Source organism: Myxocyprinus asiaticus, chromosome 22 (genome assembly GCF_019703515.2).
Source record: "Myxocyprinus asiaticus isolate MX2 ecotype Aquarium Trade chromosome 22, UBuf_Myxa_2, whole genome shotgun sequence".
NCBI classification, from domain to species: domain Eukaryota; kingdom Metazoa; phylum Chordata; class Actinopteri; order Cypriniformes; family Catostomidae; genus Myxocyprinus; species Myxocyprinus asiaticus.
Window position 1 is genome coordinate 2,990,124 of NC_059365.1, and position 144,179 is coordinate 3,134,302.

At 38.0% G+C, this 144,179-nt stretch overlaps 2 protein-coding genes across 2 annotated transcripts; both read right to left on the minus strand.

Moving 5' to 3' along the window:
- Window positions 1-9,933: 9,933 nt before the first annotated feature.
- LOC127412665 (small integral membrane protein 32-like) lies at window positions 9,934-12,662 on the minus strand. Its single transcript, XM_051649213.1, has 2 exons — window positions 12,218-12,662; window positions 9,934-10,898 (listed from the first exon to the last, which is right to left on the minus strand). Exon 2 carries the CDS (start codon window positions 10,876-10,878, stop codon window positions 10,555-10,557), a length of 324 nt encoding a protein of 107 aa, XP_051505173.1. The 5' UTR covers window positions 10,879-10,898; window positions 12,218-12,662; the 3' UTR covers window positions 9,934-10,554.
- A 39,061-nt stretch (window positions 12,663-51,723) lies between these two features.
- On the minus strand, window positions 51,724-116,683 carry LOC127412663 (short transient receptor potential channel 7-like). Its single transcript, XM_051649210.1, has 11 exons — window positions 115,931-116,683; window positions 102,991-103,173; window positions 94,373-94,537; window positions 89,652-89,868; window positions 89,307-89,540; window positions 78,581-78,845; window positions 63,202-63,397; window positions 61,148-61,369; window positions 58,289-58,369; window positions 58,085-58,160; window positions 51,724-51,866 (listed from the first exon to the last, which is right to left on the minus strand). Exons 1-11 carry the CDS (start codon window positions 116,681-116,683, stop codon window positions 51,724-51,726), a joined length of 2,535 nt encoding a protein of 844 aa, XP_051505170.1.
- Between the last annotated feature and the right edge of the window lie 27,496 nt (window positions 116,684-144,179).

Sequence of the window (144,179 nt, forward strand, 5' to 3'; positions counted from 1 at the left end):
AATATTTTACTTTAAACATGAATTTATAAAGGTTTGGTAATTTTATAGTCATGTTTTGATAGATTATCTTTTTGACCTTCCAAGTAAAATTGAAATTTTATTATAGTAAAAATGGAAAACAAAAATACAAAAAAGCTTATATATATATATATATATATATATTTAGTAATAATAGTAATAATAACAAATAATGACACAAGTTGACTACCTCTTAATAAATCTTTTTATAAATATATAATGTGATATAATTTTATATTATATACAATATCATAATCTACCAAAATAGTAAACAAAAAATAAAAATAAAACTTTTTGAGTATTAATAACAAATTATAGCCTATAACATAATTAGACTATCTCTTAATAAATCTTATGTTATAAATATAAAGTAATATAATTTTACACCAATCAGCCACAACATTAAAACCACCTGCCTAATATTGTGTAGGTCCCCCTCGTGCCGCCAAAACTGCACCAACCTGCATCTCAGAATAACATTCTGATATGATGATATTCTTCTCAACACAATTGTACAGAGTGGTTATCTGAGTTACCGTAGACTTTGTCGGTTCAAACCAGTCTGGCCATTCTCTGTTGACCTCTCTCATCAACAAGGTGTTTCCATCCACAGATATATATATATATATATACACTGGTGGCCAAAAGTTTGGAATGATGTACAGATTTTGCTCTTATGGAAAGAAATTGGTACTTTTATTCACCAAAGTGGCATTCAACTGATCACAGTGTATAGTCAGGACATTAATAACGTGAAAAATTACTATTACAATTTGATAAACAAATGTCAGAACTTCTTAAACTACTTCAAAGAGTTCTCATCAAAAAATCCTCCATGTGCAGCAATGACAGCTTTGCAGATCCTTGTTATTCTAGCTGTCAGTTTGTCCAGATACTCAGGTGACATTTCACCCCACACTTCCTGTAGCACTTGCCATAGATGTGACTGTCTTGTCAGGCACTTCTCACGCACCTTACAGTCTAACTGATCCCACAAAAGCTCAATGAGGTTAAGATCCATAACACTCTTTTCCAATTATCTGTTGTCCAATGTCTGTGTTTCTTTGCCCACTCTAACCTTTTCTTTTTGTTTTTCTGTTTCAAAAGTGGCTTTTTCTTTGCAATTCTTCCCATAAGGCCTGCACCCCTGAGTCTTCTCTTTACTGTTGTACATGAAACTGGTGTTGAGCGGGTAGAATTCAATGAAGCTGTCAGCTGAGGACATGTGAGGCGTCTATTTCTCAAACTAGAGACTCTGATGTACTTATCCTCTTGTTTAGTTGTACATCTGGTCTTCCACATCTCTTTCTGTCCTTGTTAGAGTCAGTTGTCCTTTGTCTTTTAAGACTGTAGTGTACACCATCTTCAGTTCTTTGGTAATTTCAAGCATTGTATAGCCTTCATTCCTCAAAACAATGATTGACTGATGAGTTTCTAGAGAAAGCTGTTTCTTTTTTGACATTTTTGTCCTAATATTGACCTGAAGACATGCCAGTCTATTGCATACTGTGGCACAAAGACAATCTTAAGCTTCATTTAATGAACCAAATATCTTTCAGCTGTGTTTGATATAATGGCAAGTGATTTTCTAGTACCAAATGATCAATTTAGCATGATTACTCAAGGATAAGGTGTTGGAGTGATGGCTGCTGTCTAGATTTGATCAAAAATGACTTTTTTCAAATAGTGATGGTGCTGTTTTTTACATCAGTAATGTCCTGACTATACTTTGTGATCAGTTGAATGCCACTTTGGTGAATTAAAGTATCAATTTCCTTCCGAAACAGCAAAATCTGTACATTATTCCAAACTTTTGGCCGCCATTGTATATATTAAGCATTGTCAGAGTCTGTCATTCAGACTTTTCAAACTGGCTTCACATTAAAAATTGTACATAGATTCAGTTCTGATGATATTATTATAAACTGGTCTAGTTGTGACTTCAAAGTCTTTAAAGTTTAAAAAATTTGACTATTCATTATTTTATTATTCCTGATATTTCATTTATTGAAATATGAGAAAGTAATGATTGTTTCGTTAGGATATAAGACAGAACAATATGATATTTTTGTATAATTATTATTATTTCATGAATCTTACTGTACATTTTTGGCCAAAAGGTATGTACAAAGTGTAAGTATAAAGAGAACAAGCCCTCATTTAATATTTTTATTATGGATGTAACTTTACAAAGAAATGATTTAAATAATTTTACATTTCTTCAAACAGAAAAGCTATTAAAACTTTAATCTTTTTAATAGGTAAGCCTGTTTTTCTTACACCTGGCATATAGTAACACCTACGGTCACTCAGCGTTTTCTATTTATTAAAAACAGAATAAATAAAGCAGTAAAATAAAACATATAATTAATAAAACATTTGTTAGCTAAGTCTGCCACCTAGTGACAATAAGATGAGCAGCCATCACAGTGAGGACCAAAATGTTGAAAATGTCTTTATAAATAAAGTGAAACATGTCAAAACCCATCTTGTGAGGACATTTGAAGGGGCCCTTACTATTTAAAAGGTTCATGGTGTCTGTAAGGAATTGGTTTCTGTATATAGCAGGCCTCACTATGATCACCTCATTTTGTCTAGATGTAAGACCAACATGTAATTAAGACTTTCCTACTTGTTTCAGACTTGCCCCATGCATAAAAGGCTAAAAGCAGAATGGACCCTAATGACTTCACACTGTTTAAGACACATTAATAGTCTCATTTCACCACCCACATTTCCAGTTTCAATAACTTTAATGTAAGACTTAAGGAACACTGCATGCTGACACCTGATTAAATCAGTTATTCAGTGATGTGTGTAATTAACAAAACTCAGATGGTTAGTTGTGTCATAAACGGGGAAAAAATGAATAGAAAAGGTGCATCGCACGTCTTGATCTTTAAGCAAACACACACATTTCTTCAATTCCTGCAAAATCCACTCTGATATTGTCGTTGCGTGTTTCATTGTAAAAGTGCTGACTCAAGTCGACACAGTTTTCACATTGAGACATTATCATCTCCTTTGTACACACTCCAGTTCATCCTGAGACTTCTTTTAAACACCCACCAGTTTGCAAAATCCACAAAAATATCAGGGTGCTTTTTTCCCCAGACTGACAGAATTTATGATAATGATAATTTCTCCCCAGCTTTTTTCAGTGATTTTATGAAGTGACACATTTTTCTGCAGTACTCACAACCTTGTTTCCCATTCTGACATATTTCTTTTTTCTTTTTAATACAGTTTTATGTTTATTTAATGCAACAAACAATTAATAAAATCATGCAAATAAGGGCTCTTAAAGGAATATAGGGCCTATTTTTGGAGGGTCTAAAGGCAGAAACGTGAAGCTTATAATTTTATAAAAGCACTTACATTCTTACATTCTTCCGTTAAAGCTTTTGTTTTTATTTGAGCTGTTTAAATCGTTGTTTTATGTAAGCTTTAGGGTTTTGGGGTTTATGGTGTTATTTCATCATGGCAACGAAGTTGCAAAATTGGCTATAACTTTGCACAGAAAAGATTAATAGGCAATTTTATCACACTAAAATCCTGTTAACACACATATTGTTTACGGGTTGTGTCTATACTTTTGAAACAGTGAGTATTTTAACATTCACGGATTGGCCCCCATTCACTTCTATTGTAAGTGCCTTACTGTAACCCAGATTTTATGCTTTATTTTTATTTGTATTTTTGTATTTTGTAAGGAGGGACAAGTCATGAAACAAGACCAAATATTTGTCCCAGACATGTTTAAAATAAATACGATGAACCCCAAGTGCCTTTACGCAAAACTTAAGAAAACCAAAAAGTGTTAGTTTGTGCTCCGCTCTCCCCCGCTTCAGCTTTAACTTGTTTTGAACTTGGAATAATCCTTTAAGGTTGCAATAAGCGCAAACCTCAAATATGGAATAAAACTGCTCATATATAATATATCATTTGCAAGAGATTCAATCATTGATTTTATGAAGTGACACATTTTTCTGTGGTACTTATTACCCATCCAGGTGTATTTTTTAAATTCAGTTTTATGCAAATGGTCTGCACTTATATAGCGCCTTTTTAACCTTAGTGGTTCTACCAAGAGCTTTACACTGTGTCTCATTCAACCATTCACACACACACACACACACACACACACACACACACACACACACACCAATGACAGCGGAACTGCCATGCAAGGCGATAGCCTGCCATTGGGAGCAACTTGGGGTTCAATGTCTTGCCCAAGGACACTTCTGCATGTGGAGTCATGTGGGCCGGGAATCAGTGGATTAGTGGACAACCCGCTCTACCACCTGAGCCACAGCTGCCCCATGTTTATGTTTATTTAATGCTGTTTATTTAAAAAAAATTTAAAAATTTTTTTTTTAAAAAAATGTTAAACTGTATTACGACATATCCTAAATATTGCGGTAACAAGGTTGCGTAAATTGCAAACCTCATACACTCATTTTTTTTTTTAAGATTTATGCATTTCAATTTCATAACAAAATTCAATCAAGTTGAGTCATTTAAATCAAATAAAATAATAACAACAATACATATATAATTTTGATGGAATTGTATTATGAAATTGAAATGAGCAAATCTTAAAAATAGGCTATAATAATTAGTTGATTGAATAAAAGGAATAAAAACAAAACAGATCATTTAATATTAAAATTTTTAGAGGTTTAAACCCCATATTGTTCCCTAGATGCTCAGGAAAAAAAAAAAGCTACTGTTTAAGGTACAAGGCCGTCACTGGGGTGGTACCCATGTTTTGGGTACATATTAGTACAAAAAGGAAACAAAAAGGAACGAAACATATAAATGAACCTTTAAAGTTTCACAGTAGGTCCTCAGGGTGCAATTATGTACCCAAAACCAGTTATACATTTTAACTAGAGGTACAAAAAAGGCCCCCTTGTGGGTACCACCACCCCAGTGACGGCCTTTGTACCTTAAACAGTACCTTTTTTTCCTACCAGTGTATCTGTGAAAGGTTCCTTTAAGATTTATCTGTGTTCTGTGGGGATATCAGATACACACTGATCAGATCGAGAACTGTATCTTAAAATACCTCAAAACATTCAGATATTGCAGTCATGGCCATTGATTTATACTCTTATTTGTGAACTGTTTGGAAGGTCTCTTGAGAAAAGAGACACATCCATTTGTCTCGGTTTGATATTATAGAAGCCGCCTCTCTCTTATCGAGTCATACCTGATTGTCTGCGTCTGTCATCACTGCTTGGCCGCATCGGATGCGGATTAGGACAGATATCAGATTGATTTATATCTCTGCTGCTGCTGCACGTCTTTCATAACTTCAGGAAAATAAAAAAAAAACTCTGACACAAACATCGATAGACAAATTAAACTCAGTTGGGAACGCCGCATGGGAAACCAGACTAATTACTGATTTAATTAGCCATTTATCTTTTGCTTTCATCCAAAAGTGTCTTATAGTTGACTTATTACAGGTTCAGTGCTCTTCAAGTAATGCAAGGTTTAGATTTTTAAAGGTATAGTTAGGATTTTTTGATTTGTTTATTTGTCTTTTGGACCACTAATGAAGCATTTCAAAGCTTTACAGATGTACATTTCTGAAATCCAAATATTAGATATAGGTACTGCATTAACTGAGCCATATGTGTCGCTTATTCTCAATGATCTAGATTTTTACATTATTCTTTTTTTTATGTGAATACATGAGGGTACATTTCTAGTTTCAACATTATTCATACTTAAAACAATTCAGTTATGTACGTAACCTCTGAGATACATAATTGCACCCTGAGAGACATTGCGATATTGCTAACGCATATGGGGAGTGTTTTTCCACATGACCTAGTTGAAACCCTTCTACAATAACGCCGATATTCTAATATTGGCTATGGTGTTTAAACCCCGCCCTTTTAGGTGCTAAACTGTCCGCTATAAAAGCAGGCACGCAAACACCATTCCTCAGAATTATCTGACTGAGTGGCAAAGAGCGCATCGCTCGCACCTCAAAAGATCTCCGAGTCTTGTAGTGCGGCCAGCGTTCGCAATGTCTCGTTCCCTTCGTCTCAGGGAACTGAGGTTACACACGTAACCGAGATGTTCCCTGACGACTCAGTACACTTGACATTGCATTCTGCTAATGCATATGGGGAACAGAGTCCCATAACACAACATAACCAGAGTCCCGAAACACCATGCCGCAGTCCCGCAGGACGACGACCAACATGAGTACGTATGCCGCAAGTGAGTGAACCTCATGTTGGGCCAGGAGGGGAGCACTCAGAATGTATATTTGAACTATAGTCATAGAGTATGAATTAACCCCTTCACGAACCCAATTGGGAAGGAAGTTTTATTTATAATGAAAGTGCTTGTGACTTTATGGGAAATTACAATGGCCTGAATGCAGGCGGTTGTGTAAAATGATGGGGAGCCCGTACTGAAAAGGAGGAGCAAAAGTATATGCTTGGCCAATGAAATAGCAAGTGCTCTAAACAGAGAGGACTTGTGAAGAGAGAAACGTTACGTCTAGGTTGTAAAACCTTGCAAATGTGTTTTGAGAAGACCATCCTGCTACAAAACATATGTCTTGTAAAGACACCGTTCGTCCATGCCCATGAGGAGGCCATGCCTCTAGTTGAGTGTACTTTAACACCAATTGGGCAAATCTTACCCTGCGACTCATAAGCCAAGGCAATCACATCAACGATGCAGTGAGAAAGTCTTTGCTTGGAGACACACAAAGAGCTGATCAGACAGTCTGAACTGGCGTGTGCGGTCAACGTATGTGTGTAGCACCTGCACAGGGCATAACAAATGCAAGGATTGTTCCTCATCCAAATTAAATGGAGGAGGGAAGAAGGCTTGAAGGTGAACAACCTGCGCTCTGAAGGGCGTGGTTAGAACCTTAGGCACATAACCTTTTCTGGGTTTGACAGTGGCTTTTGAAAGTCTGGGACCAAACTCCAGACATGAATTGTCGATTGATAGTGCATGTAAATCACCAACCTATTTTACTGAGGCCAGAGCCAGCAGTAATGCGGTCTTAATAGAGAGCATGCGCAAATCAACAAAGTCCAAAGGCTTGAGTCCAAAGGCTCGAAGTGGGGCCCTGCGAGCACTTTCAGGACCAAAGTTAGGTCCCAAGTTGGGACTGTAGCTGGCCAAGTTGGATTTAACCGTTTTGCTCCTTTAAGGAACTTTATGATTAAATCATGTTTGCCTATAGTGGCGCTGGCTCCAGGTGCGTGATACGCAGATATAGTCACCACATAAACTTTGAGCGCTGATGGAGTGAGTCCTAATCGCTCTTGAAGAAATATGAGAATTTCAGGTATGGGACAGTTCACTGGGTCTTTGCCATGTGAAAGACACCAATAAGTTAACACATTCCATTTTAGCGCATAGAGGTGTCTCATGGATGGCGTTCTGCCTGCAAAATGGTGTTCATAACTGAATGCGTCAGTTCTGGTGCATTTAGTGTGCTCCGTTCAGGGGCCACACATGCAGGATCCACAGCTTGGGCTGGGGATGCCAGATTGTGCCTTGCTCCTGAGAGAGGAGATCCCTCCTCAGCGGTATTTCCCATGGTGCCGTCCAAAATCTCTATCTTTTCCGGAAACCGTGACTGATTGTGCCATTTCGCTGCAACCAATAGAATTGCTTCCTTGTCCTCTCGGACTTTGCATATGACAGAGTGAAGGAGGCACAATGGGGGAAACGCATATTTGTGTTTCGTAGGCCATTTGTGGACCATTGTGTCCACTCCCAGCGGGGCTTGGGACTTCGAGTACAAGAGGGGACAATGGGCGTTCTCCACTGAGGCAAATAGATTGATTTCTGCTTTGCCGATATTTCCCAAATCCTCAGGACAGTCTGAGGATGAAGTCTCCATTCACCCGGTATCACCCTTTGGCGTGACAATAGGAGTGTTGCTGAGTCGCGGCGTAACACTCAGCAAATTTATCCACAGAGCCGCCGAAGAGACTGGCTAGAGACACTAGAGCATCCAACAGAGCGGCTTTTTCCTTGTCACGCATTTCCGTGAGGGTCAGCCAGATGTGTCGATCCAGAACTACCAGGTTGCTCATTGACTTGCCAATGGCCTGTGCAGTGACTTTGTGGCACGCAGTGCGGAGCATGGTCGCTTGACTGTGTTCGGACTGCGAGAACCATTCATCAAGGTGAGACTGTACAGGTTCCTCTGGAGGAGACCACTCGAGATCAAGCTCTTTGACCGCCCTTGAAAGGACACGAAGCATCTCCTTGTTAGTGGTGCCTGCACGCTCCTCGCCCTCGCTGGGAGAAGGGGTGTTAGCGTCATCCACTGACCACTCGCCTGATGTAGCGAGAGACATGAAATTGTCATCATCCCCAGCATCAGAACCACCAAACAAGACGAGGCCGTGTGCTCCTGCAGAGGGCCAGAGCTTGTGACGCACATAATGTATCGGCAAAGACGCGTTACATGAAGATTGATGGGCTCGCAGGGTGTGTGCTGACACGAGGTCCACTTCAAATTCATCCTGCTCGAACTCGCGGCACCGCTGTGCCTCCTTGTGTGAAACCTTGGGTGTCACAGAAGAAGCGGGTGAGAGGGTGCAGGAGGCTGAATCGTCTCTCAGAACAAGGGCGATTCACGAGTGAAGCGTCTTGAGACTCATGCCCTCGCAGTGAGGGCAGTCTGTCTCCATGAGCTGACTCTGCATGGGCGCGGCCCAGACAGTGAATGCAGCTCTCATGCTGATCTGACGGCGGGATGTGCCTCTCGCACAAGGAACACTTACAGAACGACATCTTTAAAAAGATGCAAACACTTAACAGACTCTTTTAGATCTATACTGTATATATATATATATATATATATACACAATATGACAATATCACAATTGCTTATAAGGATACACAACTTCTGCCGAAGTGCTGCGGGGAATCAGGATGCTGAAGCGGCCCGTTCACCAGCGAAGCGTCAAGCAGCAAGGCGGAGTGATGTTCGCCGGAGCACTGCAGGGGAGCGTAGAGTCTTCTCGTTGCCGTGAAGATCCCCCCGCTGACTCGTGTAGTCGACGGCGAAGTAGTAGAGGCCTTCTAGATGAGAAATGAATTGCTGTCTTGAAGGAAGAAGATTCTAAAGAATGGTGTTTGCGTGCCTGCTTTTATAGCAGACAGCTTCGCGCCTAAAAGGGCGGGGCTCAAACATCATAACCAATATTAGAATATTGCCATAATTGTAGAAGGGTTTCAACTAGTTCGTTTAAAAGGACACTCCCCACATGCGTAAGCACAATGCAATTTCAAGTGAACTGAGTTGTAAGGGAACCTTTGTTTTGTCGGACCAGAAAAACTAGCTTCAAACCATGTGACACCTTTAAAAAAAAAATTATTTAAATTTAAAATGTAAAATTTAAAATGTAAAAATTATTTGAATAGCGCTTTTCACAATATATGTTGTTCCAAAGTCATAATGACTTAAATTTCAGTCTGTTTCTCAAAAACTATCTAATGTCTTCAAAAGACTTGGAATATAGAGCATGAGCCTGATGGACTACTTTTAAGGTGCTTTTTATCCTTTTAGTGAGCTTTTCAGCCCCTGCTAAATTTAATCTGAAAAGAGCAGCGTGAACATATTTCAAAGCTTCTCATTTGTGTTCCACGGAAGAAAGAGAGTCATACGGGTTTGGAGCGATATGAAGGTGAGTAAATGATAACATTAAAAAAAAAATGTTTTTAATGTACTATCCCTTTAGGATGCACAATGATTAAAAAAAAAGGGCCAGGAAGCAAGGGAGGGATTTATTCAAAGTGAGTTTCCTGAGCCTAGTGTTTGCTTCTTTAAAACACAAAGTCTGTCATTTCTGCTGTGATCAATATCAACAGGGTTTTATACACAATCTCAGACACAGACCGCCATGAAAGTAAGATTTAATCATGGTTTAACACAGTACAAGAAAATTATCTGTTTTACATAATGCACAAGACTTTATAAACAAAATTATATGGGAAATAAAGGCCATGATGTGACCGTGCAGAAGTACAAAACAGTCCTTATATACAGACACATAAACAACAATGCAGATAAGTTCGGGTTCAATGCGAGTCTTTGGGCTCTGTCCAGAGATCTGGTTCTGTTTTGATATCCAGAGTGCCATTATAACCTTAAAGGGATAGTTCACCCAAAAATAAAAATTCTGTTTCTGTTTTCATTCTTCAAAAGGAGATGTAAGGCAGAATGTTATCCTCAGTCATCATTCACTTTCATTGCATCTTTTTTTCCATACAATGAAAGCGAACAGTGACTGAGGTTGTCACTTTGCCTAGCATCTCCTTTTGTATTCCATGGAGGAAAGTCATACAGGTTTGTTTTTTTGGGTAAGCTATCCTTTTAAAGTTTGTTTGGGGGGGGGGGGGATATCTGCTTGTCCATCCAATGGAAGATGGGGGAGTGTTTGGGAAACCTGTCTGAAAACAGTCACCATTTTCCGATGCCATTTAGTGATGCAGAAATGACACACTTCATACCCATCGATCTGAGCCGTCTCATTTGTAGGAGCTCCGTGCTTCTCGCAGTGAGCGGTCGTAGGGCATGGAGGCGAAGAAAGAGTTTCTAAGCTGACAGTTGATGAAGAACACGATGAGTAGGACCAGGAGAAACAGCAACAGGCACATCACCACGTAAGTGGCCAGATCTGGTTTGTTCAGCTCACCCTCACGCAGTGCACCACCACGGCCCGTGGGCTTCAGGAGGGCCGACACGCTCACAGGTCCGTGAGACACATTGAGCGGTGCTGGTGTGTGTGTGTGGGTCATTCGGTCAAAATCTCGCGCTACCGCCGTGGAGTTCAATAGCATCTGTCGCAGCATGATGAATCCACACTGTTAGACTGAAATAACAAGACACAAATTCATGCTGTTGTTTTCATATGTAACTTTATATGAGTACATAAACTGCAGTGCATGCATCATGCTCAATGCATTTGAAATCTAATCTAAAATGCATAATGCATTTGTCTGTGCATTAAAAGCATTTCAAATGACTAAATGCATTTCATATGTGCAATATATTTGGGAAAAAGCTACTTTATATAAAGTGTGTTTGTATTATTGTATTATTTTATATATCGGGGAGTTTGGGGCTAGTTGTCACATTATATCTTAGGTTTTGTATGTTGGTTTCAATTTGTTTGACAAAACAATGGTTTGATATTTTTGTATGTTACCATTTCAATTTTTGTTTTGTGCTTCAAAATTGTTTAATTGCTGAAACCCCATTAAATAATCTACTACAAGTTGTGGAAGATGGCTTTTTATTATTATTTCATATTTAAATAAAAGGAAGGCTTATTCTTCTTGAATCATCGTCAATAAACACCATGCTCCCATTGTGACAACTTACCCCATATAGTGTGACAACATGCCCCGTTATAAGGGTTAACGTGTGTTAAATGAAACGTATACCCAGCAAACACAGAACGTCCATCTAACGTTAGAACATTCCAGTTTTTTTTTTTTTTTTTTTGGAACCAATTCCTAACGTTCTAGCAACGTTCTCTTTGGGGTTTAGCTTTTTATAACCAACAACTAATGTTCTAGGAACGCTATTTATGGGTGTTATTTTTTTTATATATATATAAACAAAAACTAACGCTCTAGGAACATTCTTTTTAGATTTAAATTTGTATTACCAAAAACAAACGTTCTTGGAACGTTCTCTTAAGTTTTATATTTTTATAACCAAAAACTAACGTTCTAGAAACGTTCTCTTTGTTTTAGTTTTTTAAAAGTTTTTTTATAACCAAAAACTAACATTCTAGGAATGTTATTTATGGGTGTTAGTTTTTATAACCAAAAACTAACGTTCTAGAAACGTTCTCTTTAAGTTTGTATTGTTTATATCCAAAAACTAACGTTCCCGAAACATGGGATCTTTCTTTCCTGTGCAATAACGTTTTTTTTTTTTTCAGCAAAAACTTTAAGGTTTGTACAGAAAATGACTTTCCAAAATAAACCTAGCCTGTGAAATATTCACTGGATTAAAAGCGTGACAAATAGCCCCGGTCTTCTCTATATGAAACTTTATACAATAGGCTACATCGCATGCATCATGGTCAATGTATCAGTAAATATACCAAAGATAGGCTCAATGGTATCTGCTGCGCGTTATTGATGAGGTTATAAAGGATTTACAATTATATTCACTTACTGTCAGTACGCTGCGGACAGCACGGCGAGAAGGACGCGGCGCGTCGTTGCGTTCGCATACCACAAACTCTCTCTTTATTTGCCCCGACACACTTCAGACAGGGGCACTGATCATCGGCAACACATTCACAGAAGACTCAAACAATCTATCCATGTCTCCAACACTTATGGGTCCGAATCTCTCCAAATGTACCACCAAAAATGCGCAATAACAATCTCAATATCCCCATACACAGAAAATCACTCTTTCCCGATCTGTTTCCATGGTTTGGAGAGGCTCCCGTCTAACCAACATCCCACCGTGTATTTATTTCCAGGAAAAGCGAACGGCTCTCCACGCGCGCATCCGTCATTCACGGTCTTCGTAAATATATTAAAGAAGCGCATAGACGAGCTACTCTCTGTGCGCAATGGAGAGGCGCTGAAGACTTGGTAATGTCCCTGTATCTGTCTCTCTCCTCCAGACAGACTCTTCAATTTGAGAGAAAGTGTGTGGAGGAGTTTCAGGACGGTGCGGAATGTCTCAGGGAGGTTTGAGAGAGAGAGAGAGAGAGAGAGAGAGAGAGAGAGAGAGAGAGAGAGAGAGATGCAGCGTATCATGTGAACCAGTCATTTAAAGGGACAGTATAAGGTGGTGATGTGATGATAGCATTTATCAGTGGTGTAAAAGCAAGCTTTACAATTATTATCATTATATGTAGGGTTTGTGATTTGAACGAAGCCATAATCCTAAGTATTAAACTTCAGTCACTCGACCTGAACTGTTTTGTGATGCAAAACAAAAAGCAGCCAGCAGCCAGTGAAGAGAGACAAGGAGTGGTGTAACATGCGCTGTCTTGGGTTCGTTGAAGACCAGGTGTGCTAATACATTCTGGATCATTAGCAGAGGCCTAATTGTGCATGCAGAAAGGCTGGCTAAGAGAGCATTACAGTAGTCCAGTCTAGATGTGACAAGTGACTGAACAAGGAGTTATGTGGCATGTTCAGAGAGGAAGGGTCTTACTTTCCTGATGTTGTAGAGTGTAAATCTACATGATTGGGCTGTCTTTGAGATGAGGTCTGTGAAATTGAGTTGGTTGTTGATGGCTACCCCTAGATTTCTGACCGTTTTGGAAGGCATTATTAGCTGAGCCCAGATAAATGGTGATGTTGTGCTCAACAGCAGGGTTGGCTGGAAAGATGAGGAGCTCAGTCTTCACTAGGTTTAGTTGCAGGTGGTGTTCCTTCATCCAGACCAAGATGTCTGCCAAACAGGCCAAGATTTGAGCAGTCACTGTGGGGTCGTTGGGCTGGAAAGATAAGTAGAGCTATGTCATCGAGGTAGCTGTGGTAAGAGAACCCATGTGCTTGAATGATGGGTCCCATTGATGTTATGTATATAGAGAAGAGAAGTGGTCCAAACACTGAGCCATGAGGTACCCCAATAAGTAGCTGACATGGGAGTGGGTTGTTTTGACTGGGCCAGTAAAAATACCACCTAGCAACCACCCAGAACACACTAACAAATGCATAACAACAGCCTAGCACATCAAAACTTGGGGTTGAGCACTCATGCTGCGTTCATTTTGTGTAGGAATATCTGTAATTACAAGATTCAGAGATTCTACTCATGGCTATTCATGTCCTCGGACTTCGGAAACGATTAGTTTCTATGGCAACACTCATAACGGCAAAATGGATCCATGCGTGGCTTTGTTGTACAGCAAAATATTTAATCACTTCATCAATCCATCTCTATATGTTCTTGTAAAACATTTAAGAACAAAGAAAGCGCCCAATAATACAATTTTATATTGAACAGAAATATATGTAAACTAACTTTAACTGTTGAGGCCACTGACATTTTGGTTCTTTTTACATGACGTCACAACAGTCAAGTCGGAGCTGTCATAGATGTACAAATGTATAACTTGTAATTAAAAGTTATACGAAGACGTGAAGGTTTTTACAAGTCTGAATGTCATAGTAACGGTAATTCTGACATGATGTGAATGCACCATTAGGCCAGTAAGCAGACACCTACTGTAGCAACCACCCAGAAAACCCTAGCAACTACGTAGCAACACCTTAGCAACCACTCAGAACATCCTAGCAACTGCATAGCAACACCTTAGCAACCACTCAGAACATCCTAGCAACTGCATAGCAACACCTTAGCAACCACTCAAAACATCCTAGCAACTGCATAGCAATGCTCTAACATCCACTTTAAATAGCTTAGCAACCACACAGACCTGTTACTGTGGCAAAGACTTTGGTGAGAAAATCATTGAGAATTGGGGGTGGGTGCTTTTCACGCCAGCTGGTAACCACATAGCAACCACCCATAACATCCAAGCATTGTGGCGGCAAGTTTTGTTTGGGAAAACTCCACTCATAATTTCTTCATAAAATGTAAGAATCGTTTTTTTAAATAATTGTAAACTAAAAAGAAAGACAGAAATTGAGGGAAAACTGTAGTCAGAAACTTGTTGCTTGATGCAGTCGTATGGTTTTGACACCAAAGAGTTTGGCTCGTTCTTGACTTTCTCCTCAAAACTAAACAAACCTGACACAGATGTCAGGGTTAACCTAATTAACCTATCAGATCCATTCATACAAGCTTCCCTAAGAAATCAGCACTGGTGAGTTTGATGTTCAAGTCTCTCAATAAAGATATAAAATCATTGAAGCATGAGTTATTGTTTAGTGTTGAAGATTGTCAAACTCATTAATATTCATGTGTTTGCAGAGTCTAAGGACATGCCCTCACTGTGGTAATCACCACTGAAGAATATCATATCACAGCTCAGAGGTTAAACATCTCATTAATATTCACCAGCATCTGTCTTTAATTAGCATCACACATTTGGGCTCAACAGACCAAGGACAGAGAGTCACATTGCTTGGGTCACCCCACTGAAACGAATATGAACAGCCGGGCCGTGTGAGCAATACCATAAAATGTCATTTGGACAAAATGTGTTTGTGCAGCAGTAAAAAGTTGAGCTTTACACAATACACTGTCAAAAATAAAAGTTTCTTTGCATGTGGCACCCAAAAATGAAAATTCCTTCATCATTTACTCACCCTCAAGTCTGAACAAACCAGTATGACTTTCTTTCTTCTGTGGAACACAAATGGAGAAGTTATGAAGAATGTTTAAATTAAAAGTTATAAAGAAACCAGAGGCTGTAATAAGAGTATTACTAAAATAGTCCATTCAACTTGTCAAATCATTTTTATTTGTATAGTGTTTTTTTTTTTATAACTTTTTAATATATGACATACTATGTATAACTAGGACTATAATAGAATATTAAGAACTATTTCAGATATATATATAAAAAGAATTCCATTTTGGTCCAAATTGGATCATTTACTGATAGAACACAAATATCACAGTATATGAGGTATATCTGTTTGTGAATCTCATCTTTCTAAGATGTTTACCAGATGTAAATTATAATGCATTGCTTTCCAGATGAAACGCTCCTAAACAGACATCTCAAACAGGGGCGTTGATTCCAGGGGGAATGAGGAGGATGTAACCCCCCCCCCCACCCCCTAAATAATCAAAACAAGCAAGTACAACCCCCCCATTATTAATATCATGATCAATGGAAACATGTAAATTCTTCACACTGTCACCCCCCCAGTGTTCAAGCCAAACCTACGTCCTTGATCTCAGATATGTGCTATCTGTGTTTGTAACAGTTTCTACCTAAAAACCCATGGTGAATAAGCTGTCACATGTTTGTCAGACTTTAGGAATGAAAACATGCCACCCTGCATTGCATGACCACATTAACATGCTTTAGGAAACTCAACACTCCTTGCATGTAAACACCTCACATAACATTCAAACGCTCATTCATCTGTGGGGAGAGAGTACGTAGCTGTAATTGTGCAGGGCTAAGAAGATTATAATTGCCTTGCAACTGACACTTTTCCTCTAAAAGGCCCATTTTGCCACCGGGAACCTTCGTGCCTCTCCCACCACAACACTGACCCATTTTCTGTTCTTGTGCTGTCCAATTCAATCTACCTCTAATCCACTTGCTGACAAACTAAGTCCCTCATCTTTATGAAATTCCACCTAGAGGGCCGTTGCGAGTCGAGAGATACAGTAGACATAGATGGAAGGCAGCATATCATTGTTTGCCCTTATTAGATGGTGACCTGACTGCAGAATTTTGCGTGCATGTGCTAAAGAAAAGCTCTCAGCTCTCTTTCCTCCCAGAACAAGCTGCATTTCTGCACATAATTAAGCACGAAATGATGGAAAAATACACGGCAGAAAGCGGCTTTGTAACGCAAGGCAAGAGGCAAGCTTCCTCCTACGTCCCCACTGATGACAGGAGCGTGTTCTCGGCAAGGGGGAATGCGGGGTAATGCGAGATAAGTCTTCCTGCCACAGGCATGCTGACGCGTTGGACGGGAGCCACAAGAGCCTCCTGCGTTCCCTATGAGAGTTCTGTTGTTTACACACACTTTTCGTCATGTCAGTTTGCCTCGGCAGCACTTGATTGCAGGTATTTTCGAGGTTATGTGAAGTTAACACCCTGTTGACGTTTGTGGCTGGGTCGACTCATGAGGTTAAGAACACAGTGTGAGTTTACAACGAAATTAACACGAGGCAACCTGAAAATGGGTGAGGTAAACAAAGATGTCCATTTGTAATGATATATCGGTTTAGCTCCTAAAATAATGAAGTTACATGTGGTTTTGCATCTGAAAGAGGTCATTGTAATAAAATGTGGAGGTATGTCATGGTAGATGGCATATAAACATAGATCTTGGATCATGCCATACATATTATAATTACATTGGCAACATTTAGCAGACATTCTTATTTAAAGTGCTTTGGCTTCAGATGCTGTAGTCAACACATGACTCGCATGTCATTCAGAAAGTAAGAACAGATTATTTTTTGAGTTACAACGTGATGTTTTGGATTTGGATCATACTTAGCATTAAGGATGTGAGCAATATAAGATCATTCGAAAATAATTACAAGCTGGATTTATAGAGTCACGTTACTTTACCTACAATTTTGCAAAATGAGTTTTACGTGGCTTGTTGTACGTATCGCGGCAGTTTCCTGGCGAAATGACCACTAGGGGCACTACAACATTGACTTTTATTCACTTTCACACATATCACGAGTAAAATGGCAGATTATCAGTTCATAAACACTTACTTTTTTGCTGCTTTTTTTATCGAAACCCTTTTATTAAAGCATGTGACCTGTAAGGGTGATACATTTTAACTTTTGCATCACTATAACCAACTATTTTTACAACGTAATCAAATTGTGCGGTACAAGCTGCTCGGTTGCCGGCTCTCCATGTGTGTTTACAAGCGACACAGAGTGACACGGTGTGTTGGATGCTGTGATCATGTGACCAGAGAGAAAGGAGCACAGAAATGTCTCGAAATAACCCACATTCAACATTATATCAACAGTAGACAATCCCAGACAGAGACTAAACACACACACACACACACACACACATACATACATATGGATTCAGAGTAGGATTTGGAGATTTGCAGATTTCATTTGCTGAAACGCCAGGCTGAGGCAGTTTCAAGGATTGTGAGTCTATTGACATGTGCTGGACACAAAATCCCTATGTATTCCTTTATCCCTGAGAGAGAGAGAGAGAGAGAGAGAGAGAGAGAGGTGACTCAACCATTCTGTGTGGTTGCTAGGGTGTTCTGAGTGTTTTTAATGCATTGCTATGCAGTTTCTAAGGTCTTGTATGTTGCTATGTGGATGCTATGGGGTTTTCTGTGTGATTTTTACCGTGTTACGTAGTTTCTAGGCTGTTCTCAGTGGTTGTCAGGTTGTTGCTATGCAGTTGCAAAGGTGTTCTAGGTGGTATTTAAGCATTGTACGGTTTTTGGGTATTTGTACTTTACACGGGTGCAATTTAAACAGAATTCTTGTACTTTTACTTAATTACATTTCCAAAGAAACAAAAATAGTACTTTTTACTCCTAACAATTTTATTTAAACTTGAAAAGTGCTCTCTACATTTTTGCAGATCAGTGTCTTTCGTCTTACTGGACTGAAGCCGCATTTTTCACTGCATCCGACAAATGACAGATGACAGACCAGAGGTCAGTCATTCCCAATGGAGTTCCGACCAACTGCAGAGGTGGAATTTTGGATCTGATTTGAGCTTTGGATATGCTGAAATATTTGTGCCACTAGACCGTATGTGACCGCCCAAATGAATGTAACAGAATACAGTTACATTAAAAAAAGTATTTTGATTACTAAAGAGATAATTTGCATTTTATTATAATTTTTTTCCATTTAAACATTTATACATTTAAATGATGTGATCCAAAGTGCATTTGAACAGCGGTGAAACACTTTCTTATGATGTGTTACATTCATACGAGCGGACAGAGAAGTAAGTTTGAAGTAAGTTTGGAGCAGAAGAAATAGAAATAATCCTTGTGTAAATTGTCAGCTTTACGCTAAGTTAAAATGCTATTTCTAGCCATTTTACATGCACACGTTACCAGACATGATCATATTTTTATATCAAGAAAATTCACATTGGATCATAATTTCTTTTTTTCTAGTAAGACCTTTGATATTAGGGCAAAAATCGTATTATTTTTAAAAAATCCTTAAAACAAGATCAGTTTGATTTATCTAGTTTTAGAAACAACACTGCATAAGATATTCAGGTTTTTCAGAGAATGTATTTGGCGTTGGAGGGGTCGAGGAGGCCGATTGCACCCCCTTTAGTGACGCTCAACAAGCCACGTGATGAGATGCGCGTATTGACGGTCTCAGACGCGGAGGCAACTGAGATTCGTCCTCCGCCACCTGGATTGAGGCGAGTCACTACGCCACCACGAGGACTTAGAGCGCATTGGGAATTGGGCATTCAAAATTGGGGAGAAAAAGGGATAGAAAAAAAGAAATAAAACAATTATGGATTTTATTGAATTCATGCATCTGCTCAACAGCACGGTTTGGTAGCAAACCTCAGAAAACAATTCACAAAACCAACAATATAACTAACTTTCTTCAAAGCTTCATTTAATTTTTATTTTTTTTAAATCTTTCTCATATGTCTCAAGGGGCTGGGTGCTTTGACATCGCAATTCGTGTGTGCCTTCTCCCATGCAATGCGCATTGCATGACTTTGGCAACGTTTTTGCAAAATAAAATTATGTGGTTCTGAACCACTGGTTCATTGCACGTATCACGGCAGTTTTGAGATGAAATGTCCACTGTGTGGCGCTAAAAGTGAGGTAAATGTTCTCCCAAACTGATGAGGTTTTTAAGGTTAATGCTCTATCGAGTTTTAAATCAACAAAACCAACATCCCTACACTAAACCTTAAACCTAAACCTAACCGATAGTGTCATAAAAAGCAAATGTGAGATGAATTATGCAACCACGTCATTTTGTGGAGCTTAAATGACACTTTCGGCTCACGTGTCGACTCAGGACCTTTACATCACAAATGCAACACTCTGTTAGTTGAGCTACTGTACAATTCGATCACACTTGAACAAGCTTGTAAATGTAGTTAAGTATGCAATGCAAACGTTCCAAGTTCTCAGTGTTGCTAAGGTGTTTTAGGTGACTTTTTGGACATTGCTATGCGGTTGCATGTGCAGGACAAGTTACATATTGAAAATGAATACTTATTCTTAGGGTTTTTCCTCAATTCACTCCCACTAACAGCAAATAATAATGCATGTGCCAGTTTTCTCTTTCTCTCTCTCTCTGTCTGCAATCGCAAAGTAAGTGTCATTTTCACTGTGTTCTTGTCATGAATCCAAACTGGGTCTATATAATTCAACTACATATGCAGACATATAATCACAAATAATGACAAGAGAATTTGTTGAACGAAATTAAATTTGGAAGTTTGATTAATCTCTCTCTCTCTCTCTCTTAAGATGAAGCTTGTTGTTTGTCCTTTAGGGTAAAATAAACTGAAGCATTAATACATAACTAATTACATGCAAACTATAGAAACATAAACAGGCACACACAGTCTCTATGGGTAATTTGGAGGGAGAACGAGCGTCTGTCATTATTAACAAGCTCTACACAGAAAAACAAAACGTTTGAGGGGGTCCCAGTTGCTGCTGGTCATTATCTTGTGCGTAAACACGCACAGAACACGGTTATTTTTATTTCTGAAAACAGCGTGATAATGACAATCCACATAAATGAGTCAGATTATGCAGAAATAACAACATTTCCTCTGCTATTTCAGTGGTCTTGTCTTAGCAAACATTCACTTTTACTGTTTCCTGAAACTGAATCCTCACATTAAATTATAAATCAATCAGGTATAATCGACTGATCATTTGCTCTTTGTACAAATGTGTCACATGCATCTTTTTGAAACTGTTGGTTTTGGTCCTGGATGCTGATTAATCGATAGCATAGTGCATAACAATGCTCTTTAGCCGTGATTATATATTCACATCCTAGCACAACCTTTTATGCTTTATTGTTACAAATGTGACAAAAAAAAAAAAAAAAAAAAAGGGAAAAAATGTATCAATAATAATAATAATAATAATAATAATAAGAGTAAATATATTTAAGAGTAAAATATATATATTATATTTTCATGTTAATATTTTTTATAGTTTATTATATTATATATTGTCCATCAAATTCTGGTGGTGTAACCCAGGTTTTTATATATATATATATATATACAAATATTATGAAAAAAAAAAATAATAATAATTTGTAAGAAAGAAGGGTTGTATTTCACTATTTCCTGTCTTAAGAACAATATAAATTAAATTAATTTAATAAAAAAAAAAAGAAATGTGAAAAGGTTTCTCTAACTACCATAATAAAAAGTAAATATTTTCCAGATATTTTTTAATAATTTATTTTGCCTTTAGTGCAATGAAAATATAAAAGCCACTTACTTAATTGTAAAAACATGTCTTTATAATATCACGTTTGCTATTATTCTCACAAAGGGGGTCACTCGCAAGGGGATCGTCATGTTTGGGAGTCCTCCGCATCAAAAAGTTAGAAAACCCCAACATGCAAGTAGCCATTGTGTTGTCATGTGACCAGAAAAAACCTGGAAAACAGCAAAGAGCCCTTTAGATCCTCAAAAATGGTGTAATGTTTTAAAAAATATCAGATATTTTGACTTTTTTTTTTACTTTATTTTTTTTTATAAAAAAAGGCACATTTAGGTCATATAGAGTAATATATACTGTATATATATATATATATATTTTTTTTTTACCTATGTTTTACTGAGTGTGTTTTGATTTTATATGGTGTGAAGCACTTTGTGCTAAATTGCTAAAAGGTGCTATATAAATAAATGTATTATTATTATAACCCCGAGAAAACTTCTTTATATTTGTGACTAAAAAATTCATGATATTAAAAACAACAACAACAACAAAAAAAAAAAAAAAACGAGAAAATTATGTTTGAAAAATATATTTTTAAAATGAATAATTAAATTGTGTACACTCACGTGTATTCAGGGTGCAAGGAAAGTATTTTAATACACGATTGTTACACCACTTGACATTATAAAAGTCATTATATAAGTTATATTGTTTAGAAAATTCCATATATATAAAAAAAGGTTTAAAACCAATAGGAACACAAGGATTATATTCTACGAATTTGACACACGTGTTTTAAACAAGTATTTGCTTTATGACCCAGATTTTACATTAGACACCAATTGGCGACCCAACAACACAGTCTTACATTTTTAAAGTAATTGTACAAAAGTAAACAAAAATGTCCTTGAAATCAAACACTAAAATGTATTACTATCACCATGATCTGCATAGGCCGAGCAATACGCAAAAATATTAACATAACATATGAAATGGAAAAATTTAAATTTTGTAAATTTTCCAAGACCCAATCAGAAAGATCTGCGGCCCATTTTTGGGTCGTGATTAGGGCTGAAACGATTAGTCGACAAAAATTTTAGCTGTCGAATAGTCGTTTGATCACATTTAACATAACATGAGATCATACGAAACGCTAATGATGATGCGTGAGAACAGCACTGCAGTTTGCGCCTGATTGAGGAGAGGAATAATTACACAGATCACAGATGCACTCTAAACTTTCACAGCTTCAGTTGATGTAGATCGCAAAGTATGAGGGAATATTAATGTAAAAATACAAAATAAGTAAATACAGAAGCACTCTTGTTGTAGAATAAGCGAAACTGGAGCTCTTTAAAGGAAACACCCCGGCATTACATATTTAATGTGTTATAGCTTTAATAAAGTTCAAATAATACAGAAGCAGATCATGTAAATAACTACAAACTCCAAAACTGGCCTCTTCTATGAGTTGCGCGGATATCCCGATCTAAGGGGGAGAGATTGAAACTGCACCCGGCTGATGCACACTCTGTCGTGGCGATGCTCATCCCTCGAGCGCGCACGCTTAATGCAGCTAGACTATAACGTGATGACTCGTGACTTAATGAATCATAATATATGTGTCACTGTGCGTTTCTTATTGTGAAGAAAATGAGCAATAGGCAGTTTTATTAATAAGAGAGAGTTTTTTTGTGAGTTAAAAATGGATTGAAGTGAACAGAAAGGTGAGAGAGGGTAGTCTTCGCCCCATTATACACTGCAACAAAATATGTTCTTGATTTGTCTTTGTTTTGGCTTGTTTTCCAATATAAACATCTAAAACTCCTTTAAAACAACATACATTTTCTTTAGCAGCTATTCTGCAGAAGAATGTTTTTTTTATCTGAGAATGTTGAATATAATATTAAAAATATAAATATTTTAAAATATCAAAAAATCCTTTAAAAAAGATGCATTCAGCTGAGAAGCAGCATATAAGATATTTAGACTTGCTTTTAGAGAACAGCTCTTGAATATAAGTATATTTTGTCTTCACTGCACTCGCAGAAGTATAAGTGAAAAAATACACTTATGTACAAAATACACTTATATTTAAGACACATTCTCTTAAAGCAAGTCTAAATATCTTATATGTTGCTTCTCAATTAAATGTATCTTGTTTTAAGGATTTTTAGACCATTAGATGGAAAACAAGACAAAAACACTTGATAACAATAGGATTTTTTGCAGTGAATTTCTTTACTGAATTAAACTTAATAAAAAGTATTTTTTCCCTTTTATTCAGTGAATGTCATGTAGAGGTATTTTTGAAAGATGATTTGTCCTCTATTGTTAGCAAGCATGTATAATACAACCTTTTAAGTCGGGCACAAGCTGAATAATCGGTTAAGAGCTAATGATTAATCGTTGCAATAATCGCCGAATAGTCGAATAATCGTTCTAATAATCGTTAGATTAATCGATTATCAAAATAATCATTAGTTGCAGCCTTAGTCACAATCAACCAAATGAGAACCACTGTTTGTACCTCCAGAGACCCCCGTGTGTCTGCTGTGTGCATTTTCCATTTCCCTTTTTGATTTGTAATTAGTGGCACCTAATAAACAAGCAAAAATAAATAAATAAATAAATATTTTCTGTAAAGCTGAATAAATAATTCTGATTCAAAGTAATGTCCAGCATCATCCAATCACTGTCAATCATGTTAAAATAAAATGATACATTATAAATTCTGAATCGATGTACTGATTATCATTGTCCCATGTCTGTCAAACATGTTGAGTGATCCAAACATCATCTGCAGCCTGAAACTGAACTTTTGATCAGATTTTAGGAGTGAATGCTCTTAACTGCATAGAGAGCTATAGGATGCTCCCTTGCTCCCTATTTAATGAATGACTTAACCACCATTGTGTGCTGTCTGTCTGCACTGGTCTCAGGACAGTTTGAAATGCACCTTATTTTCATCCAAACACCCGTTTCACATCACAAGCTTGAGCAAGATGTGAGGAAAGCGTCAGCTGAACTACATCATAACTACAGCTGCAGACTCGCGAGGGCATTCACACTGGAAACGTTTTTACAGCATCACAGCAGTGGCTCTATACAGAAAAATAAAGTGATTTCTATGTAACTATGGTGAGTATTTCTTTTAATAAAGACCATAATTTATCAAATGTTTATCAGGAGTGGGTCAGTCCTTATACATAGTTAAATTCAGCCACTGAATGGCGAGATGTTTTTGTTTAAACACCAGCAAAAACGTTAAGTGTTAATAACTTTCCTCAAACCAAAATAATCGCACTTACAAAGAAAAACGTAAAATGATAACTTACCATCTGCACAAACGGCAGAAGCAACTGCATCCCACGCTTTTTCCTTTGAGGATGAAATCTTATAAAAAGTATTATGAGGGTCATAAAGCACTTTGTGCTTCCACCTCCAAAATCAGTCTTGTGTCGTCCATTGCTGTACACGAATGAGGTAAGTTTTGAATTTACCGATGCCAGGGTCTGTCACGTGCAAGTGTTTACAACTGAAAGCAAGCTTGGCTGTGATTGGGTAATGCTGAAGCCTATAGACCCGGTCTATGTTTTATAGTACAGAACAGACTAATAGACAGCTTTTATCTCATATTCTCAGGCTCATCAGTTGTAGTTTACTTTAGTTTTAAATGCTTAAGCTCTATAATTCAAACATCTTAAATTGGTAAATCTCTTGGAAATATATATTTTTTCTTAAAAATGTTTTTTCTAACATGCACTAATTCAAATAAAAGCACACTAGACTGCTAATACATGCGTATTCTGTGCATTAAGCACTTTTGGTGTCAAATCACATTCGTTTTGTCCATCAACAGTGTGCTGTCACTTTAATTGAGCTTGAGCAGCGCTGAAAAAATACACTCGGAGCCGAAACCCCCGCTGCCATGCAGCTCACGAAATGCTCTGACGCGCCGCTGACGCTTCCAGTGTGAATGCTCTAATCTGTTATCGTGGACGGCGAAAAAATACACTCTGTTCACTCTTCGCTCATGCTTGCGATGTGAAATGGGAGTAACTTCATATAAAGCCTCTGAAAGCAACATTTTTCAGCTTTTGGATGCATCCTTTGATACTCAATGTGAAAATGCATAGTTCATATAGGAATTCATTTACTTATGTTGATGAATAGAACCGTATTGTACAGTGATAACAAAATAAAATATAGCAAAAGTTATATTAAAATTAAGCAAACTGACCCACAGGTGTGTTAGAGTTGAAAGTTATTCAGAATAACTAACATGTTCTTTCTACTTTTGAGGAAATGCGGTGCCAAATGTGGACATCATGTTTATCAGGGCGCTGAAGCGCCAAAAATTAACGAATCTAGAGATGCTATTCTTTACAACCAAACAGGTTTCAATTAAAAAGCTTAAAGAGATTTGTTACCAGAGGCACTTTTGTTGGCACTGCATCCGTAAGAGCGCTTCACGGAATTCGACGGCATGCTGTTGTGTCACGTGACTCAGTGCAGCAGAAGTTTAACCCTTAAATGACAGTCTAGAGTCTTGTGAACTGTATTCAGTCGTTTTTTTATTCATTTGAATTATGTGTTGTGTATAGCGAAGCTATACAACCTCCATGCATGTGGACAAGGGGTTGCACGAGGTTAAACTACATTGCAATACGGATTTTAGACAATGACCCAAATATAGGTATGACATTTTTAGTTCATGTATTGTCTAGCTAGTAAGATGTATAGTCAGTCTTTAGAAAACAACATTTCAAGACATTTCCAAAAAATGTGCTTCTGTTGTCTAGGTAATAGCACCTCCTACTCAGCTGTGACTCACTACAGCTCTGATGGTTTCAGTTAAAATTACAGCTAGTGTGGTTGCAGGCTAGCTGTTTCTCGCAGTGTGTGTGCATGCATTTATATGTGAAAATCTGAGTGCCAAACATCTCTCTGCGTGTCCCGTAATAACCTGTGAGATGGTTGACAAGTAAAAGCTGACAGAAAACGTCCACACGCTTTGGTGTTTGCTTTCGTCAGTGTGTAACAGAACAGATTCTGTGTGTTTTGGTTTTGCTCTTGATTCAGTAAGATTACAGTCACAGCCTCAGACACGCTCACGGACTGACTGATGCACACTGTACGCAAAAACTGGCAAGAGCTTCCTCAAAATCACAAGCTCATTCTACTGGGAAATAAGATGTTGTTTACAAGGGACCGGGTTTCTACTATGAGTGCTATAGAGGATAAACTTATTGCTGGATTTGTCAAAATTTGTGAGGTACATGGCATTAAATCTTTGAAAGGTTTTCAAAGGGGAATTTACTAAAAATTAATTACTGCTGCTGATACTGCTGATAGCGTCATTCATTTGCACATGTTGTCTGCCATACTTTGGCACGGATTCAATAAAATGAATTATGCAAATCAGATACTGCTGCAAACACCCCAACAAAATTGGTGCTGATTGCAATTTGCACAGGGCTATTCCCAGCTTGTAGGCTGATTCTGGGGGCTAATTTGTGGAGGATGCAGCAGACTATCGCAATCTGGGACTGTATAGCATCATCCCACCACTGTGATCCAGACATCTGAATTAGCTCTTTAACCCTTTAAAGCCTATTCTAAAGCCTCTACATCATCAACATTATGAATACTTTGCTAAAAAATAAAAATAAAAATAAAAAACCCAACGTGCAATATGCAATGTACGAGATGTTTACTGCATGCTAGTGGCAGTTTCTGTGCTCTTCTGGAAGTAGAAGACCTTGTAAAATAATGTCCAAAATATCTGCCTTCGTATTGCTATTCTCACGTCTTTTTGCTGCAAAATCATAGGTGATTTTGATAAAGTAAAAGTTACTATAACGTTACTGATATTTAAAAATGAGTATATCAGTATAAATATTCATATTTTATTTGATGTAATGAATTGTATTGTCATAAATGTCTAAAGACCAAGGAGAGGGAGTTGTCATGGCCAAACTCCCTAACATTTGGTATCTCTGAAAATTAAAACGATTTACTACTGTGGCATATGTGGGCTAAGCGAGACTTCAATAACCTTGTGCGACCCCCATGTCCATATGCGTGGATGTTGTATTTTGGATTTGCTATACACAATGCATATTTTAATTGCATTTAAACGGATTGAATACTGTTCACAAGACTCTAGACTGTCATTTAAGGGTTTAACTTCTGACGCATCAAGTCATGTGACACAACAACATGACATCGATTTCCTTGAAGCGCTTCTACGGATGCAGAGCCAACAAAAGTGCCTTCGATAAGAAACCTCTTTAAGTTGTTTCATTGAAACCTGTTTGGGTGTAAAGAGTAGCATCTCTAGTTTCAGTTGATATGCCACTTTAAATAAATGTATACATTTTTTGTGCATCAGCATGCTGATAAACATGATGTCCATGATGAAAAAAACATGTTAGTTATTTTGACCAACTCTCAACATTAACACATCTGTGGGTCATTTCGATTCATTTTAATATACATTTTGCTATATTTTATTTTGTTATCACTGTACAATATAGTTCTATTCATCAACATAAGTAAATGCATTCCTATATTCACTGTGCATTTTCACATGGGCTCATCCAAAAGCTGAAACATGTTGCTTTCAGAGGCTTTATATGGAGTTAGGATGAAAATAAGGTGCATTTCAAACTGTTCTGAGACCAGTGCAGACAGACAGCACACTGGAGGTGAAGTCATTCACTAAATAGGGAGCAAGGGAGCATCCTATAGCTCTCTATGCAGCTAAGTGCATTCACTCCTAAAATCTGATCAAAAGTTCAGTTTCAGGCTGCAGATGATGTTTGGATCACTCAACATGTTTGACAGACATGTGACAATGATAATCAGTACATAGATTCAGAATTTATAATGTATCATTTTATTTTAACATGGTTGGCAGTGATTGGATGATGCTGGACATTACTTTAAATTAGAATTAATTATGATAATTTCTGATGTAATGTCTGTAACGTCTCAAAAACATGAATAACCAACACTCATGAAAACATGATAAACAATCTGATGAAGAAAATCTCTTTCTATAGCTTGGTATTATTTAAAATTTCACAACTTAGTCCCAATGTCCATGCATGTGGACATACATTTTTTGAAAAACTATTTGCTCTAGTTTTGCTTGTTTATTAGGTGCTACTAGTTACAAATCAAAAAGGGAAATGGAAAATACACACAGCAGTCACGCTCGGGTATCAGGAAGATAACAAGAGTCCTATGCAAAAGAGAAATGCTGGGTTTCAGGAGGAAAATTACCTTTATAGCCCGATGTATTAAATATGATTTAGATTTTGTCTGTTGGTTAAATAATCAGTGTAGAGCGGAGGAGGGCGGGGCCGGGCTGGAATGACACACGCCTGGTCCCCAATCAGCCTGATGGGGCGCGCGAGGGATAAAGGCGGCCAGGGACGACAGTTCGAGAGAGAGAGAATTACAGGCAGCTGCCCTGTGTGTGGTTATGTTTGTGTGTTTTTGGTTAAGTTGATCATTAAACTATTATTTATTTTCTCAAGTTCCTTTCCATCTAACCCCTTACAATCAGTTTTATAAAAAAAAAAAAAAAATAGGAATGTAATAGGAGTGCTTCAGGAGTGTTCTCGTCTACACCGTGTATCTAAATATATGCTCCGAATTTATGTATGAATATACACTACTGGTCAAAAGTTTTGAAACACTTACTCATTCTTTATTATAATTTTTTTCCCACATTTTAGAATAATAGTAAAGTTAAAACTATAGAATAACATAAATGGAACTATGGGAATTATGTTGTGACTAAACAAAATCCAAAATAAATCAAAACTGTGTTATATTTTAGCATCTTCAAAGTAGTCACACTTTGTCTAGAATTTGCAGACATGTACTCTTGACATTTTCTCAACCAACTTCTTGAGATATCACCCTGGGATGCTTTTTAAACAGTATAAGACACAATTTTCTGAGCCGAAATAACACATATTAACGTGGTGCAACTGTTTAGTTAATTCGCACTAAAAGTTTTTTTTGAAGCGTGTGACATACAGGTCTCTTGTTCATGCCCTCCTCCTCGTCACATACCCCCAACGCCTGATTCAGGCCGGGGAACCAACTGGAGAGGAGAGGAGGAGTTGCTCCTTCGGCCGTTCTGCCTCCGGCTGGTCTTCCTGGGAACCTGAGTAGGACGAGGGGAGGGAGAGGGGAGAGAGAAAGAGAGTGGGAGAGCCCGAGAGAGAGAGAAAAAAAAAGAAAAGCCACCATTCGGTCCTCAGCCAGCTGTGCAGCGGTCCTCCGCGACACCGGGTGGTGGCACTAGACTTCACCTCCTGGCAGATGTCAGCGGGCTTCTCCGCCTCATGGGGGATGGCAGTGGGCTCCTCTGCCTCATGGGGGATGACAGTGGGCTCCTCCGCCTCCCGGTGACCCGCTCCAGTACCACCATATCGTGCATCCTCGGCGTCGCGATCCTCCGTCAGCGGCAAGGGCTCTCTGACGGCGCGTCTTCCTCCAATCCCGGGTTTCGGCACCACTGTGGCAGACAAGCCTCTTGTTCATCGGAAAGGAGGAAGCGGGAACCAATTATCAACCAAAAAGATTTAAATAAACAAACACAACATAAAACTGCATTTCAGCATAACCAAATGCACACACGAACGCTGCTGCGTGCATCTCTCTCTCCCTCACTGGCATCTCCGGCTCCTCCTTATCTCTCTCCCGCTGATTGGGGCAACAAAGCACCAGGGGCGCATCCTCACAGCCCGGCCACGCCCTCCTCCTCATCACAAAGCATTTATTAGAACGTGAACAAGATATCCTGAAACACAGCTATATATTCCTCTTTGTTTTCAAAGTTATGTGTATGGAATTATCTGTAATTTTAAATTGAAAAAATGTCTATATTTGGTAAAATGTAAAAACATTTTTTTAATCTAATTAATAAATATATATTATTGTGATCAGGGGCGTATACTCTGGGGGGATGCGCCCCTTGAGGCAACGCTGAGAATGCAGTGTTATGAGTTGTGATCTGGCACAATCGAGAATGCAATGACATGTGAAACTGAGCTTGCGTAGAAACATTTACGTGTTTAAGGCCTACAGTATGTGGGCAGTTCTTGGACAGAATAAGCTGCAAAGTAGACCAGACTTGAGGCTGATAGTCAAACATTTAAGCTTAAGTGTATATACTCAGGAGTCTGGGGTGAAACTGCAGTGTGTTAACAGATTCTGCCCACCTGTAGAACTCAAACCCTCATCAGTCCAGCATCTATTCCAGGATGCCGTGGGGCGACTGTCCCGACAGGAAGAATAACAAGATGATGGTGGAGGTGACCTTGATGGGACTTTTCTGCTGACAGTAATGAGTGATGTCTTCTCTCCAGGGAAAGTAACAGTGTGTGAGGGAGAAGAGAAGAACGAACGGGGAATAAGTGGTGTCATTCTTCTTGACGTACATTAGTGTGTTTGCGCCCTAGAGGACTGAAATATAATCAATATCCTTCTGTTCAAACACACACAGACACTTTCGGCATTTGTGGAGAAACTGTTCTGGAAGATGGTTTTCAGTACACTGATTTGGTAGAGGTGGAAATTAGACATGTAAAAAAAGAGAGTTTTGTGTGTCTGAGAAAGAAAAATCTCAAATTAGATCTCCTTAAATGGACCTTCTACTGTATAAGTCATCGTAGACATCATATTTTATTTGACGCAAGTGGAAATGAGGCTGTGGGGGAAAGAAGTACAGTCCATGTAATTGATATCACTGTCTAAAAATCGAGGTTCGAGGCACTTACAATGGAAGTGGATGGGGACAATCTGTAAATGTTCAAATGTTTTTTTTTTAATTATTTTTGTGGTAATCAACATTGTACGACAAACGCTGTCGATTGAGCTTAACTTCTACTGAACCTGGAATATTCCTTTAACTCTAAACTAAACTCTGGTGCATTTTAGGGCTGCCGCCCACAGTTTTTCACACTCAGATTTAAAAATATTGTATGTGTTTATAATCTTATGATAAACAGAACATTTAAAAAGTTGTGTTGTACTAAATTTGTCAACATTCAATTCTGGTTCTGTTCACTCTACCTCACTTTGAAAAGTCTAATTTTATTCCACTAGGTGGCAGCAAGCACTAGAAAAAATATTTTTTTCTCTATCACATTCCATCACAATATACAAATCTGAAATGTAGATGGCGCTCTAATGCATTTTAGCTCTCACGGATGTGCTCGTCCATAGACATTCAGTCTAATTTTCAGTTCAAGCACCACCCTCGTTGTTTCATTGAATATCTCGGCCTCTGAGTGGACTAGAAGCTCAATCTAGGTCTAGAAAGCTGAGATCCTCCCTTTGCGATGATATATCACAAATAGTCAAAAACATATTTTCTGATGATTTGTTTTGCATGCTTTTCCTGCTGGATGGCATATTTTGTTCTGGACAACTAAGATATAACATTGGATTATTCAGTCAAACAAGCTCACAGACAAGTAAACAATGGCTCATTTTTTTTGAGAACTTCCTAAAGTAAAAGCAGATGCAAAATAGCTTTTAGCTATTTGTGGCTTAAAGCATCAGTTATCGGAGCATAAAAGAGACGTTTGTATTTGATAACTAACAGAATCATATTTCACTTTGTGATTCTTTTGAAAATCTTTCAAACTGTGGTATTAGGGGAACAAAATTAAATGTACAGTCACATTCCTGAGAATGAGAGCTTTCATTTGATATATGACTTTGCTATTCAAATGATACCTCATATGCCTGACTTATGTATACGGCGACTTTAACGTTTTAAGCATTATTTTTTGTCGCGATATAGCGCCCCCCTTTAGACCCGCCGGCTGGTCCAACAGAGTTTAAGACATTTTCACAACTCAAAACACGTTTTCTGGAGTGTTTTGTCCACTAGAATGTTTTTGGAAAGCCCAACCCGATCTTATGACAAGTAGTGATTATAGTACACTTATTGAATAAGTAAAGAGTAATCAGATTTGTTCACTAACGTTTCCTTTTTTTAAAAATAAAAGTGTAGCTAAATTTTAATGCCTGTATTTTATCGATTTGAAATTCTGTTTTTTAATTGGTTAGTCTCCATGAATAAAAGTCATACCTTTATGTAGGAATCAAGTCGTACGATATCTTACGATTTTGCCATCTTTTACAAATTATTACGTGTATGTTGGAAATCCGAAATGTCAACTTTTCTTTGGCTGAAAAATTTTAACCAAAGTACACAACAGTACAAGGTTTCAAGTCTTCCTCCAGGGTGAGATTTCAGCTCTGTCACGTGTTTTAAATGTGGAAATAAAGAAATTACAGGGATGCCAAACCCATGCCAGTGTCAGTCATGCCAACACGTTCATGCAACATCCCCGGAGGGAGGCATCATCAAACAATGTCACACTCCACCAAACAGAAGTGACTCATGCCAGCTGAGATGTTGGACACCCTGAGCCATCAGGTCTCTCTCCTGGAGCTGTGCCCATGTTTATTTCCTTTTCTATATAATTAGCTTGACATATGCATCAGTTAAAAGGATTCAGACTGTTTAGCATTCCAAAAACAACCTCTGTTGGACATCACCTGGACACATCAAGAAAATATTTTATTATCTGACGGGCGGGCCCTGCACTCAACTCAAAACAACATCAGATTAAGTAATTGATCAGATTTGATTAATTTCAAATGATCCAAATTACTTTCAAATAATTTCAAAGGACTCTATTCCAATTCAATTCATTTTAAATGATTCCATTCCAATTTACTGTAAAATTATTATTCAAATTCAATCCAGTCTTTGACCAGAATATCTGAAAATATGTCTAAAATTCAAAACAACATGAGATTCATAAATTGACCTGATTCAGTTACGTTCAAATGATTCAATACCAATTCAATTAAAATGTATATTACATTTTCTTTGATCAGAATTCCAGGATTATGTATTAAACATAATCTTAAATGACCAGGTTCAATTCATTTCAAGGGATTCAATTACTATTCAATTAATTTCAAATGATTCCATTCTAGTTCAGCTCATTTCAAACGATTCAACTCCAATTCACTTCAAATTTAAATCTAATTCAAACGAGTCTTTGACCAGAAAATACAATGTCTAAAATGAGATTCATTAATTGATCTGACTCAATTTCGTTCAAATGATTCAATGCCAAGTAAATTAAGTTCAAATTCAATTGCATCTTAGATTAGAACTGAAGATTTATTTTTAAGCTTGAACATAATCTTAAGTGACCAGGTTCAGTTCATGTCAAATGATCCAATTCGCATTCAATTAATGTCAAAATTAATTTTAAAATATTCCATTCCAGTTCACTTTAAAATTGCAATTCAAATTCAATCCATACTTTGACCAGATTATCAGAAAATTACATTTTTGTTCAAATGATTCAATGCAAAATAAATTAAATGATATGTTTAAGATTAAACACAACCTTAAGTAACTGACAAGTTTCAATTCATTTCAAATGTAAATTATAATTATAATTCAACATGAAATAGATTGATCTGATTCAATTCCATACAAATTATTCTATACCAATTTAATTCATGTACAATTCTGTCTTTGATCAGGTCTAAAACTCAAAACAACATCAGATTAAGTAATTGGCCAGATTTAACTCGTTTCAAAAGATCCAATTCCTTTTCAATTCATTTCAAATGATTCAATTCAAATTTATAATAGAGTATATTTTTTGACCAGAAATATATTAATTTCTGTTTTTGACTAGCATACCAGAAAATTAAATTTCTAAAACTTAAAATAACATAATCAGATTCATAAATCGACCTGATTTGTTTCATTTCAGTAATTCAATTTCATTTCAATTACATTCAAATTTATATTCAAATTGAAATTACTCTCTGAATAGCTCCTCAACAGTTATTCAAACCTCATACTACACAAAAGAAACCTGTGGGCTTCAGGTCACACGTCAAGCTTATGAGCTTTTTAATGAAAGAATTTAAGACCTTGGTGAGGAGTAGTGTTGAAAAGGACGTCTCCTGAAGTGATCATTAGAAGGTGCTGCCAGTCTCTGTGGAGAGAGGTGAGAATTACAGATGTCCCAGCGTGTGAGCAGGTGACAGCCTGCAGCTCTGTTAAAATGCCTCTCACATGATTAAATGCTGGCTGGCTCTTAAACCTGTCTGAGGCGCGAGAAAAAGATATCTGCAGGCAAAATTACAAAATGTTGGTTACAAACTTGTGTCTCTTTTGCTGTGTAAGACGACAAGTGCATGTCCAAAGATTCTGGTAGTGCAAAACTCAAGACAAGAGCCCATCTAATAGGTTTACTCTTCTTTCATGACAGTGCTGGGGTGAGACACATCCTCCTACGGACTAAAGAAATCCAGATCGACCACTGGGAAATGAATCATCCTGCCACTCAGCGAACGCTGAATGAAAATTAAAGGCATATTTTATACTGAAATTTCCTGAGGGCTGAGAATTGTCTCTATATGGTGATAAAAAAGCAATTCATTTGCTAATATGACTTAAGATTATGTGAATGATTTGCGGCCATTATTAAGTAAAAAAATAGTTTTAAAAAGCATCTTCTTGATTTGTGACTCTATTGCTTAGCCTCCAGTCTGTCTGTCTGTCGTTGTGCGGATTGTTTTGATGCTTTATCTATGAAAGGGGATGTATTAAGGCCAACGGTTTTGAAATGAATTGTTCATTTAGCCACAAGAGGATCAGTGATTTCAGGCACTGATGTTGAGTGATTCCTTCTGGTTTGCAGTCGATGTTCCAGTTCATCCCAAAGTTTTCAGGTCTGGGATTAGATTTGTTTTCGATGGAATTACAATAATAGTCAAACCCTTTCATTACAAGGGGGTGTCTGTGTACTTTTGGCCATATACTGTTTTATATGTCCCGAAAAGTAATTCAACATGACTAATCTACAGACTTTTTAGATGTCAATTTAACATAAAACTCAAATACTTTATTCACTTTATTAATGAATGTTCCTGGTCTTTTCACCATCCAATCAATTCCTGATGAACAAAATCAACCCGGTTGAAAATAAAATAGGTTGTGACTTTGAAACAAATATACAGGGCCCAAAGGGGGGGCACTATATCGTGAAAAAAGTGCATGCTTAAAACGCGAAAGTCTCCGTATATATAAGTCAGGCATATGAGGTATCATTTGAAAGCTTAAAATCGGAACGTTTCAGAAATAACCATCACTTCTGCATTTATGTTACATAAAATAACAAAATAAGGCATCAAAAAATGGCGTTGCAAATTAGAGCCCCCTAGAGGAAATGGGTTAGAAATATTTATATGAAAATAAAAGTCCTTCACATACCACATAAGTGGACAACTCATATATCAAATGAAAGCTCTCATTCTCAGGAATGAGACTGTAGAGTTAATTTTGTTGCCCTAATACCACAGTTCAAAAGATTTTCAAAAGAATCACAAAGTGAAATATGATTTCTGTAAGTCATCAGGAATTCATTAGGAAGTTTTCTACAAAATGAGCCATTGTTTACTTGTCTGTGAGCTTGCTTGGCTGAATAATCTAATGTTATATCTTAGATGTCCAGAACGAAATATACCATCCAGCAGGAAAAGCATGCAAAACAAATCATCAGAAATATATGTTATCGACTATATCACTATACTACAGGATCTCAGCTTTCTAATGACACCTAGATTGAGCTTCTAGTCCACTCAGAGGCCGAGATATTCAATGAAACAATGAGGGTGTTGCTTTAACTGAAAATTAGACTGAATGTCTATGGACGAGCACATCTATGAGGGCTAAAATGCGTTAGACCGCCACCTACATTTCAGATCTGTATATTGTGATGGAATAATTGTGATAAAGTTTAAATTGTGAACAGAACCAAAATTACAGTATTAAAAAAAAATATATATTTTTTATATTATTTATAAATAATTGGAGTCTTTTTTTTTTCTAAAAAAAAGGGGGTTCTCTAAAAGAGACACATTTTTTTGCAGTTAGTCCACAGTATATGTGAATGGTGAGCTTTTAAATTTCAGTGTGAAAAATTGCGGACGGCAACCCTTAAACCAGAGTTTAAGGGGTTTAACATTTAGTACCATTTAAATTCTAATTTAAATTCAAACCATTCTTTGACCAGAATATCAGAAAATATGTCAAAATAAGATTCATTAACTGACATGATTTGATTTCATTCAAACAATTAGATTTAGATTTATATTCAGTTCTGATTCAATTTGATCAGAATTCTAGAAAATATGTTTAAAAATCAAAACAACATCAGATTATTTAATTTACCTATTCAATTACAATTCACTTCAAATTCATGTTAAAATTAAATTCTGTTTTAGACCATAATACCAGAATGTCCCAATATATATATATATATATATATATATATATATATATATATATATATATATATAAAATATTCATTAATTGACCTGATTCAATTGATTTCAAGTGATTTTGAGCATTATACCAGGATATTTTCTAGATTGCGATTTTTATGATTTCCATTCAATAGCAGTTGATGTCAACATTGTGGACGTCAAGATTTGTACTCTAAAAAACCTAAAATTTCAGGTTGTTTCTCACTTAAACCAACACATGCTGCTACTTTCACATAGACTACTTTTATGACATGTTTGAGTGCTTTTTTAAGCTTTATAATTAGTCACTATGAACTTCTATTGTATGGAAATCAGGATCACAACATTCTTTAAAATACCTCCTTTTGTGTGCCACAGAAGAAAGTTAGTCATACAGGTTTGGAACGACAGGAGGGTAAGCAAATGATTGCAGAAGTTTCGGTTTTGGGTGAACTATTTGTCTGAAGGAAAATTCTGTCATAATTTACTCATCCTCATGTCATTTAGTCAAGAAGTCAAGATTTTCACACTAAAATAAATTACATTTCAGGTCCCTCCAAAACCTTTGCATGCCTTCAGAAGACTCGATATAAAATGCACAAGTCACATGGACTACATTTATGACACTTTTTTCAGCTTTAACTACAGTGAGTCACTATCTACTTCATTTGCATGGAAATCAGGATCACAACATTATTTATCCCTCCTATGGTATTGAAAAATGGCACTTCCCTTTGGTATTAGAGGCCATTTTTGACCGGAGGCGTCAGATGTGTAACCCCCCTTTTTTATGATGATAATGATACCATTTCTTCTTCCTTGAAGTAAGAACAATCAAATTATGCATTTCTTTTGGGATTTTATGCTATTTTGATCTTATTTACATGTAAATTTCTAAAATTTACCATTAATTTGCATATACAAATAAGCAAATTTTTGAAAAAACAAAATCACAACCTATACTTCTATTCAGAACCTATGTTGAAACATATATATATATAAACATTATCAAACTATAATTTTTCAAAGTTGAGCATTTTAAAATTGATTTGAAGTGTCAGTTTTTGCAATCAAATCTTACCATGGTGTTACAAAGTGAAGACACAGAATAAGATTTTTTTTTTTTTTTTTTTTTTACCAATAATTTATTTAAAACATACAAATGTCATACCTCAAAGTAAATGCATAACAATAACTTTCTATAGTAAATGTGTATTTTGCAAACGTGTGTGTGTGTGTGTGTGTGTGTCAGAATTCTGTCATCAGCTGGAAAACAACAGATGACTTGTAATGACAACAATGACCAAAAGATGGCTGTAGAGCTCCACTTATTGATGCCTTGGTTCTGTGTGTTTTTGTGTGTGTTCTGCATTGTGAGTGTGCTATCTTCTCACCCCTTCATTTATGAGTGTGTATGTTTAGCATTGTGACTGTTTATTTTTTTTTTGACAAATGTAAAAAAGCTCTGTGTTATAGTCTCACCACTTCACCAGTGTGTGTGTAGGTAGGTTTGTGCATGAGTAGGTGTGTATGTTTTGCACTGAGGATGTTTTAGAGTCTCACCCTGTAATTTCTGTCTGTTTTTTCCTGCATTGTGGCTGATTTATTGATTGTATTTGACACATAAAAAAAAAAAAAGCTCTGTTTTTTGGTCTTTCCCATTCATTTTCAATGGTTGGTCAATTTTGACCGTGAATACCAAAGGTGTCGCTTCTTTTTTTTTACGACTGCTTAGACTTCTTGAATCAAGCCCAGTTGTTTCTTTTCTTTTCTTTTTTTTTTTTTTTTAATGTTCAAATGGCAAATGGAGAAAAAGTCACCAAGTCTTGTACTGTTCAGATAAAAGAGCTCATTTTTATTAAATGAGGAAAATTTATTTAGGTCAAAAATGACCGAATACCATAAGAGGGTTAAAATATCTCCTTTTGCAATCCACAGAAGAAAGTCAGTCATACAGGTTTGGAATGACATGAGGGTGAGTAAATGGTTGTAGAAGTTTCAGTTTTGATTGAACTATTCCTCTGTAGGAAAATTCTCTCATCCTCAAGTCATTTCAAACCCATATGACTGTCTGTCTTTTGCTGAATAAAGGAAATAGTTTTTAAGCAGATTGCGAAAGTCAGTCATACAGATTTGGAAAGACATGAGGGTGTGAAAACTATTGCAGAAGTTTCAGGTTTGGGTTTCTCTTTCCAAAGTTTTGAAAGACTCCTAGGATGTTCAGACACATTGTCCTTACACTGGAGAGAATACGAGTTCAACACTGATGAAGAACAGAGTTTGTGTGTTTTTACGAGAGGACAGCGATATGAAACAGTTTCTGTCAAAACATTCTCAATCACACACAAACATTTGAAGAGAAGCACTTCGCACTACCGTCAAGCTCAATAAATAATGGGCTTTTATGAGACTGTTGACCCCTTACAGCTTTTTAATGGAGTTTACAGCCGGACAGATGTGCCGTCTCTCTGAGAGTGAGCAACACAATCCAACTAAACTAAAGAAGATTTTTAGAAATATTTTTGCAAGTCTTTTAGCCATCAGTAGACAGTTGCCAGGCAATATCCTATTGTTTAATTGAATGAAATGAACCATTGTTTAATCACTATAAGATTATGAGATTTATGTTCAGAGTGTGTTTGTAAGTGTGTGTATCACCAGATGTTCAGGCTTTGCTCTATAGACTGTCATTGTGGGTTCACAGCACACATACTGTGTGAATGCACCAACAACAGTGAAGGACAATGATGTTACCAAATACACAATTTAAAGGGATAGCTCACCCAAACATGTTAACCCCTTAAACTCTGCTGCATTTTTAGGCTGCCACCCACAATTTTTCACACTCAAATTTAAAAGCTCACCATTCACACATGCTGTGGACTAATTGCAAAACATTTTCAGAAAACACCCAAAAAAAAAAAAAAAAAGACTAAAATTGTTCATAAACAATATTGTATGTGTTTATAATCGTATACTAAAAGTATTAAAAAAAAAAAAAAAAGAAAAACATGTAAACGTAATTCTGGTTCTGTTCACTCAACCTCACTTTGAAACATATAATTTTATTCCACTAGATAACACATTTTAGCCCTCACAGATGTGCTCGTCCATAGATGTTCAGTCTAATTTTCAGTTCAAGCACCACCCTTGTTGTTTCATTGAATGTTTCGGCCTCTGAATGGACTAGAAGCTAAATCTAGGTGTCAAAAATATATTTTTTCTGATTATTTGTTTTGCATGCCTTTCCTTCTGGATGGCATATTTTGTTCTGCACATCTAAGATTTAACATTGGATTATCCATACAAGCAAGCTCATAGACAAGTAAAAAATGGCTATTTGTTTTAGAAAACTTCTTAAGGTAAAAGCAGATATAACGTTCTTGCTACTTGGGACTTACAGCAGTAATTATCGGAGCATAAATGAGACATTTGTATTTGATGTATGTGATTATTTTGAAAATCTTTTGAACTGTGGTATTAGGGCAACAAAATAATCTGTACAGTCACATTCCTGATAATGAGAGCGTTCATTTGATATATGACTTGTCCATTTAGGTGCTATGTGAAGGTCTTTTATATTTCTACCCCATTACCTCTATGGGACGCAAATTTTCAACGCGAATGTTTTGAGGCTTTACTTTGTTATTTTAAGTAATATACATGCAGAAGTGATGGTTATCCCTGAAATGTTGAGCTTTTGAGATTTAAAATGATACCTCATATGCCTGACTTATATATAGGGATACTTTAACGTTTTAAGCGTCAACTTTTTTGCGATATAGCACCCCCCTTTGGACCCGCCAGCAAATTAACGGGTTAATTCTGTTATCATTTACTCATCCTCATGTCGTTCCAAACCCATATGACTTTCTTTCTTATGCGGAACACAAAAGAAGTTGTTTTAATGACAATCCCAATGTGTCTTTTCAATATAATGGAAAAAAATATCATAAAATAAGTCCATGTGACTCGTGCGTCATACTCCAAGTCTTCTGAAAACATATGATAGGTTTTGGTGAAAAACGTACCGCATCAACAAATTATGTTATTACATTTTTTTACTAAGTTAACCCCTTAAACCAAACCCAAACATAACCATGATTTTAATAGGAAAATAATTTTAGTGTACCATGAAAGAAAGAAAATGTTTGGAACGAGACGAGAAAGGCGTGTTACAGGTTATTGACATAGAAATAGTCATTCGTATTGCATAAATATGGAATGAGACACCAAATATGTTCACAGACATTTTCTTAACCCTCCTATTGCATTGAGAATCTGCATACACCTTTTGCATTCAATTTTGACCCAGTGGAATTCAAGCTTATAAATCATTCATAATCTGATGGTTTTCATCTAAATCTAAGAAAGTCATTAATAAGTTATTAACTGTTCACACATGTAAAAAGATTGATGTTTTTGGCACGTTAACTGACAAAGTAATTAATTAATATGCCATTTTTTGGAAATAATAAAATGTAGAAATTCTTTGACATAAAAAAAAAAAAAAAAAAAAAAAAAAACTTAACTACAGCAAAACCAGTGTGATACATGTGAAGACATTTCTGTGAAATTGTATCTAAATATAACATAATATACAATTTATATTAATATCTAATGTGAGAATTACTAGTAATTTGAATTCATTGATATACAAAAAAAATCTACAATATCATTTGTAAAGCCACAATTGATGCCCCGGTCAAAATTGACCCGTGAACGCATTAAAAAAAAAAAAAAAAAAAAAATGGTTATACCTCTTAAACAATGTTTTTTTGTTGTTAACATTTTTATTGATTCCATACACAAAAAACAATAAACACAACATAAAATATGGAATCAGTTACATAAATGAAAACCCCTCCCCCCGAACACCCAACCTCTCAAGTGACTATCCCCAAAATGAATGACCTCCCCATCACCCAGAATGCAGAGTCTGGGGCAAAATGAAAACCGTGTGTCCAACACATCACACATAAATCCCTGAATCTTCAACCAGAATTCCTGTATTTAACACATCCCCAAAAACATGGGTTATGTCCCCATCTTCTGATTGGCATCGCCAGCAGGTGGGTGTGTCTTTAAGACCAAGTCTGTACAATCTAGAGGGGGTCCAATATAATCGATTCAAAATCTTAAATTGCATCAGACACACCCTTGAATCTCTAGATGCAGACTTGACATTTTTTAGAATCTTAGCCCACTCTCCCTCCTCCAATACCAAATTTAAATCTCTCTCCCATAATCTCTTGAGAGAAGTTGAAGCTCCATCCCCCAGACTCTGAATTAACAGAGAGTAATACACTGATGCCTCATGACCTTTTCCAAAAGCAGTTATCACCACTTCTAGAGTATCTGCTCTTTTAGGGGGGTGTATGCTACTCCCAAAAATAGTACAGAGCAGGTGGCACAGCTGTAAATACCTGAAGAACTGAGATCTAGGAATCCTGAAATGTTGGAACAAATTTTCAAACGATCACAACCCACCACTCTCATATAGGTCACCGAGTGTATTAACACTCCTCACAATCCACTCCGACCAGCAGAAAGGGGACTCACCAATACGCAACTTTGGGCTTAGCCATATGCTCGAGGCAACATTTAAATAATTGTCTGAATTGAACACTCTGGACACTTTTGACCATAGCGCGTGCATATGCGAGATAATGGGTGCGACTTAACTTCTCCAATTAGTTTAATAGAAAGACTTTGTAATAGTAAAATAGGGGCAATACCTTTCTGTTCAATTCCAAACCAGGGAGGGGCTCTCTCATGTGGAAGTGACCAATGAGCTAAATGTCTGAGACCGAATGCATAATAATAAAACAAAATCTTGGGTAGGCCTAGCCCACCTTTGTCAATCGGTCTATGTATCTTGTTGAAATGTAACCTGGGACACTTTCCACTCCAAATGAAGGACTTCGCTATACTATCAAATTGCTTGAAATAAGAGAGGGGGACATCTACAGGGAGAGATTGTAGTAGGTAGTTGAATTTTTGAATACAATTCATTTTAATAACATTAACCTTCCCAATCATCGATAAATGTAATGAAGCCCACCTGCCCACATCACTCGAAAACCTTTTTATTAAAGGGTCAAAATTAACTCTGACTGAATCACATAATTTTGCTGGGAATAAAATACCCAAATACTTAATGCCCTGTTTGGGCCATTGAAAGGCGCCCGGTTGAAAAGCCGTTACTGGGCAGTACGCTGTCAGAGGCAAAGCTTCGGATTTAGACCAATTAACACTTTTCTAATTAAATTTAGAAATTTAGGCAAGGCATAGATCTAGTGGGGTCAGAGACGAATAATAAAATATCATCTGCATAAAGTAAAAGCTTATGCGTCACACCTCCCACCACCACCCCTGGAAAATTATCCTCCTTTCTTGTCGTGGCTGCTAATGATTCCAGGGCAAGACAGCACAATAATGGGGAAAGAGGGCAACCCTGCCGGGTGCCCCTATTCAGAGTAAAATAATCTTAAATTAATCCATTTGTTTGTACCGCCGCTACAGGGTGTCTATAAAGTAACTTAATCCATCCAATAAAAGTATTTCCAAACCCATATATTTCCAGCATCTTAAAATGATAATCCTATTCTACCATATCAAATGCCTTTTCGGCATCAAGTGAGATGGCAGAGACCAGAGTCTGATCATTCATTACTGACCACATGATATTAATGAGACGCCTAATGTTGTCAGAAGAACTGCAGCCCTGAATAAACCCCACCTGATTACAGTTACAGTGGAGACAAATTCAACCAATGTATTAAAATGGAAGTTGTTGGGTAATGTCACAATGGGATGATGTTTAATAACCACAACCCCCCTGAATGAACCTATATGTATAAGAGATGTCATAACTTTACTCAATTGGTTAGCCAGAATTTTTCCCAAAATTATTACATCTAGCTGGATCAGGGAAATTGACGGTAACTCTTACACTCGCTTGGATCTTTGTCCTTTTTAAGAATCAGACTGATCCGGGCTTGTGTCAAGGTTGGTGGAAGCTTTCCATTCTTTAAAGATTCCGTATAAACTTCTAACAAAAGTGGAGCCAGTTCTGTAGCGTAAGATCTAAAGAATTCCATGGCAAAGCCGTCAGGCCCCAGAACCTTGCCTGTAGGTAAGGCCTTAATTACCTCATCAAGCTCCTCCAAGGTTATCTCAGATTCAAGAGAATTTTTTTTGCTCAGTTGTCAATTTAGGAAGTTCTAATGGTTCGACATTCGATGCTTCAGCTCTGCCTCTGCACTTTTAATATTCTCTTCCAACTCCACGAGTTCTCGTGCTTTGTATTTTTTGATGAATGAGGCATACTGTATTATCCGACCCCTAAGAACAAATTCCAGCTGATATAAAGCCGTTCAGTTTCCTCGGACAGATAAACAATTGTTCAGTGAGTCAGCTGATATGAGTGCAGCAGATGATGTAATCATTCCAATGTCCCACGAAAATTCTCCACAAAAACAAACTCCAGCCAACAGCACAAAGAATGAACAGACTCATCCATAACTGTCCCGAAGCAGTGTTATTCCACAAAACGAACTCCAGCCACTAGGCGGAACTAGCAAAAAAAAAAAAGAAAAAAGTATCCATTCTCAATCTGGCTGGGAACTTCAGTGTAAAAGCGATCATCCGTCCATGCAAAAGTTTCTTGAAGGAGTCATGCCACAAAACAAACTCCAGCTGCTAGGCGGAGCCAACGCAAAAAGAAACAAAAATGGCACCCAGCTTCCTCGGACAGCCAGAGTAAGTACAGTGAGTTAATCCACTCTGGAGCTACATGAAAAACCCCAAATGGCTTACTCACCCATTGTTTTTATAAAAGACAGTGCTTGCTTTGGACACGTAAATACCCTGTGACCATCCTTCGTTTCTATTCTCAGTTTGGCCGGAAACATCAGTGCAAAAGCGATCTTCCACTGATGTAAGAGTTTCTTACATTCCTTGAACCGATCGCATTTCACTCGTCGCATTCGCAAAGTCCGGGGACAAGAAAATATCGTGATTCTTCCAAGAAAGTTTTCCTTTGATCCTCGCCTCGCGCAACACGAGATCTTTATCGGATGATCTCAGAAATTTGGCCAGAATTGATCGAGGCCTGTCTCCCTCAGCAGATCTCAGAGCCGGGACTCTGTGCGCTCACTCGATTTCCAGTTTATGGCCTGTTATGTCGAGCAGACTCGGGAAGAGCTCGTCCAGGAATTTCACCATATCTCTACCCTCTTCATGCTCAGGAATTCCAACAACTTGTATGTTATTCCTTCGGCTCCTATTTTCCAAATCTTCCAATTTTTCCAGGACTTTTTCACGACTATTTTGGTCACGGGCGGACTAATGGATAATTCCCTTTCGGATGATTCCAGATAATCGATTCGTTTCTCAACTTCTGTCACTCTTGTAACCAACTCAGAGAACTTTACTTCCATCGCCGTAATTGATCGACGTATTACAGCGAGATCCTTCAAGTCAGCAACAACCTTCGTCAGCATCACCGAGATGTTGGACAGTTGACGCTGAATTTCATCTCCTGACGTGCCGTCCAAATCGAGTCCCCAGCTCGCAGGGCCACCAGAGGTTTCATCTTGAGCATGTAAGTGACTTTTAATGTCTCCAGAGTCTGAGGATTTTGACTTCTTTGCCATGTTTACCTCAAAGAACAAATATGTAACTGGGTGTATCGAATCTCACCGGTTATAACATGAAAATAATAAAAAAAACATCAAAGTGCGCAGAGCTCCTGTTTCACACGTCTGCTTCTTGCATGGCGTCACAGCGCAAAATTCTTAATGTTGTTTATAAATCTGAAAAAAAAAAAATATTCAATTTTAATAACACATTTTATTATGTTTTGATATTCTTGACAAAGTCCCATCAGTTTCAGTTTGGTTCTTGTACTAAAAACTAAGTGTTATTTAAAATTGATCTACCTCTGTGTAACGTTGGGTACGAGGAGTGGAAGAGGAAGAGAGGAGACGCAGGAGTAGAATCTTTAAATCTTTTAATCATACACGCTAGAGTGGAAACAAACTAGTAAACATAACACTTCTTAAACACAAAGTAGCACTTCATTAACCCAACGAAACACTTCAATAACTGACAAAGGAGTGGGCAAAACTAGAGGATATTTATACACAAGGAACTAATGAGGGAATGGAATACAGGTGAGGATAATAAGGAACAAATGGAAGTGATGAGGGCAGTGCACTATGGGAAATGAAGTCCGGGGGAAAACTTAAAAATAAGAGTCCTTGAAGAAAACGAGGGAGACGGACCGTGACACCGGGTCAAAAATGACCCGAACGCAATAGGACGGTTAAAATAAAGTGTTGGATAGGAGGCTAGCTAAAATGTACAGAGCTCCTTAGAGGATAGGGCGGGAACTTTTATTCTGAAATGGTTTTGCGTTCCCTCGTAAGATGTTTACCATGGTTTTACAACAGTAACCATATTTTAACCATGATATTCGTAATAAAACCATAGTGATAATACAAGGAAAGGAAAACTATGGTTATAAAAATTATTATTTTGTGGTTATTATGGTTTTACTATAGTAAGATTGTAGACTGTAGCAACCATAGATTTAGCATAAATAATTTTCTATTGTAATTTTATAGTAACTAGTTTTTTTTTTTTTTTTGGTGGGAACCATGGTTGTACTAGAGTAATACTGTAGTAACTATGAATGTTGTAGGCTAACTATGTTTATGTTAAAACCATAGTAACCACAAGATTAACCATGGTTAATCTTGTGGTTACTATGATTTTTACTACATATAGTAAAACCATAATAACCACAAAATTATGATTTTTATTACCATAGTTTTTGTTTTCCTGTATTATTACTATGGTTTTCTACGAATATCAAATTTAAAATGTTGTAAATCTATGGTAAATTTATTCCCAGGGAACGTAAAACTTATTGCGATGGAATAAGATTTAAAATAAAAATATTGTATCAATTTGAAATTCTGTTAGTTGATTAGTTGGTCTCTTTAGAAATAAAACTCGTACCTTTTCATACGAGCCAAGTCGATCTCTTACAATTTTGTGATCTTGTAAAAATGATTACAAGTTGTCATGAGACTATGTTATACACATATTTAGGTTTTAACGTGAGCATAAGCATATGCGAATAATATTACAATTTACATATTTACAATTTAAATGCTTTACTTCCATTTTGTATGCTGAAAGTCAATGGATGATTTTCAAAATTTAATCTGGAATTTATTTAAAATTCTTAAAATAATGCACCTAAGGCCAGGGACATAGATTCCAGGGGAGATGGGGGGGGAGGTAACCCCCCCAATAATAAAATCAAGCAAGTACAACTTACAAAATTAAATGCTACTTTTAATATTCTTTTATGCTAAAATCCTAAACCGTAATCATGAACAAAGTAATAGTGATGCATGCCTTCGCAAACACCACTAAAACTGTGCACGGAATTTCTTTTGTAATATTTTGCTACATTAGAACAAAATTTCCTGTTTATCTGCCCTCAGAGAGGCATGACAAACCAGCAGACAGTCCCATCATTATTTCACTCACACGCTGAGACACAAATAAAACATACTGTATACATCCTGTGACACTGCGAGTGAACGCTGCCTTTTCATATAAAAGTGCCACATCATGTCAGATAAACAAAACGATGGCTTGATTGTCTCGTTCTGGTCACCATCAGTGAGAACTCCGGCTGTTGATGCCATGGCAACTGTCACACCTGAGACTCTACGCTTGTTAATTTGTCATTCGTATACTCGCCAGCCTTAGTGTAAATATCTTCTGGCATGGTCGCCCTGACAGGGTTATAAAATAACTGTCACAGGTGTCAAGCGATGTGTGCTTGAGGACAGTGTCTCCTCGCATGGGAAATATTGTATAATGGGCCATTATATGTTGAGCGGTGACACTAATGGAATGGGGATGTTACAGTGGAGACAACTTCAACCAACGTATTAAAATGGAAGTTGTTGGGTAATGTCACAATGGGACAATGTTTAATAACCACAAACCCCCTGAAACACATTTGTGTAATTTTCATGTTTCATGTGGCATTCTCAAGAGGAAAGCTACATTTATTTGTTTGTTTAGTGCTAGTTTGTGTTATAGATCAAATTTTATATCAACATGTACACAGGTTCTCATTTACTCTTTGTTTATGCACTGAAACATGTCAAGAATGATGGGAAATATATTGTCTCCATTTGTCAGCTGAAATTTTCCATTCCGCAGCATGCCAGTAATATTCATGGAGAGAATTCCATTTTAACGTTACAATCTTTTTGAACTTCCCGTACTGCAGTGTTCAAATAATAATATGCTAAAAATGCACCTCGAGACACATGCATTCTGTTCAATTCATTGCGCATTTGAATAAATGTTCACAGTCAAATTGAGTCAATTTAAAACTTTTTAATTTTAGTTAAAAATAGCACAATATGTTGCTCTGTCAGGATTTTCCTCATACAGGTGAAAAATAGGCTCTGAACCTCTGGGTAATTTACTGGTAGTGAAACAAAAGCAATACATTCAGATATGAAGTGGCAAGAAAAAGTATGTGAACCCTTTGGAATTTGCTGCATTTATGTATAAATTCGTCTTAAAATCTGGTTTGATCTTCATCTAAGTTACAATAATGAACAACAAAAATCTGTTTTAACTAATACCACAAACGTTTTTATTGTTCTTGTACATATTGAATACATCATTCAAACATTCACAGTGTAGGTTGGGAAAAAGTATGTGAACCCCTAGGCTAATGACGTCAACAAAAGCTTATTAGAGTCAGGAGTTGGCAAACCTGGCATACAAATAATGAAACAAGATTGGAGGTGTGGGTTAGAGCTACTTTGACTTATAAAAGGCATTCAAACATTTTGAGTTTGCTATTCACAAAAAGCATCTGCTGACGTGAACCGTGCCTCGCAAAAATGAGATCTCAGAAGACATGTTGCTTTGCATAAAGCTGGAAAGGGTTACAAAGTTATCTTGAAGAGCTTAGATATTCATCTGTCCACAGTTAGACAAATTTTCTATAAATAGACAATTTAGTACTATGGCTACTCTCCCTACTCATCCTCAAGGAAAAATTAATTCTCACGTTTATCAAGATATCCTACAGGATAATATCAGGGTTGGCTTTGCACCAGCTGAAGCTCAGTGGATGTTGGGTGATGCAGCAGGACAATAACCCTAAACATCAGAGTAAATCCACTACAGAATGGCAAAAAAAAAAAAAAAAAAAGGAAATCCACCTTTTGGAGTGTCCCAGTCAGAGCCCAGACCTTAACCCAATAGAGATACTGTGGAATGACCTCAAGAGAGCCGTTCACACCAGACATCCTAAGAATATGGTTGAGCTGAAGCAGTTCTGTGAGGAAGAATGGTCCAAAATTACTTCTGAACGTTGTGCAGCTCTAATCCATTATTCGCATCTACTGGAAATGCTTAATTGAGGTTATTGCTGCCAAATTAGGATCAACCAGTTATTAATTCAAAGGGTTCACTTACTTTTTCCATAGCACTGTGAATGTTTAATGGGATGAGTTCAGTAAAGACATGAAAGATTATAATTGTTTGTGTGTTGTTAACTTAAGCACATTGTGTTTGTCTATACTTGTGACTTTAATGAAGATGAGATCACATTCTATGACCAATTAATACAAAAAACAGCTAATTCCAAAGGGTTCACATACTTTTCTTTTTGCCACTGTATTTACATTTGTACTGCAAAACTCTTGAATGTTACATAAACTCTCTTTCAAAAACACAGATTCTGCAAAAAATAAAATAAAAATACAAATGCCTGTTGCCTAGTATGTTGCACAGACAAAATCTAAAATAAAAGCCAGTTTATTTTGCAGTGAGTGTGTTGTTGCTCTATACGAATTCTTAAGTTAATTAGACAGCCTGTATGGGGTGGAGTTTAAATAATGTTTATGCACCTTTTCATTGTGTTACTGCCAATTAGACTTACATTACCAGTCAAAAGTTTGAATACACATACTCATTATTTATTAGTACTATTCTCCACATTTCAGAATAATAGTGAAGTCGTCAAAACTAAAACTAAAGCTAAAACTAAAACTAAATAACGTAAATGGCAGTATGGAAATCATGTAGTAACCAAAAATGTTATCTACTGAAAGAGTTCACATGTATGCTGGACACTTGTTGACTCCTTTTCCTTCACTGTCTGCTCCAACTCATAACAGAAAATTGATATGTAGGCACAATTTATCTCATCTACAAAACTTATTTAAGGTTTTAACGATCATGGAAAACATACATTTAGTCAAGTGTGTCCAAATGTTTAACTATTACTGTAAATACTTCAAATGTTTTTTTGCATCATATCATACAATAAATTGCCATATCACAGTGTTTTCATCAAATGATTTTATTGGTCTTTTCTCCCAATAATATTCCTCTCTCTTATGTGAGATGTTCTCTCAGAACAGGAAATGATTCTTAAGGGAGATGAAACAGTGTCTCAGAACGCCCTGCTGTGACCCTGCAACCATTGTCTGGTCTCCATTTGTCTCTCCTCTTTCTCTCACTTTCTTTTGGAAGATGTTTAGTGAGAGTGAATTCTCATAAAAGCGCCTATTTTTTAGCATGTTCATTTTAGAAAATGCATCAATAGAGTTGTAAGCCTTGAATCAAACGAACCAGCTCCGATCTGAATCACAACATGACAGCTCTTTTATTCAACTCATCCCATAAAGCACTGATAATTATGTAGTTGAACGAGTCTGGGTTTTTTGTGGCTTTTAAAGGCATTTTCTAATCTTTTATGCTCTAACGCTGCAACATCCCATTTTCACTAACACTGAAAATGTCTGAATGTTGATAAAGTGCCATCTGTGTGTCACAAATGCTATTGGAGCTTTTCTCAGACCTAACTTCACATTTCTGTGCCAGTTTGTCAAGGTCCTGTCACTCTGTCGGTCTGGGTTTTTGTGTGACAGGATCGTGACATCATTGCTCTGTGTATGATTTGTGTTTTTTCTTCTGACTTTGTGTGAGCACACGGCTTCGGTTGTGGTTTCCCTGCTGTGCCCTCTTCGGTCGGTCTTGTTTTTCATGTCCGGATTATGGTGTTTGGACCAGGACTTCCCTGCCAGTTCGGTTTCGGTTTTGCTGTCGGGGTCCGGACACTCGTGCTCCATGTCTTGTCTCTTATTGCCGTGAGTGGATTGCATTTATGACATCTTGATGGGATGCACTCGAGTCAATAATCTGTGTCTGTCTCTCACGACCGTGGGCGCGCATTACGGTCATTTTGCGTTGCGCGCCCGGGTCACGATCTGTCTTCACGTTGTGCTGAGGTTTGGTCACTTCTGTCTGAGCTTTCGAGTTTATTTGTGGCCGAACTCTCGCACAGGTGTCTTGTCTCGTTTTGTTGCCCTTGGGGTGCATCGAGTAGTTTTTGCTTCGCGATGTATGCTCGGGTTTTGTCTAGTTTGAGAATGCAAGCCACTTTGTTAGCGTTGCCACGCATTCTCTCGTCCTATCTGTCGGTTGGCATGGGCGAATGTTGCCTATTGTTTTGACTTTGACTTTGTTTTGTTTCTGTTTTTGCCTTGTGTCTCTCTTTCTTGCTTCATACCCCGACTCCTTGTTTGCCTATTATTAGTTCATTTGCCTCACCTGTCCCCTTGTTAACCTGTTTGATTTCTCTCCCTGTTTTAGCCTTCTAGTGTTTGCTGTCGAGTGCCAGTTCGTCTTGTTACGTGTCCCTGTTCCAGTTGGTCCTGCATCCAGTTCCTCTGCCCCAGCCCAGCTTCAGTGGGCTTCCAGCGGATTGTGTTTTCCCCTACAGGGTAGTTTATGTTTGGTTTGTTCCCTTTTGTATAAATTAAACCCCATTGTCTTCACTTTGCGTTTGGGTCCTGCCTCTGCTACTACAAACGGTGACAGTTTTGCTCAATCTCTTTTTGTCTTGGTGATTTTTAGTGGATATATGAATTCACTTCCCCTCAAGTTCACACACGTGTCCTAGTAAAGTAACAACAGGTGGATTTTTCATTATCTAAATGCCACTTGTTTTGATATTTTGTTATCTAATGCAGTGACAATCAGACATATTTAAGTGAGACTTAAGTGTCCAAAAACATTTTGGGGGCCACTGTACATAAACTATGTCCTCTCTCTCTCTCTCTCTCTCTCTCTCTCTCTCTCTCTCTCTCTCTCTCTCTCTCTCCCTCCCTCCCTCCCTCCCTCCTGGTCTCAAGGTTGTTTTTTGGCGTTTCTGCCGAACTTGTCACTGAGCTGTTGAATGAGGTCGGCGAGTTCTCCTGTCATTTGAGACTTCTCTTCGAGAAGCTCGTAGCGCAGACTTGAGATGTCCTGTTTGATCTCCTTCAGCTCGCCTGTAACACACACACAGACACACACACACACACACACACACACACACACACACACACACACACAAACACAAACAAACAGATTAGTTATATTTACATTTAAGAAGAGAAAGCATTACATGCCTGTCAAATTATACAGGGCAACATACTTGGAACATTGATGTTGGCTTGATAAAGCCTTGTCTGACAGTTTAAACAAGTTTTAAAAGTTTGTTTACATTTGTGGGTTACATTTGAATTTTTGACAGTTTGAGTTTGAATTAACGAGCAATACATTGGCCCATTTGAACATTCCGTCAATGTAACACTATTCACCTTATTCAGCCCTGCCCCTTTTCCAGACTCCGCTCTTCAGAATTTTGTCATCTAACTTTCTGTTTGTACTGAAGCTACTGAGAAGAGTCGATCAAAATGGATTACGTGTGGGAGCACAGAAAGTATTTTTCACCAAGAGTTGATGGTTTACTTCATGACAATGCTCACGAGGACTCTAAACGTTAGTTTTTACCGACACCCGTGGAGGTAAATTCGACCTGGCAGATCACATTCAGACAGCTGTGGCACACTGCACTTTTTCATAATACAAGCGTTTAATTGTTATACGTGTAATTCTGCTTAATGTTTAGGTTTTAACTTGTTAATTATTTGTGTTAAAATGTGTGGTTGATATGAAATTTTCAATAGTGACACATGCAAGCGCAACATTAAAGAAAATTTCAATCGCACTTTTTACAATTAATTTGTCACCCTATATGTTTAGAGGCTTAAATGTGATTAAAATTGTTGTAAACAGAATATAAAATAAAACAAACTCTTTCACGTGTATGTGTGTGTGTATAAATATAGTGTCACCCCTCACCCCTCCCTTGCGTTGTTTCTTGGAGTTTAATGAGCACGGAGGCATATCAGTACGTCCACAGCATGAATATCTTGTGTATTTATGAAGTACTCTGAAGTACTCTTATTTTAAAATCTCCCCCCTCTGCTTTACAGTTGTTATGACATCCCCTAAACACTTTAAAATACTCATAATAGCTTTTGACAACTCTATAACCTGTAAATCACATCAACACCATAGATATCTATATAGAACCGCTAAAACAGAGACAAAATGTTCAAGATGGCTGTGCACTAGTTTTTCTGGCGCATAAGTTGAATGAATACACTATGCACTTACAAAATGTATTATGCACTCAGCCATGTAGTGTATGAATTTTCAAAGTGTAGTATCATCCCAAATGGACACTTATCAGATTTTTACTACACGGAAGCATTCGCCGTTTAACAGCTGATGGAAGTGACGTTTCAAACGCACGTGATTTGTTTCCGCTAGCTTTAGCATATGAGCCAATCTTAGTTCAACACTTGTATTTTAAACAACGTACATATTCACACAGCTTGGGGTGATGGTAAAGCATTCAACTCATTTTTGTAAGGTGCTGTATCCACTGAAGTTTTGCCAGCTGCTACATTCTTCATTATATACAACTGTTTTTTCAGACCAGCATTGTAGCCAGGTAACTTCGCCTCTTCCGCTATGTACGGCAAGCCGTGTGCACTGAGTGCATGAAGTGTCCAACATTCCACAGTTTTGACAGTTGAATAAGTGCATCATCCGACTACAGTTCTTTCTGCTGAATTTTCAGTGTACCCGTACTACTCGCACTACTTACACTACAAAATGCCGTAGAATAGTGCAGAAGTGTGCAGTTTGGGATGCACCTGTTGTCTACACCGGCTTGAAACTGTCTACACAGGATGCATCGAAGCGAACATTCTAAACTGTTTATTTTGTCTTGTTGGCAGGAGTAACGCCAGCGTGTGCAGCACAAAATGGAATGGGACATCCGTTTACTGCAACGGACACTTCCAGTGTAGACAGCTTCATTGATTATAATGGGATCTATTTGCTTTTGACGCGACGCGGCCGGTGTAGACAGGGTGTTAGTCTATGGGATTTTTCAGATTTTATATTGTCCGTAAAAATTTAAGTCCAATCAGTTAGAAAAGACATAGCACACTATTACAGAACAGTCTATATGTCTGTGCTGAGATTGGTGGATGAAGCTTGAAAGATCTATGAGGATCAAGTTACAGTTAGAAATTTTAGTCTTTGTTTAGGGATTTTTGAAAAACCCTAAAACAAAGTTTATAGAATAACAGTATGTTGGCTTCGTCAAGACATAATGAAACATACTGTAGTCCTCTATATTCGTCAATGCAGGACACGTGTAAACAGGGTCCAAAATGTTTTGAGATTTGTCCACTTAACCGCTTAAACTCTGCCGCATTTTTGGGCTGCCGTCTGCAATTTTTCACACTCAAATTTAAAAGCTCACCATTCACACATACTGTGGACTTATTGCAAAAAATGTGTCTCAAATAATACCCCCCTCAAATAATAATAAAAAAAAGACTCTAATTATTCATAAATGATATTACAGGTGCATCTCAATAAATTAGAATGTCGTGGAAAAGTTCATTTATTTCAGTAATTCAACTCAAATTGTGAAACTCGTGTATTAAATAAATTCAATGCACACAGACTGAAGTAGTTTAAGTCTTTGGTTCTTTTAATTGTGATGATTTTGGCTCACATTTATCAAAAACCCACCAATTCACTATCTCAAAAAATTAGAATATGGTGACATGCCAATCAGCTAATCAACTCAAAACACCTGCAAAGGTTTCCTGAGCCTTCAAAATGGTCTCTCAGTTTGTTTCACTAGGCTACACAATCATGGGGAAGACTGCTGATCTGACAGTTGTCCAGAAGACAATCATTGACACCCTTCACAAGGAGGGTAAGCCACAAACATTCATTGCCAAAGAAGCTGGCTGTTCACAGAGTGCTGTATCCAAGCATGTTAACAGAAAGTTGAGTAGAAGGAAAAAGTGTGGAAGAAAAAGATGCACAACCAACCGAGAGAACCGCAGCATAATGAGGATTGTCAAGCAAAATCGATTCAAGAATTTGGGTGAACTTCACAAGGAATGGACTGTGGCTGGGGTCAAGGCATCAAGAGCCACCACACACAGACGTGTCAAGGAATTTGGCTACAGTTGTCGTATTCCTCTTGTTAAGCCACTCCTGAACCACAGACAACGTCAGAGGCGTCTTACCTGGGCTAAGGAGAAGAAGAACTGGACTGTTGCCCAGTGGTCCAAAGTCCTCTTTTCAGATGAGAGCAAGTTTTGTATTTCATTTGGAAACCAAGGTCCTAGAGTCTGGAGGAAGGGTGGAGAAGCTCATAGCCCAAGTTGCTTGAAGTCCAGTGTTAAGTTTCCACAGTCTGTGATGATTTGGGGTGCAATGTCATCTGCTGGTGTTGGTCCATTGTGTTTTTTGAAAACCAAAGTCACTGCACCCGTTTACCAAGAAATTGTGGAGCACTTCATGCTTCCTTCTGCTGACCAGCTTTTTAAAGATGCTGATTTTATTTTCCAGCAGGATTTGGCACCTGCCCACACTGCCAAAAGCACCAAAAGTTGGTTAAATGACCATGGTGTTGGTGTGCTTGACTGGCCAGCAAACTCACCAGACCTGAACCCCATAGAGAATCTATGGGGTATTGTCAAGAGGAAAATGAGAAACAAGAGACCAAAAAATGCAGATGAGCTGAAGGCCACTGTCAAAGAAACCTGGGCTTCCATACCACCTCAGCAGTGCCACAAACTGATCACCTCCATGCCACGCCAAATTGAGGCAGTAATTAAAGCAAAAGGAGCCCCTACCAAGTATTGAGTACATATACATTAAATGAACATACTTTCCAGAAGGCCAACAATTCACTAAAAATGTTTTTTTTTATTGGTCTTATGATGTATTCTAATTTTTTGAGATAGTGAATTGGTGGGTTTTTGTTAAATGTGAGCCAAAATCATCACAATTAAAAGAACCAAAGACTTAAACTACTTCAGTCTGTGTGCATTGAATTTTATTTAATACACGAGTTTCACAATTTGAGTTGAATTACTGAAATAAATGAACTTTTCCACGACATTCTAATTTATTGAGATGCACCTGTATATTTGTTTATAATCTTATAAACAGAACAATATATATATATATATATATATATATATATATATATATATATATATATATATATATATATTTGTGTTGTCCTAACACTGTAAGCATGTAATTCTGATTCTTATTTCATTCCACTAGATGGCCATAAGCTCTAAAAAAAATATTTTTTTTCTCTATCACATTCCATCACAATATACAGATCTAAAGTGTAGATGGCGCTCTAATGCATTTTAGTCCTCACAGATGTGCTTGTCCATAGACATTCAGTCTAATTTTCAGTTCATGCACCACCCTCGTTGTTTCATTGAATATCTCGGCCTCTGAGTGGGCCAGAAGCTAAATCTAGGTGTCATTAGAATGATCCTCCCCTTTGCGATGATATATAACATTTTATCATCAATAGTCGAAAACATATTTTTCTGATGATTTGTTTTGCATGCTTTTCTTGCTGGATGGCATATTTTGTTCTGGACACCTAAAATATAGCATTGGATTATTCAGCCAAGCAAGCTCAGAGACAAGTAAAAAATTGCTATTTTTTTTTTTTTTTTTTAGAAAACTGCCTAAGGTAAGAGCAGATACAACACTTTTGGCTACTTGGGGCTTACAGCAGCAATGATCAGCACATAAAAGAGACGTTTGTATTTGATGACTTACAGAAATCATATTTCACTTTGTGACTCTTTTGAAAATCTTTTGAACTGTGATATTAGGGAAACAAAATAAACTGTACAGTCACATTCCTGAGAATGAGAGCTTTCATTTGATATATGACTTGTCCATTTACGTGCTATGAGAAATACTTTTGTATTCATTGTAATATTTCTACCACATGACCTCTAGGTGGCGCTAATTTGCGATGCAAATATTTTCAGGCCTTATTTTGTTGTTTTATGTAACATAAATGCAAAAGTGATGGTATTCTATGAAAGGTTCAGATTCTAAGCTTTCAAATGATACCTCATATACCTGACTTATGTATACAGGGACTTTAACATTTTAAGCATAAACTTTTTTCGTGATATATTGTCCCTTTTGGACACGCCGGCAGGTCCATAGAGTTTAAATCACAACCAAAAGTGGTCAAAAAACACATGTGACCATATTGTGCTCTTAGTGTAAACACTCATCCATTCGAATTAGATTAGTGGCGAAACAACGCCCTTTCACCTACCAATAAACCGATTGGCTAAAACAAGAGGTTAAACTTTACCAGTTACATGCAGCTTTTATTGGAAATAACTGTCCAATTGGAAAATTTAAGAAAGCTTCACAGAACTTCTTCAGTGTATCTGATATCAACATCCAGTGGCACAGATGAGATGCACACACATCTGAATCTCAGTTCATCCAGGTTCTCCACTAAAATAGCGGAGAATTCTGCTATAACCGTCATGTTTGCACTTAGGTTAAATGTAAGAATAATTAAGAAAAATGGTGTGTCTGCTTTTAGCGCTTTCTTTTTCTACTTTTACTTTTTTGTGCCTTATAATCATGCAGTAATTCACTGACATGATTCATGTATGAAGTCATGAAATCAGAGACCCTTCCCACAAAATCCGAACACAAGTGGTCAATGTGCCACGCCTGTCCAGGTGTTATCAGATGTTAATACCAGGTGTAAATATGCCCAAAGTCTAATAAACACACATTAAGCAAGTTTTGAACTCTTCTATACATATGTACAGGATTTGCTATATTTGTGAGCCCCAGAATAGCATCACTAGTCAAAAAATGTCTGGGCTTATACTGTACTGAAAACTGTGGAATAGTGACTATATCAAAGACTCATAAATCTGCTAAATAATTTTTTGCTACAAATCTACTGATGTCAACAGGTTTGTGTAAGGGTTAGGGGTAGAGTTAGGTTTATGGGTCATGTTGGGGTATAGTTAATATCATTATCTTAGTGAAAAAACATTGCAACTATGAGAGGTCCTCACAAATATAGCTTTTAAGCTCTCTCTCTCTCTCTCTCTCTCTCTCTCTCTACCTCTGTGTGTGTGTGTGTGTGTGAGAGTCTAAATATGCTCTGTGTGTTTACAGCTGCAACTGTCAAGCTCTGTTGGGTGCTTATGATTATAAGACACATGCTGTTCCACAAACACAAATGTATGCAAACAGTAAGCCTCTTTAATCTGGGGTACAAAACACAGACGCTACAGTGAATTCAGTGGATGTTTACCTTCATTTACTTCATCGTTCTCTCTGTCGACCTGAGCCTTCAAAACATACCGCTTAATCAAACGCTTCATTATCTTCTGTTCGACACAAAGAGACAGACAGACAGACAGATAAATGGAAGAAAGATTTTCAGTTACAGAGTCATGTTGAAGTCATAATGAATTGTCTTTTGTTTCATATGATTTGTTTAGATTTTGTCTCTCACCTGATAGCGTGTTGGGTTATTGATTGGTTTCTTTGCAGTATTCAGCTCTCTGCTCCTGAGATTTGCTCGATCACGATCATGCTGAAAAAGATGCCAATTTTCCAAATTATACTGCATAAAGATGATTTGTAACCCTGTATACACATTATGTTCTAATGGTTAAGTATTTTTCCCTACTAGATTTTCTGACATAAAATAACTCTGAACTCTAAAATATACAGATTATATATATATATATATACACTGTATATGTACACTGACGAGCCAAAACATTATGACCACCTGCCTAATATGCTGTTGGTCCTCTGCGTGCTGCCAAAACAGCGCCGACCTGCCGAGGCATGAACTCTACAAGACCTCTGAAGGTGTCCTGTGGTATCTGGCACCAAGACATTAGCAGCAGATCTTTCAAGTCCTGTAAGTTGCGAGGTAGAGCCACAGTGGATCGGACTAGTTCTTCCAGCACATCCCACAGATGATCAATCGGATTGAGATCTGGGGAATTTAGAGGCCAGGGCAACACCTTGAACTCTTCATCATGTTCCTCAAACCATTCCTGAACAATGTGTGCAGTGTGGCAGGGTGCATTATCCTGCTGAAAGAGGCCGCTGCCATCAGGGTATACCATTGCTATAAAGGGGTGTACGTGGTCTGCATCGATGTTTAGGTAAGTGGCATGTATCAAATTGAGGACCACATGAATGGCCAGACCCAGGGTTTCCAAGCAGAACATTGCCCAGAGCATCACACTCCCTCCATCAGCTTGTTATCTTCCCACAGTGCATCCTGTACACAGCCATCCACATGATGTTAAAGAAAACTGTACTCATCGGACCAGGGACCTTCTTCCACTGCTCCAAGGTCGAGTTCTGACGCTCGCGTGCCCATTGTAGGCGCATCTGACGGTGGACAGGGGTCATCATGGGCACTCTGACTGGTCTGTGGCTACACAGCCCCATATGCAGCAGGGTGCACTGTGTGTTGTGACACATTCCTCCCCATAACCATCATTACAATTTTCTGTGGCTTGTGCCACAGTAGACCTTCTGTTGGTTCGGACCAGACAGGATAGCCTTTGTTGTCCTCGCGCATTGATGAGCCTTGGGCGCCCAACACCCTGTCGCTGGTTTGTGGTTTGTCCCTCCTCGGACCACTGTCGGTAGGTACTCACCACTGCTGACCGGGAGCACCCTACAAGCCTTTCCATTTCAGAGATGCTCTGACCCAGTGATCTGGCCATAACAATTTGGCCCTTGTCAAAGTTGCTCAGTTTTTTACTCCTGCCCATTTCTCCTACATTCAACACGTTGACTACGAGAACTGATTGTTCACTTACCATCTAATCTATCTTGACATGTGGCATTGTTAGGAGATGATCAGCGTTATTCGCTTCACCTGTCACCAGTCAAAATGGTTTGGCTCATCAGTGTGTGTGTGTGTATATATATATATATATATATAATTTTATTTTTTTATGAAATTTGGGAAATGTTGCCATATGGCAACTCAGTACCACAATGGAAAATTGCCCAAAAACGATTTCTCTTTTAATTAAATTAATCCTTTTTTAATTAATTTAAATGTATTTATACATTTAGAACTCTTTCAAATCATAACTGTGTGCATCGTTATCATATGTTTATATTGTCGATTATTTTCACTGTCACTTATGCAATCAGAAGTGAGCACTGTGCACTATTCTTGCCCTTTCCATAAAACATTGCCATGTTAAGAAGAAATGCAAATCATAATTTTGTTATTTATGCATAAACGCAATTATATTAAGGAGGCACTTCAAAATAAATGAATGAATGCAATAATATAATTGATTCCACTATCTATAAAAAATTCACAATGAGAAAATGCATTAGTGCAAATTCATAGTGGTACAGAGTTACCATATGTTCATATTTTCTCAATTTTCTGTAAAACTATGTTAGATGAAGTTGATTAGTAAACAACAACATCTAATTAACTTATCTAAGATGCAGAAAAAAAATCATGATGTAGAAGGAATGTTGGCGAAGGCCTTAAGCAGATGTCTCCCCCGTAAGAAGGCTTAAAAAACAGCATATATTGGTTACTTTAATGAATACCCTTTTTGTATCCAAGAATGCATTATGTTGTAGTTTTTCACTCTGAAAGGTGAGAAAGTGAAAGAAAATAAATTGTTACCATATGACTTCACCGTACCATAAAAGGTTTAATTATAATAATTTCTAGCTCTAAGCAAAATATAATTTCTTATTTAATTCTTTTGATTTTGGGGTTTACCTGTTAACATTACCTGGAAATGTTCTTGACAGGTTTCATAACATTTCACCTTAAGTCCAGATAAAACTACTGGAGAAAACTAGTTCTGTAGACACATTTGCTGAAACCACTCTTCCATGCGCATACAGAGCAAAAACACTCTCACAGAAACATCAGACAACGCTGAAGCAATTCAGCCTTTTATTCTTTAAATGACACTTGATTGAGTCTGACTGTCAAGATAATGTCCATTTACAAGCTCTTAATCAATGTCTGCAGCTGAGCTGCTCTGAATAATTTTTTTAAAGACATAAAACTGCAGACGAGACAGAACTGAGATTCAGCAATCAGACGAGACGAGACATGATGAATGCATAACAGAGATCCGTTCACATAGACAAGCATGTGAGGTGTTTAAAAGCAACATTCACATTTACGAAGAAATGTTTGCATTGAAAAAAATATGCCAAAGCTGCGCACATGGCATACTGTTTTATGATGTGTTAGTTTCCCCAGTGATGCCATACTGTCTATATAAAAGTATGTACTTAGCGAAGTAGTGTGTAGAACAAGTTTGTGAATTGGGATGCAGCCTTTGTTTCCCACCTTTGGCCGCGAGTTTAGCATGCCCATCTCCAGCTCATTGTCATGACGATGAGCTTTGCCTTTGCAGAGTTGTATGAGGCCGGACTTGACCCGGACAATCAGGTAGTAGAAGGACTTCGGGCTGGGCACCAGGTTAAAGGGCGCTGGGAGAGTCCGACCCTCATCGAAATATGACAACCAGAGTTTAGCACGAGCAAACTTCCATTCCACATCAGCGTCTTCCTATAGAGAGAGAGAGAGAGCGAAGTAACTAATACCTGACTGTGCAGCTATCATTATGAGGACTCTCCATAGACATAATGATTTTTATGCTGTACAAACTATAGATTCTATCCCCTAACCCTAACCCTACCCCTAAACCTAACCCTCAATGATTATTGATTAGTGTCCTAATCAGCTGTGATAAGTGTGTTTCCAATGAGAAGCAATTTGTCTGTCCACATTGAATGCGAAACTGTTGCGTGAAGGAATACAGTAATGTTTTAATATAAAGTTATGTGGAGCACGATTTCGGACCAATGGGATTTCACTGTGGGAGGGACTACTCGGTGTGACGGCAAAAATAGAAACAGAAATTTATCATTTTATTGATTCTGTAGCTGGTTAGCAGTGTTGGGTGTAATCTGATTACTTATTAATTACAGTAATCTACTTTTTAAAGCCAAAACGTAGTGTAATGCATTACATTTAATCAGATTACAGTTACTGACGTTAAAGTAAATTAATTATTTTAATATGCATATATCTGTTTGCATTTCTGTGACAGCTGTTATATTGAATTTATTGAGTGGAAAAACAAACTTTTCTGTGATTTTTTTTTAAAGTAACTTAACTTATGTAATTAGTATGCAATTTTTGATGAAGTAATCAATAAATCAATCTGATTACAATTTTAGAGAGATAAGTAATCATTTGTAAGGGATTACTTTTACAAGTAACTTTTTTTAGTAACCAAAACTGCTGGTTAGGACAAAAGCTCATTGTATTGCTTTTCGATTTATTGCATTGCAACTGGTTAGGACATGGTGTAGACTACACTGCAAACAAACAAACAAAAAAATTGGTTAGTAAATAAGAGATAAAATAATACATCTGTTGAGATTGATGCATAAAACAAGAGGAAAAATATTCCAATATAACACGACAAAATAGACTTGATATGATTTCTTAAAGCAAAATATTCCAGATACTTTTTATGAAAACAAATCTTCAACTTCTTCAAATCTTGCACAATTTTGCAAGTGAATTAAGTAAATTTGTCTTGATTTAACCCTCCTATTGCGTTCAGAATCTGCATACACCTTTTGCATATGCGGGTCAATTTTGACCCGGTGGATTTCAAGCTTATAAATCATCTAAAACCATATTGTTAGTCATTAAAAGGTTATTAACTGTTTACACATGTAAAACATTAATACTTCTTTAAATAATATCATGCGTAAAGCCACAATTGATGCCCGGGTCAAAATTGAACAAATAAATTAAAAAAAAAAAAAAAAAAATTAAATGGTTATATCTCTTAAATTATTTTATTTAAAAAAAATAAATAAATAAAAAAAAAATAAATAAAAAAAAAAAGATGTATTATGAGTATTTGATAGTCTTGACAAAGTCCCAAAGTTTGGTTCCCGTACTAAAAAAAAATGTGGTATTTAAAAATTATCTACGTACCTCTCCTGGGTCAAAAATGACCCGAACGCAACAGGAGGGTTAAAGATTTTTTTACTGGAAAACAACACAAAGATACTATCATTAAAGTGATAAATCAACCAAAAAATGCTAATTCTGTCATCATTTACTCACCCTAATGTTGTCCAAAACTCGTATGACTTTCTTTATTGCATGGAACACAAAAGTAGATTTATTGGCAGAATGTTAGTCTCAGTCACCATGGAAAATCTGCAATGAAAGTGAATGGTTGAGGCTAACAATCTGCCTAATATCTCCCTTCGTATTGCACAGTAGAAAGAAAGGCTTTCAGCTTTGGAGTAAATGATGACAGAATTTTCGTTTTTGGGTGAACTACCCCTTTTTAAAAATAAAATGTTTCTAACCTCTATTTCCTGGTAGGAGCTGTTGATCATGGCGATGAGCATGTTGAGTAGAACCACCACCATAGTGACGTTATAAACCCCGTAAAGCACATACCCGATGTTCTCAATGAACTTGTGATCATATTTCAGAACCACAGAAATCACCTCTGACAGACCAAATATAGACCAGAACAGAGTCTTGAAACTCTCTTCAACCCTGTGAAAACACACACACACACACACACACACACACACACACACACACACACACACACACACACACACACGCACGCACACACAGACAAAAGATAAGAAATATGCCCAGAATGAAACATAGAAATTAAATTAGAAGTTGCTCTATCATAGATCACAAGACATCAATGGAGTTCTGAGTAGTGATTCATCATTAAGTATCATCTTCACCTCAGATATTTGTCATAAAATTTCTTTGGAGAAATAAAGATGGTTGGATAAATATTCTGTCAAGCCTGTTGTTAAATTAAAGCTTCATTCATGAGCTATTTGACTCTAGAATGAAGATAGTGAATCATTCTATGAATCAAGTAAAGTGACTCACAGGGACAGGGTATTCGTTTTGATTAGACAGAGTCGAGGTCTACCTGCATCCGTCTCTGTCTCTGAATATTTAACCCTTATGTTGTGTTCCTATCATTTTGACCAGGACGATATTTTTCTTACGATTTTTTTTTACTTAATCCAGTTGGAATAAAACTCCTTGACTTTATTCACATATGGTATCTTAAAACACAAATGTATTTGGTTTTATTTCACTTTGTTACACTAGTTGTGTTGCCGGTCAAAAATGACCGGCCATTGGAAAAGAATGGATTAGACTACAAAATCCAGAAATATTAAGTGTTCAGGAGCATCCCAATCCTTTAGATGAGCACTGTGGTGAGCACTGAAAAGTGTATGAGCAATAAATATCTACGTGTTGAGTGTAACAATTCATGGATGGCAAAGGAGAAAGCTGTGACCGGCTTTACACCACACGTAGACATTTATTGCACATACACTTTTCAGTGTCACACAATAAGGCTTTTCAGCCGAAACATTCACTGCATGTGCTGCTTTTCAGCAGACACGTTCAAGACAAAATCACACACAAACACATCGCTTTTGAGTCTCTCTCTCCCCATCTGTTGCTGTCTCCTCTCCTATTTACTCCCCCCACCCCACAATGGAACGCAAGACCGGTGTGGCTCACAGGTGGAACTCATTCACCACTTATCTTCCCGGCCTCGCTCTGCCCAGACGCCGCTCAGCCCCACCCTGCTCGCCACAAGCACATATGTGGATGTGTGTTTGCACACACAAAGTCCTTGGACATGTGCACACACACACACACAAACAAACAAACAAACACACACACACACACACACACACACACACACACACACACACACACACATGTTGGTGCAGCTATCATTATGAGGACTCTCCATAGACAAAATGATTTTTATACTGTACAAACTATTCTAAAAAAGATTCTATCCCCTAACCCTAACCCTACCCCTAAACCTAATCCTCACAAAAAACTTGCCCTTTTGTGCATTGTCTTTCCATGTACACTCTTTGAATATTTCAAGATCAACTCAACATATTATGTTGTGTTTGGGCTCGTTTAAATCGGGATCGTCTGCTGTAAGTTACACTATATCACTGTCTATGTTATATGTATGTTTCAGGGAGTAATAAGGAATAACGTGACAAAAAGACACTCCTTTTTTATTATATTTATGTGTGTCTGTGGGAATTTCATACACTAATACTCACTGCAGTTTGTCCTCTAAGTGAAACAAGTTTGCTCATTGCATTTGACTAATTGAGACATTTCCAACGATATATAACACATGACTATCTCATCTTTTTATTGTTTTATGAACTCTGAATATAATTGTTGTGATTACAAATTTGCAGATGATGAGAATGCAACAGTTCTTATTTGTCTGCTAATTAAAAATCATTATTTAAGAATTGGTAGGATCAACTATATGCATTGTAAAGTCCTGCTTCTAAAGTTTAAAATGACACGTATTTTGTTCAGATCAAGCAAGTGGTTATTAATTTATTATGTAATAATTATATATTTTTTTGTTTTCCGCAGCAAGTGCCCCACACTAGCCCGGGATGAGCTCAGTTCAATGACTCCTTCTATCAATAAAAATACATTAAAAAATATTTATGTTCAAAAAAAGGAGTACAAAACAAAACAAAAAAGGCATAATTACTAAAAAAAAGAAGTTGATAAAAATATATAATGCAATATCTTGTGATAATATATGCAATATGAGAGATTTATAAACAATATTAGTGGGCCGGTCATTTTTGACCGGAAACACAAAATGAAATCTGTCGGAAACATGTCTAGAACCAAAAGGAAAAATAAATAAGTAATTATATTTTTGTGCTTAATAGTCATGACAATGTCAAAATACAAATAAATAAATCATAATTTTCCTAAATGTAGGCTTCATTTTCTTTAAGCAAAATATTGGTGTAAAATGAGTCAGGCACGTTCTTGACAGGTTTTCCAAAGATTCATGCCCATACATTCTCTTTCTTACATTTAATTTGAATTTGCATGCACTTCCTTATTAAACACAAGTGCGTTCACTTTACTTTCATTTTTCATTACAAGTAATATTCCTTAATGTTTTCCCTCTTCTAATTTAAGTGGCTCTGTTTCATACAGGTATTATATTTTCTCTCATTTATTATTAATGTATCTTTATCACATCTGGTTTAGAGTTTCTATCTATCTCTGATGTTTTATTTGATAAATTCAGACAGCAGGTATATTATTGTCATGAGCAACTGGATTTATTGGATTTATTGAGAGAATATTTAAAAAACAAAATCAAATCCATGTTGATTTCTCTCCATCTTTCTCAATTGAATAATCTTCTTTCTTCATTCTCTTTCGTAATCACTTTTGTTACGTCTTATTTTACTCGTCTTTTGTGTTTGCCGTTCATTTATCTTGCTCTGGAGAAAGAGTCACACCCACACTGGAGATTAGAATCCATCACCACGGCAATCAAAATGATAAAATGAGTTCATCTCTTTAATATTAAAGACATTACGTTATCCCTTACTGTTTTTTTCTGCACTCTTCCCTCTCCTCTATATTTCACAAAAACTGCAAAAACAGGGAATGAGTTTAAAAAGAGGTAGGCAGAGAGGGAGAGATGGGTGAGTTTTTTGCGTCACTGACTCATGTTTAAGTTGTTTACTTTTCCTTGAAGCACACACACACACACACACACACACACATGGTTTCGGTTTAGGATTCTCTTCTATTACCTCGCCCCCATAGACTGGGCAAGAGACCCATCTTCTCTCTCTTTTTTCTCTCTTTCTTCTCTCTTTCTTAAAATATCATCCATATATTACTCAGCTGTTGTCTGACTTCCTTTGGCCTGTATGTTACAGATATAGCTGTCATCTCTTCCTCTCTATCAGGTCTCTAACATTTATATTTTTATCATTCAGCAGATGCTTTTAACCAAAGCGATGTACAAATGAGGATTGGCACAACACAAGTGATTCATCCAAAGCAAACCAACAGCGTACCTCCCTTTTCTTTTCATTGTAGTACAAAGTGTGTAGGTACTATAACACAGGGTGCAAATAATCTGTACTGGGCTAATTAAATCTTGAACCCTCCCACAGGAAGTCAAAACAAGGTTTGTGGGGACTTAAAACTGCATAATCATCATTTTGATAGGGTTTTAAATGTTTCAGTCACCATTAAAGTTATTTTTTAAGTAAATTACAAGTTATTCAGGGCATGTACTGTATTTTCACCTTACGTTAAACTGACGGTTGCGAACAGAAACTGTATTCGATTACAGAATTGATAATCAACAGTGACAGATAGCGCTCCTCATACGACATACAATGGAGACTCGATAATGACATTAGCATGCAGCTAAGCTAACAACTCAATACTCTAATAAGCATTAAAAACACCTAAAGATGGGGGCCTGGGTAGCTCAGCGAGTATTGACGCTGACTACCACCCCTGGAGTCACGAGTTTGAATCCAGGGTGTGCTGAGTGACTCCAGCCAGGTCTCCTAAGCAACCCAATTGGCCCGGATGCTAGGGAGGGTAGAGTCACATGGGGTAACCTCCTCATGGTCATGATTAGTGGTTCTCGCTCTCAATGGGGCACATGGTAAATTGTGCGTGGATCGCGAAGAGTAACATGAGCCTCCACATGCTGTGAGTCTCCGTGGTGTCATGCACAACGAGTCACGTGATAAGATGCGCAGATTGACGGTCTCTGAAGCGGAGGCAACTGAGACTTGTCCTCTGCCACCTGGATTGAAGTGAGTAACCGTGCCACCACGAGGACCTACTAAGTAGTGGGAATTGGGCATTCCAAGTTGAGGAGAAAAGGGGATAAAAAAATTAAATAATAAATACCTAAAGCCAGGCTTGGGGAGTAACGGAATACTTGTAATGGTGTTAGATAATCAGGATACAAAATGTGTTTAACTGTAATCCATTACAGTTACATAAAAAGCCAATGTACTCAAATTACAGTTACATCTGGTAAAATTGGGATTATAAACAGGATTACAATTTTTAATTTCTAAAAAAAAAAAAAAAAAAAAAAAAGATCACCAGTTAGCTGGTGATGTTTGACTGTGGATCGTGAGCAAGCAGAGGACAGACACTGGAGGCATTAATAATAATAATAATAATAATAATAATAATAATAATGGTGATGAAGAAGATAGCCTGTGATCTATCTATTGCAGTTGGACATTAATGAATGGTCAGTGCCAGTCTACATTCTAACTGCAATACATGGCAGAATTCAAATTTGTAGTGTTTTTGAACCTGAGGTATATCCTGTCAGATTTTGTTTAATGTTAACCAAGACATAATGCAGTGCATCTGTTCTAACTGTATTTGCTTGATGAAAAAATAAGCAATTTTCTGTAACAGATAGAGGACTCACCTGATTTGGTTAAAAATGCTGAGTTGTTCTACATTTTATCATATTCTGTTTTCCTAATAAGAAGGCACTGTCCCTGTTTTTCATGTTTTTTTCTTATATATAATAATAGCTACATTACTCAAACACGGTGTGTTTGCATTCAGAAGGCATGATTAAAAGTCTTCGAGAACATATTGCTTTTCTCTTGACTTTATTCACATATGCGATCTTGAGGCAATCAAAAGTAACTTAAAGTATTCTGATTACATTATTTTCTTGAGGTAACTGGATTAAGTTACTGATTACATTTTTACTACGCAATCAGTATTTGTAACAGATTACAATTTGTTTTTCTTTTTGCCCAATTCCCAATGTGCTTATAAGTCCTCGTGGTCACGTAGTGATTTGCCTCAGTCCAGGTGGCGGAGGACGAATCCTAGTTGCCTCCGCGTCTGAGACCGTCAACCCACGCATCTTATCACGTGGCTTATTGAGTGTGTTGCCACGGAGACATAGTGTGTGTGGAGGCTTCACGTCATCCACCGCGGCAAACATGCTCAACTCACCATGCACCCCACCGAGAACGAACCACATTATAGCGACCACGAGGAGTTTACCCCATGTGACTCTACCCTCCCTAGCAACTGGGCCAATTTGGTTGCTTAGGACACCTGGCTGGAGTCACTCAGCACGCCCTGGGATTCGAACTAGCGAACTCCAGGGGTGGTAGCCAGCATATTTTACCACTGAGCCACCCAGGCCCCCTACAGATTACAATTTTAAAAGTAACCCTCCCAACCCTGCCTATAGCATGTACTAAAATAGTCAATTTTTAATTAGATTGAACTATTGTTTAGCACAGAAGCTGCTAAACTAACAAAGCAATGCTCTAATAAGCATTTTAAGTAACCCCCCCGCCCCCCGCAAGATGCAGCTCATGGCGGCTGCCCATGTCACCCATGCCTAAATTTGCCACTGCCTGATAGATACACACACACACATATATACACAAACTTAAAAAGACTGCCTGAGAGGAATTCTCTGCTCAAAAGAGCTCTCCTTACACACAGCGAGTGAGTTTTGTGATCGATGCAGCTTAGCTTCTGTCAGCAGGAGGGATTTGCTTTTCTCTTTTAGTTTGGGGACATTTTCACTCATTCTGTCCATTCCCATCTCTCTGTGTCCAGCGTTCTTTATCTATTGAGTTCAAAAGTGAAAACTCCACAGTGCGGATTCACAAAGACCTGCTCGATCATCACCTATCTCTCTCTATGTGCTATACATACAATTATTTCCTCCACCTTACTTTAACAGTAACTAACCTTGTCAAAACATATCCAGGGCATATTTCACCCCAAAATCAAATGAAAGAAGTAAGAAATTAGATTTTGCTTCATTTTGCTAATTTAAGTACCATTAAAGACCCCAATGAATATATATATATATATATATTGTGGCATTTAGTCCATTTCTGTTACAATTGAGGTCATCAATAAGCTAGTGTACTCCTATAAGTTGACTAAGTTTCTCTTCCGGGAAAACAGGAACAAATAACAGTAAACAAGTTGAGAAATGTGCCTAATTTACCCTTCGATAAGCTCCGCCCTCCTTGTTTGCCATTTTGCAGAACTTCCCAATGGAATGAATGGCAAAATATTCCCATAAACTAAATGGATATTATTCTAGCATGGGCTGGAATAAAGTGTAAAATTGCAAAGCACTTTATCTGTCTTACATTTTTTTTAAAGAAATTACACCAAACTGTGGAGACTGTGAAATTATTGCCTTTACTATGACCTGAATCAATACATAAATTAATTAACATTGTTATTAACTTTAATTAATTTTGAGGCAAATGTAGATATCCGTGCTTATGTTATACAGTGGCAAAAAAGTATGTGAACCCATTAGAATTACCTGCATTTATGTATAAATGTGTCTTAAAATCTGGTTTGATCTTCATCTAAGCTGCAATAATGAACAAACACAATCTGTTTTAACTAAGAACACACAAATTATCGTATTGTTCTTGTACATATTGAATACATCATTCAAACATTCACAGTTTAGGTTGGAAAATGGCTAATGACGTCAACAAAAGCTAATTAGAGTCAGGAGTTTGCAAACCTGGCATCCAATTAATGAAACGAGATTGGAGGTGTGGGTTAGAGCTACTTTGACTTATAAAAAGCACTCAAACATTTTGAGTTTGCTATTCACAAGAAGCATCTGCTGACATGGACCATGCCTCGCAAAAGATATATTCAGAAGACATACAATCAAGAATTGTTGCTTTGCATAAAGCTGGAAAGGGTTTGAAAGTTATCTTGAAGAGCTTAGATATTCATCTGTCCACAGTTAGACAAACTGTCTATAAATGGAGATGATTTAGTACTGTGGCTACTCTCCCTAGAAGTGGCCGTCCAGCCAAGAAGACTCAAAGGACACACCGCAGAATGCTCAATGAGGTAAAAAAGATCCCTAGAGTGACAGCTTAAGACTTGAAGGAATCATTGGAACTGGTTAACATCTCTGTTCATGAGTCTACTATACGGAAAACATTAAACAGGCATGTGTCTATGGCAGGACATCACGAATGAAACCTCTGCTTTCCAACAAAAACATTGCTGCATGCCTGAAGTTTGTCAAAGACCACCTTGACACTCCACAACACTGGGAAAATGTTTTGTGGACTGATGAAACTAAGGTTTAATTGTTTGGGAAGAAGCACTATGTATGGCATGAAAAAGGCACTGCATACCAAAATGAAAAAAATCATTGGAGGGAGCACCATGATTAGAGGCTGCTTTGGGACCTGGACCACTTGCCATCATCGAGGAAAAAATGAATTCCCAAGTTTATCAAGCTATCCTACAGAATAATATCAGGGTGACTGAGCGCCAGCTCAAGCTTAGTAGAATTTGGAAGATGCAGCAGGAAAATAACCCTAAACATCAAAGTAAATCCACTACAGAATGGCTTCAAAAAGAAAATCCACCTTTTGAAGTGTCCCAGTCAGAGCCAAGACCTTAACCCAATAGAGATACTGTGGAATGACCTCAAGAGAGCCGTTCACACCAGACATCCTAAGAATATGGCTGAGCTGAAGCAGTTCTGTGAGGAAGAATGGTCCAAAATTCCTTCTGAACATTGTGCAGCTCTAATCCATTATTTGCATCTACTGGAAACGCTTGGTTGAGGATCAACCAGTTATTAAATCCAAGGGTTCACTTACTTTTTCCACAGCACTGTGAATGTTTAATGGGATGAGTTCAATAAAGACATGAAATATTATAATTGTTTGTGTGTTGTTAGCTTAAGCACATTGTGTTTGTCTATACTTGTGACTTTAATGAAGATGAGATCACATTCTATGACCAATTTATGCAGAAAACCAGCTAATTCCAAAGGGTTCACATACTTTTCTTGCCACTGTGCATGTTCATTTGGGAATGAGAGCTGGCACACAGTTTAATCCACGGTATGCTGCTCTCAAGATTTATTAAAAGATTAAAAAATGAGAAAAAAATACCATGTGTATCCTCTCTGGGTGCCTTGTGTCACAATTTTAAGTGACCCGGCAACAATGTTTTCTCCATATTTTTGAATAATTCCATAAAAATATGCGCTACCCAAACACACGACTCCCTTAAACTCTCATTAGAAAAAAGCAAACACTTGTCAGAGAAATGGCAGACAGCTACAGTTGGTCAGTTGGGATTGGTCAGTAACATTTTCAGGGTGGGGCTTAGTGAAGGGTCAATTATCATTAAAATAACATCACAATGGAAAAAAACCTTAATGGTCCAAAAATTGACTTTTAAAAGACATTTTCTGTTTGAAAAAAAAAAAATATATATTTTTTAATTGTATGCACACACCTGTGTGTGTGGGAGGGGACATAAATTTGTGCTCTGCCACTGTCTTTCAAATGTTAGCTTTCGCCAGCACTACTTCAATACAGTCCACACTTCTACACACGCATGTGCACACACACACACTCCGTCCCAAGAGAGATCATTATCATTTCCACCTGCACACACAAACACACACATTCGAGACACAGATGCAGGCACTCACCGAGCCAAACTTGTGTGCTAACCTTTAAAGCTTGTTAAGAAACCCATGAGTGTTTCCACATTGCTGAAACTCAGAGCAAACTGTCTGCCGCTCAATTCCCATGATTCACAGTTGCTACAGCAGCATCAAACACACTCAAGAATTGTAGTATTGCTCCTCACTGTTGTGTACTTTAGAATATAATCATGGGTTACTTCAGAAGAAAACTCACCCTGAAATGTGTGAACAGTAGGGTCTGGACGATAAAACAAAAATCCTAAATATCGATGATGAACTGTTGTGTAATTTTCAATATTTAGTCTAGGTTCTACATATAGACGATCGGATCAGGTGTGTGTCGCTAAAAACGCAAGCAGTTCGACAAAGTTATACACTAACTGAATCACACTCATGAAATCAGCTAGTTAGGAAGTATTAGCAGGCTAGCGGCTACGTAGTCCTACTGTCATGTAAACAAGTAATGAGGCTAGCTAGCTATATGGTTAATATGACATTGTTGTTTTCCGAACAAGACAGCACTGCCAATGCAATACAGCTAATTGACTGAACACAACAGCAAATCCGTCATTAACACCACTGCTGGTTATTTATGTAGTATTTAGTTAAATGTTTCTTTGTGATCCATAGTGCTGTCATGCCCACTAATTTTTAGAAACAGGTAAGAAAGTTTAAGTTATGTTTACATTCATTCTTGAGGTCTCACAAACATGTGGAATGCATTTCCTTCCACAATAATGGTACATAATGTATATCATGATAAATATCGATATCGAACAAAAATGTCGTATTTGAAATGGCATTCGCAATGAAATTATCTTCCCTTATGACCTTATATTTTCGAGTGAAGCTTGACCTTCGTGAAATAATGTAGGACGGGACTTTATTTTATCCCTCAGAATTTGACAGTACTGGAAAAGTATGCAATAATATTTTGCTCTTTTGTATGATAAGGGATTTGGACAAATCTCTAACCCTAAGTACTCAAATTTGGTGTATTAATGCTACAGACAAGAATAACTCAACTTGTGCGGCTTGTTGCAGAGAGGTATGCTATTACTTTAAAACAGGGTTGTCAATCTAATAAAAATGTTAATCGAATGATATGCCGATTGATTAATCGCAATTAATTGCAATTAATCGCATACACCGTTATTTGCCGACAAAGGCCTCCAAATAAAGATAATTCATATAAATAATGCATAATAGTTCAAATATTTATAAATATAATATGTATATATACATATATAATACGGATTGAAATTCAGTTTGAAATAAATAGCATTATTGTGGCAGATGAATAAAGCATTAATTAGACAATACAAAAAGGGGCTTAAGAACTCAATATATTGTTTGTTTTATTCTCATTTCATTGAACAAGCCTACAGTTGACAGCAAGCTGAAGTTCATCAATGTGTCCAGTTCCAAAGCTTTCTTGCGTTCTGTCTGCGCTATTTTTAATTGTGCTCTTTTTACATGTGCATGCCTCAGACGGACACGTTTAGAGCATCTCACAGCGTCATAAACCCCACATTTTTAGGACGCTCTGTCAAGTTCAAAGTAGTGGAAACTTAAAATCACGTCTCAAGATTCCTGTACTCTGTTGTGTTTCGCCCACCTGTTGTGCTTCTGCTTCCTCAGAGCGAGAGAATCTCATTCTTTGGCTACGCTGCTTGTGAGGCTCGTAAAACAGACGTACTTCAAGCTTGGAAAAAGTCAGTGATTGTGCTTGCTGACATCGCCTCTACAACTGCTTAACGTAGGTAATGAACATTGGAAGATATCGCTGCCAATTTGCGGCTCGTATGGTAGAAAAATCCGTACTTTTATTACGGAATTTACATACACATCAGGGGGCATGATTAACTAAATTAATGCATTAAATCGACAGCCCTACTTTAAAGTGATCAGACTTTCACCTTAATACGGATTTATGTTGAATATATTGGCCGAAAAGATCCCATAGATTAACATAGAAACCAAAAGAGAGTGCAACAGTGCCCATCCACTTATTTTTCAGTGCTCGCCTCATTTTTCTATAGAGATTACATAAAATCCTTCATAAGAGTTGTAAGCCTGCGTACTTAACGTCTTTCATGAGGGAATGAACACAATCCCATGATGCGTTGCAAATTACGAAATGGAATTATGAACGGTGGGAAAATCTCAAACTATTTATTTAAAGTTGTTGATTATAAGTATAGAAACAATGTAATATAGTTTTATAGCAAAATATTCAGATACTGTATATACAAATAAGTAGTTTGAGAGCGTAGGGAGTGCGACTGGATTGCATCATTCACAGTGCATCATGGGAGTGGGCGGAGCTGCAGTGCTCTTTTGATGCACTTTGTTTGCCGCAATTCTCTGATTGGTGGATCTTTCCCATCGGGATCATGGGTAGTGTAGTTATTCATCAGGAATTCCGTCATTAAACATGTTTATTTTATTTTGTTTATTTTAAAAACAACCAAACAACCAGCAAACAAAAATGTAAAAAAACAAAAACATTTATTTCAGAAGCATATTTTGATTAAAGGTTATAGAAAACAAATTTCTTTACAAGAGGACTGCTGGATTGCTGGAGTGTTTTTTTTTTATTTTATTTTTTTAAGCATTTCATAAAGTCAGTCCAGCAGTAGCCATGGGAAAGGGACAAGTACAGACTAGCATTAGCAAACACAGTTTTACCACAGCCACTTAATGACTTCTTTTTCCCTTCCTGTGCTATTTTGTAGTGTTATATTTATAGACTCTTACACCTCCACATTTAATCTTCATCTACCATGTCTGAGGTCAGTTAAGTTTGTTTGAGGTGCAGAGGTGTTTGACTGTCTCATAACTAATGACTTCCACAGTGTCCATGCTAACTTTTATCAAACCTACTGGGAAATACAGGATGTTGTTCAGGGCTACCATAGACACCACACTGCCCTCTAGTGACAGCAGTAAAAACCCCACGTAATTAACTTTAATACACTTGTGCTCATATTATTGCGTATAATTACATTTCATAGAATATACATTTTATAAAACGACATTTTATTTGTACCTCTGCCACTAGAGGGCAGTTATAATGTTTAAATTTTGGATAAGAGTGTAATTACAATTCAACATAAAGTAAAAATTTGTCTTAGTAATTTTCTTAAGGCTAGTCCTAGTCTTAATGTGCATAATTCATCTGTGAACAATATTACAAAGAAAAAAAAAACATGTTTGTGTAATCTTTCATTAAAATGTATAAACTTGCCTTATAGGAACACTAAATTCCTGATGGAAAAAAGGTCCCGCCCAATTTATTTATTTTTTTTCTCATTTAATGTCACGTTTCACTCTAAATTATGCAACTTTGTGGAAGAAAATTGGGTTGCGATTGTCGTTTCGTGTAGACTAACATATTTACATGCAGTCAGAAATTAGAGGAAATATAATGGACAAATTACAGAACAAACACATGAACTCCACATGTAAACATGTTAAAGGGATAGTTCACCCAAAAATGAATATTCTCTCATCATTTTCTCACCCTCATGCCATCCCAGATGTGTATGACTTTCTTAATTCAGCAGAACATGAATGAAGATTTTTAGAAGAATATCTCAGCTTTGTAGGTCCATACAATGCAAGTGAATGGTGGCCAGAACTTTGAAGCTCCAAAAAGCAAATAAAGGCAGCATAAAAGTAATCCATAAGACTCCGCTGGTTAAATTCATGCCTTCAGAGACAATATGATAGGTTTGCGTGAGAAACAGATCAACATTTAGGTCCTTTTTTACTATAAATTCTCCTCCCTGCCCAGTAGGTGGCGATATGCATGAAGAATGTGAATCACCAAAAACAAAAGAAGAAGAATGTGAAAGTGAAAGTGGAGATTTATAGTAAAAGATGAATTAAATATTGATCTGTTTCTCACCTACACCTATCATATCACTTCTGAAGATATAGATTTAACCACTGGAGTCATATGGATTACATTTATGCTGCCTTTAAAAGCACTTTTAGGGCTTCAAAGTTTTGGACCCTGTTGACTTGCAATGTATGGACCTACAGAAATGAAATATTTTTCAAAAAAATCTTCGTTTGTGTTCTGCAGAAGCAAGAAAATTCATACACATCTAGGATGGCATGAGGGTGAGTAAATGATGAGAGAATACTAATGTTTGGATGAACTGTCACTTTAATCAAATGTTATAAAATAAACATGCATTAAATGCATGTGTTTTTGTTTAATCACATACCTTCACATGAAAATTGCATTTCCATGCCATGCCATCACATGTTAAATGTTCCAAAACAACACAAAAATCAAGTTTTCTGTCCTGCATCTAGTGTCACAAGCTGGCATGTTATGTTCAGCCTGACAGGTGTGTGGCTAACCCTCCGTATTCACATAAAATTACAGCTTAAACACATTTAACCTTCGCTGTTTCTGATTAAACCACGCCATCAGCTGTCTCTGGGACACTTTGTTGATTAAATCTGGATTGCAGCTCATTGTGTCCTAAAAACAATCTCTATCTCTGCAGGACACTTGACACGCATCGAATGATTAAAATCAACGCCTCCTCAAACGCGTCCCTCTGACAGGCTGAGATATGTCAGTGGGACACTGTCAGTCCCTCCCGCCCTGACTCTCCATTTAGAACCACGGACTTAATGATGACTCAAATGACACAGAATGAAACTCATTCTGTGAAATCTCATTACTAAAATCATGTCTTGCTATGCAAACCTTTAGTCTTTGTTGTGTTTGCATGTGTAATTAGTTCTTATGTACAATTATTATGTTTTATTTGTTTGGAGAGGCTTTTGGAAAGATGGAGATGTTTTGGAAACTAGGATAAATTATTTTTGTAATGCTATAACTTTTGATGGTTTTGTCGTATCAACACAATTGTTCTCAGACACAGTTGACATGATTGGGAACAAAACAAAAATAGTTTTTTCAGAGCCACCTTATTTATACCCAGAGATGTATAATGTCAAATATGCAAAAAAATATTGTTGTTGTTTTGTTGAGTTTTAAGCCTTTAATTTTGGGTATGCATCTGAGCTTGAAGGGTTAAATCAACAAAACCGACCTCCCTATCCTAAACCTCAAACCTAAATGAACCGAAAATGTCATAAAAAGCAAATGTGAGATGAAAAAATGCAGGACTCGTACCCTGGTCCTTTTATCGCAAGTGTAACACTCTGTAAGTTGTGCTACCACGCAATTTGATTGCATATGAAAAAGCTTGTAAATGTAGTTGTTTATGTAATGCAAATGTTAAAACAAGTCGTAAGTGTTTATGAACTGATAATCTGCCTTTTTACTTGTGATTTGTGTGAAAGTAAATAAAAGTCACTGTTGTTGTAGCGCCTCTAGTGTTCATTTCAGCAGGAAACTACCGCGATATGTACAACGAGCAATGGAAAAATCATTTTGTAATGTGATTCTATGAGATCAGGTTGATTTTTTCACATCAAATATCTCGCTTCACTCAGAAATACTTGTCATATTACGGCTGTGAATGCTGTTTCATGTTTATCATCAAATTCGCTATTTTATAGCTCTGCACTCTTACTGTATATCAACAAGCGTCCCATTTGAGTCTGTTTTTATGTCTAAACATCCGAGACATCTAAGTGTGTTGATTTAGGAACTTGGTTTCAAGATCTCCAGGCTTCCTTCTGTAATGGGGAGCAGTTTTGAACAGTTTATGGAGCGTTTTGATTTTTTAAATGAAAGACAATCACACTAGCCAGCGGTAGAGAAAAGCCCCATGAGGCTCTTTCTGTTTGCTCTTAAATGAAGACGGACCACTGAGATCCACTTTAAAACAAGCTGTCCAGAACTTAAAACAAAAATAATTTGCAGAGCGATATGGGAGAGATAACAGCCGTGCCATTCTCTCATGAGCTTGACAAATGTGTGCGGAGAATACCAATCAGAGCTTACCACTTCAAAACAGCAGTCACGTTAATACAAGATGACAGCAGAGAGAGAAAAAGAGAGTTTGAATAAGAAAGGAAAGCAAAGTGGAGAGATTTTAGGTGCAATTTTGCAAATACATGCAGGATCTCGTGTCTTTTACCTGTCAACAGTCTAAATCAGCAGTTCAGAGAATTCCAATTCACAAGCTCTCACTTTAATCTGATTCCAATTTCAGTTCGATTCGTTTCGATTTTGACAGAGCAATGTTTTTAAAGTGCCAGTGTTTACACTCAACATACCAATGGATAACTTACATGTAACTCTGCACATTGGAATAGGAGAAAGCCCCAAAATTATACAAGTCACCTTTAAGATCAATAGAAGTCAATTCAAGATCCCTATCATAATGTAAAAACAAATATGTGTCACTCACGTGGTGAATGCTGGGTTATATTTGGCCCCCAGGTAATATGAGTAAAGGTTGAACATGCCGATCATAAAGGCGACGAAGACCATAATGAAGATGACCATGAATTTGAAGATGTCCTTCACCGTGCGGCCGAGTGAGATCTGTAGCGGACCGAAGCTCTCATTGGCAGGGAGGATGTAAGCGATACGGGAGAAGCTTAGGACCACCGCGATGGCGTAGAGACCCTCTGAGATGATCTGTGGATCTGATGGTCTCCACCTGTTCCTCGCTGAGACAGACAGAGAACATTTTTAAAAAACACTGTAGCAGTATTATGGGACAGTGGTGGTAATACAAGGGTTATTTGATAAATACTCTGTAATTAAATGATAACCATATTCATATATCATATTTAAACGGTACTCAAAGTACTACAGACAATACCAAGGTATTAACATAATAGCAGTGTCCAAAAACCATGATAATAGCATGGTTCTGTGTCAAAAAAACATGGTATTATCCTGGTATCACCTTCAAGAAACCATAATAATACTATGGTACCATTTACACACACACAAAAAAAAGTCAAAAACATCATGGTAGTGTTCCAAAAGACATCAATATCAGGGTATGATATCTCCACCAAAAAAAAACAAAAAAAAACATGGTGTGGTGATGTGGCTGTGGCCGTGGCTGAGCAACATATGTGGAGAGCGAGGCTGAGAGAGGAAGAGCGGTAAGGATTGATACCTGTGGTAAATTATCTCTAACAGCTGTTTTGTGTTGCAGTGAGAGCTGGACAGGGATTAAAGGGCAATCCATACCACCGGAGGGGAGAGAGAGAGATACACAAAGCTGTGATCACGTGTGTGTGCATTTGTCCTGCTGAAAAGCATTAGTCTATGTGTGTCACCGAAAAGTGTGTGAATAAAGCTTTACATTGGATTGCTTAACCGGCTCCCGCTTCCTCCTTCCCGAAGAGAACTAGAGACTTGTCACAGTGGTGCCGAAACCCGGGATTAGGAGGAAGAAAACGCCGTCATGGAGTTCTCGCAAAATTGAAGTATTCAAGACCCTTGCCAGCATCCTCCAAGTGCAACATCAGTCTCTGCTTGAGCTGCATCTGGAACAGGACCAGCAGTTCCAGGCAATCTTTCAGGCTCAAGCGGAGGACCAGCAGGTACTACGGAGCTCGGTACACCAGGAGGGGTCTTCAGCCACGACCCTGCACCCAACTTTGGCTGTGCCGCACGTCACGCTTTACAAGATGCGACCTCAAGTTGACCTGGAGGCTTTTGTCGAGCTCTTGGAGCAGACGGCTGACGCATAGAAGTGGCCGAGGTCCCAGTAGGCGGCCCGCTTACTGCCACTGTTGTCTGGGGAAGCCCAACTTGTGGCCCAACAACTTCCTGTGGCCAACCTCCTGGTGTACGAGGACTTGAAGAAGGCCATCCTGCAATGGGTTGGCCGCAGCCCACCCGTTCGCATTCACCCAACAGCTCCGTGACACCTGCCGAAGGTGGCTGCTGGCTAAATAACGTGACGCCGAGGGAATGCTTGATCTGGTGGTACTGGAGCAGTTCATCTCCGGCTACTGAAAGGAATGGCAGAGTGGGTCCAGTGCCACCGCCCAGTGTCGCTTAGGACCATAAGGCGGCGTATTCGGGGGCTGGCGAGCCCTCTTCCTCTTCTCTTTCTCTCTCTCTCTCTCTCTCTCTCCCATTCATCCCCCTCTCCTTCCTCCCATCCTGTTCCAGTTCCCCGGAAACGGGGAATCATGTATCAAAACCCGTTCCCCAGTCCCATGCACCGTTCAACCTGCCGGGTTGCCCTAACCCTCTCTGCTCTCCCCACAGGCTGGTGAATCCGCTGCCGCAGATTTAGGCGTGAAATCTGGGCTGATCTGCTGGAGCTTTGGGAAACCTGGGCACTTCCAGGTCCGGTGCCCCACAATGGAGGTGAAGACACTGGTCCGGATCCCCGACGTGTCACAGGCCACCCCTGCTTGAGCAGGAGCATACCGGATACCTGTGAGTATTAAAGGGGGCTACATACCAAGCCTTGGTGGATTCAGGTTGTAATCAAACCTCCATTCACCAAAGCTTGGTTCAGTCCGAGGCTTTGGATTCAAACCGGCAGGTGAAGGTAAGGTGTGTGCACAGGGATATACAAAATTACCCTTTAGTGATGGTCACTTTTCAGTTTCGGGGACAAAATCATAGTGTCGAGGCTGCGGTTAGTCCCCGCCTCTCCCATCCCCTAATCTTTGGTATGAATTGGCTGGCATTTACTACTTTATTAAATGGAATATTTGTGGATGGGTACTGCAACAAAACGTATCGGTGTGTGGTGTGTGATTCGCTTGCTGGGGAGGTGGTGCCAGGGCCGTCTACAACAGCTCCACGTCAGGAGGACGTAAGGGAGGTGGAAGCCTCGGCTTCCCCAGCCCTTAGAGGATTCCCTGCAGGAGATCCACGGGGTTCTCCCCATTTGAATTGTTGTATGGACGTCCTATGGGAAAATTTGCGAGGAGGGACCTTCAAACAGCAAAAACTAAATTCAATACGTTCTTGACCTGAGAGCAAAACTCCACATACTGAAGCAATTATCACAGGAGAATTTGCTCCAGGCTCAAGAATGTCAAAACCGGCTATATAATAAGGGTACTCGACTACGGGAATTTACACCGGGAGATAAAATCCTTGTATTGCTCCCCACATCGAGCTCTAAATTACTCTCCGAGTGGCAAGGACCATTTGAGGTCACATGGCGAGTCTGGGAAAATCGAGTATGAGGTGAAATGAACGGATAGAGGCGGAGCATGTCAGATTTACCACCTCAACCTCCTAAAAGCATGGAGAGAGGCGGCACATTTGTTGAGACCACCTCTCACCATCCCAAGTCACAGAGGTTGCCAGGTTGCAAGGAGAATTCTCTGACATGTTCTCACCTCTCCGTGGTCATATGAATCTTATAGAGCACCATATCGAAACTACCCCAGGGGTAGTGATATGCAGTCGTCCCTACTGATTACCCAAACACAAAAAAGTACAGGAAGAATTAAAGGCCATACTAGATATAGGGGTAATAGAAGAATCCCATGCTTCTGTGTCGACCATTCTGGCTACCGAGGGAATTCACAGCGGTCATTATCACTGCTGTGTACATCCCCCCACAAGCCGACACAGACCGGGCACTCAAGGAACTGTATGGGAGTATAAGTGAGCAGGAAACCACGCACCCTGAGGCTGCGTTCATTGTGACCGGGGACTTTAATAAAGCCAGTTTAAAATCAGTCGCACCAAAATATCACCAGCACATTAGTTTCAACACATGAGGGGACCGGGTTTTGGACCATTGCTACTCTCCGTTCCGGGATGGCTACAAATCCCTCCCCCACCCACCATTTGGCAAATCGGACCACTCTTCCATTCTGCTTCTGCCCGCTTACAGGCAGAAACTGAAATAGGAAGCACCCACCCTCAGAACGATCCAGTGCTGGTCGGACCAATCAGACTCTATGCTACAAGACTGTTTTGATCACACGGACTGGGAGATGTTCCGGTCCGCCTCTAATGACGACATCGAGCTCTATGCTGATAGCCTAATGTGTTTCATCAGAACGTGCGTAGAGGAAGTGATTCCGACCAGAACTGTACGAATCTATCCGAATCAGAAGCCATGGATCAATAGCGATGTTCGCGCGGCACTTAATGTGCGGACCTCCGCTTTTAATTCCGGGAACGCGGAGGAGCATAAACAAGCCAGTTATGCCCTCCGAAAAACTATCAAAACAGCAAAACACCAGTACAGGAGCAAGATTGAAGGACAGTTTAACACCACCAACTCTAGAAGCATGTGGCAGGGAATTAACATCATCACGGACGTTAAAGGGAATATAAACTCCGCCATGAACACCGCTGCCTCTCTACCGGATGAGCTAAATACAATTTATGCTCGTTTCGAGGGAAATAACACAGCCCTCACGGAGAGAGCTCTCGCGGCTGAAGCTACAGAGGTTAGTTCACTCTCGGTCTCTGTAGCGGATGTAACCCGATCCTTCCGATGGGTGAATATCCGCAAAGCCGCGGGCCCAGACGGCAGTCCGGGCTGCGTCATCAGAGCGTGCGCGAACCAGTTGGCTGGTGTTTTTACGGACATTTTCAACCTTTCCCTCTCTTTGTCTGTAGTCCCCACATGCTTTAAAACATCCACCATTGTGCCTGTACCAAAACAATCAAAAATAACTTGTTTAAATGACTGGCGTCCTGTTGCTCTGACCCCCATTATCAGCAAATGTTTTGAGAGACTAATCAGAGATTACATCTGCTCTGTATTGCTACTCAATCTTGACCCACTGCAGTTTGCTTACCGCAACAACCGCTCCACTGATGATGCCATTGCATCTACAATACACACTGCTCTCTCCCACCTGGAAAAAAAGAACACTTATGTGAGAATGCTGTTTGTAGACTACAGCTCAGCATTCAACACCATAGTGCCCTCCAAGCTAGATGAGAAACTCCGGGCTCTGGGCTTAAACAGCTCGCTGTGCAGCTGGATCCTGGACTTCCTGTCAAGCAGACGCCAGGTGGTTAGAATAGGCAGCAACATCTCCTCATCACTAACCCTCAACACTGGAGCCCCGCAGGGCTGTGTTCTCAGCCCACTACTGTATTCCTTGTACACACATGACTGTGTGGCAACACCCAGCTCCAATGCCATCATTAAGTTTGCTGATGACACGACGGTGGTAGGTCTGATCACTGACAATGATGAAACAGCCTACAGAGAGGAGGTGCACACTCTGACACACTGGTGTCAGGAGCACAACCTCTCCCTCAACGTCAGTAAGACAAAGGAGCGTGTGGTGGACTTCAGAAGAAAAGACAGAAAACACAGTCCCATCACCATCAATGGAGCACCAGTGGAGAGAGTCAGCAGCTTCAAGTTCCTGGGTGTCCACATCACTGAGGAACTCACATGGTCCGTCCACACTGAAGTCGTTGTGAAGAAGGCTCATCAGCGCCTCTTCTTCCTGAGACGGCTGAGGAAGTTTGGAATGAACTGCCACATCCTCACACGGTTCTACACCTGCACTGTGGAGAGCATCCTGACTGGCTGTATCTCCGCCTGGTACGGCAATAGCACCACCCACAACCGCAAAGCACTGCAAAATGTTGGTGCGAACTGCCAGACACATCATCGGAGGTGAGCTTCCCTCCCTCCAGGAAATATATACAAGGCGGTGTGTGAAAAAAGCTCGGAGGATCATCAGAGACTCCAGCCACCTGAGCCATGGGCTGTTCTCACTTCTACCATCAGGCAGGCGGTATCGCAGCATCAGGACCCGCACCAGCCGACTTCATGATAGCTTCTTCCCCCAAGCAATCAGACTTCTGAACTCTTGATCTCCCACGATCAAAATACATCAGCACTGCACTTTATTACCCTTACTCTTATATCTCACTGTCATAAATTATATTATTATTATTATATTATGTTCTCTCTTAACAACTGACTATCAACTGACAGCCTGAATGTCAATACAGTACAATACTGTACATTCTCTCTCTCTCTCTCTCTCTCTCTCTCTCTCTCTCTCTCTCTCTCTATATATATATACTTTTTTTAATATATTTTTATTTTTAATTTTTATTGAATAATGTGTATCTATATAGTGCGTATTGTACACTGTACAGTGTATGTTATTATTTGTATATTGTTGAGTGTAATTATGTGTATAACAGATGTTTAAATTGTGCTGTGTTTATTTGATGTTATTGTAAATTGGTATATGTCTCATCACTGTCACGACTGCTATGTTGATCGGAACTGCACCCAAGAATTTCACACACCATTGCACTTGTGTATATGGCTGTGTGACAATAAAGTGATTTGATTTGATTTGATTGATTTGACTGGGCCAGCCCGGTGGTTCTGGTTCCTAAGAGTGACAGCTCGGTGTGGTTCTGTGTGGATTATAGAAAAGTCCATGCGGTGTCTAAGTTTGATGCATACCCGATGCCTCGGATTGATGAAATGCTCAATCAGTTAGGTGCGGCAAACCCAAAGAAGTGCGCAATTGGGTGGGTGGAAGTACGGTATTTAGGCTTCTACTTGGGACATGGACAGGTGCAGCCCAAAATTGATAAGAGCACAGCGATTGCAGCCCGAGACCTAAGGCAAAAAGGTGAGACAGTGCCTGGGGCTGGTGTGCTATTATTGCAGGTTTGTGCCTAACTATTCAACCGTCACCAGCCCACTGACTGATCTGACTAAAAAGGTGGCACCAGATCCAGTCCAGTGAAAGGAACCGTGTCAGCAGGCGTTCACGCGGGTGAAGACTGCACTTTGCAGCGGGCCGTTATTGCACTCACCTGACTTCACTCTCCCTTATCTTGCAGACAGATGCATCGGACAGGAGGGTGGGAGTGGTACTGTCCCAGATGGTGGAGGGGTGCCCCATGCTGTACATTAGATGTAAGCTAATAGCTGTGTCCCAAAAATATGGTAATGCCACAGTCCAATACCTTCAAAAATCATGGTAATACCATGGTTCCATTTCCAAAAACATGGTATTATATTGGTACTACCTCCAAGAAAGAGTAATACCATGGTACCATTTACAATAAAAAAAATTAAAAAAAACATGGTGAAACCATCATGGTAGTTTCCCAAAAACATGGTAATACCATGGTACAATGTTGCAAAAATCATGGTAATACCATGGTACCATTTCCAAAAAAACATGGTATTATATGGGTACTACAGCAACTCAAACAGTAATACCAAGGTACCCTTAAAAAACAAACAAAAAAAAAAACAAAAAAAAGAAAACATGGTAAAGCCATCATGGTAGTGTCCCAAAAACATGGTATTGCCATGGTGTAATATAGCGAAAATCATGATAATATCATGGTACCATGTCCAAAACATATTATTATCTTGGTACAACCTACAAAAAATCATAGTAATACCATGGCACCATTAAAAAAATGGTAATACCATCATTTAGTGCACCAAAAACATGGTAAAAACCATGGTTTAAATCTTCTTCTTCTTTTTTTTTTTTTTAAACATGCCAATACCAGGCAACCATTCCAGGAAATCATGGCAATATCACAATGGTAGTGTAAAAAATTGCTACCATTGTAATACCATGGTACAACCACAAAAATAATAAATAAACAATATAATTAATTATAATCCCCCAGTACCATCTCCAAAAACCATGTTAATACCATGGTACAAATAATAATAATAATAATAATAATAATAATATACGTGTAAGTTTTTATAATATTATTATTAATAATAAAAAGTTAAAGTTTAATTATAAAAATAATAAGTTATTACCATGAAACCATGCTAAAAATATATATTTATGGCAAAATTTGGTACAATGTCCCCAATAAACCATGGTAATACCATTGGACCATGTCCAAATGTAAGTGTAGAAACAGAAGAACTTTATTCACTTGTGGAGATAACATCAAGACAGGACCAGCAGCATCCCATAATTTGATAAGAATTCTGAATTCTGTGTGTTTGGGGTTTGACGGTTTGACCTCAAAGAGAATCAGAGAGAGAAACTCAAAGATGGAGAATTCTGATGACGACTTTGTTCAAAGATTCTCACTGAACTCAATGACCATCAAACACACACCATCTGTCTGTCTGTCTGTCTGTCTGTCTGTCTCTCTCTCTCTCTCTCTCTCTCTCTTTGTGTGTGGTCTGTGTGTGTAACTTGATGTTTTCACAAGCTGTGATATCAGTTTTGCACCAGCAGATAGCAGCATTGATAAGAGAAGATAACATTGCTATGAATCACATTGTGTTTGTCAGAATGGCATACTGCCATACCACTCCTACTATTTCAGTAGTATGTAGTATGTACTGTATACTGGGCACAGTATGTGTATTTTCTGTATGCATGGAATACCTGGATGATTTTGCCAATATCAGTGTGTGGTATACAGCAGAGCACTCTGTGTTTCATTAGTGTGCAGAACACACTATGTAGTATGCAGTTAGCAGTATGCTAGTATTCCATTCCACACTTAGTCATAATCATGTTATTAATGATCAGTTATTGATAATCAGAACAAAAACATGGCTAAAAATAAAGCTGTGGAAAATTTCTAGTAGAATTCACAAGTGTTGGAATGAGGAACCGTGAGGTCAAACTGGTCACGCAAACCACAGATTTCAGCTGAGCTAATAAAGTTTACACTCCAACAGTTTCTGAATCGTCATGTCCTAATGACTGAATCTACCTAAATGACCAGACTTATAAAAACGACACAATATAAAACACTTTCTACAGACACACAGACAGCGGCCTTATGGAAATGCACCATTTGAAGCATAGTTTCCACCAAAATACCATGTTTACTACAGTAATTATTGCTACTACAATAAAACTTGGTAACTTAATATTCACAACCATTCATATATATATATATATATATATATATATATATATATATATATATACAAATCCAACAACTTGACAGAAAGATTCTGAAGCTTCTTACACTGTTATGTATTATGATTTCTAAGTCGTAACGGTAAATCTCACAAAAACAAGTCCAGGTCACATTTCATCCCAAATTCAAAGGAGAAAAAAAAATATGATTTATGAGTTTTTTTGTGTGTAATCAATTACAATGATAAGTCTCATTCTTCCTGTATTACACTGAAAAAAGCATGATTCTGTGGTGAAGTTAATATAGCAGAAACGATTAAGTACTTTCTACATTGAATAAGTTCAAGTGGGAACTTGACATTTTTGAGTAATTTCTACATTTGTACTTAAAAGATTAGTTCACCCAAAAATGTAAGTTCAGTCATTGTTTAATCACCCCTGTGTTTTTATAACCCTATATGACTTTCTTCTTTTTCTTAACACAAAGGGAGAAACTGTGAAAAAATGTTGTGCTCAGTGATGTCATACAATGGCAGTTTATGATTTTCTTCATGCTTCAAAAGAACACAAAAGTATAATTCAGAAGTCTAATAAATTATTCCATGAGTCTCATGATTGTTATGAAATTATACGATAAGATTTGGTGAGAAACAAACTGACATCTAATGTATTATTTAGTGAAAATGTTCACTGACCGTTGATCTCGTGTGTGTGTTCATGATAGGACACAAGAGCAACAGTTCACGCAGTGCCCTCGTGACATTGGGGCGTTCAAGTGAAAACTCAATTTGTTTATCTAAAAACAGGTCCTCCACAGTGATAGTGACAACAGAACAGAACACAACACAGCTGCACACAAAACAGAGAACAGAACTTACTAAACATGTCTGAAGAATTTGTAGTCGAAGAATTGATGCATTTCTATGCCCAGCCTTATTTTTTTGAAAGTTTTTGAACCGGTGCCATTTCACAGTGGATGGAGTTACCCGCACGATGCCGAAAATAGAAAACAGGCGATCGATAGAATGTACCGTCACTCGTCTCTGCTGGTTAGGACAAAAACTCTGATTAACACAGAAAAGATACCTTTTATCATGTGCCGTTTTCCGACAGCTTAGAACACGGTGTGACTGTGGCTGCCTGTATCCTCCTCTATGTTTCTGTTTGATTTCTGAGTACTCCGTTCAAAAAAAGAAGGCTGGGCATAGAAATGCATCATTTCTTTGTCTACAAACTGTTTGCAAGTTTTTTACACTGTTTTTATTGTTGATTTTGTTGTTACATTTAGTAACTTCTTGTTTTGTGATGTCTGAAGTTAATTTTCTACTCAAAATTACGTTCATGATAAAAAAAAAAAAAAAAACATTCCTTTTTATTGTTACCTTCATCGTGTTTTGTGTGCCAAGTGTTGAGATCTGGGTTATGTTTTTATAAGGAAAGTTCAAAATGTGAAATGTAAAATGTTTATTTAAATGACACTAAATGTACTGAAGTACCATGTACTTCAGATTTGTAAGTAAGAGTTACTGTATTAACTGAAATGTTTAATTTAACTAAGTTAAATTTACCCACTTTAATCAATATTATGTTATGCAGCAGATTTTACTTAATTTAATAGCATTAAAATTTACAAAAAAAATAAAAAAAAGACTGTATACAAAAACTTGAGAAATAAAAATGAAGTAAATCTTACTAGTAATTTATTTCAGTGTACAGTAAAAAATAATGTAATAGAATCATTTATTTAATTAAAATCAAATAAATTCAATACAACAAATATGACCATTGTGTACAAATCACTTCTTGCATTACAGTTATGAGAATTTGGGGGTTAAAGCTGCCTAAATGTCATGAAAATAATGTCACAATGCAAAAATCTTTATGGTCCTAAAATGAGCTTTATTTTCTTAATGCAAAATGTAATAACAGTAAAAATACTGTTCTGCAATGATTTATTCCATTAAAATCAATATAAATTAATATGTCAATAATGTACTGTACATGTCATAAAATTTAATTGTCATGAAAATGAAAGTCACAATGAAAAGCAAACAAAACAACTTTATGATCTTAAAAGTTGGTCTTTGCATTTCATTATGAAAATTGTATTTTTTTTTCTTTCATTTGATTTTGGGGTGAAATATAACCTCAACATGTTATTGACCGGTTTCGTGAGATTCACTCATCAACAACTGTGGTAACTATGGTATTTTCACACAAACTATGGTTACCATGCAAACGTTTTGCATGAACAAGCATGTGTTCAACCAGATGATGTGAGATGTTCTGCAGGCGTGTGATTTGAGTGTTTTTACACACCATATGTGAAGTAGGCGATGTCCGCAGGAAGTGTTGCATTGCTGATGTCGTGATTAGGGACGTGCAGGTCCACGTAGAGCTGAGCTTTAGATGCTTTGAGAAACGCCATGAGCCGAGCAGTGAACGAGGCCACAAAGATAGACAGCATCCCGAAATCTAGAACATTCCACAAGTGCATGACGTACTCACGTGGACCATCATACCAGATTTCCTTACACTCTGACCAGATCATTCCTGAAACACAATCCCTTGAATCATTTATTCAAATGCATCTCTAATCAGCATCAACAGAACACACACACCGAAAACCATCCCAACAGTTACCCATGATACACCAGTCCTTACCTAGCACCCATTTCATAATGAGCAGCTCAGTCCAGGAGAACTGGGTGGTCTTGACGCGGAATACTTGTCGTGGGTGGTCTGTTATAGTCTCGTTCGGGAGGTTCTTCACCCCCTCGAAGCGGTCCGATGCGTTCAGAATCAGCAGACCCAGAAAGATGGTGAAAGAGACGGCGTGAGCTACAAACTTCATGAAGGGACTCCGTAATATCTGACCCAGCTGAGAGAGAGACAGACAGAGAGAGAATGAATTCTGAAAGGTAATTACATGTGCATTTTTATCCGCAGTTTCATATCAGCGGCATGAAAGAGCCCCGAGTTTTGACTAAAAACACACATGTGCCATCTTAAAATGAACTTTGTCATCTTTTACTCACCCTCATGTCATTCCAAACCCATATTACTTTCTTTCTTCCATGGAACATAAATGGAAGAATGGAAATTGTATAGAGATCTGCTCTTTTCAATGAAAGTGAATGGGGACAGACAATGTGGAGCTCTAAAAGGGACAAAAAAAAACTCCATAAAAGTAGTTTGTATGGCTCATGTGCTTCATTCCTCATATGCAAGTCTTCTAAAGCCATACAACGCTTTTTTTGAGGAACAGACCAAAATGTAAGTTGTTATTCACTGAAAACCTTCTGCCATACATCTTCATCATGGCATCATGATGCAAGACCTGGCACAACATACTAAGTTTAAATATGTGCAAGTGAGATTTGAAAGCTGCGGCAGATAACGACTAAACCCTCAGAGACCCAGTTTGGCATAATTGCAATGTTTATTTCTTAAACTCTGCTGCATTTTTGGGCTGCCGTCTGCAATTTTTCACACTCATATTTAAAAGCTCACCATTCACACATACTGTGAACTAATTGCAAAACATTGGTTTCATTTTTCAGAGTACCCCCCAAATAAAATAAAAGACTCCAATTATTCATATACAATATTGTATGTTTATAATCTTGTGAAAAACAAAGTTTTTTCAACTTTTGTTGTCCTTACTTTGTAAACATGTAATTCTGGTTCTGTTCACTCACCCTCACTTTGAAAAGTCACATTTTATTCTACTAGATGGCAGGAAGCACTAGATTTTTTTCACTCTACCACATTCCATCACAATATACAGATCTGAAATGTAGGTGGCGCTCTAACGCATTTTAGCCCTCACAGATGTGCTCGTCCATAGACATTCAGTCTAATTTTCAGTTCAAGCACCACCCTTGTTGTTTCACTGAATATCTCGGCCTCTGAGTGGACTAAAAGCTCAATCTAGGTGTCATTAGAAAGCTGAGATCAGAGATATATAACATTTTATCATTAATAGTCGAGAATCTATTGTTCTGATAATTTGTTTTGCATGCTTTCCTTCTGGATGGCATATTTTGTTCTGGACATCTAAGCTATAATATTGGATTATTCAGCCAAGCAAGCTCACAGACAAGTAAACACTAGCTTATTTTAAGAGAACTTCATAAGGTAAAAGCAGATATAAAGTTCTGGCAACTTGGGACTTACAGCAGAAGTTATTGGTGCATAAAATATACGTTTGTATTCATTGACTTACAGAAATCATATTTCACTTTGTAATTCTTTTGAAAATCTTTTGAACTGTGGTATTAGGGAAACAATATAAACTGTACAGTCACATTCCTGAGAATGAGAGCTTTCATTGATATATGACTTGTCCATTTATGTACTATGTGAAGGAATTTTATTTTCATAAAAATATTTCTACCGCATTACATCCAGGGGGCGCTAATTTTCAACGCGAATGTTTTGAGGCCTTATTTTGCTATTGTTAGTAATATAAATGCAGAATTGATGGTTATCTCTGAAAAGTTCAGCTTCTAATCTTTCAAATGATCCCTCACATGCCTGACTTATGTATACGAAGGCTTAAACATTTTAAGCATAAACTTTTTCCGCAATATAGCACCCACTTTTGGACCCGCCAGCGGGTCCATTGAGTTCAAGGGGTTTTAAGGTAACTAAATAATATCAAATTCTTATTCAATATGGGTACAAACTACATATAACTGTATCAAAACAAAATTTTTGGCTGGAAAAAATAGCATAAGTCACAAAAAGACTAGATTTGCTTGAATTTAGCAATTTTCCAAGCATGTACTTGCCCTGTTATGTATTTTTTACATAATTCCCAACATTTTTAAACCTAAGCTAAAATCTCACCTTTTCTGGCTGGTCAGTTTTAGAGACACATTTTTTCAGTCTTTTATTTTAATTTTATATATTTTTATTTGTATTTTATATACCCGTAGTTTTACAGCACATTGGTCGACTGTTGTTGTTTTTAATTGTGCTTTATTTTAGAAATGACATTGACATGTTTATTGATCGAAAAACATCCCCCAAAAATATCAACTTTCATAAAATTTCAAAACTGCAATGGTGGGCATTAGTGGTCAGACCTTTTCTATATTTACACAATGGAGCCTATTCAGTAAATCATACAGTAGATACATTTTTCAGTGTTGTTCTGTTATTAAAAATTGTTGTTTTATGATATTCATGGTATATGTTAAGACAATACATTACATAGAGATGGGTATTTTTTTATTATTCTTGATTAAATTAGAAAATATTTCAATATCAATATTCCACCTTAGTTTAAACCCTTATGTTGTGTTCCGGTCATTTTTCTTACGATTTATTTTTTATTTTTTATTTTTTTTACTTAATCCAGTTGGAATAAAATTCCTTGACTTTGTTCACATATGATATCTGAAAACACCAACAAACAAAGAACATTTATTTTCTTTCCTTTTTTTCCTTTTTGTTACACTAGTTGTGTTCCCGGTCAAAAATGACCGGCCATTGGAAATGAATGGATTAGACTATTAAATACAGAAATATTAAGTGTTCAGGAGCATCACAATCCTTTAGATGAGCACATATATGGATGTGTGTTTGCACACACAAAGTCCTCGGACATGTGCACACATACACACACACACACACACACACACACTATGTGTCTTTTGCACCCTTTTGTGCATTGTCTTTCCATGTACACTCTTTGAATATTTCAAGATCAACTCATCATATTATGTTGTGTTTGGGCTCGTTTAAATCGGGATGCTCTGCTGTAAGTTACAATATATCATTGCCTGTGTTATACAGTATGCATGTTTCAGGAAGTAATAAGGAAAAATGTGATAAAGAGACACTCCTGTGTCTGTGGGAATTTCACACTAAAACTCACTGCAGTTTGGCCTCTGAGAGAAACAAATTCACTCATTGCATTCTACAAATTGAGAGCTTTCCAACGATAAATAACACATGGCTATCTCATCTTTTTTATTGTTTTATGAACTCTAAATATAATTGTTGTGATTACAAATTTGCAGATGATGAGAATGCAACAGTTCTTATTTGTCTGCTAATTAAAAATCATTATTTAAGAATTGGTAGAATCAGCTATATGCATTGTAAAGTCCTGATTCTAAACTTTAAAATGACACGTATGTTGTTCAGATCAAGGAAGGTGTTATTAATTTATTATGCAATTATTTGTATTTATTTTTTGCCACAGGGAGTGCCCCACACTAGCCCGGGATGAGCTCAATAAAAATATATATTTTTTAAAATGTGTCCAAAAAAAGAAGTATAAAACCTGTCATACTTACTAAAGAAGATATAATGCAATATCTTGTGATAATATATGCAATATGAGAGATTTATAAACAATCTTAGTGGGCCGGTCATTTTTGACCGGGAACACAAAATGTGTTAGCACAAACACAACACAGGGGTTAAATAATCAAATTCATTAACTGTTCACGAACTTACCTTTATTGCTCATTATAAATTATCGTTTTCATACCTTTATATACCTTTGTATGTTGAATTGTATTCAAACTTCCACTGACTGTCCAAAAAATAAAAAATAAAAATAAAATAAAACTGTTCAAATTTTGCAACCCTAAATGCCCAGCATTGCAGTGTTTCTCCAAAATGCAGCTCAAAACAGAATATGCATAAAAAATATTTTTTTATAACCAGTGGCTTCCTGAAAACACTTTCAAGGAAGTGAAAAAAAAAAAATGCATGCTAACATATGACTTCAGAAGACTTGGAAGTATAGTACACAAGTCTTATGGACTTTTTTGATACTTTTATTGTGGTTTGTTGTCCATTTTAGAGCTTAAAAAAAGAACCTAGTCATAAAAATGAGCAGCATAATCATTCTGCCTAACATTTCCTTTTGTGCTCGATGGATGCAGCATTTTCTCAGCACATTCAACAGGATATATGTATACAACTGAATAGAATTGGCAGATAGACAAATGTGAGTGTGAGGTTTATTTCACAGAGCTGATATTCTCAGCACGTAACACTATAACCTAAAGAAAAGTCTGTATTAAATAATTCCATCGTGATGTTTTTTCTCATGGTCGTATCGCTCAAAGCCACAGCATTAATTGGCTGATTATGAAACTATTCTTTTCTCACCAAGTTCACAAAAGTTAATCAGAGGACTCTGTCCAAAATTAATTGTGTAATCAGAAAGAGTTGTTTTTCTCACTGGAGGTGATGTGAAGGGTTTGATTGCCTTCAAGTTCAAGTGTCTCACACACACAATACCTTCATTACCATCATCCTCATTAGTCTGACATTCATCTGTCTGCTTGACATTCGGCACCTCTCTCTCTCTTCTAGTTGATGAACTATCACTTTTAGTTTAGAGGTTTGTGTATTACCTTGCTAAATGGCACAATCCAGTACGCAATGGCGAGGAAGGGCAGGCCGACAGTTACACCCAGAACCGTCAAACACTTCACACCGATGGACTGCTGCCTGAGACCAGAAAGATTCTCATACCAGATTGTCAAGAGCTGCTGCTGGCAGTTTGGATGAGCGACAAACTGAGACAGACAGAGAAAGACAGAGGAGTACAACTCAAAATAATGTAACATTTACAGAGCCATTTTCTGTGCTGTTTGAGAGGAAAAGACAGCAGAATGGATTTACATCTGGTAAAATATGTTAAATGGTTAGTTTGCCCAAAAATGAAAATTCTTCCATCATTTACTCACCCTTGCACTGTTCCAAACCTGTACGACATTTATTTTTTTATTATTATTGAAAACACCAAAACAAGCCCTTTTTTTTCCTCCCCTTTTTCTCCCAATTTGGAATGCCCAATTCCTGTGACCGTCAATCCTTACATCTTATCACGTGGCTTGTTGAGTGCGTTACCGCTGAGACGTAGCGCTTGTGGAGGCTTCACGCTATTCTCCGCGGCATCCACGCACAACTCACCACACGCCCCAACGAGAGCGAGAACCGCATTATAGTGACCACGAGGAGGTTAACCCATGTGACTCTACCCTCCCTAGCAACCGGGCCAATTTGGTTGCTTAGGAGACCTGGCTGGAGTCACTCAGCACACCTTGGACTCCCGGGGTGGTAGTCAGCGTCAGTACTCGCTGAGCTACCCAGGCCCCCAAATCAAGTCTTCTTAGGAAGAAGACCAAAAGAAGACCGAGATGACCAAGCCATTATTTGCTAAAAATCTTCCCTCTAACTGAGCTCTCAAATTTCAAAGTTATTTAATGGTACTTAATGGAATGATGTTTATTATTTTTTTGTTGCCATTTTTGGAGCTTGACAGCTTTCGTCCCCATGTATTTTCATTAAATGAAAAAAATAAATAAATAAATAAATAAAAAAGAGCACCATAAATATTCAGTGTGTTCTTTTGTGTTCCACTGAAGAAGGTAATTCAGACAAGTTTGGAACATCATGAGGGTGAGTGATGATTTCGGGATGAACTATCCCTTTAAACAAATAAAATAGCACATTCTATTAGTTAAATATATTTATACTATAGCATTTATTTAAAAGTGTTTCTTCAACTTCAAGCACTTTTAGCACTTTGAACTTCTAGAAAGTATAGTCTTGTTTAAAAAAAAATCACACTCACTAGTTTATTTAATTTGGCAATTTTCAACAGTGTATTTACATTGTGTATCACAGGAGATTTAGCACATCTCAAATTCTGTATTGTGTTTAATAGAATTCTGTGCTGGAAATGACACTGATGGAAATGACATTTGTAACCTTTTTCAAATAAAATGACTCATTTGTCTTTAAAAAATACACACAATTACTGCAAATCATATTTTCACACTTTTCGCTTATTTCAGCAAAATTAAAGCTTGATTTGAGGTGATGCCCAATTCAAATATTCTGCTAAATAAAGTGATATTTCCCTTAATTTATTTCTTCTTCTTTTATTTCTCATATTTCATCTGAAGCATGATTTTCATTGACACTTTTGTCCACTTGGTTAAGAAGTACATTAACTTTTGAAAACACTTTATTAGGGACAAAATTGTTTGGTGTGGTAGATGACGCCACAACTGTTGCAATTTAGAAAAATGTATAGAAGTCATTTTCACACTATAAATATTGAAATGGTTTATGTTTATTTCATTCATTTATTTAGATGATCATAGTTTTTAGAATTCTAATTAATTTGTATTTTTATAATGAATTTTCATAGTTTAATATTGAAAGTCTGGGTCTGAGATAAGGCTAAAACAGTCAAATCTAGACATAAAAGACATTTGAAAAGCACCAAAAATACATGATGAAAGCCTGGTAAAAAGTTTACAATTCAGTTTTAATGAGACCCTCATATAACAAAAAGAAAAAAGTACAATCTGTCTGTTTTAATAATAATCAACCCCTGGTACATGAATATGCCCAAAGTTGAAGAAACACCCTATAGCCGTGCGATGAAGGACGTCTGGGGGAGAATGATCGCAATCAGCCGGGAGAGGGATAAGGTGGAGCCGGATCCGCAGTTCGAGAGAGAGAGAGATGCACAAAGCCTGTTTAAACGCAGCTGTCTGAAAAGCAGTGCGTGTTTTAATGTGTTGCTGAAAAGCAAAGTTTTTGTTATACACTGTAAAGTGTCCATTAAATGTCTGACATGGATTGTTCACCCGGTCCCCGCTTCCTCCTTTCCACATTGAGAACTTGGTCTGTTACACACCCTTAACCTCCTGAGACACGAGCGTGACGGCTGTGTGGATTTTCCATTTCTCTTTTTGATTTGTAACTAGTAGCAATAAACTTTCTAAAAATGTATGTCCACATACTGTATGTGGACAGTGGGATTATGTTGTGAAATTTTGAAGCTTATTATGTTTCCACTAGTGTTGGTTATTCATGTTTTTGAGACGTTACAGACATTACATCAGAAATTAGCATAATTAATTCTGATTCAAAGTAATGTCCAGCATCATCCAATCACTGCCAACCATGTTAAAATAAAATGATACATTATAAATTCTGAATCGATGTACTGATTATCATTGTCTCATGTCTGTCAAACATGTTGAGTGATCCAAACATCACCTGCAGCCTGAAACTGAACTTTTGGTCGGACTTTAGAAGTGAATACACTAAACTGCATAGATCGCTATAGGATGCTCCCTTGCTCCCTATTTAGTGAATGACTTCACCTCCAGTGTGCTGTCTGTCTGCACTGGTCTCAGAACAGTTTGAAATGCACCTTATTTTCATCCTAACTCCATATAAACCCTCTGAAAGCAAAATATCATCAATGTGATAATGCACAGTGAATATATGATATTTAAACTGAAACTGAGCATACAGTCCACGAATGTGGTCATTGTGTTTAACAGCATGCTGTTTCACAATAAATCGCTCAAATAGAAAAAATGGCATATTGGATGAAACTAGAGACTCTAATCTTTTGACTCAAACAGGTTTCAGTGTAAAAACTTAATAAGGTTTCTTACCAGATGTAGTTTTGTTGGTGTTTCTCCCAAAGACAAACTCCGCTGTGATCGGCGCCATGTTGTTTTGTCACATGACTCCGTATGTCGAAAGTTTAACCCTTTACTGACAGCGCAGAGTCTCCTGAACTGAGATCAGTCAGTTTAAATGAAATTCAATTATGCATTGCATATAGCGAAGCCAAAATACAACGTCCACGCATGTGGGCACGGGGTCGCACGAGGTTAAACAACATTTATTAAAAAATCTCATAAACTCTGTTGCAGTAGCTGTTCTCATTTAGAAGATGTGAATTCGAGTTTGGCTCACTGCATTTCCTGATCTTATTAATTTCTCTCCTTTATTGCCAAAAAAGATACGCTTTTTATAACGAGGAGCATCAAACAGAATTGTCAAATTTTGTAAATGATTGTCATTCAAATTTAATAGCAATCTACTGAGTAGGTGGAGAATCAATAGAGGTCTAGAGATGAAGAATACAGCTTCTGGTGCCACTGTTGTTTAATTGTATAGGTCTATTAGACGGCTGAATGTGTGTGTATGCGCATGTATTAACTGAGCTATAAGTAAGCCCTTTGGGGACATTTTAGGACATCCTCATTTAAAAAAACAATCCAGTAATAAATTAATTAATGATTGTTTTTTAAATTCTAATAATGCAAAAAGTGTTCTGTTAGGGTTAGTTTATAATATTTATAGTTCGCTTTATATAAAAACTATAGAAGTCTATGGTATGTCCCAGTAGCTGATGTGTATGTGTGTGTGTGTGTGTGTGTGTGTGTGTGTGTGTCTTTTACAAAGATAACACAAGACGCGAGACTGCCCCAGAGAGACACTGTGATATTGATTCAATGTGTGCCGCTGGCCGGCTGTGTAATCTAGTTCTGAACTTAAGATGTTTAAAGCCAAAGGCACTGTGTGTGTGTTTGCTCAGAGTACATAAATAAAAAATCTCAGAAGTTTGAAGACAAATTACATTGCAAACTTTCATTTGCCGAACACACACAAACACACACACTGCCTGAAGCATGCTTGTGTTCAGTGATCCATTAAATTTCGACATAGAGAGAATGATGGTCGCTAACACAGCATGTGTCTTGTGTCTGATAGCGTGACATGAATGACTCTAAGATCACCTGTACATGGTTTCATCACATGTACATATCTCATACACAACACTTCTCTGAATAATCTAGATGATTAGTATCCATCTACAAAAGTCACTAATTTGTATGCATGCATAATTAGTATTTTAATCTGCATAATTTTTAAAAGCTGAGCTTGAAGCGGATTGATCAGCATGATGTTTTAAAGCTAAATGTGAAATTATTTGATATGCATACTTTTTAAAGGTTGAAAGTCCCGCTTGAATAATTGTCAAGGAAATGTTTGCAGTCTTCAAGTCCTCTGGGGGAATTCCTACGTACGAGTTTGGAAATTGTAATTACGATGTGATGTGCATTCAAGAGATTTTGGTTGGAATAAAAAGGACATGTGTAATTTGGTACAACAGTGGTAATTACCCCCACATTACCTGGTTAATGAGGTTGTGATCCCTTTAAACACCCACTAGTGATTGATGACATGACGGATCACACTGCCAAAAACACAACCTCAGTCAGTATCTTTGTTTAATCTTTTTTCATTTCAAAGTTAATTGACTGCCTTAGGAGACATAAAAATAGAATGAAAAGAGACAGTTTTTGACGTACAGTAAAAATATAGAGCTATACAATAAACAGTGTTGGGTAGATTACTTCTGAAATGTAATCTGGTACTGATTACAAATTACACGTCTAAAATTGTAATCATTAACGTAATCTTTTAAACTACTTTTAGACACTTATTGGTCAAACTAATCTGATTTCTTTTTGATGTTTTGATAAAAATACTATTTTAAGCAGCAATTTTCACCCCTAACATTAAACATTAGGACATTTGAAATCAAACAGCAATTTACTTTTTAGTCAGTCGCCCCCTCTGACCATTTGTAAACATGTTCATATGTAATCATGTACTCTGTAAAAAGTATTATGCATTTGGTAAATTATTCTTTTTGTAATCTGATTTTCTGTGCACATTTTGAGACATGGATGAGATCTCTTCTGAAACTCAGTGGATCTTCACTGGTTGGACATCAAGTGGCATTTGTGAGATGTGAGATTACTGTAATAATTTTCTCAGAGAAGCAGGCAACATGGCGGCAGGCGACATTTCTATCTCTGTTTTCATTGTGATGCTGTAGATTATCACGTTTCTCCCTGGACCCTTTCCTGCCCGTCAGCATGTGTTTATCTTATTAAAGCACCACTGAGGCGTGCCACCACAAGCCCACGGCTTCGGACTTCATTTCCTAACACACAGTGCCGTGTGTGTGTTTGTTTGACATTTTGTCCAATAAGATCAGAGTGTTGAAGCCAAAGGAAGTGCAATTCTCCAACTCAAAGCTCAAGTGAGAGCTGATATTTACAGTTCTGAGAGTATAGAAACACAGATAGAGCCACTGCATTACCCGGACACACATCTAGACTGACATTATATACAGCAGCTCATATAGCTGGATATTCACACTGTCTAAAAAAATGTAAGTGGTGCTTACCAATGTTAAACTCACAGCCAAGATGCTAGGGAAAGAAAGGGTGTTAAGAACAACAAAACGGATTGACTGTGTGGAATCAGTCTGTATGTGTAAAATAAACTACGGCAAATGTGTAAATGACTTGTGTTTGTGGGAAATAATCTGATATACGCTGTTCTGTCTTCCTTTTGTTGCGCTCACACTTTTGGCACAAATTTCTCACTGAAAAGAGATTTGTAAGTGTGAGGGAGAAGGCATGTCTACCTGCTTCTAGTAATCAATTAAATGAGGCTTTCCTTGACCAGTTTACTCTGACCTGATTGGTTTAACAGTGTGACAGACCGTTCTTCTTCATATGGCTCAATGTCATTCATCTGGGTATCTATCCTCTCCTAAATATTAAACTGATATATATATATATATAAGAGAACTCAAGGATTTGAAGTCAGTGGTTTGAGCACTAAAGTCACAAGGTGAGTTCTTAAAATGCAGAAGAGGGAGTCATAGTCACAGTTGACCAATCAGAGTTTATCTGAGGTGACCAACAGAACAGACCACATTCATAATGAAATTCCAAACCCAAACAACTCTTCTTCTGTCCACTGAGACAATGAGTTCAGTGGCGGTACCATAGTACAATAATGGTATGGAAAAGTAAAACCAAGCTACTTATATATACCAGTATATATACACCGATCAACCACAACATTAAAACCACCTGCCTAATACTGTGTAGGTCCCCCTAGTGCCACCAAAACAGCACCAACCCGTATCTCAGAATAGCATTCTGAGATGATATTCTTCTCACCACAATTGTACAGAGCAGTTATCTGTGTTACCGTAGACTTTGTCATGATTTATTTCAGCTTTAATTCTTTCATCACATTCCCAGTGGGTCAGAAGTTTACATACACTTTGTTAGTATTTGGTAGCATTGCCACACCCTTTTCAGTTCTGCCCATAAATTTTCTATCGGACTGAGGTCAGGGCTTTGTGATGGCAACTCCAATACCTTGACTTTGTTGTCCTTAAGCCATTTTGCCACAACTTTGGAGGTATGCTTGGGGTCATTGTCCATTTGGAAGACCCATTTGTGACCGAGCTTTAACTTCCTGACTGATGTCTTGAGATATTGCTTCAATATATCCACATCATTTTCCTTCCTCATGATGCCATCTATTTTGTGAAGTGCACCAGTCCCTCCTGCAGTAAAGCACCCCCACAATATGATGCTGCCACCCCCGTGCTTCACGGTTAGGATGGTGTTCTTTGGCTTGCAAGCCTCACCCTTTTTCCTCCAAACATAACAATGGTCATTATGGCCAAAAAGTTCAATTTTTGTTTCATCAGACCAAAGGACATTTCTCCAAAAAGTAAGATCTTTGTCCCCATGTGCACTTGTAAACTGTAGTCTGGCTTTTTTATGGCGGTTTTGGAGCAGTGGCTTCTTCCTTGCTGAGGAGCCTTCCAGGTTATGTTGATATAGGAATTGTTTTACTGTGGATATAGATACTTGTCTACCTGTTTCCTCCAGCATCTTCACAAGGTCCTTTGCTGCTGTTCTGGGATTGATTTGCACTTTTCGCACCAAACTATGTTCATTTCTAGGAGACAGAAAGACTGTCTCTTTCCTGAGCGGTATGATGGCTGCGTGGTCCCATGGTGTTTATACTTGCGTACTATTGTTTGTACGGATGAACATGGTACCTCCAGGCATTTGGAAATTGCTCCCAAGGATGAACCAGACTTGTGGAGGTCCACAATTTTTTTCTGAGGTCTTGGCTGATGTCAAGCAAAGAGGCACTGAGTTTGAAGGTACCCTTAAAATACATCCACAGGTTCACCTCTAATTCAATACACCTCCTATCAGAAGCCAATTGGATAATTGCCTAAAGGCTTGACATCATTTTATGGAATTTTCCAAGCTGCTTAAAGGCACAGTTAACTTAGTGTATGTAAACTTCTGACCCACTGGAATTGTGATATAGTCAATTAAAAGTGAAACAATCTGTCTGTAAACAATTGTTGGACAAATTACTTGAAAAGTAGATGTCCTAAACAACTTGCCAAAACTATAGTGTGCTAATTTTAAATCTGTGGAGTGGTTAAAAAATTAGTTTTAATGACTTCAACTTAAGTGTATGTAAACTTCTGACTTCAACTGTATATATATATATATATATATATATAAAAGATGCACAACAGAGCTTTACAGTATTAATGAAAACATTAAATGAAAGCAATCAGATTATCTGAGGCAAAAGGCTGCCATGGCTGAATCACAACATGCTGATATTCAGTACACTTGCTTATGTGATATTGCTTACAGATAATAATACTAATAATATAACCATTTAATATTATATTATTGTTACTATGAGTATTATTGTGACTGCTTTGAATATTACACTTTTATACAGTAGTAATATCTTTTCTGTAGTAATATCTTCAATTTCATGCAATCAGTTGAATAGAGCTCTTGTTTCAGTGGGACTTTTACTTTGAAAGATCTTTTAAGTTCTTCTTCCTGTATGTGAAGGGTTCATCTGCTGAAATCTCTGAGCTGCAATGGAGAAAGAGTTCATTTGGGAGTTCACAGCTGTTTATATACTAAACACACTGATCTGTGGCTCTGCAGATGGATACTATTGGACACACTGCATGAAAATCAAGCATTAGTAGTGTGTGGTGCGTTTGTGTGTGTGTGTGCATGTGAAGGTGATGACAGGGCAGAGAGGCGCCTCTTATACTGTGGTGCACAGCGCATGTGACTGTATATTATTTCATTAAATGACACCCTTCTGTTTAACGATCACACTTGGCCATTTAGAGGCTTTTTATTATTATTTTCAAATGGTCTTTGATTTAATCTCAAAACTCTCACATTACATTACATTTTGCTAATGGCAGCATCCTATATATATATATATATATATATACACACACACACACAATGAGTGTTCTTACCTTTTTGACTTCATATTTGATGGCAAGTTTGACCCGGCTCAGACAGGGTCTTTGTTGGTCTGTGGGGGGGTTCTTATCCACATCACCATTCAGAATGGCCTCCACTTCCTCTGTATCCCGACAGAGATCCAGGATACCCACCAAAAAGTCCTTACACTGCATAGACAGCTTCCTGTATTCATTCTGTTGAGAGACCAAATTTAGATAATTTTGGTTCTAAAAAGGGCAAGAAAGCCCCATAGACAGTCCATATGACTTTTTTTTTTTTGTTTTTTTTTAGTTTTTTTTGAGCTAAACAATCTCAGTTCCCATTGTGAAGAAAAAGCACTTTGGATATTCTGCCTGTAACTTTTCCTTTTCTTGCTGCATGGAAGAAAGAAAATCCTGATAAATCAGTGCTGAAAGTAATCTGCAAGTAATAGGAAATAAAACTTGTTTTAATTATTCCACTGACAGAAAAGCAAACTCTTTTTATAGCATGTGAAAACACAACATAAGAACACACTGTCAGCTTCCATGACAGCTCAGAAACCAGCATCCAAAATCACATCCATGATGCACACAAGAGACTGTCATGAAAATAATCTTCTGGGCATTCGAGCTGGAGGTGTCCATCTCTCTGGAGAACAAATGCAGTTATCCTGCCTTTCAATCAAATTGAATCTGTGTCTTTCACTAGAACGCTATTTTTGAGGAGAGATATGGGGTTTGAACAGGAACTGATATCCTGTGCAGCAGAGCGCTCCAGACGGCCGCTCAAACGGATCTCTCAGATAACAAGCAGTCTGCCCGTTTCTGAAACTTGTGTATCCACATTTATTTTCATTCAGTATCCAAACTGAATTCTGTCCAAACAAAGACACAGATCATCTCGATCCGCAGATAAATTGTCAAACTTCATGACATCCTCCACAGAGGTGATTTGGATCTAACAGTGTTACAATTATTAAATTCATGTATTGATAAACAACGCTATAAAAAAAACAAAACACACAAAGCTCAATATTAAAGCAATGGAAAAAAATAAGAAAGTAATAGAAATAAATGTGCGTGCGTGTCCGTGATTTAAGCAAAGCTTGTTCCATACACACAAACACACCTACCTCCACACACACGCACACACAAACAAACACACACACACACACACACGAGTTGTCACAATATTATAAGCACAATATAAAAGGGACTCAATGGAAACAAATGGGGAAAATGGGAACAAATGTGTGTGTGGTGTGTGTGTGTGTGTGTGTGTGTGTGTGTGTGTGTGTGTGCATGTAGTTCAAGCAAAACCTGACCCTACATAAACATATTCTAATGTAAATTTGTAGCATTTACTTTATATAAAATTAGTAAATAATACATTTGTAAAACTGAAATGTTGGTTATTGATGCTAAAAAATGTTGGGCGGTAAATGTGCAAATTGTGACTGTTGAACTGTGATTTAAAGAGCCGCTACAGTGTTACTTGATTACCAGCTGCACAAAAGGGTTAAGTATGTACAATGGGATTGCGTAATAACAGTGCTTTGGCAATGCAATGCAAAATTCATGTCTGTGTTCATGTACTTGCATAAAGTATATTTCAGGCCTAAGGTTAATATTTGACTTAATGGATACTGTGCAGTGATATACACAGTAGCTGGTGAACAGGCGTTTTATGTCATTGTCACTACACCTTTCATTTTAGTACAGCTGGAATGCTGTTTTGACCAATCAGGATCCAGGATCTGTTTCATAATGTAAAATATTGTAATCTCGGATGACCTCAGGTATATGATTTGTAAACTGCAGAATAGATCCTTTTTTTAATATTTTACAAAGCCATTCAGACTTATGTCTCAAAATAGCCCACATTAGCTGAGAGAACATATATCAAACACATACCGTATGGCAGCCAGCTCACACACACACACACACACAGAGGTCTCATCGTCTGCAGCATCTTAAGCCCAGCAGCTGTACTGAGTTTAGAACCCTTTTAGGAAAACACAGCACATCAGCATCACATTGACTTCATTATGACTTTCTATGCAGATGATATGCAAATTAATCAAGGAAGCAAATTGTTCACTTCACAGCTGTTTATAACTGACAGAGCCAGCATTTATCAACACAGTATGCAAATAAAGAACGTTCCAGATTCGATACAAGTTAAGCTATATTGTTAGCAATTTTAGCATAATGTTGATAACCACAAAAAATATTTCTGACTTGTGCCTCAATAAATAAAAATAAATAAAAAAATACAGCAAAAATTGAAGTTACAGTAATGCACTTACATTAACTGAGAAATCAGCCAGTTCTTTTTAGTGAATCAAAAACTTACTGAAACACAAGTCATTCGTTTTGTCATCTCTGACTCTAAATGAACCAAGAATTGTTACTGTGTTATTTGAACTTAAAGCTCATGAGAATTAGATCTGAGTAATCACTGGATGGTTGTAGATATTACTTTGTTAAATATAAACATTTTACATTTTGTTATAAATAGTGAAATTTTATCAAAATAAATTAATTAATAAAATATTGTAATTAAAAAAGGATTCTTTCACCCAAAATATAAATTCAGTCACTGTTTACTCACCCCTGTGTTGTTATAACCCCATATGACTTTCTTTCTGTGTCTTAAATAAGAAAAAATATTGTGCTCAGTGATGTCCACTGTGAAGTGGCACCGGTCCAGAAACTTTCAAAAAAAGATAAGGCTGGGCACAGAAATGCATCAATTCTTCGACTTCAAACTCTTCAGACATGTTTAGTAAGTTCTGTTCTCTGTTTTGTGTGCAGCTGTGTTGTGTTCTGTTCTTGCTATCACTGTGGAGGACCTGTTTTTAGATAAACAAAATGAGTTTTCGCTTGAACGCCCCAATGTCACGAGGGCACTGCGTGAACTATTGCTCTTGTTTCCTGTCATGAACGCACACAGGAGATCAACGGTCAGTGAACATTTTCACTAAATAATACATTAGATTTCGGTTTGTTTCTCACCAAATCTTATCGTATACTTTCATAACAATCATGAGTCTCATGGAATAATTTATTAGACTTATGAATTATACTTTCATGTCATATAGGGTTATAACAACACAGGGGTGAGTAAACAATGACTGAATTTAAATTTTGGGGTGAATTATCCCTTTTAGAAATCGGAATTGTTAATAGAGAAACTGGAACCATTAAATTCCTTATGATTCCCATCCCTACAGGGAAGTAACCAAATATTCAAGATTGAGGGGACCAAGTGTAAAAGTTAAACAATCAGTCATTGAGAAGCTCACTTTGTTTGACCACTAATCTGATTATTGGGGGATGTGTGCCCCTCAATGTCTATGGTGATTACAGCCTTGTTTAAAACAGCACAGAGCATTTCTGATAACAAATCTTGTTCCTGGAAAACAATTTGCTTTCATATCTTAGATTGCTCGGTGGGGCCAATTTAAAGAAATCTGTGGAGAACAGAGGGGAAAAAAGCAAAAAGCAATCTGCGCTGTTTCTCAGCAAATAGATAGAGAATGCAATGTTTGTTTGTTTGTTTGTTTTCTTGTTTTTTGCAAAAGTCTGCAGGTTTGTGTATATGTCTCTAGATGAGTTCTGCAGGGGCCCGAATCATTTCAAAGGCTTAGACTGAATGATCGTGTTTCAATCAGCCTCTAAAGCAGCCTGACCTCATCTGTTTACATGCACCAGTAAGATGAAACAGCATTTCCTCAAATGGTTTTCTTTTCCTTGCATTTCTGTAGCCGTGCAATTAAGTCCGTAGACACCTACAGTATTTGCTGGTTTTTTTATTATTATCTTTCTGGTTGGATGTTTATGGCAGCCTATAGAACGATTGGGTAAAATGTTTTGAAATTTGGCACACTGGTTGGAAAGGGTCTCAATATTCCTAGTGGCAATTTTGGGGTCGGTCCCTCAAACCCTCTAGCGTCACCAACAGTTCAAAGTTTGACTTACATTTCTGTTTATACTTTTTTTTTTATAAACCGTGTGGTCTGATTGTTTTATCTCTGATTTCTTGAGTCACACCAAGTTCAGTGTGTGACTACCAATATATTTCAGCCATATGGAAATTTTGTAGAAAATTTACTTTTTCCAATTTATTTTAGAGCTTTATTAAATCCTTAAAATTTTAGTCAGACAATCCTCAGACCATACTAATCTATTCACAGCTTCAAACTACTTGTCATAAATTCCCAACAGGGGTGGAACAACTCTACTCAACTTTACAATATCTCTGACCATAATTGCTGCTTGCAACTACTGTATATTCCTACTTATATTTGTTTATTAATAATAAAAAATGTGAGTGTTTCAAATGAAATACATTTGAGGAAAATAAAGGCAAATACAACAATAGCTCTTTATTGTAAAGGGTTTAAACAATGTTTTCTATACTTGTTCAATGAACCATAAACAATTAATGAACATGCACCTGTGGAACGGTCATTAAGACACTAACAGCTTACAGTCAGTAGGCAATTAAGGTCACAGTTATAAAAACTTAGGACACTAAAGAGACCTTTCTACTGACTCTGAAAAACACCAAAAGAAAGATGCCCAGGGTCCCTGCTCATCTGCGTGAACGTGCCTTAGAAATGCTGCATGGAGCCATGAGGACTGCAGATGTGGCCAGGGCAATAAATTGCAATGTCTGTACTGTGAGACGCCTAATACAGCGCTACAGGGAGACAGGAAGGACAGCTGATCATCCTTGCAGTGGCAGACCACTTGTAACAACACCTGCACAGGATCGGTACATCCGAATATCACACCTGCGGGACAGGTACAGGATAGCAACAACTATTGCCCGAGTTACACCAGGAACGCACAATCCCTCCATCAGTGCTCAGACTGTCCGCAATAGGCTGAGAGAGGCTGGACTGAGGACTTGTAGGCCTGTTGTAAGGCAGGTCCTTACCAGACTTCACCGGCAACAACGTCGCCTATGGGCGCAAACCCACCTTCACTGGACCAGACAGGACTGGCAAAAAGTGCTCTTCATTGAAGAGTCGCGGTTTTGTCTCACCAGGGGTTATGGTCGGACTCGCGTTTATCGTCCAAGGAATGAGCGTTACACCGAGGCCTGTACTCTGGAGCGGGATCGATTTGGAGGTGGAGGGTCTGTCATGGTCTGGGGCGGTGTGTCACAGCATCATCGGACTGAGCTCGTTGTCATTGCAGGAAATCTCAACGCTGTGCGTTACAGGGAAGACATGCTCCTCCCTCATGTGATACCCTTTCTGCAGGCTCATCCTGACATGACCCTCCAGCATGACAATGCCACCAGCCATACTGCTCGTTCTGTGCATGATTTCCTGCTAGTCAGGAATGTCAGTGTTCTGCCATGGCCCATGAGAGCCTGGATCTCAATCCCATTAAGCACGTCTGGGACTTGTTGGATTGGAGGGTGAGGGCTAGGGCCATTCCCCCAGAAATGTCCGGGAACTTGCAAGTGCCTAGGTGGAAGAGTGGGGTAACATCTCACAGCAAGAACTGGCAAATCTGGTGCAATCCATGAGGAGGAGATGCACTGCAGTACTTAATGCAGCTGGTGGCCACACCAGATACTGACTGTTACTTTTGATTTTGACCCCCCCCACCCCATGTCTGTGAAACTTGTTCAGTTTATGTCTTAGTTGCTGAATCTGTTTATGTTCATACAAATATTTACACATGTTAAGTTTGCTGAAAATTAAAAGCAGTTGAAAGTGAGAGGACGTTTCTTTTTTGCTGAGTTCAGCAGAGAGGTAATACTGTTAATACCTATATGATAAATTGCTTTGTATTTTCTTTTTCGTAAGTCGCTTTGGATAAAAGTGTCTGCTAAATGAATAAATGTAAATGTAGCCACATGGTGACACTTCTATTTCTCTTTCTTCCATCATAAAGATACGTATGTTAAATTCCTGCCTACAAAAAAGCCTAAAAAAGTTATTGCCCAGATAAAAAGATACAATTCATTGAACACGCATTAAACCTACAGCGGGGCATGTTGTCACAGTATATGGGGTAAGTTGTCACAATGGGAATCTGCTGTTTATTGATGATGATTTGAGAAGAATACCATTTTTCGAAACAATTTAATATAAAACATAATCTTCCACAGCATGTCTGTATTTAAACTGCATTAATAGACTATTTATTGTCATTTCAGGAAGATTTAAATGGTATAACAATACAAAATATCAAACCATTGATTCAACCATCACATTTTTTAAGTAATCATGTACTGTCCTGCATTTAAAACATGTGTCAACTTGCCCCAAACTGACATGTATGAAAAATACCTTTTCTGGAGAACACAATTCAACTTAAAATCTACCTTCGCTATATACTAGTTCTGCATTTCCGTAATGTATCCCAGTGTTTTCATTGTGTTTACTGTAATTTTAGATGGAGATAATTCACATAAATTATTCTAATTTCAGAGGGTTTTTAACTGCATGTTTGAAACTCATATACAAATCCACTTCTAGAGAAAACACACATTTGTGTAATTGGACTTTTGATTCTTGAAACATTTGTTTTCTGAGATATAGCCTTTGTGACAACTTCCCCATGTGACAACTAGCCCCAGTCCCCTTATCATAAAGATTTTGTGTAAAATCACAGAAAGAAACACGTTTATGGTTACACTGAGAGGAAATCATACTGTCAGAATTTTAAATGAATTATAAAAGACAAATTGCCTGCATCTTTTTCTGTTTGGTTTATTCAGAATGAATGTACTAATTCCAAACATTCTTCGCTGGATCGCATTCCTCTTAAAATGAGCCATGTGTCGTGCCCTAATGAGAATTCCTCTAAAATCTCAGGTCATTCTCATCTCTTCTGACACAAGCAGAACTATTGTTTTAAAACTTCAGCAGTGCTTTTGTCGCATGTTGATTTGTGTGTTTTGAAAAAATAATCAGCAGAATTTATGCCACTTCTGAAGAAGAAACAATCTCTTTACTCATTTGGCCCTTAAATGTGAAGTGCTTCATAGGGATTTAGATCACAGACGCACAGGTGTCTGAACGCTGCAGAAATCTGACAGAGGTTATATAAGGCTGGGGAATATAAACCTCTTACAACAGAGAAAGGGGCAGAGAATGATTAGATCTGACAAAGCAATCAAAGCCAGTCTGTTCTGTACCTCACTGTGGTAAATCCAAGATACTACCATTTATCATTGCACAATCTTTTCCTTATTCTTGCCAGGAACCGCCCACTTAGTCAGGAAAAGACCATTTTTGGGAATCAGACTACATTGTTAGCGCTGTTTGTTTCGTGCTGTCGATTCAAAGAACTGACTCATAAGAGTCATTCGTTCGGGAATTGGACTACACTGGTCACACCATGGGTACTTCTCAATCGGAAGGCTGGAGCCTCGTTAGGCTGGATATCTCGGCTGCCACGTCATCAAGCACCGTCGAAGGCCGTCTCAATTGTGAGGACACTTGGAAGGCAGCCTCGTTTTGCAGCCTTCATTTTGGAGGATGCATCGGGTGTATCCTTCGTGGCCTTCAATCACCCACAATCCTATGCGCATGTCCCAAATTATTTTAAAAAGGGGCGGATAATGAGTGCCGTGACCGCGGAGGTAGAAATGTATTTATGACGCAGTTTTTATTCGCATTTGTAGCAATGACAATATGTAACCTCAAAACCTCACCAAATCCAGCAACTAATTCCTCCTCGAATGTGCTCGTTGTACACCAGTAGACTGATATAAACCTGTACACTCTGATCAAAAGGTTTCCTTCAGTGAAACACACAAAATGCTCTTTGAAACATTCTCAAATCATGCTGGATAACATGATCATCGGGTATTGCTCATGTCCGATTGAGTGCATGCAGCTGTCATTAAAACTAAAGGGGAAAACCGAATACTTAGACACTCTGAAATTCACCATTTTCAGTTTAAATTTGCTCAAAGTGTTATGCTAATTTGAGACCAAATATGTAATTAATCAGAAAAAAAGCTAAATCTAGTGCTTTCAGACTTTTGTACCCCACTGTGGAGGCGAATTGATTTGGGCTACAGACAGGTCGATTCCTCCGAGGAGAAGAACAGGATTGGGCCGTCGGGCCATCACATGGATTAGACTCACACTCATTAGTGAGCACTGTGTGCAGGGTAACAGATGCTACTCTGTTTAAGGTGTGGACGTTGTACTGAAAGACCGGACGTGCCAATTAACATTCAGGTGGACACACAAACACACGCGCAGAGCTCTTGAGAGATGAGCTGTATTTAATTACACATTCCTTTGTGAGAAACACTTTAATATGCAAGTCTGTGGTGGACACACACCACCATCTGAGCCCTGACAAACACAAACTTACACCTGCTTCTCTCCTCAATTAAAAACCAAAGAGAGCTACTTTGCTGTCTACTGTCTGCATAGGCAACTACCTTCTAAGGGGGCGTTCACACAGGACTCATTATTGCATTCAAAACAGCTAGGCAGAGCGCAATGAAATAGATTACAGGGTTCACGAGACACAATTCTAAAAGTTTACATGCGTCTTAAACCAGCGAGACACATCGCAATGGACAAAGATGTACATGTAGTGCATGTTTAATTAGACCATCAATTTAAAAATAGCACAGACACATTTTGTGTGCTAGGGTTACCATCCATCCCATAAAATATGGGATCGTACCGTATTTAAAGATGAAATGATGCGTCCCGCATCAGATCAATGCGTGACATGATTTATCCCGTATTTAAAGGGATAGTTCACCCAAAAAAGAAAAATCAGTCATTGTTTACTCACCCCTGTGTTGTTATAACTCTATATGACTTTCTTTCTTCTTCTTAACACAAAGGGAGAAATTGTGAAAATTTTGTGCTCAGTGATGTCATACAATGGCAGTTTATGGTGACCACCTCTTCAAGCTTCAAAAGAACACAAAAGTATAATTCAGAAGTCTAATAAATTATTCCATGAGACTCATGATTGTTATGAAAGCATATGATAAGATATAGTGAGAAACAAACTGAAATCGAATGTATTATTTAGTGAAAATGTTCACTGATCTCCTGTGCACATCCATGATATACTGTAAAAAAAAAAAAAAAAAAAAAACTGGCAGCTGTGGTTGCCAGAATAATTATGTACAAAATACAGTAAAAATGTAAAAAACTTTACAGAACAACCTGTTTTTACAGTATATTTTACGGTGCAGTATTGTCATTTATATTATTAAATGATAAACATATATTAACCTTCAGAAACTGTAAAAATCTGCTTTCACTTTATATTGCATTGTTAATCACTGTAGTAATTACAGAGTGGCACATGATGACATGAAGTTCACCAATAGTGGCTCCTCCTGGAGCAACGACCAATAAACATGTAGAGACAACGCTCAGTGACACAAACAATAAACACCATCAGGGTAACACATGTGAAATTAAAATAATGCAATAAACATTAACTAAACGACATAAAATATAACACAGAACACCCCAAAGTACATAACTGATATTTAAAATAATAAGAAACATAACTATTCCCATAAAATATAATTAAACAGGGGCGGACTGGGAAGAAAATTCGGCCCGGGATTTTACATAGAAACTGGCCCAAAAGTTGCTGAGCGAGGGGGGTGGCTGCTGTCCTTTTCTGCATATCGCTGCCTCCTTCCTCATATCGCGGTGCCATTTTGTGGTGCGTTCTGCATAACGCGGCGGCCCATGTGGCCCCATTTTGCGGCTGGCCCTCTGGGAAAAGTCCCGGTTCTCCCAATGGGAATGCCCAATTACTGTTTTTGTACATGCACTCTCTTGTTAAACATAATATACATTTTATCCATTAATTATATGGGAAAATCATACTTGTTACATCAAAAAAATGTCATTTTTACAACATTTTACTGTTAAACTACATGTATTGTCTTTTTAAATATATTAACGTATATTTTGCGGTAACTACTCGTTAAACAATTTATGTTTTTATACTGTAGCATTTTTACAGTCTTTTACTGTTAAAATTACTGACATTTTAGGGCATAAGAGAAACAGTTCATGCAGCCCCCTCGTGACATTGGGGCGTTTAAGAGAAACACATTTTGTTTATCTAAAAACAGGTCCTCCACAGCGATAGTGACAACAGAACACAACACAACTGCACACAAAACAGAGAACAGAACTTACTAAACATGTCTGAAGAGTTTGTAGTCATAAAGACAAGAAGTACAGGTGAAGGAAAAAAATTTATAAAATAAAATAAAATAAATAAAAATTATTACAAAAAAAAATACTTATAAACCAACTAATATGTATACATAAGATAAATAAGAAAAATAATCGAAAAATAAAAATAAATATATCATGTTTAAAAGCTGTTTGTTTTTTTTAAATCATGGGCCAGAAAAGTTCACATTTTAGCATATAAGAAAGGATATACAGTTTTTGTTATTAATAACTCAACGCATTTACTGCGGCATTTATTACAGGATCGTCCAGTATTTAAAGATGAAATTATGCGTTCCATATCGAATCAATAAGGGACATTATTTGTCCCATAATTAGCTGGTCTGATGGCGTCAAGGTGAAATCTTCCAAGATTGTAAATGTAACCTTGATATTCGTTGGAAATTTTGCCTACGGTGGGAAGGGACCATCTGAAAAGTCCACACATTGTGCTAAAATGTGCGAAAACTGTGGAGGGTGTGGTAAGGGACCGTCTGAAAACATCAGCCAGCAGCCTGACTCAAAACTGATTCCAATAGTTAACATTAGTGTAACGGTAGCCAGCTGGTAGGTAGCTGTGCAGTATGAAAACTTCACTCCCCTGGCCTCAAGAGGCATACTAGCAACTGACGCTAGGGGCTGTACCCTTTAGCTTCCTCATAAGCATGCCCGTCTCCCATGCCAGAGATGCTGGTTCGAATCCTGCTCATAGCGGGTCGAGTAGGACCAGTTACAGGGGTGCCGTGACCCGGATGGGAGTGAGGTTTAGGGGGGTGAGTGTAACGGCAGCCAGCTGGTAGGTAGCTGTACAGTGTGTAAACCTCACTCCCCTGGCCTCAAGAGGTGCACTAGCGGCTGTCAACACTAGGGGCTGTATCCTTTAGCCTCCTCGTTAGCGCGCCTGCCTCCCATGCCAGAGACGCCGGTTCGAATCCTGTTTGGAGCGGGTCGAACAGGACCAGTTATTACTATTCATAATACAATTGCTTTAATTTTTAAATTGAAAATTGACTAATGAATATTTCTGTGTGCTGTGAGTGTATTTTCTGCTTACTAGAGTATAGCATTTTTAGCGTAGCAACATGCTATCCAAACAGGATTCGAACAACCATCTCTGGCGTGGGAGGCAGGCGCGCTAACGAGGAGGCTACATGCTACAGCCTCTAGCGTCAGTCGCTAGTGCGCCTTTTGAGGCCAGGGGAGTGAGGTTTACACACTGTACAGCTACCTACCAGCTGGCTACCATTACGCTCACCCCCCTAAACCTCACTCCCATCCGGGTCACGGCACCACTGTAAATGGTCCTACTCGACCCGCTATGAGCAGGATTCAAACCGGCGTCTCTATACTCTAGTAAGCAGAAAATATACACACAGCACACAGAAATATTCATTAGTCAATTTTCAATTTAAAAATTACTTAAGCAATAGTATGAATAGTGGTTAGGCTATTACTTAATAAATCTCATTTTTAAATATAAACATAAACAACATTTCTTGTTGCCATCTTTTCATAAACATCATCTCAGAAATAAAATTCTATCCACATTCTCCTATGCTCTCTTGCACTAATTCTCTCTCTCAGACACACACACACACACACTTGTTCTGTAATTCATTGGTCTCATACAGTGAGTGTTGATTGTCTTGCCTGAAGAGTCATCGTTATTGCTGCTCTAATATCATTTGAGATGATGAGACACAGCTTTGTGAAATGTTCATGTCAAGTTTATAGTGATTGCATTTTTAATGTTATTTGTTCTCACGCAGTATAAGATGATTTCATTTCTGTAGCACACATCAATGTATGATTGTGCTTCAATGAGTCTAAATGCCTGAATCTCACAACATTTGACAAAGAAATTGACACCCATGTTTAGGAACGTTACGGTTTTTAAGACTGTAAACACTGGTGCTATCAAAACATTGTTCTGTTTGTATTCCTGACCAGCCTAACACAGCAATATAGGCTCAATCAATGGCATTAGTTTGGGACGGGACAATGGCAAATGGGAAGAGTGTTTGGGAAACCTGTTTGAAAACAGTTGTGTGAAATATTTGTGATTCTGTTTTTTTTTTTTACACTAGTGGTGCAGAAATTACAACCTTCACTTTTAAAGGGTTCCACTGTTAAATAATTTTTTTTTTTATCCCCTTTTCTCCCAATTTGGAATGCCCAATTCTCACTACTTAGTAGGTCCTCGTGGTGGTGCGATTACTCACCTCAATCTGGGTGACGGAGGACAAGTCTCAGTTACCTCCGCTTCTGAGATCGTCAATCCACGCATCTTATCACGTGGCTCGTTGTGCATGACACCGCGGAGACTCACAGCATGTGGAGGCTCATGCTACTCTCCGCGATCCACGCACAACTCACCACATGCCCCATTGGGAGCGAGAACCACTAATCGTGACCACGAGGATGTTACCTCATGTGGCTCTACCCTCCCTAGCAACCAGGCCAATTTGGTTGCTTAGGAGACCTGGCTGGAGTCACACATCATGCTCTGGATTCAAACTCAAAACTCCAGGGGTGGTAGTCACCGTCAGTACTCGCTGAGCTACCCAGGCTCCCACTCCTAATTCTTAATGTAGTGAAGTGGTAAAAGTCTGGTCTGGTAACCAGTGATTACAGGTTCTAACCCCAGAAGGGCTGATGACCATTATACCTTAACATTGGGGTACATCTGTAATAAGCATGCAAAAATTACCTGCTAAATGACTAAATGAAAACAGTACTATCAAATCTCCTACCTTAAACTCCGTCTCTATGTTGGCGAGTCGTGCAAGTTCATTGCTGAGCTCTAACGCTGTCAAGACGGGATCTTCGCTGGACAGAGCAAGGTAGGTGGCACTAGCGAGCCCTTTGTATGCGTTCATGCGTGATCTAGAGTGACTGAAAGAGTCGCGCCTTTGTTTCTCCGTACAATCGAAGCACTTGCAAAAGTAGTCGTGTGGCTGTTCGATTCTGGCACCCTTCATCAGCAAAATGTGTACGATTTCGTACTCCTGACAGTGTGCGGCAAGAATCACCGGCGTTACGTCATGTGAAAAACGCGTTCCGTCCTCATCGTAAGCGTAGAAGTCGTCATCCCTCAATTCCTGCTCCAACGGACTCAAGGTTAGCCTCAAACCCCCTGCGAATGCCGGATGAGCCAATATGGCCTCCACGATTCGCACATAGCCTTTGCTGATAGCCAATAAGAGTGCGTCACCAATGCGTGCCATCCCCTCTTTCTTTAGGAGTAGCTCGGTGACCTCCAGATGCTCGTTGCCAACGGCTAGCTGCAATGCGTTCTGGCCCATGTAGTCCACGCAGTTGAAATTGAGCGTTTTCGACTCGTCCAACATTTTGCGGACAACAGGAATGTTGCCGTACTCCGCAGCGTCGAGGAAACGCTCCTCCTCTGTTGTAAGGCTGGTGCCACGTTCATTGAACATGTAGGCGGGCCCTCGGATGGCCTGACGACGCCCCTTCTCTCGCAGGGTGGTGTGCCTGCGATGCATGACCTCTGAACTGAGAGTGAGAGACAGAAAGTGAAATATTAGTATGTTAGCAAATTAACAGATTGACAGTGGTTAGAAGACCAGTAAATGGGCAGATAGAAAAGTTCAGACAAACAGGTAGTCCCGCTCCAAACTCACGGCATTAGATGAGCCAGAACTGGCACGTACAACCGGTCAGACAAAAAGAGCGATGCTTTGTGTGTGCCACAGTTTTTCCACTCTTCAGGGAGTCAATCTATGATTGGCTTACTTATAGTTGTTTGCACATTAATGTTAACACGAAACTCATGGAAAAAAGTTGTAAAATTTTACACAGAAAAGTTATTAAGTGATTTTATCACACTAAAATCATGTTAACATATATATTGTTTATGTCTTGTGGTGATAATTTTAAAAAAAGTACTATTTTCACGTTAACAGATTGGCCCCATTCACTTCCATTGTAAGTGCCTCACTGTAACCAAGAGTTAGCTTTTTTAAAGAAAAGGAGGGACGAGTCAAAATGTATTTTAGCCCTCACAAAAGTGCTCGTCCATAATCCGGCGTAAAACCTGTGCCAATCAAATATGCGGTTCACGGATGGTCTGCTGTGGCGACACCTAACGGGAGCAGCCAAAAGAAGAAGACGACGTGCTCGTCCTTAGACATCCAGTCTAAATTTCAGTTTGTGCACCACCCTCATTGTTTTATTGAAAATCTCGGCCTCTGAGTGGACTAGAAACTCAATCTAGGTGTCAATAGAAAGATGAGATCCTCCCCTGTGCAAAGGTATACAACATATTATCATTAATAGTTGAGAACATTTTTTTGTGATGATTAACATGCTTTTCCTGCTGGATGGTATATTTTGTTCTGGACATCTAAGATATAACATTCCATTATTCAGCCAAACAAGCTCACAGGCAAGTAGAAAGTGGCTAATTTTTTTTAGAAAACTGCCTAAGGTAAAAGCAGATATCAAGTTTTCTTGCTATTTTGAGCTTACAGCAGCAGTTAGAGGCATATATGATACGTTTGTATTTGATGTCTTACAGAAATCATATTTCACTCTGTGATTCTTTTGAAAATCTTTCAAAATGTGGTATAAGGGCAACAAAATTATCTCTACAGTCGCATTCCTGAGAGTGAGAGATTCCATTTGATATATGACTTGTCCATTTATGTGCTATGTGGAAAACTTTTATTTTCATATAAATATTTCTACCGCATTACCTCTAGGGAGCGCTAATTTGCGACGCAAATGATTTGAGGCCTTATTTTGTTATTTTAAGTAATATACATGCAGAAGTAATGGTGATCTCTGAAAATTTCAGATTCTAAGCTTTCAAATGATACCTCATATGCCTGACTTACATGTATGGGGACTTTAACGTTTTAAGCGTAAACTTTTTTAGTGATACAAGTTTTTAACTTGTATTGAACCCGGAATATTACTGTAAGTGTATTTTACTGTTTAGGCACGTATTCACATTACCGAGTGGTTGGTCTCAATCAAATTAATGAGCACCAGTGGCATATAGAGATTGTGATTTTAAGAATCAATATCGGGATCAAAAAAATTCAAATGAAGATTATTTTGTCCAGCCCTAATTGGAATTATATTAAGTAAACAGAGTCAAGTTTGATTTCATGTTGACTTAACACTGATATAGGAGAAAATATTGTACAGTAACAGTACAGTCAGTTTTTGTTTTAATTAGTGCATTTTATGAATCTAATCTAATCTAATCGTTTCTGCTCACTTCACTGCAGAAGCTTCCAATCCATAATCACTCAGTGATAGACTGACAGCAAGTCAAAGTGCTCTTTTAAGAAATGGATTGAATTGGTCTAGACAATCTGATTGAACCAATAATCAATTGCATGAGAGATGGGCCGAGGGTCGCAAGACACAACTTTCTATGGATCTAATGTTGCTTGAGTGACACCAAAATGCAGGAAATTGCAATGATTTGAACACTTCAAAAAGAAAACACAGGATGTTCAATGGTTTAAGAAGGCAAGATGACTAAGATCTAGATGTTATATACAGAGGTGTGATAATACCAATTTTTACCCTCTTAATGGTCGCAGTCTTGCCCGAAATAACACAAATACACACAAAAGGCGCCATAGGGGAAAATCTATTTACCAGTATCGACCAGTTTCACACACACAAACCGCTAATACTCCACAGGAACAGAAACATATGGTACAGAAACATACATGTACAGTATGCAATTCAATATGCTGTCTGGCACATGCTGTGCAGCTCTGAACATTTAATTCCCAAATGCTTTTAAAGTTCTGAGCGAGACATTTAATAATGCAGCAACACACAACAGTCACAACCTGCTACAAAATAAAAACGTTTTTTGCTGTTATGCAATTACACAAAACCCCAAAGAGAGAAAAAGAACTAGAGGGACATTTTTCCTATTTAGCTGAAGAACACCCTAGCAACCACCAACAAAACTCCAGGCGAGTTTTGCACGAGCGAGCACGACTCAAGTTCTCTTTGCAGGCAGACTGGTGGGACACCTATTATCTGACACTGTGTTCCTCAGGGACGAATAAAAGAGAGAATTGATAAAAAAGAGAGGGAAGAAAAGATCACAGCATTCAGTGATATCAAATACAGACAGGAGCAGGTGAAAATGGAGCCCATTCAAATAGCGTGAGTTCCCTAAAGGGACTTTAAAGGATGTCGCACTTGAGAGCGGGAGCCGTGCTGAGCAAAGAGAGACAGTTGTGTGTGTGCACTAGGTCATCGAGACCCTGAAGATATACAGTAGCTTCATCAAGAACAGTTTCCTCTGTCTTATTGTTACAGGTGCACAAACTGCATGTGTTTGCATATGGTTTACTTTCATTGCAGTGTCTAATTAAAGGTGAAGTTTGTCATTTCTAAACCATTGGCGGCAACAATTGGAATAGCAAAATTAACTAAAAAATTTTATTGAGAAGATGTGAGTGGTGCTTGCCCATGTGAAACTCACACCCACAATGCAGCCCTTGTAGTGGCAAATTCAAAATAACAAAATCATTTCCTTGATGCAAGAGTAAAGTTTCCAGCTCACAGAAAAGTTCAAAAGGGTCCTTTTACTTGTTTTTGTTTATTTGTTTCCTTTTTTTTTCCTTTCAATAGAGAAGTGTGTGGTTTGAAAACCATAAGCTCACCCCCGTGCACCAGCTTCCCCACAGTTCAAAAGATATATTGCATGTAGACAAATCACATTAAAGGGGGCGGGATACAGGTGAGTACTAAATGAACACAGGTGTACACAGAAAAGTAAAAATAAACTTTCATAATATAAATGGCTCCTACAGCCCTTTTCCACCGAAATAGCAATGGTTCTTATGCCGAGCCTGTGCTCAGCTGGTTCACGGCCGGGACAATCTGGAGCCTATCGTAAATCGGCCATGGTTTTTGGACTGACCTGAGTGCCGAACGGTGGCGTAACGGGTTACATGGATACGTGGTAATTTTACGTGACTACCTCAAACGTAAACAAACATGGTGCATCACAGTGTTTGTGTAGCCTACAGTTTTAATTCCTGTTTTTTTGAGGAAATATTTAAACATACAGAGAAATGCGATCCAACGTTATTACATTGCTCAACAAGACTGCCAGAGACGATACTATGCCCAAGACGACAAGAACTATAAGTACTATAAACTGTAACAGTGTAATCGTTATTAAAATTGGTGTAGCAGATGGTAATATTTGGATTTCTGCCATTGCATATAATATTATGTTTACGTCTTGATTGAGAATCCTACCGGTTACAGATATAGCAGCGTTATTAATGCGTTAACACAAAATTCGTTTAACGCAATTATTTTTTATATGCCGCTAACACATAATATGACCCTTTGAATAAACCGTAGTTCATGAGAAGCGAGTCATTTTGCGCAAATACCACTAATGTCACATGCATTGCCGTCGGGAAAACAGACGGTGGGACACATTATATCACCCTGTAGCTCAAGACTGGCTGCCTACTGAAGCTAAGCAGGGCTGAGTCTCGTCGGTACCTGGATGGGGAGACCTCCTGGAAAAACTAAGGTTGCTGCTGGAAGAGGTATTAGGAAGTCCAGCAGGGGGTGCTCACCCTGCGGACTGTATAGGTCCTAATGCCCCAGTATAATGATGGGGACACTATACTGTAAAAAGGCACCGTCCTTCAGATGAGACATTAAACCGAGGTCCTTACTATCTGTGGTCATTAAAAATCCCAGGACACTTCTTGAAAAGAGTAGGGGTGTAACCCTGGTTTCCTGGCAAAATTCCCCCATTGGCCCTTCTTAATTATGGCCTCCTAATAATCCCCATCCATTAATTGGCTCTATCACTCCACTCTCTCCTCTCCACCAATAGCTGGTATGTGGTGAGCGTACTGGCGCACTATGGCTGCTGTCGCATCATCCAGGTGGATGCTGCACACTGGTGGTGTTTGAGGAGAGTCCCCTGTTCACTGTGTAAAGTGCTTTGAGTGTAGTGTCAGAAAAGCGCTATATAAATGTAACGTTCATTCATTCATTATGCTGAGACCTGCGCCAAGCATTTTGTCAATGTAGCATAGTAGTAGAACATGCCCGCAAAGCACAGATAGAGCTCATAACATTGTAACATCACTGCAGCGGCAAGACAGCTGCCATTTGAACATCAGCCTTGCACTGCGAGGCACGGTGTGAGTGCGAAGTGAAAGTGGAAGCGTGAGGCGATCATCTGTGTTCCGCGACTGCTACCAGGTCCTTGAAAATCATATAACGTGTGAGTAAGGGCAGCTGGTGGAGTTTCTGGTGCCCCCCTAGGGAGTTGGTGCCCTATACGCAGACTGCGTAATATGCGTATAGAGAGCGGCGGTACTGATTACCGGCTAATGGAAACCCTGCTGCTGTCACCAAGGTTCTGTCACAGTGTCTCTGTTTGATAGTGCACTAGCCAATGCAGAAGTTGGAGACATTGCTGGAACCCTGTAGGTAATCTACACTATCATTAACCCATTTAATCTCACCGGATACTATTGTGACCGGGGTTTAAAAGGAGTTTTTGATGTATTTTGCACAGAGTTGTCAATTGTAAATGACAGTGCAGACTTTTTTAGTATGTCTGTCAAAACTCCATAAAAAGAAGCAAATAAATTCTATCATTATACAATTACAACTACCATATTTTGTACATAATTTGAATTGTGTTGTGCTGTGTTCATTTTCTGTTGTTCAGCTCTGTTGGTGGGGTAGGTTTTGTGTGGATGACTGAAAAATACATCTGGATGAAGCATATTTTGTCCACTAATGTTTATAAAGATATTGTGATTAATCGCGATTAACGAAAAAAAAAAAAAAAAAAAAAAAAAAAATATATATATATATATATATATATATGCGATTAATCGCGATTAAATATTTTAATTGTTTGACAGCCCTAATAATTAATTACCGAAATCAGCTGCAGTGGACACTGGTGATTGTGACTCTTTCAGCGAGACTGAATTCAATGCCCCGGTTAGCTGGATGGTTGGTCTCCGAGCACAGAAGTCCATGACATCATTGCTCCCCCTCTGCCACATTTGCTTGGGTCTCTTATGCTCCTTGTACTCTCTGTACAATTTTCAATTTGTTTATGATTTGGTCAGTTGTCCGATTGAAGCCGGCATGCATCGTTTCTTGCCGTTTCTCCGTGTATACTTTTTTCCTTTGCGATCTCTCTAGTTTATCTTGGATCTCCGTAGAAGGCCATATCACAAGTAGAGCGCTAGTTTCCTCCAAGTTTCATGGATGCTTTTGATGTCTGAAATTTTTGTGTTTTTTTTTATTGTTGTTATAGTGAAAAAGTACTCCATGCTGCAGACGGTAGCTACTGTTGTTGTTTGGAAACAACATAGTGATGAAACATAATCCTGCCCTCCGCCGTTATCTGTTCCTGTGTAGAGACCAGCAAGCTTTTGGGGCCGGTGCGGAACCAGATTTTCCGCCCGGAACGGCCTTTACAGCGGTGAAAAAGCCTCCGAACCACGTTGGTGGAAAAGGGCTATAGAGTGCAACTGTCGGGTCCCGGAAGTAAAAATCATATTCATTTTCTCCATAGGCAAACTGATTTTTAATGACAAATTATAAACCTTTAAAGACAGACCTATCGTGAGTTCTGAGGCTGTTAAGCAAAGGTATATGCTTCTGCAGAAGCTACCAGTTAGCGTAACTTCATTTTTTAACATTTTTGTATAATAGCAGAATTTCTGGTGAAGAACTACACTACCCATGATCATGAAGAGAAAGATCCACCAATCAGAGTATCGTGGCAAACAAAGCATGCCAAAAGAGCTCTGCAGTGACCGCCCACTCTCAAAATACATACTATAAATATTTGTATATTTCTGAATATTTTGCAAAACCTTAAAATATATTTTTACAAAACTTTAAATCAATAGTTTTCATTTGTCTATCGTTTTTAATTCAATTACGTCATTCGCAATGCTTCATGGGATTGTAGTTCATTGCCTCATTAAAGACATTAATAGTAGCGCTCTGTAGTGATGCTTGCCCAAGAACTCCTCAGAGCCAGTGTTTCCATTCATCAACCTTTCTGTGTGGAGTTTGCATGTTCTCCTCGTGTTCACGTGGGTTTCCTCTGGGTGCTCCGTTTTCGCCGACAGTCCAAAAAAAAGACATGCAAGTTAAGTTAATTGGAGACCCTAAATTGCTTGTACGTGTGAGAGAGAGTGTGAATGTGTATGTGTGTGTGTTGCCCTGTGATGGACTTGCCACCTGTCCAGGGTGTTTCCCTGCCTTTGGCCCGAGACAGCTGGGATGGGCTCCAGCACTATCCTGCATAGGACAAGCACCTTTAGAAGATGGATGGATGGATGGATGGATGGAGTCTTTTTTTTTATCTGGGTAGTTCTCTGAAAGATGTGACCAATTTTTTGCAATTTGTCCAAAGTATGTGTGAATGGTGAGCTTTTGAAAATGAGTGTGGAAAGCCCAAAAATACACCAGAGTTTAAGGGGAACGAGCTTCACACGTGCTTTAAACTAGATTTTTTTTTAATGATTCTAACGTTTATCATCTCATTTACTCACCCTCAAGTCATTCCTAAATGGAATAACTTACTTTCTACCCTGGAACACCAATAATGTTTTCAGAAAATGACAGTCCTTTTAAAGTCAAGTCTCACCAAGGGATTCACACGACAATTAATGAAGATCTGCTTGCGCCTGCAAAATCATCATCACTGAAGCGGATCTGATGATGATACAGGAGGATTGCCTGAAATGGTTCTACCTCAAAATGACTTACACAAACACTTTTTACATGACTCACTTCCTCTCTCAATGCCACTCAAACATCAAAATATCAAATAAATTAATAGCATTTCAATTTCTGAAAATAACTGTTGTTAAATAATACATTAATTGAATTAAACTGAAAGATAGATATATATATAATATATATAGGCTATATAATTTACACTTGTTATTATGAAAGCAATTGAAATATGCAGCATAGTTAAAATAGGTTGTGGAATCCATGCATACATACATGTTACTTTTGAGGTGCTAAACTCATATGACCCTTTAAACATACTTTCGATAGTGTAATGATAAATAATAGTTTTGACATGAACAGACCGTTTATTGAGATGTTACTACATTTTAGGTTACCTGACAAACCTTTTGACCCCGTGAGATGTCAGTCAAGGGATTCCTGCACTATGAAATAACATACTACTCAGAATACTCAAAATACAGTGTAAATGTTGTAAACTCCAGTATGTACAAACAGCAGGTTAAAGTCGTGACTCACGTGTGAGACAGAGCGCAGTTGTGCGGGGTCTCTATGAACTCCTCTGGGCTGTGCTGCTCATGATCGGGTCTGTGAGGGGAGCAGTGCCGCTCTCCGTGGTGCTGAAGCCCGCTGTGTACCGGAGACGCGCCGCAGCATCTCCCGACCAACTCAAGCGGATGGCGGGGCTGGCCGTCACTGGATCGCGTGTTCGCGTGTGGAAGTGGCGCAGATGCCCGCCGCACCGTGGGTCTCGTCGGCTGAAGGAGAGGGGTCTGACCGGCACGAGCGGGAGATGAGGAGAAGGAGGGCGGGGAGGGGGAGGAAGAGGAGACACGGAGCCCCTCGCCTTCGTCAGACATCGGGAGACCTCGCGCTCCGCATCTAATGCGTCAGAATGTTTCATGAAACTGAGATGCGACGAGCAGCTTCACACAGCTGCAACAAGTGGGTGAAGAGAGTTTGACCCAGAGGTCAATAAATCCACCTCCATCAGGCAGTGTGTACACCTGAGAGGTGTTGTTTAATAATTATACCTACATCTGTAGTTGACATGTCAAGAACAGTAGTTTTGGGGGGAACTACATTAAAAACTGCTGCTTTGAAGTAGTCCGAATATAAATAATTTAAAAAAGCAATTGGTTACGTTACTTAAAAATAGCAATCCACCTCAAATGACTAATTATTGCTCTTAAATTGTAATCAGATTACTTTACTAATTACTTCATGAGGAAAGTAATCTCATTACTAATTACTTTGCTTTTAAGTTACTCTCTAAAACACTTTTCCGCTCAACAAATTTAAAACAATGTCTATATTTCTTCCTTGTTCCAAGTCATACACTCAGCACCTCCCATTTCTCCTTCACGATGACTCGTTATGGGGGCCATAATTCATGTATTCTACATAAATAATATATTAGAAATAAGCATAACCATATAATTTACTTAAAAGTAATTAAATAAATCAGTAGCTGTAATCTGATAACAAGTATATAAAATATAATGCATGCCACTACTTTTAGACTAAAAGGTTATTCGATTACAGTAACTAATTAATTTGTAATTGGATTACACCCAACACTGACTACAAACTACAATAATATGATATAATATAAAGTACATAAAGTCACACTTTTTACTCCAGTGAATGGGTAAAGATCTGTTTTTAAAAGTCAAATTCTCTATAGGAACATACCTTACATTCTTGGCTACTAGAAAGGTATTAAAGGGAAAACGTGCAGAACCTTTACAAAATGCAGTTGACAACTATATGCATGATACACAAGCACTAAAACATCAATTGAACTGGACAATGATATTTATGCCCTCTTGCTTAATCCAGGTTCAGCTCAGTCGACAGCATTTGTGGCATAATATTGACTACCACACAAATAAGTTTGACTCGTCCCTCCTTTTCTTTAAAAAAAGCAAAAAATCAAGGTTACAGTGAGACGCTTACAATAGAAGTGAATGGGGCCAATTTTTTGAGGGTTTAAAGGCAGAAATGTGATACTTATAATTTTATCAAAGCACTTACATTAATTCTTCTGTTGAAACTCGTGTATTATTTGAGCTGCTATATAAAGCAGTCTTGGCACTTGGGGTCATAGGTGATTTACTTCATGGTCAAACAAACACTTCTTGTGTGCACAGAATAAAGATGAGTGATTTATTCTGTATCCAGAACCCACAGGGTGCAGTTTTGGTAACTTTTGTCTAGTCAGTTTTTGTATGGGGCTTGTCACATATTGTGTCATAGCAGATTTAATGAAAATAGTGTCCTTAACACCAACAGAGAGCAAAAAAAAAAAAAAAAAAAAAGAGCAAATATGGCATGGAAGAACCTTCTAAGTTGTTAAATGAGAAAGAAACCTTGGGAGGAACCAGACTGAAAGATAAAGCTTTTTTTATTAGTTCAAGTCGATTAATCGTAATTTAATTACGCCCATATTTTATATTGCATCACTGTAACATTTCACTCTGGTTCTTTTTGTTTTCTAAATAGAATTGGAATAGAAAACAGTTTTTTTGTTAGAGGAGTAAAATTAAATGAAATAGCTGACCATATTGTGTGTAAAATGTCAGATATGCAATATTTACTTCTTGTATGAAACAATATCACACTCACAATCTCGATCTGTCAAGCTCTTATCTTATTGGCTGGCATTACGCACCTTCTGTGAGGGTGTAGGGTGCTTTTGAGGAAAAACTTTGCCAAAGTTTTCCAGGTTATTGGCATCAAAACTTAAAAAGATATTCATAAGAGTTTGTTTGAGGCACTTAGTAGCAAGTAAACCAGATATCCACAATCAGAGCTGTATATTCACTTTGTAGTGCTCACGTTATAGTTAAGGTGAGGAGATTTTTAAAAGTTGACGAGGGAGGGGCAGTGCCACCATATAAATACCTAGTATGTGAAACAGTACTCTTTATTTTATATTTCGTTTTCAACTATTTTAATTGCATTTACGCTTTTTTAAAAATATGGGGTGACATTAATTTTGAAAAGTACAAATGTATGTTTCCTTTAATGTTGTGAAATTGCATGTACAAATAACAGAGGTCAATATCTGTTGGATGGGCAGAAATTCTGATTCACAGATTCTACAAACATTTTCCATGCTGGTCCATTATTGTGGTATCGTCTATTTCAGATAAATCTGCCCTTAAATGGCGTGTTAAAACAAAACAAACTGTGCTTGGTTGTTGACATGTCAGTCAGATGTTTTCTTCCTGTCTAAGTGGCTGCTTCTTGGCCAGAATAAACTGCAATTTGGACCAGATTTATGCGGTTTAGTCAAATATCTGGCTAAACGACACTAAAACCAGAAAAGGAACAAACACAGAGCTCATTAAACTTAGAATAAAAGTGTGAATAGACAGCCTTACCTAACAAAAATCTACAGATGAAATATTCTTAAGTCATGTGACACTATAGTGAGTTAATTTGAGTTTTTGTGGTTGTTAAGAGGTACCTGTGTGTGTTCACATGTGTTATTTAAGTGTTTTGTACAGGATATCTGACATGATTCTGGCTTGTTTCCTGTATCCAATGTGCATTCTAGGGAAATCCACAGGTAACTCAAGGAATTAATCAAAACAAATCACACACACACACAATCAGACACACAAACACACACACACACACATGTTAAAGCCAAGCTCTCCTCGTGATACCATGAGTGTGCAATCAGTCGACTTCTTGATGAAATCAGGAGTCTTGATGTTCTCTCTCCTCATCCGTATCACTTGAAACCCATTCCAGCCTGTTTCTCCCTGCAATCAATATTTAAGTCCAAGTGGATTGGTCAGAGAAAGGGGGAGGGACCTGTTATTGATAGGCATGCCCCTTTTCTAATGTGAAGGGCATGTTAGATATTGATTGACAGCTAAAATGGGTTCCACAGCTCAACTAAACAAAAAGAAAGAGAAAGTGTAAGTAATGCTGTCACAGTTTAATGCTCAATTTTCTCACCTTTCTATGGAACAAAAACATCATAAAATATCGTAGCGCACATTAAAATTTTATTTGAGATTTTCTGTAGAAAACACCAGTGCAACATTTGCTGGCCCAGTGCTTGAGTGTTGATTGCCCGGGATGTTGTATTATAAAGTTTCTAACATTTTTAGGTGACTTAAGTGTCAAGATACTTTTTTTGGGCCACTGTATATATGTTATACACATAATTTAGATGAGAGATAGATAGATAGATAGATAGATAGATAGATAGATAGATAGATAGATAGAACAAATGTACATATGAACAAACAAATGATAGATAGAATTAATGAACAAACTTACAATTGATAGTTTGAATGAATAATAGATAGAATGATCAAACGATAGAACGAACAAACAAACGATAAACTAAACAAAAGATAGAAAAAGCAAATGAATAATAGATAGAACAACAAACAAAAGTATGAACAAACGAATGACAGATAGAACGAACAAACAAATGATAGGATGAATGGATGAACAAACGAGAGATATATTCAGTAGAACAAATGAACAAAGGAAAGATAGATAGAATGAACAATGGACAGAACAACCAAACGATAGAACGGACATACAAACAGATGAACAAATGATAAATAGATAGAATTAACTAAAGAATGATAGATATATAGAACAAATGAACAAGCAAATGATAAAACAAAAGAACAGATGAACAAATAATGATAGATAGAATGAATGAACAAACTAATAATTGATAGATTGAATGAACAAACAAACGATAAACTAAACAAAAGATAGAACAAGCAAACAAAAGTTAGAACAAGCAAATGAACAATAGATAGAACAAGCAAACAAAAGTATGAACAAATCAATGAACAAACAAACAATATATAGAACCAATGGATGAAAAAACAAGTGACAGAACAAACGAACAAAGGAATGACAGATAGAATGAACAATGGACAGAACAACCGAATGATAGAACGAATGGTCAAATGATAGAAAGATAGATAGATAGATAGATAGGTAGATAGAAAAAATGTGCATATGAACAAACGAATAATAGATAGGAAATGAACAAAGGAACGATAGATAGATAGAATGAACAAACAATGGACAGAACAACCGAACAATAGAATGAGTGAATAAATGGATGAACAAACCAAACGAATATACGAACAAAAGAATGAATGGATAAACAAACGAGTGACAGAACAAACGAACAAAGGAATGATAGATAGAATGAACAATGGACAGAACAACCGAATGATAGAACGAATGGTCAAACGACAAATAGACAGATAGATAGATAGACAGATAGATAGACAGATAGATAGATAGATAAAACAAATGTACATATAAACAAACAAATAATAGATAGAATGAATGAACAAACTTACAATTGATAGTTTGAATGAACAATAGATAGAATGACAGAACAATAGAACGAACAAACAAACGATAAACAAAACAAAAGATAGAAAAAGCAAACAAACAATAGATAGAACAACAAACAAAAGTATGAACAAATGAATGACAGATAGAACGAACAAACAAATGATAGAATGAATGGATGAACAAACGAGAGATATATTCAGTAGAACAAATGAACAAAGGAAAGATAGATAGAATGAACAATGGACAGAACAACCAAACGATAGAACGGACATACAAACAGATGAACAAATGATAGATAGATAGAATTACCTAAAGAATGATAGATATATAGAACAAATGAAGAAGCAAATGATAAAACAAAAGAACAGATGAACAAATAAATGATAGATAGAATGAATGAACAAACTAACAATTGATAGATTGAATGAACAATAGATAGAATGACAGAACAATAGAACGAAGAAAAACAATAGACTGAATGAGAGATTGAACGAACAAACAATAGATAGAACAAGCAAACAATGAATAAACAAACGAATGATTGATAGAACAAATCAATGAACAAATGAACTATAGATAGATTGATCAAACAATGGACAGAACAACCGAGAAAATAAATAATAAATTTATTATAAATAAAACAAAAAAATAAATAAACAAACAACAGAACGACTGATAGCAGATAGATACCCCAAAAGTTTGTAGGTTACCCATCCTAATCATCTTACATCTATACCACAAAATCTCATTATTATATGTAAACTAAATCCTCTTAAAAACACACATATAACTTAGAACCTCATTTACCCTGTTTTACATATATGCCACAAAAGATGATCCTCTCTGTCATATCTTTCATTTTTCCTTCTCTCCTATGTTTCACTGCTCAGTGTAAATTACAGGTTAGTATCTATGATCTATGATCAATTAATTATTAATTAATTATTAATATGTCCCTCGTGATATGTTTCTTTTTGCCAAAAGCTGTGTTCTTTCTGTGTAAATATATATATAAAAAATTACAGTATAAAGATCAAACAGAACGGTCAATTCGATTTGTACAATTAACAGGGTGTGATAATGAACAGTGTGTGCAGATTATTCTCTCATGGTGTGGTGAGCTGTTAATAAGCAGTCAGGCACAGACCCCGGGCATCTCTGAGGGTCTGTTCTGTGCTAGAGGGCTTTTCACACTTAAATGTCTCCCAGCGTGTGTAGAAGGCCCAGCGGCTGTCAGATTTCAATCAAATAAACCTTTACTGTTAAAAGCTTTAGAAAGAGCAAAGACAAAGAGGAGGTGTTGAAAGAGAGAATAGTTTGGTTTGTTTCATTTTCAGGAAGGAAAAGGAAACCACTGGAACACAAGAGCTCACATATGCATAGGCTGGCACTGACCTCAAACCTCTCTCTCTCTCTCTCCAGCTGTCTGTCTTCTCTCTGTATACGAATGAGGAAAGTGTCTTTTTCATCCATGCTATCCATTCAGTCTCTCTTTGTGTCTATGATGGAAAGGCTACATGCATTATGTATAATGGGTCTCTCTTTTGAACTTTTATATTTGGCCATTATTTCTTGTTTATACATTTCGTCAAACGTTAAAATACTCACAGTTTCAAAATTATGGCCACAAGACATAAACAATATGTTGCAATATTGTTCAGAACTCATGCCAAAAGCTTGCTAGATGTTTATATTACTTTAATACATTAACATATGTTGGGCCTCATGTATTCAGATAGAAGACAAAGGCAGGCCTAACACAGTCGTAAAAACATAACTTAAGCCCCCACCTTCTAAGTCGTAAATCTTACTGATAAAAATCGCGCCAAAATCAAACAAAGGGAGTCCAAAACAGACTACAAATCCATGAAGCCTTGCTCACTAAAGGATCGAGCACTCAACTCCTATTGGATGAGGCACACAACAGAACGTCCCTCAAACATGACATCATCAGGACTTCAAATAATTCTGAAATGCTTCCAAAGTGGCTTCCGGCGACTTAGTTCACCGAATACGGACGTAGCTTTTTGCTGCTCTCCGGTGCAACCTTGTGGCATAAGGAAGTAATGTCCGACTTGAAACTGTAGCCATACGATCTCCATCTCGCTGGACGAGTTGAGTTTACTCTGTGTTCAACCGAACACTCTAACAGATCCGAAGGAGACAGCTGAGCAATTCGTATCTTCATCCGTTGGCCTACAGAAGTGAAGAGATTAAAGATTTCTCTTCCATCTTCAATCAAGTCGACATTTCTGAGTTCTCCGCCAGCCCGCCGAGAATCAACAGCCGTACCGCCCGCCGACAGCGCGAGGAAACGGCCTCTCGTCATCACCCGAGCCTCAAGGAACCGGGTCAAAGTTAAATGACGGAGGAAAACACATTCTACCTGTGTCCTCATGCGATTCAAGTAAGAGGTTTACGTCTGGGCAGAGATAGAATATTATAGTGTGTTATTCTTGTGTTTCAAGGTTTTTGCTTGTACAGTTTACGGATCGCCATGTCCGCTCATTATTAATACTCAGGGTATTAATTATCACGAATTTGTTTTGCTGTATTGTGGTCCAACCAAATTGGACTGTTGTGCATTTTTGCCATCGCGGGTGAGACAACAACTGAGTTCATCCATTAAAGAGTCAAATAACAAGGGACTTTTACGAGCCCCGCTCGTAAAACCGCGTCTCTGAGTGATGAACACGGCTGCTTTATCTCCAGCTATCGCGAAATCAGCTTTCGGGCTGTCACTTAATCATCTCTCTCTCTCTCTCACTAACCACACTGACACACACACACACACATACACTGTCACACACACACCTTATGTGTTATAGGATTATTTTTTATTTCCAAATCTAATCATATCACTGTTTAGTTTGTAGTTGTAAGTCGGAAGTTTATTGACTGCATCGTATTAATTATTAATTGATATTACTGCATAAATAAACTTTGTTTATATTACAAAGAGAAGTGTTTTGGTTTGTTTTGCATACGCCTGTGTCATGCTGACGGGATGTCAGTGCTCGGATTCAAACCTTCATTCATTGTTTTTTTCCCGAAAATGGATATTCTTCGGATGTCGATTTTCCTAAGAAAACAATCTAATATTGAGACTGTTTTACTATCTGGTTATTAGTCCCTGATTTCAGGGTGGTGCCCCGTCAATGTTAATCCTTATTAATATTCTATTGATTTTTGATAATTGATAATTATCTTTGATTGAATTTGAATGATCAATAAGCTAGTGTTAATTTTAATTAATGTTTCATCGACGTTAACAATTAACGATTATCTTTGATAACTGTTGATTTAAAGGATTAAAAAAAGCTAACATTGATTCTCATCAATGTTCTATTGATTTTAATAATTAATCATTATCCTTGATAATTATTAATTATTGCTAATAACCAAACTTGCTCCTAAACGTAGCACACTACATTTACTGGAGTCCCATATGAGGTTGAGTTAGATCCAATTAATTAATTTAAATATTGATTAATAACTACAGAAATAATTATTAATTATTTCTGATAGTAACACTGATCTAAACAACCAGTAAAGCCCTACACATATAATAATATTGCAATTTGTAACATACCTAATTAAATTGGGTATTCCACCACATTGCTACGTGTTCTGGTTATTTTAATTTTTTAAACAGTAATTTCCTGTGTTTTGGTAGAAAACTATCTAGCCTGCATAGATTTCACTGTAAAATTTTGAAAACAGTATTTCCCTTTGAAAAATTGCTGTTAAATTGAATAAAATCCTGGCTATATTTCACTGTATCTACATGTACATGTGTTTGAAACCTCTAGATTCCAGAAGACATACAGTAATCTGACTGTCAGTGCTGAAATAGAATCACTTCTTCTCCACGGCAATCAAACGTCCAGATCAGAGGAGTTGTCAGTCAAAATGCCCAAAGCACTGAAGAGAGAAATCCAGAATGCCGTTCAGATCAATAACCGGGCTTCGTCTTTAGCTCATCCTCAGCTGTGGTTAGACCCCATAGATCTGTGCTGTCACATTACATTGTGAACAGGAACATTGATAAAACAAACACCTCCATTTACTATGGTACATTATGCTGTTTATGCTCTTATGGACTGCTGTATGGTGTCAGGTAAGCTAATGAGCATCAGGTGACCCCAGATATAATGATCCTTCACTTTTGTAGGGTTTTTGTTTTTCTTTATTTTCATTTCTTCCTAGACTCTAAAATGATTGACTTTCCATCAAGTACCACTTATAATGTTCGTCAAGGTTTCTAGCACCCAAAACAGCTGTCATTGCATGTTTCATGTCCATTTCCACCCTCTCTCTGACCCTTAGACTTCAACAGGCTGTTTTGAAACCTTGTTTTTGCTCACCCGGGTGCTGAATACTGAAAAGGCATTAATATGTAATTGTTGGTGTTCATATGTTAAAGAATTCATGTAATTTTAATATCTGAATGAGCTGTTTTTGCAGCTTAGCATAATGTCTACTGCATACTGTGCATTATATTGCATACTATTTTAAAAATAATATGTAAAATAGTATGCAGTATGCAGCAATTAACATTCCAAACAGCAGATCGCTGCATTGTTGTCACATGACCTCAGTATATAACATATATTACATTCAGCGAGTGCTGTTATCATATTGAAAATAAATATGGCTATTTGTATTTTTAGTTCAGTTTTGTGTATAGTGTCTTAACTTTTGGCAGCGGGGAAGGCAATGTTAAAATACATTTCTGGTTTCATTTTATTCATCACACTGGAAATGGAAGGTCAAGTTGATTTTTGGGCGTTATATTGTAGCATACAGAACTCTGTTTGGTTGCTCAGACAAGGAAGCCTGAGAGACCCAAAGTACCCACAGCTACACCTGCCTATTGTCTCTAATTTATAGAGTCCCTTGAACTGTTATAGAAGTCACTCGCTCAGACGCCTCTGGGAGCTAGAATGCAAACGTGATAAAGACAGTCATTTGAGATTGAAAGAGAATTGAATTCTGATCAGTCCTCTAAAACACAAGAACCTCACAATAGCTCTGAACTCAAGTGAGCTGCCTACCTAGACAGTGTTTTAAGGTACCGTTGGCACACTCCCTACAGGAAGGGCAAAAGGTAGGCGGCACAATTACGCTCCTGTCTGAGATGAAATTCTAAGATAGCACTGCAAAGAAGGCAATTCTAGAATGCATTGTGACATGTTCAGGGGGGAAAAAAATATCCAAAATGTCGGCAGAAATTAGAAAAATGCCACAATATTTGTTTGTACAGTGAAATTTAGGATTATTGCAGTATCATGCTGTTAGCTTAGCAACATGAGTAGAAGTTTGAGTAGAATTTGAGTAGAGTTTCTTGTGTGCTTTGCATGAGAGGAGAATTTTGTGTGGTGCGCAAGTTATTGCGAATGTTGAGCGTTCCAAATGAGCTACATATGAGGTTTTATGTCAGTTAGCATGTTGCCTTAAGGGCCGCTCAGACCAAACGCACTCTTGCAAGGGATGTGCAAAACTACCAATTTTTATAATTGACTAGTCGGTCGGTTGCTTGAACGACTAGTTGACTAGTCGGTTTTACAGATAATAATGTATAATACAGACTCCGTTATGATCACGTGACCCCAATCAGTGTGGTTTCAGAGAGATATGTGGATGCAAAGCGCAGTATTTCAACATGGTAACTAATGTATATGCAACAAGTAAATAGGCTTGATAAATATAACATCTAATTGCACAAAACTATCATAGTAAAAAAGGTCACAATGTATAGCCTGATCAAAATAATAAGAAAGGCTTCAATACAGAGCAGCACAAAACCACTTATGCGCATCCTGAAGGCAGAATGACGTGCTTTGATGTAAGCAGAGAGCTTGGGAGTCTCAAGGCGAACTTCGCTACGCATTCAAAAGCGCAGAACTGCAAGATAACACGGGTACACAGCTAGTTTACGACATCAAGCAGTTTAATCATATTTTACTGCGACTATCTATTTAAGCAGTTTCAGACAGTATCAGCAAAATACTTTAATCTTTCCAAAGCACCTCAAATACGGGAACATTACTCACAGCAGACGATATAACATCCCGCAGTGATCGACTTGTAATGCATTGTTAATGTGATGCTTTGATGGCTGTAACAGCAGCGGTGCATAAATGGACTAAATTTAAAGATTAAAGAAAAGAAAGTTCTTTCAGAGAGTTTTTGTCGTGCTTACCGTTATTCACTGCTAAGCACAACAAGCTATAATCATGCAAAAACGCTCTCCAAGAAGTTGTGTCTCTCAATTAACCCTCCTAAGCTGTTCAAAAATGGTCAACACCTTGGCTGTTTGCGGTCATTTTTGACCGGATACAATAAAGGTATTCCCCCCTTTTTTTATGAAATGTTATAACACTAACTTTCCTGAAGTAGTAACAGTAAAATTCTGCACTTCTTTTGGGATTTTATTTAGATCTTATTTACATGTAAATGTTTCTATTCCATTTCCATATGCAAATAAGCAACTTCACTACAGTAAAAATCTACAGTTCTATAAGATTAAACAAAGAAAATATGAGAATGTGTCATATATTGGGGCAGATTGCTGCCATCTGGTGAGAAAAAGAAAAATAACATGACTTGAAAATCATGTTGTGACAATAATAGCCAGTAGTCCAGCTGCAGTGTTCTATGCAGCCACATCAGCAAGCCCTTGTTCTTCATCACTGGAGTCAAGCAATTGTTCCAGGGTCTCATGAACAGTATAGCTTTCACCATGGTGCTGCCACAGAATGAACTGTGAGCAATGCCCAAGAGGCCACATTTACTGTATAACTCAGAGCTGTGGGAACGTTTCTTTGTTTCCATAACAAAAAGGTGCAGTGTTTTATCTGGAAGGGGTCAGACTCAGACATTTTTGTTCTTTGATCTCTTTGATGTGTGTGTGTATGTGTGGGCGGATTTGGGTGGCTTATGAGGACATTTGTTTAGGTTACAAACTGGTAATTACAAGGGTATTATGCTATAAATGTGGCTTATGAGGACATTTCTAGTGTCCCCATAATTCAAATACTAAACTATGTTTTATTGAAAATGTAAAAATGCAGAAAGTTTTTTGTGAGGGTTAGGTTTAGGGGTAGGGGATAGAATCTATAGTTCGTACAGTATAAAAATCATAATGTCTATGGAGAGTCCTCATAAGGATAGACGCACCAACATGTGTGTGTGTGTGTGTGTGTGCATTCTGCATCCTGGCTGTGTCATTTAAAAAAAAAAATTGCTCTGTGTTAGGGTCTTTCCCATTCATTTCCTATGGTCGGTCAGTTTTGACCGCCAACATCCAAGGTGTTGCATTTTTTTATGACCACTAAGACTCATCAAATGAAGTCAAATTTTTTTTGTTCACATTGCATAAATAAAGTCACAGATTTTGAACCACTCAGGTTGAGGAAACATTTTTTATAAAAAACAAACTAAAATGAAATCGGTCAAAAATGACCGAACAGCCTAGTAGGGTTAATGAGAATTGATCTCCCATTAAAGCCACCACCACTAAAATATTAATGTTAGTAGTCGACCCCACTAATTAACTAGGCAGTTGCTGGATTACTAGTCAATTAGTTGACCACCATGGCACCTAGTTCTTGCACTAATAAAAGCTAAACCCTGTGCAACATATAGAACAGAATGCAGGTGTCTCGAGAGGCATTTTTAAAAGTGTAAGTTCTTCCAAACTTGACATGACGTCTAACGTGGCACTCCTGCATGAGACACCAAAAAACAGCAAGACAAAGCACAATGGTTAAAGAGGTCCACCGCTTATTTACAAAGAAAAAATTAAGTGCAAAAGTGCATTCAGTGTTTAGCTGTAGTCACTTTACACTCCATTCACTTCCTTTCATATGCAACCGAACATAGGAGACCGTAACGCAAGCTCATGCGAAGAAATTACAAAAGTTTGGCAAACATGAAGAGAAGACCTCTTGACTCAATACAAAGAATACATATTTCAAAGCTCGGCATTTTTATTGTTGCAGGAAAGTTAGTAAATGTTTGTAAAGGGGTTCAAAGGGAAAGGAGGAGGCAAGAACCGGCTTGAAGGTGCAACTCATATTTTAATAGTGAATTAAAGCAAAAGCCAAATAACAACCAAACATGCAGGACAGCTGCCTGAAGCTCTCTCGCGAACTGTCGTCCGGTCACCTTAATCCCTTGCTCGCCTCATCAGGGTGATTGGGGTCCGGGCATGCATCATTCTGGCCTGGCCCCGCCCTCCTCCGCTCTACATTCCTCCCTGCATTGCCTTAGGCTGGGAAGCCTTGCGCACCTCCTGACGGCGGGTCATCCCCACCTTCTTCGACCTGGGAGGAGACAGGAGGGGAAAAACAAACAAAACATAAAAAACAGCTGAGGGAAAGGCCAACACGGAGCGACAGCGAGAGAGAGTGAAGAGAGTGAGAAAAAAGAAACTCACTCACCGGTTCTCTGATGTGCCATCGCTTGGTCCTTGATCACTCCTCCACCCTCTCAGGTGGACGACAGCCGTTCCTCCCTGGGCGGACCGGAGTCAAACCTCCGACCCCCAGCAGACAGAACGCCCCTCTGCATTTCTGGCAGCACATGGGGACACTCTTCCAACCCTGGCAGAGGCCCTGCTGCTCCAGGCGGTCGGGGAGTCCAGTCCCTCCTCACCTTGCGGACGGCGGCCGTTCCCCATGTCCGGGCAGTCGGGGTACTCCGTCTCCTGGCGGATGGCAGCAGTGCTTTCCCTGGGTGGACGGCTGCGTCGAGGACTCTACGACGGGCATCCCTCCTCCCTCCCGGGTTTCGGCACCAATGTAAAGGGGTTCAGAGGGAAAGGAGGTGGCGAGAACCAGCTTGAAGGTGCGACTCATAATTTAATAGTGAATTAAAGCAAAAGCCAAATAACTTAACATTCAGGACAGCTGCCTGAAACTCTGTCTCTCTTGAACTGTCATCTCTGGTTGCCTTTATCCCTCGCTCACTCTCTTGTGCAACATTCCGGCCCGGCCCCACCCTCTTCCGCTCTACAATGTTATATTTTAATATTCTTAATATAACATTATTTGTAATTTGTTATTTATTATGTATTAAAATCAGAAGCTCTCGAGCGTGACATTATATCCTCTCCGTTTCTGTTCTCGGAAATATTTTTGCATGCTCAAATCCTAGTGTGACCGCGGTTTTAAGGGCCGCTCAAACCGAAGGTTTTCTTGCACTTAAAAAGCTAGATACAGCACAACTAATAGACCAGAATGCAGAGGCGTTTAAAAATTAAGGGCTCTATTTTTGTACCAGCGCAAAGTGTAAGTGGGTGTGGGTGGAAATGTTTGCGCTACTATGGGTGTAGGTGCACAAACTGTGGATATATTGTATGTAAATGAAGTGCTGCAAATTTGCTTTTTTCCTAAGAATTTGGTCATTGTGCTAAGAGGTTTCAATACCACCTCTTAACTCAAAGTCCAAATTCAGTTCCTGCATTTGCAGTTTGGAGATTCAGCAGGTGGTAATAAAGTTCATGTCCAAATTCTTAAAATATAGTCCCTGACAATCACTGTTGTAGCTGTTTAAAAAAAAATAAAAATAAAATATGAGATTGTGTTAAACTACCTAAATGTCATGGCTTATTTTCCAATTATTATCATTATGTTTATATTTACAATTGTATTTATAATCTAATATATATATATATATATATATATATATATTTATTTTTTGTGATTTTTAAGTCACTGCAAAAGGGGCCGGTGGAAGAAGTTGGACAGAGTAAAATGTTTGGATTTGATATGATTTTTTTGACCACTTCATTATTTTGATTATATTTTTGTTTCGTTTTAAATGTAAATTGAATTTAGAAATATATTTGGCTTAATTTTTTTCATGTTTCAATAAATAAATGTATATTTTCAAAATCAAAATCGACTGGAAGACGTGAAGTGCATGCCAATACATACTAGCCATGATTTGTGTGTCAGTAGATGAAAATGATTAATAATACTTACATTCTCTATCGTTTAAATGAGCATACATCCATATTCTGATGAGAATCACATTTTCTATGCGTTTACAAGCGTGTCACTGACATAGAAATATGCCTGGCATTCATCAAGGATGCATTTAATGCACAGAAGAACATAAGTCCATATTTATTTTCTTTTTTTTTTCTTTTTCTCACCCAATTTGGAATGTCCAATTCCCAATGCACTCTAGGTCCTCGTGGTGGCGTAGTGACTCAATCCAGGTGGCAGAGGATGAATCTCAATTGCCTCCGCGTTTGAGACCGTCAATCAGCGCATCTTATCACGTTACCGCGGAGACATAGCACGTGTGGAGGCTTCACGCCATCCACCGCGGCATCCACGCACAACTCACCACGTGCCCCACTGAGAGCGAACCACATTATAGCGACCACGAGGAGGTTACCCCATGTGATTCTATCCTCCCTAGCAACTGGGCCAATTTGGTTGCTCAGGAGACCTGGCTAGAGTCACTCAGCACGCCCTGGATTCGAACTCGCGACTCCAGGGGAGTTAGTCAGCTTCTTTACTCACTGAGTTACCCAGGCCCCCTATTCTTTTAATCCATTACATACAGTCCATTTACACTACCAACTTCTTAAGAATGTGCTGTCTTTGTTTATGTCGCTGGTGTTTGACAGGGAATGGACCATATAATAGGATACAGATGATGGAATAACCATAGCTCATAGCTCAGAATTAAATTGCACTTGATCCAGAGTTTTTGCGCATTGCGCTCGTGATTTCGCCAAACCCACTTGCGCCAAGACTTAGCACAAGCTTGCACAAAAATACCAAAACTTCATGGCCATGCCCATTGACTTTGCGCTTATGACTTAAGGCATTGCGTTGTGCTTAATGCTTGCGCTCTTAAAATGGGGTCCTAAACGTTCTTCTAAAATTGACGTGGCATCTAAACAACGTGGCACTTCTGCGCAAGACGCCAAAACACAGCTAGACGCGACAAAACTGTGAAAAATGCCCATCTAGTGCATGTTAACATAGAAAAAACATTTTAAAAAACAGCACAGATGCATGCACGTTTCGAAATGTCTTGTATTAAAGACGTCATGTCCCGTATTGTAGGGCTCAAAATGCTCAAGCATGCTGTATTCCAGTGGCGAAAATTTGGCAACCCTACCGTAATTGGTCCCTTAGAAGTCAGCTGCCTATGGATAGGCAGTAAACAGAAAGTCAGCTCTGTACAGAACAAGTGCTGAACAGACAACTGACATTCATTATACTAAAAATAAATTAGTGTCTCAAGAGCTGAATGTACATCATAAAACAAGCCACTGATAACTGAGTAATGCATAACATCGTTTTACTGCAATACTTTAAATAATGTAACAAGATATTTCATTTTAAATGAGTGTCATTTAATGTGCCAAACTGTTTGAAGCACACAGAGATGGTTAGGAGGCTCTTTCTGTTAGAAATGTTCACATTTCTCACTGGGTCACTCTCTCTCTCTCACTCGCTCTCGCTCGCTCTCTCTCTGGATGGGAATAGCTCCTCTGGATGGGTAATTGGTCTCAGCTGCTCATGTGTGGATGAAACCAGCATTTAAGCAAACAGCCTTGTTCACATGCTTTTTCCCCTCCATCATTTTCTCTTAGCACAGAACAAACCCTGAAATATGGATGAATGAGGGAGAGATTTTACACCCGTAATGTGTGTGTCTGTGTAGTTGAGTGTGTTTGTGTATGTATACATGTGTTTGACTGTGTGAGCTTGTGTAATTGAGTGTGTGATTTTGTGCATTTGAGTGTTTGTGTATGTATGCAAGTGGTAAACCAGGTGTCTAAAGGTCAATATGTCACTGGTGTGCAAAGAGAGATGGTTCAGATCCAGTTTGAAAAGAGAGCTGATGATATACGAAGGAAACTGAGGATACAAATGGAGATAAAGTACTTTACATATGGAGAAAATTAGCTTCAGAATCCAAACACTCACTATATAGAGCTGCAGACAGATTCAACAGTCAGACCAGTGGTGAATTCTCAGGGCCAGCAAAGCCTTCTCTGCTGGCGTAACATGCCAAATATATAAATATTTTTCATCCTTTCATTCTCAATCATCTTTTTGCGTTGTTTTTTAACCGCTTTCCACTCTTAATTAATCTACAAACAAATAGAGAAAAACAAAAAGTTTATCCAGTCAGAATTTATTCCTTGATGCTTATAAGCAAAGTGTGACAACTGTTTCACAAATCACATGCCCGAAGCAACACATGAGTCTGAGCTCCACCCCATCAGGCCTTCAGAATTTCCACAGAATCCCTCAACAGTGCAAATGAATGAGCAACTAAAGTCAAATTGTCAGATTCATCAGCCAATCAGATTGATTTATTTGTTCTTGTGGGTGTGGTCTTTAGGATATGTCCCGGTCGAGGCCTTCTAGCTGACCTTGAGTGACGCAGTCACGCTTTAAGTGATGTACGTAATTTGAAAGCGAAGAGCGCAAGATCGTCATCACTGCCACTATCGCCATTGAGAAAGAGATCCTTATGGATTTAAAAACAGGAGATGTTCTGCATGACCATGTGATTGATTAATTAAACAGGAAATGAGAACTGATTTTCACTTCAAGTGCTTTTTGCATTGTTATAGCAACATCAGAAGTTTTCTAAGTGTAAATTAGTCTGCTTGAGAATTCAGTGTCAGATCAAGTTTTGAAAAGTAGTGCTGTGTTCCATTCAATAATAATAATAATAATTAATAATTTTATTTATCACACATTTGCACATATACAGTGAAATTCTTTTTTTCACATATCCCAGCTAAGCTGGGGTCAGAGTGCAGGGTCAGCCATGATATGGTGCCCCAGGAGCAGATAGGGTCAAGGGCCTTGCTCAAGGGCCCAACAGTGGCATCTTGGCAGAGCTGGGGCTTGAACACCTGACCTTCTGATCAGTAACCCAGAGCCTTAACCGCTAAGCCACCACTGCCCCTCGGAAAGGGGTTTTCAACTCGGAAAGTCGGATTTTCCAACTTCCTACTAGGAAAAGTGCAATGGAATGCATCTTGAAGTCTGAATTACAACTTGTAGGCTCATGCAGAAATTCTCAACTCCGATTTGGCCGAGATGCAGGGGCATGATGTCACACAAACATGTCCACACTCAGGGAGATATACAAAGTAAGTGATAAACATTCACTTTATTAAGTAATGTCGATAAATGAGTTCGTTTCCACATTACATGATATTAAAGCTTGTTAAACAGACGCCTGCAGAAACAGGTGTATAAAACATTATAATCTCTTTTGATAATCGTACACCTGAAGCACAAATGCAAGCGCTGCAGCATTGTTTATCAGTTGGGTTGCTAGGAGACATCTCTAATGAGAGTCAAACCCCTGCTAAGCTAACGGGAGCGTTGCAGTTCCGAATATTGGGGAATGGAATGCATTTATGGTCGGAGATATCAAGTAGGAATATCCCACATCTGACCTGAATGGAATGCAGCATAACCGTGTCCCCTGATGAAACGAAATTTATTGCAAGCAATATTTAAATCGCAAATATTATTAGATAGATTTTCCAGGTATTATAGACCTCTTTGGTAGATTCATATGAAAAAGTATGATTTTTGATTTTGATTTTATGATTCATTAAGTGTCGTTTCAAGTTCTGGCTTTCATGCGTGGACGTGTTTTTAAAATCAATTGACCACGTCAATTGGTATTACTAGTTGACTGACACGTAATGTATGATGCCCAAAGGCATACGGCATTCTATTCATTGTGAAACTGTGTTTTCTTAATGGCATAAATCACACTGAATGCCTAGACTTAAAATGCACGGCCCGTGGCTGAGTCAGACATGTGATAAATGAACATATTATGTTCTGCAATAGAAAAGCCTTGAATCTTATCTTCCCCCTTAATACACACCATATTGCTTTAGTCAGGAATTTTTCAGATAAATAGAGAGACATTATGACAGAGATTATAAATTCTGTTAGACTCCAGACGGGTTTGTCAGTATTGTACAATTCATCCGAGCAGAAATCTTGTTTATCCAAAAATGCTTTACACAGTTTCCACCAATCCTATCACACTGAAAATACGTAAATGGGTCATTGACAAATAAGGTTGTCCGAGGTGATAAAAATGAGAAATATGTCAAGTTCGTCGACATGTAGCCTAATTTTTGAGTTCATGCTGTTTTTACAATTTTTTGAAAAACATTTATTGTAGAAATTTCTACAAAGACGTAATGATGGGGTGGGTAAAAATATTGATTTTCCGAAGCATCGCAATCTTCATTTGATCGATCTCGATATCGATTCTTAAATCCCAAGAACAATCTTTTACTCTATGCAAAACCTTCCAAAACTATGAGAGTAAATCACTCGCATTTCCATCCAAATGTATTGCTCTGCGATTAAATATGGATATATATTTAGCAACTGGCAGGTAAATGTTTAGATTTCACTCACCAGTAATTGTGTAGTATCATGGTAGAGTATTCAGCAGCAAGATCCTTTCACTGTGTGTTGAGAGTAAAAGTTGTTCTGTGTAATGTGTGTCCAAAGACAAGATCCACAACCGATTTTTTCAATGAATAATGTCTCTTTTAATACTCTCTCTTTTCTTTACAGTCAGTTGTTGATAAAAAACAACAAAAATAAACATTTAATTCTAATCAGGCCGAGCACAGATGAGATAAAGCCGAGTCATTAACATGAGCTAATTGTAAAATGCTATTTCCTTAGAGACAGTACCGTGTTCAACAAATCAATGTAAATACCTGTATATAGTACAAATTATGCAATTAAACATGTAACAAAATATAATATATGCAATATCATATTTATTGATTAAATACATTGATTTGTTGATTGTTATTTTCTCCCT

What these genes read in the sequence shown, in the direction of transcription:
- LOC127412665 (XM_051649213.1), bottom strand. Translation starts at nt 10,878, where the DNA reads ATGCTGCGACAGATGCTATTGAACTCCACGGCGGTAGCGCGAGATTTT.
- LOC127412663 (XM_051649210.1), bottom strand. Translation starts at nt 116,683, where the DNA reads ATGCATCGCAGGCACACCACCCTGCGAGAGAAGGGGCGTCGTCAGGCC. An exon ending in CATTATGAAATGGGTGCTAG is followed by an intron (nt 89,541 to 89,651) that starts GTAAGGACTGGT and finishes ATTGTGTTTCAG; the next exon opens with GAATGATCTGGTCAGAGTGT. An exon ending in ATAACCCAACACGCTATCAG is followed by an intron (nt 58,161 to 58,288) that starts GTGAGAGACAAA and finishes TGTGTCGAACAG; the next exon opens with AAGATAATGAAGCGTTTGAT.